The 121,562-nt window shown below is 45.6% G+C and overlaps 1 protein-coding gene across 3 annotated transcripts; it reads left to right on the top strand.

Moving 5' to 3' along the window:
* Positions 1–28,965: 28,965 nt before the first annotated feature.
* On the top strand, positions 28,966–114,198 carry STK11 (serine/threonine kinase 11). Of its 3 annotated transcripts, none has more exons than XM_063290864.1 (11): positions 28,966–31,416; positions 65,935–66,018; positions 68,163–68,252; positions 68,704–68,836; positions 70,174–70,310; positions 71,158–71,285; positions 79,245–79,302; positions 86,294–86,493; positions 102,732–102,848; positions 109,444–109,672; positions 113,701–114,198. In XM_063290864.1, exons 1-10 carry the CDS (start codon positions 31,127–31,129, stop codon positions 109,647–109,649), a joined length of 1,443 nt encoding a protein of 480 aa, XP_063146934.1. In that variant the 5' UTR covers positions 28,966–31,126; the 3' UTR covers positions 109,650–109,672; positions 113,701–114,198. The 3 variants fall into 3 exon arrangements, with proteins under 3 accessions (XP_063146934.1, XP_063146935.1, XP_063146937.1); XM_063290865.1 differs by having other exon boundaries at positions 109,444–109,675; positions 113,707–114,198; XM_063290867.1 differs by lacking the exon at positions 102,732–102,848 and having other exon boundaries at positions 28,969–31,416; positions 113,701–114,193.
* Positions 114,199–121,562: the final 7,364 nt, after the last annotated feature.

The raw sequence follows: 121,562 nt of genomic DNA, 5'->3' as shown, positions 1-121,562 counted from the left end.
TAATCTTAGGAAAGCAGCATTATATAAGGTGCAGGAGAAATTAGGTGGACAGAGTTCCCTGAAGCTTCATAAGTCACATTTTTTTCCCACCAAGACTTGCATGACCATGGACTCTATGATTATGCCACCCAGTCTAGGAACTGGGGATAAAGAAACCACTGTGGTTTCATGCAGTTGCAAAACACTCTAACCCAGTGTTTCTCAACCTTAGCAACTTTAAGGTGTGTGGACTTCATACTGGCTGAGGAATTCTGGGAGTTGAAGTCCACACATCTTAAAGTGGCTAAGGTTGAGACACACTGCCCTAGCCGATTCATCCCCCCACTGATTGTCTCGTTCTGTAACTTCATGGCCAATTTCTCTCCGTCACCAACACATGAGCTCGATCCAGGCCTTGGACAAAGCTCTGCTGTTGGGTATACCTACTTGACTCACCACAAACCATAATAGCAGGGTTTCCTTGTCGTATTCAGCTGCAGGCAAGGGACCCATTTCAGGTTTAGCACAGTGTGGGACCCCAGGAACGCTATAGAGAGGCTTCAAGCACGCCAACTTTCTTGGTGTGATCTGTCACACGGGATTGTTAGGAAAATAAAACCATTCCTTTAGTATCCTTTGTCTAAGAGGCTATCCAGTTCCAAATTAGGACTAAAAATAGACCTAAGGGGAGGAGGAGGGTTTAAGAACAAAGTCTTGAGGCTACCTCTCAAGTTGCATTCACACAGCACACTAAACCCAATTGTTTATATAACATGTGTTATACAAAATGTGTTCATATAACATGCTGTGCTCAGCCTGATAAACTCAGTGATGGCTTAACATGACGGCTTGGCTCACGCAAATGTTAAGCCAAGGGGTGCCTTCCAACAACCTTTGAACCTAGCCTCACATGTGAGTCATTCAGAGTGAGCTGTGCCTGGACTGTAGTTGAACCAGAGGTAGGCAGCACATCTGGGTCTCATTTTGCCTCGTACAGTTCGTATCTCTAAATTAGCATCTATTCGTATAAATTGCCAATTGCAAGATCAGGAAGCCCTTTTGAAACCGTTTCTACTGTAGTTTTGGGCCCAGGTTGTGTTTCCCCTCTTTTGGGAGCTGTCAATAGCAAGGGAGGCTGGGAGAGAAATAAGGACCAGCACAACAGATTCTAAATCCCTACCCAGCTGGGCTGTTGCTGATCATTTGTTGACCTTGTGAGCTGCCTTTCCGGTAACCGCCCCAGGAACCACCATTGCTGGCTTGGTTGTTGGAACTATCGGCATCTAATGCACTTCCCGGTGGGTGGGAAGAGCGGCCAGGGGTACATGAATAAAACAGAAGCATCGTTTGACAGCAGCTAAATTGAGAAACCGGATACCAAGTGCATCACCTGCAAGAAAGCTTCAGGTTCATTCAGTGCCAGCTCAGAAAAGAGAAACTTCTTTCCTTACTAGAGAGCAAAATCTCTCTCAAGAGGCATTTTACTGGAAACCAAGATTCACTCCTACAAACCAAGAGCCATCTCTTCTTGTCGTGTAGTGGGGAATGTGCTGGGCTAGGAGTGGGGAGACTCAGTTCTAGTCCCCCTTGAGCCACAGAAGCTCCCTGGGGGGGGGGGGCGTTGGGCCAACCCTTAATAGTTGTGGGGACAACCAAAGGAAGAAGTGCTATGAATCCCACCTTGATTGAAAGCCAGGATATGAATCTAACCAATAAATAAATATATTGCAGGCTGATAGGCAGTGTTTGCATAACACATTTAACCAGGTTAAAGGGCTGCATTTGCTCACAACAGGTTAAGCTGAGTTTTCACAGAGATCATGTTAATGCTTACACATATAGTGCAGAGTTTCTCAGCCTTGACAACTTGAAGATGTGTGGACTTCAACTCCCAGAATTCCTCAGCCAGCATCTCTGAGTCTGGAGGAGGAAACAGGAAGGCTAATTCCAAATAACCCTTTCTGGGTCCGGTTCACTTATAACAAATCTTGAGTCAGATTTGTTGTTAAGGCACTTTGCCTTAGCCACAGCTTGAACCAAGGTCTGAGATCATGCGTTAAGTCTAAAGATAACCTAGCTTAGTGGACGAAAGCTGGGTTTACAGGCAAAAAAAAATAAGAATCCATGTGTTTGTAAGCTGAGGACAGACTCAGTCCAAGAACAGATCTCACGATCTTTTAACACACAACTTCATTGCCATTCTTCCTCCCACCTCCTTTTCAGTATCTGATTTTAGAAAACACCGGTGGTGGAAAAATACTTTCTACAAGCTGTTATGAAACCACAGAGAATGAAACTCTTTCAAAGTCAAACTGTGCACCCAGACCCACTTCCTACCCGCTCTGATTTGAGGTGCCTCTTAATCATCCCAGATTTAATTTATGGGCTTACCTGAGAACATAAATTCTTCAGCTGATTTTGCTGCCGTTTCCTGCTCTCCAGAGAAAGGCTGCCAAGTCGCTCTTCTTTCTCTTTCAGCATCATGTCATCGCCCGCTGGGTTTCACTTTCTTCTTTGCTGTTTGGCAGGGCTCCTATGTTTTTTTTAAAAAAGGCCTTGTTTCAATGTTCCTGCTTAGGGAACTAATTTCTAATCATAATGTCCAGCGTCCAATACTCACCAACCCAAAGCAGTCCCATCTATACACAAGAAGAAGCTACTGATAGTTTAGAAAGGGCTCTAAACTTTGCAATAGGACAAAATCAACCAACAGAAAAAAATGTGAGGGCTCAGAAGCAGCTCAGTCATGATCCAGGGTTTGTTTGTTTGTTTATTTCATTTACCTTATAGGCCCCCCGGCTTCCATACAACTCTGGGCAGCTTGCAATTAGGAATCTATCTATCTATCTATCTATCTATCTATCTATCTATCTATCTATCTATCTATCTATCTATCTGCATACATGCATACATACATACAAAAGATACAGCTTACCAGAAGAGCAAAGTAATCAAAATACAAACAAATATAAATATTTTGCTTCCTTTCCATATAAAGGAAGCAAAAGAACGAAAGTGGTGGGGGGGGTCCACAATCACCTGTCCCCAAAGCCTAGGAGAACAACCAGGTCTTTAGTGGTTTCCTGAATGATGTAAAGAGTCATTTGTCTCTACTTGTCCTGCCTGATCTGCCAAAAGGGGCATGCTCCAGGTACCATTGGCTAAGGAGCATTGGCTAGCGGGGCCCAGAAGGAGAGCCTTTTCTGCCGTAGCACCCACCTTTTGGAACAGCTTCCCCCCTGAGATTAGGTTGGCCCCATCCCTGTTGGCCTTTCATAAGGCCTTGAAAACTTGGTTTTGTGCCGGAGTCTGGAGCCCTGGGCACGGGATTGAGCCTGTCTCCTGGCTGTATGGATGACTGGTTGGATAATGCCTGGCTGCCTGTGTTTTATTTTTATTTTTTTTTAATATTGTGTATTTTATGTATTGTGACCTGCCTAGAGTCACGTAAAAGTGAGATGGGCAGCTATATAAATCGAAGGGAGGGAGGGAGGGAGGAGAGAAGGAAGGAGAGAAAGAAGGGAGCCACACCAATCTCTGGGGGGCGATCATTCCAGAGGATCGGAATTGCAACGGAGTAGGCACGTTTCCTAGGTCCCATGAGATGACATTACTTAACCGACGGGACCCAGAGCATGTCCACTCTGCGGGACCATCCCTTATGGGCAGAAACAACTGGGGAATGCTGATTATTATGGGAAAAAATTAAAAAGCAAAAGAGGGAGTGATGGAATAGAGCGCTCAAAGTGAACATGACCCATTGGAAGAGTGCATTGGGGTCATCCATATCCCGGGTGACAAGTTAGTATTAGATACATATGCAGCCCTGCCAAATCATTCCATATACACTAATAAGGTAATCCATCCTATTACAAGAGGCTGACAAACAGCAGTTTGCTTCGGTAAAAAAATAAAGTCTCTGAGTTCAACTGGTGACTATATATATATGACATGGAACAAACAAGAAAAGAATAATACATCAGCGATAATGCAGTGAGAAACTGTACACGTCACGGCAATGAAAACACTGTAAACTAAACGTAAGAGGGGAAAAAGAGAAAAAATAAGGTCCATACGACATCAGTCATTCAGTCCTTAAACTTGTTATTAAATCTAGATCATGTAAAAGCATCCTGCTCCATCTTTTCATTTTTAGAATATAAAGTCAGTTCGAAAATGGTAACAGATTTCTTGAATCCATTCCTGTGATGGTATGTGGGAAAGACCTTGGGAGACTGGGCAAAGAGATGCTGCCTAGGGAATGGTCAGATAAAGAGAGGGAGGAGCCCACAGCTGCATAATGGGTGGGGAAAGAGGCTCAGGGACCCTCCTTAACTTCTCAGATTGCAAAGGAGACGGCGGGAGATCTGAACTTTCAGACTTGCAAGATTTGGTTCATGTAGCCTCACAATAAAGCAGAATTAGCTCATCTGGTTGTGTTTGCTATCTGGTCCACATGGGAAGGCAGACCATTCCTTAACAGGATGTGTTCTGGTTTTCGGTCCTAGGGTTTTTTGGTGGTCTCCCATCCAGGGTCATCCAGGAACTGCCCCCTAGCAAATTCAAGGCCAACCTAGTGTATAGTTCCATCTCTAATGGAAGAACATTTAATCCTGATACTGTGATGTCTGAGGGATGCGGTGGCGCTGCGGGTTAAACCGCTGAGCTGCCGATTGGAAGGTCGGCGGTTCGAAACCGCGCGGCGGGGTGAGCTCCCGTTGCTAGTCCCAGCTCCTGCTCACCTAGCAGTTTGAAAACATGCAAAATGTGAGTAGATCAATAGGTACCGCTTCGGCGGGAAGGTAACGGCGTTCCGAGTCGTCATGCCGGCCACATGACCCGGAAGTGTCCACGGACAACGCCAGCTCTAAGGCTCAGAAACGGAGATGAGCACCGCCCCCTAGAGTCGGACACGACTGGACTCTACGTCAAGGGAAACCTTTACCTTTACCTTACTGTGATGTCTGCCCCACTCACATGGCATGCAGCGTGTTCTGAAATCACATATCCCCTGGAATTCTTTCTCTTGCTAAGTTCTGATTCCTCCCCATGTCTAAGCGGTTTCTATAATAGTTTTTTTTCCCCAGCAATTGCAAGTGTTCCAACTCTGCCAAGTTCCAGAAAATTGCAACAATAATTCCATACTGGTAGAGGGATTTTGAATTGTGGAGCCAGTCTTCCAATATTTTTTCCCTTCCTCTCCTTTTGACCTCAGGCAGAAAGTGAAAGGATATGCCCCCAAGAAATGTATTATGCAGCTGTGATTAACCATACAGACTGTACTTTTAAACCTGCATTCCTGTCTTGTTGCTGAGATATGCACACGATTACCAGATCGTTTTCTTTTTTTTAACCCAATCTGAAAGAGCATCACAGATGGATACTAAAAAGGGACTTACTGAACTCTCTATGAGAGTGGAGACTATTTAGGCTTTATTAAAGTCACATCCCACTTTTCATCAAAAAGAGCGCTCAGGCAACTAATTATCATAAACATATGCAGTAATTCAAAAACGTTACAGAAAAGAGAGGGAAATAGTCAGAGGTGTCTGTAGGGGGTCAAAAAGGTCAAGATGGCATACACGGCACTCCTTAAAAGTGGCAGGGCTTTGATTGCATGGCTGTGGCCGCCATTTTGACTTGCCTGACCTCCCCCTGCAAACTCCCCCGAACACAGTTAAAATACATGGATTTAAAAAATTAGACTCCAGCCCATGGCAGGACCATTCTGCTGGGAATTCTTTGTTATTTGGCAGTATTTCTCAACCGTGGCAACTTTAAGATGTGTGGACTTCGACTCCCAGAATTCTGGGAGTTGTAGTTCTCACATCTTAAAGAATGCTGACTGGGGAATTCTGGGAGTTGTCCAGGTTCTTATCTATTTCTGTCTCCATTTACTCTCCCTGTGTGCTGTAAAGCAGTATTTCTCAACCTCGGCAAGTTTAAGATGTGTGGACTTCAACTCCCAGAATCCCCTAGCCAGCCAGAATTCTGGGAGTTGAAGTCCACACATCTTAAAGTTGGCAAGCTTAACAAATATTGGCATACACTGTCTAAGGCTTCTGAGCACTGCGGGGCCTCCAATTTCCTAACAGCTTAGCAAGATCTGGATCTTTTGCTGCCTATGTTTTAGGAACCAGATGAGGAAGCCAAGGCCCCAGTCTCTATAAAACTACAACACAGGGGCACATCTTTGGGGCCATACAGTTCTAAAGCAAAAAAAAGGAAGCCACCAACAATATCAACTATGAAAATAGAAGGTGACCAGGGAAAAGGTGCTTTCCAGTTTATTGCATCAGGTGTCAAAGTACAACTCTTTATTGGTTGAGCCTAAATTGTGGGTTGGGCTTGGTGAAATCATGTCCTGGTTGGCTGCTCCTGTAACATCAAGGCGGTTGAACTGGAGATGCTTAGATGATCTGAAGATGTTCTTGATATCAAGGAGGGCATGAAATCCAGCATGCTAGAAAACAGAGGAAGTCCTGAGGCCTCCATAGAAGCATGGGATGTGGCAATATCTGGCCACAAACATAAATAAGATCTAGGGATATATTACTGACCTCCTGAACAAAACATCAAGGACAGTGTGGAGATGATGAAAGAAATCAGGGAGGCATGCGGAAGAGACCATATAATGACTGGACTTCAGTTGCTCTCACATAGACTGGGTATATTCATGCTTGCACCATGACAAACAAAACCACATTTCTACATACAGGTAGTCCTCGACTTACGACCATCCATTTAGTGACTGCTTGAAGTTACGAAGGTGCTGAAAAAAGTGTTTTGCAACCAGCCCTCACACGAACATCGCAGCATCCCTGCAGTCATGTGATCAAAATTTAGATGCTTGACAATGGCATGTATTTATGATAGTTGCAGCACCCCGGGATCACATGATTGCCATTTGCAACCTTCCCAGCTGGCTTCCAACAACAAAATCAATGGGGGAAGCCAGATTCGCTTAATGACCACGTGGTTTACTTAATGACCATGGTGATTCACTTAACGGCCGTGGAAAAAAGGTAAAATCAGGTGTGACTCACTTAAAGACCGCCTCACTTAGCGATGAAAGTTCCAGTCCCAATTGTGGTCATAAGATGAGGACAACCTGTACTCTAAATTATGGTTGGTTAGATCAGTTTTTCTCAGAACCATCTTCAGAGTAGGCAACCCTAGGCTTAATTCTAAAAGTGACCATGATCTGGTGGGAGATGTAGCTGTCGTGGTTAAATGAAAAAGAACTGCTTGTGATGATGGCTGGGGTCGTGAAGATACATCTACAGTACATTTGAATGCAGATGATGCCATGCTGTTGGCTGAGGACCTGAATGGTTTGCAGCAGATACTGGATAGATTGAGTAATGCAGCAAGGAATATGCATCGGAAAATTAAAGTGTCAGAGACCAAGATAGTTGAATTTGACAGAGAAAATGAATGATTATGCAACTTACATATAATGGTGAAAAAGCAGAGCAAGTAGATGAATCTGTGTAAGGTAAAGGTAAAGGTTTCCCTTGACGTAAAGTCCAGTCATGTCCGACTCTAGGGGGCGGTGCTCATCTCCGTTTCTAAGCCTTAGAGCCGGCATTGTCCGGAGACACTTCCGGGTCATGTGGCCGGCATGACGACACGGAACGCCGTTACCTTCCCGCCGAAGCGGTACCAATTAATCTACTCACATTTGCATGTTTTCGAACTGCTTGGTGTGCAGGAGCTGGGACGAGCAACGGGAGCTCACCCCGCCGCACGGTTTCGAACCGCCGACCTTCCGATCGACAGCTCAGCGGTTTAACCCGCAGCGCCACCGCGTCCCTATGAATCTGTGTACCTAAATGTTTAATATTTTTTTTTTATTAATAAATGTTTACAAAAGGTAGAAAAATGGATGGAGAATTTTCAAGAGAAGTGAAGGCTTATAGAAAGGGAATGGGCAATGTATGATCTGTTGTGAGGAACAAATGTTTGTTGAAATAAACAAAAATGGGTGAACATAAGAGTGCGCATCTGCCCACTTCGTTATATTGGAATGAGAGTTGGATAGATCAGAAAACAATAGGCAAGTCAGCTGCATGCAGTGGAAAAGGGGTAGATACGATCCGTGGATGACAGAACAAGGAGAGATCAGCCAAGAATGAATGAGAGCTGAATCAATGTGGATTGAATATAAAAGGGAGCTGCCAGCAGGGCAGAAATAGACTGTATGTCTAAACTACCGGAGCAGTTTAGTCATACAGAGAGAATGAATGAGGACTGAATCACGAAACAAAAAGATGGAGCAAAAGGGAAGTTGCAGGGCCTGTTCTCTGGAACCATCAGCCAACCCCACCTCCCTGAGATATGGTTGGCTCCTTCAGAAAGGCAGTAAAAACTGGGGTTTTTCCTTTAGGAACCAGGACGATTGGAGTTCCTATCTGGAGTGGTGCATGAACATGAGATTCTGGTCACCTATGAATGTTTGGCTGGACTTTAATTGAAATGGTTGTCTTCTTTTGCACGTGGGGGTGTTTATCGTACACTGAATGGAGTCCCAGCGTTTGAGTTGGGCAGCCATATAAACTCTTTAAATAAAGAAATAAATAAAGGGGGAAGGGAAGGAAGGAGAGGACCAAAGGAATAATCGAAGCTGTGGCTTTGATGAGCTCCTTCAAAAGAATTGAGAAATAAACAAACAATGCAAAGTAAAAATGGGTTATGGAGGATGTGGAAGGAATGATGGTTTGCAAGAAGAGAAAGGGGTGGAAAAAATAGTGGGCCTCAGAAGAAATTAAGCGCCAGTTTAGTTCCTTTTCATTTCTCACGCATTCAGTTTCTTTGGCTTACTATTTCTTATTGCTTTTCTGTGCTCTGCATATCCTCAGTGGAAGTAGCAGCAATTATGCATGTAAGGTCTGAATCGTGCAGGCACTGGTCTTCCCTATGACCCTCTATGGAAGTGAAAGCTGGACTTTGAAGAAGCAGGATAGGAAGAGTAGTGATGCTTTTGAACTTTGGTGTTGGAGAAGACACTGGAGAAGCTGTCAGCCTTAGTAGGTAGACCAGACAGGAAACACAACCAGATAAGCTAATTCTACCTTATTGTAAAGCTACATTAACAGAATCTTGCAAGTCTGCAAGTACCAATCTCCCACCGTCTCCTTTACAGCCTGAGAAACTAGGGAGGATCCCTCCTGAGCCTCTTGTCCTGCCCACTATCCAGCTGCGGGCTATGCCCTCTCTTATCTGACTGTTCCCTTGGCAGTATCTCTGGGCCCAGGGCCACAACTAGTGGGGGGCAAGCAGGGCATGTGCCCCGGGTGCCATGCTGGGGGGGTGTCAAAATGAGCGCTGGGGGGGGTGCCAAAACGGGGGTGGAATCCATGTTTGCCCTGGGTGACACAGACGCTAGTTGCGGGCCTGTCTGGGCCCAGTCTCCCAAGGTCTTTCCCACATACCATTACAGAATCCCATGGACAAGCAAGAAAACACAGAACAATTGTAGAGTTCTCACTCAAGGGGGCATCAATGACCAGGCTCAAATTATCCTACTTTGGACACATGATGCGAAGACACAGCTGTCTAGAGGAGGCTCTGATGGTGGGAAAGGTGGGAGGAAAGAGAAGAGGAGGAGGACCAGCAGCCAGGGAGATGGACTCAGTTACAGTAGCAATGGATCCACCATTGGAAGACCTGACGGACCAGGTTAGGGACAGATCGTCATGGAGAAAATCTATGCGGTTGCTAGGAGTAATCACCAACTTGATATCAATCAACCAATCAATCATATTTCCCAAAACTAGCTTTGTTTGGTTTATGTCTTTATTTATTAAATTTGTATCACCGCCCATCTCCCCCAAAGGAGGGTTTTTTTATGGTTCAATGTAACTACATACGTGCTATGCTGAAGACAAAGCTAAAGGAGACTCCTTGGTGATTGTCACCTAGCTAACCTTGAAAAGATAAGCCAGGTTAACAGTTGGATGGGAGATCACCAGGAAATCCCTCGAATGCAGGCTAGACTATTAAAAAAATAGAAGAAGGCAGGGACAAAGCCTTTGGACACTGTTGTCAAGAAAGCAGTAAGGATCTGCTCATGGACTCAGAAGGAGTCAAGATGCATGCAAGGGAGACTTCGCCTCCTCTTGGATGTAGTTGTAACATGTTTTGCCTATAGCTGACTCAGTTAATCCCTTTCTCCGGCTTTGCACAAAATACTGAAATACAAACCAAGCACCGCTGCTAAGTTTGCACCAGTGTGAAACATCATCGGCTAGTTTGGGGTTCACGATGTTGTGCAAGGCAGCCTAGGTTCCCTTTGCTGAGAAGGGTGGGAAGGGAGGGAGCATTTTCCTTGAGCTGCAAATGCCAAAAATGGGGGGAGGGCTGCATACTGGAAGCATGGGGGGAGGGGAAGGAGAGGAGAGGCAGGAGGCCTCTTCAACCAGTTTTGCTGGTTTCACAGTTGGTGTTTTTTTCTCCCCCTCCCTCTCTCACTAAGAACAGAACTACAGTATTTACACAAATATGGGAGGTTTTGGAAGGTACTTTTTGCAGGTGGGGGGAGGGGGGACAGAAAAATGCTTTGGTCTAATTTAGCAGACTAGCATGGCTATTTTAGGGATGACAAAGGGCAGCTGCTTCCCAAAATTGCAGTCCCCCCCTCTCAGGGAACCCCTCGGCAGCATACAGCAATTCTTATTCAAAAACTCAACCCAGGGAATAATCTGCTGGCAGATGTTCTCTGCTGGGATCCAGGAGTCCACAAAATGGAGTCGAAAAAGTCCAGGTGTCAGCCATGACAATGCAATTGAAGCTCCCTGTTTTTCATCCACTCTCACCGCCAAAAGACATTTGCAACACTCTAAGACCCCAACCCTACCAGCTTGGTGGATTGATTGATTGATTATGTGCCATCAAGTTGTTTTTGACTCCTAGTGACCACGTAGATAGATCTTTTCCATGACGATCTCTCCCTAACCCAGTGTTTCTCCACCTTAGCAACTTTAAGATATGTGGACTTCAACTCCTAGAATTCCCCAGCCAGCCATGCTGGGCTGGGGAATTCTGGGAGTTGACATCCACACATCTTAAAGTTGCTAAGGTGGAGAAACACTGCCCTAACCCGTTCTCCCAACAGTGCACCCATCACCCCTGTAACTGAGTCCATCCCCCTGGCTGCTGGTCCTCCTCGTCTTCTCTTTCCTTCTACCTTTCCCAGCATTATGGACATCTTCAGAGAGCTGCGTCTTCATGTTAATTGATTATATGTCACCATATCAGCATTGACTATTAGCAACCATATAGGTTGATTTTCTGCAGGATGATCTGTCTCCAGCCTGGTCCTTCAGGCCTTCCAACAGTCGCCCCATCACAGCTGTAACTGAGTCCATCCACCTTGCTGCTGGGCATTGTCATCTTCTCTTTCTTTCCATCTTTCCCAGCTTTAAATCCTTCTTCAGAGAGCCAGATCTTCGTATAATATGTCCAAAGTAGGATAATTTGAGCCTGGTCATTTGTGCCTTGAGTGAGGACTTTCAGCTTGGTGGAACAACCCGTTTTTCACCAGTTTCCTAAAAGCCAGAAGGGAAGGGGCCCATCATACGTCATGCAATTCTAGAAGAGTGGGTGGTGTCTGAAAGGCATATTTTTTATTTATTTATCAAACTTTATCACCGCCCATCTCCTTTGAGGGGGGAGATGGGCAGTGATAAAGTTTGATAAATAAGTAAAAAATAAATATGTATGTGCCCTGGAAGGAGGCAGCCTCTAATCAAGGTGACATGGAGTAAGTCTGCATTACTGGATCTTATCGGCAGGCAGATGTTACAGAAGAAGGTGGTCTTGTACCCAGGCCTTGCACCATGAAGGTTTTTAACCAGTACTTTGAATTGCATCCGGAAGCCAATGGGCATGGATTCTTCAGCCACCTCTGATTCTTCTCCCAGGGCTGGCACATTGACGTCCCTGAGAACATTGAGCCTTAGGAACTCTATCACCAACTCCACAATGAGGTCTAGCAGCTTAAGTAGGGAAGCTACTGTTACGGTATGTGGGAATGACCTTGGAAGACTGGGCCCAGAGACGCTGCATAGGGAATGGTCAGATAAGAGGCGGCATTGGGGGAGATGGGGGGTGATATAAATGTAATTAATAAATAAATAAATAAATAAATAAATAAATAAAATAAAATAGTCTGCAACTGGATAGTGGGCAGGGCAAACGGCTCAGAAGGGACCCTCCCTAGGTTCTTGGGCTGTAAGGGGGCGGGATTGTACTTTCAGTCTTGCAAGACTGATGTCAACCTTACTAGATGGACCAAACAGGAAACACAACCAGATGAGCTAATTCTACTTTATTGTAAGGCTATGTTGACAGAACCTTGCAAGTCTGAAAGTACAATTCTCCCCGTCTCCTTTACACCCTGAGAAACTAGGGAAGGTCCCTTCTGAGTCTCTTGCCCTTCCCACTGTCCACCTGCGGGCTCTGCTGCCTCTTATCTGGCCATTCCCTAGTCAGCTTCCCTGGGCCCAGTCTCCCAAGGTCATTCCCACATACCATTACAGCTGCCCAGCAGCAGTAAAGTTGGCACACCAGCAGAATTCCCACCTTGTTCCTCGAGCCCAACTTTCCCAGTACAGTCTCACACCGAATGATTTGCAGAAGGGGTTCCCTTGACGCTGACCACTACTCCTAGGTGGCAACTGCCACTCCACACCTCTTAAGGGCTGGTTCAAGACCTGAAACACAGAAGGGCACATTTCTGAGAGGGGAAGCCCCCCCTCCACCTTCCCCCCAGGTTTTGATAATACAAGCCAGCTCTGCCTTCTCCTCTTTGTAAGACCCTGAATGAGGCAAGCTTCTTTCCAGGCAGCCCTGGCATTCAGCAGCTGCATTGGTTAAACAAATGCAAAATGCATCTGGAAATTGGGCTTCATTGTTAATCCAACCCTGATCCTATTGGGGGGGGGGGGTGTCCCCGTAGGAACTCATCAGCTGCTTCCATTTCTTGCTCCTCCCAAAACAGCTACAAGGTTAGATCGTCCTACAAGCCGGCTTTAGCTTTTGCAGACAGCTGCTTGACAAGATATTTTTTGCCCGAGCTCCGTATTCCGCTGAGAGAGACAGACAGGCTGGCTCTGGGGGTGGGGGGGGGGCGGTGTCTTGTTCAACTGCGGCTGATGCAGGCTGCTGCAGCCGGGCTCCCACCTCAGCCCTGCCTCCTGGCTGTTTGCATTTCTTCCCCTCTGTGGCCAGTCCAATTAATCCAGCCCTTCCCACTTCTGGGAACCAGCTTGCCCTGCAAGGTACCTCTTCCCAGCAGCTGACTAGCAGTTTCCAGAACTCTAAATCAGAGGCCAAAAATGGATCACCCAAGTCACCAGTGGCTACCTTGGCACCAGAAGAGATGTAGGAGACTTTTGAGGGGACCTGCACATTGCTTTTGATGTATCCCAGCGGATTTCAGGATGTAAGAGAATTTCCCAGGCGGTCTGTCTAGGGCAGCTGCTGTGTGGCTCCCTCCCGAGGGTGCCCTGCAGCCTGGCCATGATGCCAGGCAACGGCAGTGTACAAATTTAATAAATAAAATAAATAAATGCCAGAAAGAGAAGCTGAAGTCAAGAAAGACAAAGATCCCAGGAAGGAACATAACACCTGGGATTTCTCGTTTTTAAGTTATGGTTGTACACCGCCCAGAGTCACTTTTTGTGAGATAGGCGGCTATATAAATTTGACAAATAAATAAATAAATAAGATATCATCACAGGCAAAAATGTGGCTGGGGAGATTGGGACTGAGAGCCATGAGTGTTGCAGAATTATACAACGATTCGTGTTTAGCCAACCCGGAGAAGAAGCATCTCTGCCTTCGTTACAAACTCCCCATCTTGAATAACAGGCAATTTAAGAGATCCAGGTTCAAGTCCTCCTATGGCTCCTGGCTTCAAAGTAAACCTGGGAGAAACTTTGAGCTGCCTACCCCACAGAGTGGCTGTGCAGGTCAAATACAAGGAGCAAGGGCAGACCATCAGAGACAAGGCAGAATCCAAAGACTGTGAATGAATTAACAGAAATATTTGCAGAAAGTGGCCGGTGAGGTGGTGAAATTAACTCGAGTTGGGCCATATACAAGTCTGAGCTTGTAGGTGACAAAACATAATTGCTATGTTCACATAATGTGCCTTGCCCAAATAAAGGATTAGCATCGTAGCTGAACAATATGGCCCGCTCATGGAACGTGTTGGACTCCAAACTGTGCAGTCACATTTCAGCTGGCCTACCAGGCTATGGTGGCTAATTTGTTCGCATCACTGTTTGGTGTCTTTTAGTGCTGTTACACTTTTCATTAAGCCACCACAGAACAGTGTTGATGGGGTTTCTGCACCACATCAAGGCAGGCTGAGCAATTTTCTTGCAGTATTTTCATTTTTTTCTTTTCTTTTCTGGGGTCTGCCGTAGTCCACAGCATTGCTACTGATGATATGACCATGCTGGAATAGAGTGGAGCTAAATTTGTGCTGGGGGAGGGATGGACATTTGGGCCAGATACAGGTAGTCCTTGTTGGTATATTGTTTTCTGCTACAGAAATTAAGGTTACTATGGTAACAAATCATTCTGGCTGGGTGAAGAGGTTGAATTTAATTGTCCTCAGTTTAGGTGTTAATAGTTGCATTGCCTGAGGGGAAGGCAGCTTGCAGGACTTTTTTAGTTTTCTTTTAGCCTTGCAGCCAGTAAAAGATTCGCAGCGTCCTGTGGTCATGTGATCACCATTTTGGACCTTCCCAGCCAGCTTTGACAAGCAAAATCTATGGGGAACTGCGTTATTCCTTCAACGACCATGTGGTTTGCTTAACGACCATGGTGATTTGCTTAATGACCACCGCAAAAAGGTTGAAAAATTGGGTTGGATCCGCTTAATGACCACTTTGCTTAGCAACTGAAATTCCAATCCCAATTGTGGTTGTTAAATGAGGACTACCTGTAAAGGATCTTTAGTCTTAAAAAGGCTTGAGGCATCCATTGTACATACTAACACCCCTCCATGGGAAAAAATTGAGCAATTTTTAATATGAAAATACCTCTACTCTCCAATGGGCTGTAGCCATCAACCCCACCCATTCCAAAGGAGCCACCAAAAGCTTTTTGAGAAACTGCATACATTTATTTACCTCTTGTAATGGTTGCCTATCCCAAATGTACTCAGACTCACAAGCAGTGGCTTGGAATAGATCTGGTTTATTTAGGAATAGTATGCAAGTACAAAGAAAACTGAGAATGAGCAGAAGTGTGCCGAACACATAATAAAAACCCTTGGTGTGAAAGTAAGCCCGCCCCCCGTTCAACCGTTTCAAGCTCCCCATCCCAGGTGCCCCTAACGAGTTCAGCTAATCAATGGGTAAAACACCTTGGACACCAACGATAACCCCATCACATTCCTCCGGTAAGAAAACAGACATACAGCCTGGTACAAGTTCTTCTCAGCAGCTCCCACCCAACTGAACGCGCGTCTGCACCATGTCATGCGAGCCGTTACGATGTAAATCAGACATTGCAACGGTGAACATGACATACCGCCCCCCAAAAGAAAGCAAAGCAAAAGCAACAATGGTTAACATAACTGTCAAGCCGCAGGCTTGAGAGGATAAGCGAGGTGAAAGCGGCGAACTAAATCAGGAGCATCGACGTGCCAAGCAGGCACCCACTCAGGGTGGGGGAAGTGCTTCCAGCGAACTAGGTACTGCAGCGTGTTGCGAAGCTTACGGGAGTCGATGACCTCCTTGATTTCAAAGTGTTGGTGACCATCAATCATGATGGGAGGAGGCGGAGGAGGCTGGGGATGCCAGCAAGTGGAGGAGTGAGCTGGCTTCAACAAGCTGCAATGGAAAACTGGGTGCAAACATTTTAAATTGTGAGGGAGATCGAGTTTGACAGTTACAGGGTTGATAAGAGCCACAATGGGGAATGGTCCAATAAACTTAGGGGCTAGCTTCTTTGAAGGTTGAGGGGACTTAATGAACTTTGTGGATAGGTAAACCAGATCCCCAACCCGGAAGGTGTGCTGGGGAGAACGGTGGCGGTCAGCGTGATGTGTGTAGGCTGCCTGGGCATCGTCCAGAGCCTGCCGGATGACCGGCCAGGAGTCAGCCAGTTGTGAAGCCCCATCATAGGCAGAGCAGGACATGGGGAGGCGCTGAGGTAGTTCAGGGATGGGAACAAAGTCCTGGCCAGAAACAACACGAAACGGGGTTTGTCCCGTGCTCTGGTGAACGGAATTGTTGTAAGCAACCTCTCCAAAGGGTAGGAGTTCAACCCAATTGTCCTGATGGTAGTTGGTGTAGGAGCAAAGAAATTGCTCTAGGGTAGAATTAAGAGTCTCAGTAGATCCGTCTGTCTCCGGATGCGACGCCATTGACAACGCCTGTTCGGTGCCAATCAGTTTTAAAAAAGCCCGCCAAAACTGTGAGGTAAATTGTGTCCCACGGTCGGTCACCAAACGGGAGGGGCAGCCGTGGAGCCGGTAGATGTGGCAGAGAAAGAGGCGAGCTAGCTGTTGAGCGGATGGCAAGGAGGCACATGGAATGAAATGTGCCTGTTTGGAGAAAAAGTCTTTGACCACCCAAATCACAGTCTTCTTTTGGCTGGGGGGGAGGTCAGTGACAAAGTCCATAGAAATTTCAGCCCAGGGACGCGTGGGGTGAGCCACAGGCTGGAGAAGACCCTGCGGCTTACCCACTTTTCGTTTAGACATGGCACAGACAGAACAAGAGGCAACATAGTCTTTGACATCCCGACGCAACGAGGGCCACCAAAATTGGCGGCGGATCAATTGCAGGGTCTTGACAAACCCAAAATGACCCGCCAATTTGTCATCGTGGGATTGTCGCAACACTGAAGCCCGTAAAGTTTCAGGCACATAAAGGTGTTGGCCGACCCAGGTGAGATCATCCTTAAGGGATACTTTGTCTCGATTAGCCAGCAACCAAGTGTTTCATTGCATGGAGAAAGTCTGATTGCAATTGACAAGGGAGTGGTTGCTTGCGGCGCAGCGCAGGGGCGGTGCTCTGCGCAGGCGGAGCATGGGCTTGGCTCCGGGTGACAGCAGACACGTCATGAGTAAGGATGGCGAGCAGGGGGCTCCCATCCAGACTGTTAAGCGCATGCGTAGCACTGAGGAATTAGGTAGCCATTCAAAGAGACACAGATCGGGACCGCCTTAACCTTTGGGGTTTATATGGCTGGGTTTTTCCCATGCTTCTTCAGTTTGTTAGGATTCCTGTTATGTACAAGCAATAAATGTAACGATTGCCTAAACCCAAATACTCAGTCTCACAAGCTCGGGCTTAAAGATAACTGATTTATTAAAGGAATAGTATGCAAATACAGAGAAAGCTGAGAATGAGCAAAAGCGCGCCAAATACAAACTTAAAAGCCTTGCTTGTGGGCAGATCCCGCCCCGTCGCCCGTCAGGACGCTCCCCCTCCCAGGTGCTGAAAGCCGTTAGACGCGCCTGGGAAAGTAACCTTGAACAGGAGCGCAGACCAGTTCCTTGTCTCAGCATGTTTCCTGGCAGTTAGGACAGACAGTCCCAATTGTGGTGATGAGAGAACAGTACCAACCACCTGAGGGGTGTGGTCAGAGTCTTGTGGCAAGCGGAACAAAGCGTCTGCAAGAAAGTTTTCCCTGCCGGGTATAAACTTCAGTTGGAAATTAAACCTGCTGAAGAATTGAGCCCAGCGAATCTGTTTAGGGCTGAGGCGGCGCAGGGTGCGAAGAGCCTCTAGGTTTCTGTGGTCTGTCCAAACCTCGAATGGGAAGGTGGCCCCCTCAAGGAGGTGGCACCAAGCTTCCAAAGCAGCTTTGACAGCAAAAGCCTCCTTCTCCCAAACATGCCACTGGCGCTCAGTCTCAGAAACTTTCTGGACAGATAAGCGCAGGGTTTCAGGATGTCGTCAGAGTCTCTTTGCAGCAATGTAGCTCCAATAGAAAAGTCAGAGGCATCAACTTGGACAACAAAGGGGCGTTCAGGATCAGGGTGGTGCAGAATTGGTTCCGCAGTAAAGAAAGTCTTTAGTTTATCGAAGGCAGCCTGGCATTCTGGAGTCCAGTTTAAGACTGCCCCAGGGTGTTTAACCTTGCATGTTTTCCCCAACCCCTTCGTGTGAAGTAGATCGGTGAGGGGCAGTGCAAGTTCAGCGAACCCCCGGATGAACTGGCGGTAATAGTTGGTGAACCCCAGGAAACTTTGCAGTTGGCGTCGGGTACGAGGGCGTTCCCAATTTAGGATAGCCTTGATTTTTTCAGGGTCCATTTCAATTCCCTTGTCAGAGACCCGGTAGCCCAGATAGTCAAGTTGGGTTTTGTGAAATTCACATTTGGACAGTTTGGCATAGAGCTTGGCTGCCCTCAGTTTCTCCAAAACTTGTTTAAGGAGGCATTCATGGTCCTCCTCGGTTTCAGTGTAGATTAGTACATCGTCTAAATAGACTAACACCCCTTTGAATAGGTGATCATGTAACACCTTATTAATGAGTTGCATGAAAACTCCGGGCGCGCCGGCTAAGCCGAAGGGAAGGACTTTGTACTGGAAGGAGCCCAATGGGCAATTGAAGGCAGTTTTCCACTCGTCCCCAGCCCTTATGCGAATGTGAAAGTAGGCTTCTTGGAGATCGAGCTTAGAGAAAATTTTCCCTTTTGACAGATGGGCTAACATATCTGTCATTAACGGTAAAGGATATTTATTACATAGGGAGACTGAATTTAACCCCTGATAGTCTGTACAGAGTCTGAGGGTGCTGTCCTTCTTCTCTCAAAAGAGGACAGGCGCGCCCACTGGGGAATTGGCAGTCTCAATGAACCTGCGAGCTAGGTTTTTGTCAATGAATTCACGCAACGCCTCTAGTTCCTTTTTGGTCATCGGGTAGATTTTAGGCTTAGGCAGCTGCGTGTTGGGGAGAATTTCAATTGCACAGTCAGTTTTACAATGGGGTGGTAATTGGTCAGCCTCCATTTCCCCAAAAACATCTGCAAAGTCCTGATAGCGTTTCGGCAGCCCTTCGAGTTGCGGTGCAATGGGGCGTGGCACTGCAATTGCAGCCCTGGCTCCCCCCCCCCCCCGCAAGAGGGCCTCCCCACTGGAGGGGCTTGATAAAACCCATCATGAAAGGTGATGGTCCGTTGTTGCCAGTTTATATAGGGGTTGTGCCTGGTAAGCCATGGGATCCCTAGAATTACCTTGGGGTCGCCCACTGGGGCGATGATGAATTTTAAAGCCTCCCTGTGGCTTCCCATTTGCATTGCTACAGTCCCAGTAAAAAGAGTTGCTGGACCCCCTCCCGCTGTTGAGCCATCTAACTGGGTAAAGAGTAGAGACTGCTGTAGAGGGAAACTGGGCAGGTCTAAGGCAGTTACCAGATCTGGGTGAATGAGGCATTTCGAACACCCAGAGTCAACCAGAGCCCAAACCTCTGTGGTTCATGTGCGGGAACCAATTTTGATTTTCACTGCTAAGGTGGGGCAATCGACACTCACCATCTCATCCTCACACCCATCTTCCTCCACCTGCCCGAGGGCACTGTTCAGGGCAGGTGGCTGGCATTTCCCGCCAGCTCTTTTGGTACTTCTTCCCCCTCTGCGAAAAGATACGGGACTTCTTCTAGATCTGTGGCTCCTTTGGTGACGGTCGACCGGCATGACGGCCAGGGTGATTTAGCCAAGGCTCGGCGTTTGCTCGCCTGCTTTGAGCTTCAGGCAATCAGCGGCTCTATGCCCCCCCATCCCGCAAAGGAGGCATTGCCCTCGCGCGTAGCGACAGTCTTTCTCCTTGTCTCTGGGTCGGTGGCTCGGTGGTGCAGCTGTTGCTCCGCTCTGGGGTCCCCGTGACCAGGCTGTTGCCTTCTCGGTTTGACAGGTCTGCATGTAGGTGCGCTGAGCATGCTCCGCTTTTCCGGCTAGACAGATCCACTCGTATAGGGACTCCGGATCATCTCTGCCCAGGGCCCATCTGAGGACGTCGCGGTTGAGTCCCTCCTTGAATTTCTCGATGAGGGTCAATTGTGACCAGTCGGGAACTTTGCCCGCTAGAGCTTTGAACTCAAGGGCATAATCGGCTACCGACCTGGGTCCTTGGGTGATCTCCTTGAGTGCCTCCTTAGCTCTGGCTTTCGCTAAGGGATCTTCAAAGAAGAGCTTCAAAGTGGACATGAAATCGTCGAACGACCCGAGCTCTGGGGCATCTGCTTCAGTCAGTTGGACATACCAGTCTGCTGCTCGGCCCTTCAGCTTAGGGGTGATGGCTGATATCTTAGCCTCTTCCGAGGTGAAGCATGACTCATATTGCTTCATGTAGTTTTTCGCATTGGTCAGGAAAAAGGAGAGTTTGGTGGGGTCCCCGTCAAATTTGACTGTAAAGTCCCTTACCACCTGCCCGGCTGGAGGGGCACCAATCACGGGTTGAACCGGAGGGGCCCAGGATACCCCGAGGGACCCTCTTTGGGGTGAAGTCCCGTCGCGATGTCCTCTCCGACCCCGCACCGGCGGCGACCCGCTAGGAGGAGGGGAGGAGGGCCGTGGAGAGCGAGTGCTCCCGTCGCGGCTTCCCTGATCAATTAACGCCATTGACAGGGTTTTCAGCAGATCTTCCACCAACTCCATCTTTGCCTCCAACCTTCTCACCCTCTCGGGAGTCAGTGATTCCTCTCCTCGTTCGGTGTGCGGCCGCTGTTCTGTGCCCACTTTGGTCGATTCCCCCTTGGGGGTCAAGGGGAACCGATACTTCCAAGAAGTCCCAGCTGCCTTCTCCGCGGAGTCTTCTCCATCGCTGGAGGCCCCCAGGTCAGGGCTTGAGCTGGAGCCCCTCTGGTAGAAGGACAAGTTGGGGGGAGTGGGACTGGGGCCTTTCAGTGCCGGACCAGCTTGCGGCTCCAGCCCCTCAGATGTTGGTTTTGATTCGGTCATCGCTAGCTGGTTTCCTCGCAAGGAGTACCCTTGGAAGGAGCTAACGGAATTACAAGTCATTCTCAGCTTTATGTAATGGTTGCCTATCCCAAATGTACTCAGACTCACAAGCAGTGGCTTGGAATAGATCTGGTTTATTTAGGAATAGTATGCAAGTACAAAGAAAGCTGAGAATGAGCAGAAGCGTGCCGAACACACAATAAAAACCCTTGGTGCAAAAGTAAGCCTGCCCCCCATTCAACCGTTTCAAGCTCCCCATCCCAGGTGCCCCTAATGAGTTCAGCTAATCAATGGGTAAAACACCATGGACACCAACGATAACCCCACCACATTCCTCCGGTAAGAAAACAGACATACAGCCTGGTACAAGGTCTTCCCAGCAGCTCCCACCCAACTGAACGCGCGTCTGCACCATGTCATGCGAACCGTTACGATGTAAATCAGACATTGCAACGGTGAACATGACACCTCTGTCCTGAGTCATAAATGAGCATCTTTTTTTTATTTTAGCTTAGCTCTCATTGTAGCCAGCTGTGATTTCTTCAACAAACCAAGGTTAAACTGTGGCACAGTTGGGCACTATGTACCAATCAAGCAATTTCCTCGCATCACGGCCACGCTGCAGGGCACCCTAGGGAGGGAGCAAGACAGGAGCTGCCCAAGAGAGACCATCTGGGGAATTCTTTTGTCCTCACACAAAACCTATAAAAGGTCAGGAAGCCACCGTCCAGACAGAAGTTGCTGAAAGAGACTGGTTCCAGGTTGGCAATGGAACGAGACCACACTATATACTCTCTCCTTCTTTATTCAATTTGTATAGTGGGGGAGACTGGACTGGAAGAAGATGAGGGTGGTTGTAAGACTGGAGGAAGACATATCAATAACCTGTGCTATGCTGAGGACCCTATTCAGACGGCTGAATACTGAATGGAAATGTTCTGCATGCTCTACTATAGACAGTCAAGGAGCATGGTGAAAAAAACGGGACTCAAATTGAATATAAAGAAGACCAAACTAAGGACAACAGGTAGAACCACCAGCCTCAGAACTGGCAATGAATATATGGAAATAGTGGGTAGCTTCTGCCTTTGAACATCAACTGTCAGCAGTAAAGGAACCAGCAGTTAAGAAACACTTGGTATATACCCACAAAGATCAGAATCATGCAGGCAATGGTTTTTCCTGTGACAATCCATGGAATGAAAGTTGGACTTTGAAGAAGGACAGAAAGAGCATTGATGCTTTTCAACTTTGGTGTAGGAGAAAATCCCTGAAAATGCCACTGATAGCCAAGAAAACAAACTGATGGATCATCAAACAAATCAACCCAGAGTTCTGACTTCAGATGGCCCAGATGACCAGGCTCAAATTATCCTCCTTCAGACACATGATGTGAAGACCCAGCTCTCTGGGAAAGGCTCTTAATGCTGGGAAAGGTGGAAGGAAAGAGAAGAAGAGGAGGACCAGCAGCCAGGGAGATGGGTGCACCATTGGAAGATCTGAAGAACCAGGCTGGAGACAGACCATCCTGGACAAAATCGATGTGTCTGTTAGCAGTCAACAAGAACATCATGACACACAATCAACCCTACGCATATTTAGCTCTACGCTCACCATCTGCAGCTCTATCTTTGGGATGCCAAAATAGGCATGTTGGGAGGGGCATGTAGCCCTTGTAGAATAGACTAACAAATAAATAAGACGGTCTGGTTCTTCACAACAAGACTGTCCTTCAGGATGTTAACTATTTCCACGAGCCTGAAAGGTAAACTGGGACTGCTGCAAGGAAAAGGCAGAATCTGTCTATTTATTAATGTCAATTTATCAATTAACTTGCTCGCTTGGGCTTCCAAGCCACTCTGATCCCAAAGCTTTCTGAGATACGGCCTAGCCAGTTGAATAAGCCTCAGATAAAAACCTTAGTGACAGTTTGGAAACAGACTTTTGAAAACTACGGGGGGGAAGGACGGAGGGATCGCAACAAGGGCAAGGGACAGCATGTGCAGAAGAAAAATGAGAATGCCAAGATGGGGTCCCTGTCCTCCTCTCTCCTCTACGCTGTAAGAGGGATGTCCAGAGAACTGGAGTGATTCTTGGCCTTGCATGCCTTGAGTGCCTCTTAGTGGTATATGCCTGTTACAAGCAGGATGCAAAAGGAGGCATCATATTCCGGGGCTTTTTTCTTTCTTTTTTGATCACCCAACTTATCTGCAAAACAATCCAAAGGGGACAGAAAGCAAAAACATTACCAAACAGAAAACCTGCCCCTTTCTGCCTCCTTTGGCATTGTGGAGCAATTCCCTCTTTCCTTTCTTTACGGATGATATTATTTTCACTGTAGTTGTTAAGAAAAAAGGTGGCAGTGTCAGCTGGAGCAGTGTTTCTCAACCTCAGCAAGTTTAAGATGCGTGGACTTCAGCTCCCAGAATTCTGGGTGGCTGGGGGATTCTGGGAGTTGAAGTCCACACATCTTAAACTTGCCGAGGTTGAGAAACACTGCTCTACAGCACATGGGGAGAGTAAATGGAGACAGAAATAGATAAGAACCTGGACATGGAGGAGTGCAGGGAGGAAGGGCTACACAGAAGTGAAAAACCATTCTGGAAAAAGGCAATGGCAAACAATTTGCAAATAATAAAAATAAAAATAAATAATAATAATAATAATAATAATAATAATTAGTAGTAATAACCTATTAAACTTGTATGCTGCCTGATTCTCAATGACTCTGGACATGACATTAACTGAATCATGAGTTAAGTTGGGTGAACCCAGTCAGCAAGTTTGAACAACTATCTAAACTTTGGTCAGTAGATTAAAAGTGTCCCCAGCAGGGGGCAACCCTGAGCCAAACAATCCCAGGGTTGTTTGTTAGACATGAAAATGCATCCTGGAATAAAACAGTGTCAGATCTGTTCTGGATTGTGGCTAAGAAAACAACAAGGATGCATCCATACAGTTAGCAGGTAGAGTCAAAGGACACTTTATCCTTTAAAGTTAGAAATATGATTAAGTTCACAAATCACCACTGTTTATTGAATAAACCTCCATTCACTGAGTTTGCCCATTCAAGTTAAATTTTAAACCATGATTCTCTAACCTCAATGGCTAGATGCCAACAGAATGTTAATCCAAACAAACAATATGTTTGTGAATCCAGCCTGAATCTGAAATAGACAGTCTATCTTTCCTTAAACTCTCAAAGGAAAGAAATACAGGTATTAATTTATATCATGTCCTCATGCACAAGATTTTATATGACTCCCAACCCCCTTCTTGAGTGAAGCCAATTTAGGGGCCTGCTAGAACCACTGAAATGGAGCAGAGCTTATAACACAGCTGAGAAGCTGGCACAGAAAAAGAAAATTATCTTAGATAGCTTCAGTGAGCATGTCAGAGACACACAGGTTATGGATCTTACACACTCAGCCCTCCCAAGCATAAAGAATCACATGCTTAGACAGATTAGGTTAAGATAAGTAAAATAATTTCTTACTGACTTTATTGTTGCTTCTGTTACATCCATCTTGGTGGAAAAGATGAAGTTCCTTTGTTCTTCTTTTCTTTCTAAATTTAATTTGCCCTAAACTCTCAGCCCTACAGCTGCCAAGAGCTGCGTGGAAGAAAGGGGCTGAATTCTTCATCAAGACCAGAGCACATGGCCCTGATGAATGAAGAGCAGAGCAGCATGCTTGCTTCTCCCTGGGTGGAAGAGAGGAAAGAGAGAAAGAGGAAGTGGGGGTGGCAACAAACCGCTTCCTCAGAGTTGCATTGTGGGACAACTCAGTTTACATGCTAATTCACATGCTAATAAGGCATGCTGGATTTGCCAGGACTTCCAACATTGAGAGGGTAAATTTCTCTATTTTTGTATAATGTGTAAAATGGTATACAGAGTTTATAAAATGACAGGCCACATTCTGGGTGGGATTTTCCATCTTCATTTGATTTCCCTGTACAAATAGATCTGGCTTTGGACATCTGATGCATCCAAGGAAAGATGAACCTGGTTACATATTGCCTTCTGGTGGTCAGTGTAACCTGTGTCTTCCAATCCAGGATCTTTTCTTCCTCTGTTTTCAACTCTGCTTTAAATCACAGGAAGGGGATGAATGCACACATGGTCACATCTGTACAGTTTGTGTGAATAAGCAGATCAGATTGTGCATCCCCGCCGATCGATGCAGCCCTTGGCAGCAAGAGCCGGCGTTCACCCTAATAGGCAAAGTTCTTTCTCGCTGTTTCCAAACCAAATATGGCTGTTCAAGTCAACAGGGGAGAAAACAACCCAGTTTAGCCCACCAGTCCTGGACCTTCTGAAAAAGCCATGAGAAGGTTTTTTTTTTCCAAGGAAAGCCTCTTCGAAAAGCCAGGCTGAAGCATAGCAACGGGTGGCCTGGGTGCATTGCTGAGGTTTCACACCTGCTAAATTTAGTGTCCAGGGTGACAGATCAGGAAAACAGGGCAGAGGAAGGAGAAGAAGGAAGGGGTTAGGGTGTGTTATGGCTGACAGTGGCTTTCAGCATCACAAGTAGAGAAAGTTCTTCTTCCCCTATTCCCTGACTTTTTGAACTGGTGATGCTGAGGATTGAACGGAAGACTTTCCACAGGCAAACTGGCACCCTGCAATTGACGTCAAGTTGCTTTTCTGCTAAACATCTTTTTCAGGCACCAATAATAATAGTAATAGCACTTTGTAACATAACCAGATTTAACTGTGGTTGAAAAGAAGAAAGTGTGGATAATTGATGTGGCACTACCAGGGGACGGTAGAAGAGAAGACAAAGACCTGGAGAAGATCACAGAGTATCAAGACCTGAAAATCAAAGTTGGAAGATTATGGCATGAACTGGCCGTGGTGGTCCCAGTGATCATCGGCACACTGGGTGCCATTCCAAAAAGCCTTGGAAAGCACTTGGAAAATCTGCGCATTGAGAAAATTTCCATCTGTCAATAACAAAAGGCCACATGGCTCGGATCCTGCACATATACCGCGCCGATACATTATGACCTCCTGGGTTCTTGGGAAGACCTTGATGTGAATGAAGGCCAACACCAGCGAAAGAACTGGCAGCTGTGATTTCACATTGTTGTAAATAATAATAATAATAATAATAATAATAATAATAATAATAATATATTAAACTTGTATGCCACCCAACTCTCAATGACTCTGGGTGGCTCTCACAACCATCAAAGAAATTACAGTATAATACAGATTATATTTTATAATGCAGTATAAATTACAATAGAATCTGTAGTTTGCTTAAAAATAATCTTGATGATCATTTCTAAGAAATCATGTTTAGGATTGAGAGTGAATCAACTGCAGCCACTCCTAATTCATGAAACGTGCATTCCTATTACATATTATGGACATAGGTACCAGTGATCATATATCCTTTGTTATAAAGGACAGTCCTTTATTTCAGAAAGCTGTCCTTTAGATTTAATTCAATTATTTTTCTTGGTTTTGTTCTTGAATTTTCCTTTGTAAAGCAGTTATAAACATAAAGATTTTCTTTATCCTTATGAAACTCTTTCAGATTTGGCTCCTTTTCAAGTTTGTCCTTTATTTTTGCAAGAAAATATAGTCACTGTAGATAGGGGTGCATCCAGCCTTAATTATCTGTAAAGACATTAAAATCAAGTGAGTTTATTTTCATGAATCAGTTGAACTCATGGTTAAACATAATCACGAAGTACTTACATCATACTGATTTCAGTACTTGGTTTCACACAAGCAATAAACCATAATATTTGGTAGTTGAGAAATTGTTTTAGAGTGTATTTTATTGGAATTTTATTATATATTTATTGTTCTATATTGTAAACTGCCCAGAGTCCCTCTGGTCGGAGGAGATGGGCGGTGACAAATCTGACAAACAAACAAAGAAACAAAGTGTCTGAACACCACATTTACTTATAATGAATATAACACATTTGCACAATAAACCCAATTTATTTATGTTACAACTGGGGAAGGCAATGGCAAACCAACCCGTATAGTCTGCCAAGAAAACGTCACAAAAGTGGTGTCCCCCCAAGGGTCAGACATGACTCGGTGCTTGCACAGGGGACCTTTCACCTTTATTTTTCCATTTATGTTGCTTATTTTTATTTATATTATTCCATTTGGATGCTGCCCAACTCCAACCAACTCTGGTGTTGCTTCTGGTGTTGCAACCCATTAAACCATAAACTATCTTCACAACCTGGGTTGAAGCAGAGCTAGCCAGCCACGGTTTAGCCAAACAAGTGGTGCAGACTAAATCAAAGGTTAGGCTTGGGAATTATTCCTTCCCATGGAGTCGTGATAGGGAGACCCTCATCTAGGAAACTGCAGGGTTTAGGCTAGACTGGGATCCAAAAAGCATTCCTGAATCACAAACTATTTCAATGCTGTTGCCCCCGCCCCCCAAATATTGTATGGAAGTGTGACTTGGAGACTTAATTTTGCCCAAAGCAAATTGGAGAAGGTTGCTCATAATTGTGCTGCCATTAATATTAGTCTAATGTTTTTTATTGTTTTTAATGATTTTTGTTGTTATTGTTATTTATTTATTTATTTATTTATCTATCTATCAGATTTGTCACCGCCCATCTCCTCCTACTGGAGGGACTCTGGGCGGTTTACAATACAGAACAATAAATATACAATAAAATTCCAATAAATATACAATAAAATTCTAATAAAATCCCACCAAAAACAATTTAACTACAATTTGTTGTATTGCTTTTGTGTTTTCAACTTTTTATGCTGCTCAGAGTCATGTACTATATGTGAGATGGGCGGCTCTATAACTTTATCAAATAAATCGATAAGAATCTGGGTATGCCCTCTGACTGCGCTCACACATTCTGTGAACATCTAATATAATCCGAATTTTGTTTAGCATTTTGTGTGATCTCAACCACTGGGTTTGGGAAACCATCTGTGGTTTAGTGTATTGTGTAGACACAGTTAACTGTCATTTATTCCATAAACCATGGTTAAGGATTCCCATGATGTTGAACAGGATAATGGTTTCTTTCCCATCTCAATCCACCCTGTCGATTGGGCTGATACAACATGCTGAGCCGTAATGATGGTGGTTTGGCTTTGGCTTAGCATATTGTGTGAACCTAAGTAATGGTGGCTAGTTTGATAAACTATGGTTCCACATGTGGTGTGAACACAGCCCTCGTGTCCCTGGAGCAGCCTCGCCAAATGTATTGCCGTCCCGACGACTTGATCAACCACACCCCATATTGCCAGCCCTCGTGCCCACGGGGGTTAATCCAGAGGGCACCGGGTTGGAGAAGGGATCTACGGAGCGGCGGCCTCCTCCGTCGCCATGACAACCCCTCCATCCACTGCATTCTACCCCCACCTCCCGACCGGTATTCTCCCGCGCCCCGCCTCCCTCCTCCGTCAAGCCCGTCCCCTTCCGGCTTTCCTCCAGTCACCGCCCTCTCCTCCTCACGGAGGACCGCCTAAGAGGAATGTTTGAGCCAATCAGAGAAGGAGGGAGACGAAGGCATGGTGAAAGAAAAAGAACGAGCGGGCAGGGGAGGGGAGTCCCGGAGCCGGCTTGCCGCTGCCGCTCCGCCCCTTTTTTCCGCGCGCGCATGCGCGAAGGAGGAGCCGGTTGAGCGTCAATGAGGGCGCGGGGGAAGAGGGGGAGGTAAACAAAATGGCGGTGGCGTGTTAGCTGCGGCGGCAGGAAGGCAAGCAGAGGGCGAGCGGTTTTGGCGTTGGGAGAGGAGGGGAGCAGGTAGCCCCCCGCCGCTGCCCCTGGGTGGAGAGCGACCCCGGTTTCCTCCGTGGCCTCGGGGGGGAGGGATGCGAGAAGAGCAGCTCCCTCTCCCGGGTCTGCCTGCCAGCCTGCCTGCCAGCCTCCCTCCCAGCTGAGTGAGGCACCGCGGCCTTGCCTTTCTCGAAGGGGGGCGCGCAGGGGGAGCCTTTAGGGAAGGTCCCACATTAGAGAGAAGCCTGTCCTTGTCGTTGAGTTCAGGCGGGTGTGTATGTGACAGGGAGGTCGGGGGGCTTCTCCGTGGGGGGAAGGTGGGCGGTGTGTACGTGTGTGTGTGTTTGTGTGTGTGCTGAGGAGAGGGGTGGAAGCAGAAAAGGAAAAAAAGGCTTTCTGGTTATTGCTTGGAGGCGGGAAAGATGTGCTGTCCGTTTCTTTGCTCCAGACTGAGTATGAAGGTGTGCTTAGAAGGATAGTTATCTGTTGGACCTCTCTACGTGTGGTCTGTGAATTGGCTCCCCTTGATTTGGGGGAAAGGGGACCCTTCTCAGGAAGGAAATATTTTTACTTGCCCTCCAATTTCATATGTTGTAGATACTCTGTGTGTGTGTGCATGCGCACACACGGGGAGGGGAGGAAACCTACAATTATCCCCCATTTCTTTTTTGTGGGAGATGCCTACTAATGACCCTCCTTGAATAAGACAAACCTTTCACTGGAATTAGAAAATTGTAATGGGAAGTCCCTTAATTGGCCTCTTTCTGAAGGGGACAGACGGCAGCTAGCAATCATTTTTAAGGAAAACAAAATCATCATTTTTACATTCTTCAGTTTTAAGAATTCCTTCATTGGACCTCTCTTTTGCAGACAGATAGAAGTATTCTCCTTTTCTCAAGTTTTTCCTCTTTCTGCTTGGGAAAAGTTGGGCATTCTCCCTTTTGAGGGGGCTTTGGGGTAAGTGTGCGTGGTGGGTGTAAAGAACTTTGTGCTGCTGATTTCCTCTGTATCCATCCAGTTGTAAAGGAAGCAACTCACTCATTGAGTGATTTTTTCAGAGGGCAGTTATATCTCCTGCTAAGCTGAGTTATAAGAAAGTCTTACTAAGAAAAGGGGATATCGCCCAGCCTTAAACTTGGGGAAAGGAAACCCTGTTTAAGGGTGTCTTTTAGTGGTAGTATTGATCTGATTGGCTTGGAGTATTAAGGCTCTGAAAAAAAACACTGAAGAAAGAAGACAGGGTCAATTTCCTTACTCACAATTTTCCCAGGTGTTTGACAGGTGCCTTGCTATCTTGAGTGTCAGTTGATGGGAACAGTACAGTTGTGAGTGTTGGAGCTAGTTTCCTTTTATTGTTTCCTTTCCACGTGCTAGGAATAGTTTTTTCTTGATGCTCAAGTCCTATTGACATCATTTTTCAGTATTTCACTTGAAAAGAAATGAAAGTGTGTGCATGAGAGGGGAATTATTATTTTCAGTGGCAGGGAAGGCCTGGGCCAGGGCATTAATAAATAATCAGCCTGTTCTGAGATGTGCTTACTAAAGTTGGATTTCTGAATTGATGGTTTAAAATAGAGGTTTTCGCCAAATTAAAAAGCTTAGAAGCTCTTTCCCTTTTCCAGGATAGTTACTTAATCTGGAGGAGTATTGTTCAAGAGATCTTAATCACAACCAGCCCCATTTATGGTGGGTCCCTAATTCTGGGAAAGTTGAGTAAGGTTTGCGCTGCTTGCCTGCCTGCCTTGATACCTGAAGCAGTGGGGTGACACATCATGTGTCAGGTAGACCCCAGGTGGTTGAAGGATGCCCCTTACTAGATACAGAAGGCCTCGAACCTTTGTCAAGGGTGAAAAAGAAGCAGTTAAGATCAGTATTGAAAATTCCTTTAAAGAGACTTGGTTTCAGCTTCCCAACGGCTGAGAGGATCCTTGACACGAGTGGTACCTGGGCGGTGAGAACAGCGGAAATCGTGCCTCGATTTTTCACGTCACACTTTGGAAACAGGAGCTGTCATTCCCTGTTAAGCAATGGCACACCCTTAAAAAATAGCAGTTTGACGTTTTGATTTCAAATGTGGAAAGTCTTTCAAAGATGACTTAGGTCTCAAGGAAAAGAATAGTTTGGACTCACTAAGGAAGACAAACTGATTTCAGAGACTTGGAGTAGCAGAACAAGATCAAAAAGTTAAAGCTAATTGTAAATTGAGCAAACAACTGCATTGACTTCTTCCCCCATAAGCACGCTCTTCAAAAAGAGGCACTGTAAATTGGAATGAGGTGCTGGATCTCTGTAGGACCCTCCTAAGTTGATGGAAAAGTTCTCATAGGTTTTTATTTTTTAAGTTAAAACTGTACAGTCTTTTGGAAAATTCTTACTTGCCTCCACTTAACCCATTTTTTCCAGTCAAAGACTTTGGGCACAAAAGAGCATTGGATATATCAGGAACTGGATTTATAAAATAATTTTGCTCGGGGGGAGAAAACAAGATGGATGAAGAGGAGCCCCAGCAGCTGGGCATGTTTGTTGAAGGTGAATTGATGTCAGTGGGCATGGACACATTCATCCACCGTATTGACTCTACAGAAGTGATCTACCAGCCTCGGCGGAAGAGGGCCAAGCTCATAGGCAAATACCTGATGGGGGACTTGCTTGGGGAAGGGTCTTATGGCAAGGTCAAGGAGATGCTGGACTCTGAAACCCTCTGTAGGAGAGCTGTCAAAATCCTTAAGAAGAAGAAACTGCGTCGGATCCCCAATGGAGAGGCTAATGTTAAAAAGTGAGTGTTCGGGGGTAGTTGGAAACTACACTTACCAATGCTTTCTGAGGATGTCTTAGTATGTTACGTATGCAAGATAATGTCTTTACCTACAGGGGTGTAGTGTGAAGAAGAAAAAGCGGTTGTTGGGGAATATTATAAACATTTACAACGGTCCCTGTGAAATAGCTGTTAGAGCTAGTGGTTGGGTGGGAGCAGTAATCATTTTGTGGCTGCTAGGTTAAGATTTTTTGTTCAGAAAGAGGCTTCTGAGTGATGTTAAATATTAACATCTGTCAGTCACACCTTGTTAGTCTCTAAAATGGGAGGAGGGATTATGAACAAGAGAGGGATGCCAGAAAACACTTTTATCAAATAGCATTTCAGAAACAGTTGAATGAGGATTTGGCCGATGCTGCATCCCCCTTGGGTTGCATATATGCAGTTCCTTAAAGCTGCTAGAGCCATAGATACCAGGTTATCCAGATTCCAAATCAAAATTTAAAAAGAGAAATGTTTCTCTATTGCTATGTTTGTCCCTTAAAAAAAGGCAGTTTTTATCACCGACACCAACACTTACAACTGTAGGTTAACTTTTCTGGACCAGAAGTGTTGTTTGATTATGGAATAGTGATTGCCAACATCTTTTTCCACTTTTACTTTCTGATGTTATTTGTTTGGTATGTCCTGAATAAACGAGAGATCTGGCCCTTCCAGTGATAACCAGAAATGACAGAAGGAAACAAAAGAAATGAAAGTGTGGATTTGTTTAGCGTATCAAACCAGCTCAATTTAAAATTGTTTTACAATCACTGCTTTTTGTTGGACTTGATTTAGTGGTGATACAACCATTTTGGTTTTTTTTATAGTAAATTTTATTAGGTTTCAAGAGAATAAAAACTACAAAAAACCCCCCCAAGAAACTACAAAGAAAGGAAAAAAACTAAACCAAAAAATGCGGGAACACAAGAGAAACATTTTTCAAATTTACAAGAAGATGTGGCTTCCGACTTTTATCAGCAAGGATATACAAAAATTTCCATAATCAATCTCTTATTCTATATTAGACCAAAACACAACATTATTTCCATAAGTCATTCCACTCTAACGCATAATAAAAATCGCTAAGTACAGTTACTCCTCTCCCTTATATTAAAATAAAAAAAATTCATATAAGCCTCCTAAACATCTTTCTCCCCTCCAAAAGATAGAACATATTTCATTATTCCCTTCCTACCACCATTCTATACATTTCTGTCTACTATAAGAATCAAATTAAAAAGCACATAAGTTGTCTGCTATTATACTTAATAGTACAACAATTTTCGTAATCTCAATCTTAATAAACCCCAAAAAAGCCAATTCAAAATAGTAATTCCATATCTTCAAAAGGGAATAACATCAATCAAATCCTGAAAGCAAACCAGATGAACACCCTTCATCCCTTATCCCACTTCAAAATAAACCAGAGCAGTTACATATCCCCACAATGTGCACAGAGCTTTCCTCTTGAATCAAACAGCCCAACTGCCCCCCTGAAAGATTCCAGGTTCTTTTCATGGCATTCCACCAGGAGATCGATTTTACTTACGGCTTGCGGTTCACCCTCTCCCTTAGTTTTCTCCAACTCCATTATCCAATCTTCATCCAGCATCTCAATAAAAATCTCAGTCTTAAAAAAACCCTTTCTATCGCTCTTAAATTCCTCAGTTTCATCCACCACATCCCCAACCTGATGGTGCATTTTAGATCTCGTATTTTCCACAATGTCCTGGATAACTTGCATAAAAGCTTGATAGAAGTCAGAAGAAATCTGTTTAAAATCCTGGTGAAAGCCAGAAAGGATCTGTTTGAAATCCTCCATGTCTCACGCAGTAGATTATGGCGCCCCCAGGAGCTTAACCAGCAAAAAGTCGAAGATAGGGAAGAGTTCCAAAGTGCGTTTACACAAAGTGAGAGTGAGATAGCAGACAGTTCTCAAGGGAAAGTGAAAAGAGAAAGCTGAAGGTTCAAATCAGCCGATTCAACGTGTAGGAAAATGCTAATATTTTCAAATTTAATACAAAAATAATAGGAAGACAATGGTTTACTCTCAATCTTTCCTTTGGAAGGAAAATGAAATCCAAAAATCCAAAGATTTTTTTTTTTAGAGCAATCCCAAAAATAATGTTCAGCAGCAAGAGAACCAGCTTCTCCTTGCTGTAGAAAGCCTCTCTTGGGGTACATATACTTAAAAAAAGGTACAAATTGGTGATTTAGAAATGGGGTGGCTGGTCTTAGTGTCCCTACAGCGCGGCTGGAAAGTGATGAAATCCCTGCCTCCCAGCTGGCTCTTAACAGTCAAAAGCGAAACACTGTTTGCAATCTTCTGGCTGCAAGTATCTGTCCAGAGGACAGATGGGTTGATTCCAGGTGTTTTCCTTTGTCTGGAAAAACACTCCTGGGCTTCAGAAAAAATTACCGCGTTGTCAGCTCTGCCTGCTGAACCAGCGGGCACAGCCGTTCAGTCCGTCATTCTCACCGGAAGCCCATATGACCGTTTTGTTGAACTGACTCACGGCAGTAAATAGTACAAATGAACAGATAAAATCCAATTCAAACATAACATTAATAGCATAATAAAGTGATAAAAATGATAACTGAGGCACCAACCTTAGCCTATTTGGTAGCAAATTATAACTCAAAGGCTCCCCAGCTGAACTCTATTTTAACTGCTTCCCAAAAGGATGCCAGGATAGATGCCAGCTGGGTCTCTCAGAAGGCCTTTTTACAGGGTGGTGGCTATCATAGGGAGCCATTGTCTCTGGGCTGGCAGCCCTCTTACATCTGTAGAGAAGGGTGAATATCCCCATCCTGAATGAATGCACAGATAGGCCACTCGGAGGAGGCAGTCTTGGTATGAAGCAACCAAGCACTATAAGGCTTTTTAGGCTAAAGTCATCACTTGAAACCTAAGGGAAGCCCGTGCTGTGCCCAAAATACAAGTATAATGTCACTGTAGTGGTACTTACCAGCATGTAAGCTGTTGTGGTTTGCACCAATTGCAGTTTCTGAATGTTCTCTAAGGACAGTCCATGTAAAATACATTGTCTAATCCTGGGATGGTAAGAGCACTGTTGCCAGGGTTCTTGCTCCAGGTGGGCGCAGTCTGGGCACCAGCCAGAGCTGGGTGAAGGTCTCCTTTCTAGGAATTGCTCTCTGTGGTTGACTAGAATCTCAGACAAATCTGTGGGGCTTGATTTAACTGCGTTGCTGAGTTATTATTCGCAGCAATATTTCCCAAGCAATACACTGGATCCTCTCAGAGGTCCCTGTGTTGCCATCCAGAAGTTAAACACTCAGTTTGGAATACCCTTCATTCAGAAACATTTTGTGTAACATAGCTCACTCTAATTGTCCAAAAAAAAAAAAAAAATCAGTCTGGTAGGACCTTTTCTGGCTACCAATTTTTATTAAAGGGCATAAGCTTTTTTTTTAGTGTAAGCTTTAATAAACTCAAGCTTACCCACTTTGTACTTCTGCTGAAGTGAGTTGCAGCTCATGAAAGAATACGCCTTTTGATCAAAGTTGTGAGTTGGAAAAGGTGCTACGAGACTCCCAATTTTTGCCACCATAGACTAACACAGCTCTCCTACAACATCTGATTGGCCAGGCACTCTGAAACCTGCTGGCTATGCTTGTTATATAAATACCATGAGCACCTTTGTAACTTCTTTGCAAGTTCCCATCTCCAAGAGTTGGCCTCCGGGACTTGAGTTGGAGAGCAGCTGTTTTGATACAGCAGCCTCCGGTTGTAGCCTGACCCTAGTTTTTTTCAATCTGGGAAACGCAGCTGGAATGAGGCATGCCCTGTTCTTCCTGCCCTTTGTGCGGTGCCATTAGGGGTCCGCGCAACCTGGAGAGTTTGATGCATAGAACACTGCTGTTGCTGCTGCAGTGCCACCATTCTTGAGACTCGGAAGGCCCTAGAGTTATTTCTCTGGCTTTAAACGGATAGCAAAATAGTTGGAGTAGCACAGCGGCTTTTTTGTGATGGAGAAGGGAGATTGTGAGATTTACTTGCAGTGAAGAGTGACTGAAAGTACAAGCCCTGCAGAGAGATGGAAGAACTCCAGAAGGGTTTGGCTTTACAAGAGGATACATGAGGTTGCTGGAAAGGGTCCCCACAGGCAAGGCCAATAATAATAATAATAATAATAATAATAATAATAATAATACACACACACACACACACACACACTGCTGGACTCCCAGTAGGCTTCTCTGATTGCCTTTTCTTGTAAAACCTGAAAGCTCATACGTTCCCTGCTGCATTTATCCTCCTGCCTACAAATGAAACTCGATTATAGGTAGTCCTCCGTTAACAACCATTCGTTCAGCCACCGTTCAGAGTTACAACGGCACTGAATGAGGAGACTTAGGGCCAGTCCTCAAAGTTGTGGCCGTTGCAGCATGCCCACAGTTACGTAATCACGATTTGGGTGCTTGGCAACCGGCTCGCAGTTACGACAGTTGCGGCATCCTGCGGACACGCAGTTGCCATTTGTGGCCTTCACTGCCTGCTTCTGACAAGCAAAAGCAATAGGGAAGCTGGCAGGAGGTTGCAAATGGTGATCACATGACGTCACGCCTAACAACCACAACCAAAACTGCCAGCACTGCCATAAGTCGGCATGGTCAGTTGACATTGCGCTTTACAACCGCATCGCTTAGCGATGGAGTTCCCAGTCCTGATTACCGTTGCTAACCGAAGGCTGTTTCCATCCTCCCAAGTCCTCTCGTTGCAGCTCCTAGCATTTCTGCATATTCCTGAGCTAAGGAAGTTCATTGTCCCTGTGCTGAAGAGCCACTAACCTGTCCGTGGCTTTAGCTGTCTTGAGCAAGGTGCCCTTTGTGAATGGTACTCATGGCCTCCGTTTACACAGTCTGATAACGCTTACTGATCTCTAATTGTTTAAAAGCAAGACCGCGAGTTGACTGATGGCCGGCTGCAAGCTCAGGGGTTTACGACTGCGCTTGCTGCCACTGCCGTTTCTCCCTGCCTGCCTGATGAAAAACCTCACCTACCGTAACTGTTTTGTGAGGGTCATCACCATACACAGAATCATATGTTTGGAATGCATTATGCTGGTCTGCAGAGGTTTGATAGGGTGATAATCTTGGGTTAGGAACTGAACTCCACAGATTTTGTGCTTTCTCAATCTAAAATTGACATGCCATTGCTTAGCTTGCTCATTGGGGAGATCACAGAAGACCTTATGCTTAACTTCCAGATCTTCTTCCTTTTCAGCATGGAAATCTGCAATATGAACTTCCAAGTAGAGATACCTACTACTGGGGGTAACTTTGCCCTATAGGACAGCCATCCAGGTGAATTGATCTGGAACTCCCAGAAATCCCAGCCAGCGCTGCCAAAAGAAGTCCGGGCATAGTTGCCCCAGCAGAGGTTGGAGAAGTCTGATCTGTACAGACTGACAAAAACTTGGTTCTTTTAACTTTGATTAGGCTCTTTTTTCCCTTACCAAAATTAACTGTGGGTAAATGCCAGTGTTTTTCCTATCATCACACAGCTTCCCTGTTGACTCCCAGCAGGAAAGTAGATGCTAATATTTTTGAATAAATAACTGGGCTGGTTTTCAAACCTTATAATGTGTTTCTCTAAATTAGGACCGACCAACCTGCTAGGATGCTCTTGAAGCATAATTAAAGGCAGTGTTTTTACTTTGGACTTACGCCACTCTGATTGCTTGCTCCTGCTGTCAGAGTACTAGGATAAAACCACAGGCTTGTGTCTTGCTGTGCAACTAAGCACAAGGTGAAGAATCCACGCCTCTGTGCAGAAGAATACTTTGTCCCTCCTTTTGCTGATCCTTTCTCTAAATAAACGGCACAGCTTTGCAAACTGTAATTCCTACTGCTAACTAAAATCATTTGGGGAGCTGCTTACCACTTCGGTGTGGAGGGTGAAATTTTCCTGGCTGTATCATGTTGATTCTGCTGAGCAAAGGGCGATGACCTTCAGACGTGTATTACAGATAGATAATGCAGAATCTTGGCTGTTTCCTGTGTTTGTATGGTGGATAGGTGAGGGGGCATTAACCCTATCTTCCGTAATGCGGGTAACTCATAGATATGCAATGACAGTAGTTGGTAATGTACAGGGGTGTGCAAAACATCTTGAATTCAGTTTTTTTTTTCATGTTTTAAGTGCAAAACAGCTGTTCTAAGTACAAAATACGGCTCTTTCATTTTGGAAGTTTTTAAAGCTCAGAACACTCCCAACTCATCAAAATAGACCCCATTTCATGCTTGAGGCAGTTTTGTCACCCTCCAAACAGCCATGTTTTAGAATCAAAAGGAGTTGAATTTGAACTGTTTTTCATACCCTTGTAATATAACACAGCATGAAAATAAAATCAGAGAGAGAGGTAATGAGTTTGTTCCCTTTGACCTGTGCAATTGATTTGCACATATAAGTTGGGGAAAAAAACCCTGGCCCATATATACTAAATTTCATTGTGCTTGGTTCTTCCATGCACAATAAAATTGTGGTATTCACATTGCTCATGCTAGTATTTTCTAGTTGTGTCAAGGGCTCCCCTGTAAAGTGTGACAAAGGGCTGTGTTTCCATTAATTAGATATTAGTTTGAAAAAGAACTCTGGCAGGTCTGAAAAGTGAATGGTTGGATTTTGACCAAATGTCTGTATGATAATCACTGTCTGTCTCCAGTGATGTTAGTACTACTGTCATTGTTACTATGAAGGCCTAATTACATCCTGCACTTCTGTCCCCCTAGCCTCGTGGGAAAGTAGAACTGTACTTCTGTTACCTTTGTATCCTGCTTTTCCACCAATGAATGGAGTGGAAGGCATGAGTAATAAGAGAAGTAACTAAAAATGTGATTAAAGCACCTTAAAATACAATGAATTTAAGAACCGTCACCACCACCACCCCACTCAGTACTTAGTGGCCTGCCTTAATTTTTTTCCCCCTTCTTTGGTGGGAGAATAAAAAAGGAAGCTAACCTGGTCTTCAAATACTTTTTCTTGCATTCCCCCCAGACTGATGACACACTGAGGATAGCAAGACTGAGAGAAGAGTGGCTCCTGAAAGGCCTAGAGTCTATAGGCTCCCTAGGAAGAAATACCATCTTCCGGATAGTTTTATAGATCATGACCAATTGTTGTAGACTCCCATTGTCCTCGGAAAGAGACCTGTGGCCAGTGATTTAATGTGGGAATCACACGTTCCCTGTAATTGTCACCTCTCACAATACCCCGGCTGAAGTGTTCTCAACCAGCCGAAGCTTCCCAGAGCTTTTTAGGGGGTGCTTCCCCAACCTTGTCTCAGCTGCTGGCAACCCTGTTGTGTCTATCTGCAACAACACCATGTCCCACCTTAGAGCAAAGAACCACACACCACACTGAGACGGTAGCTTGAGTCTCTAGTGTTTATTGTTCTGCTCTACTAGACAGAAAATCCTGCCAAACTGAAAGGCCGTGGGAAAACCCTCACAGACTAAACCCCAAAATCGAGGCAGGTCTGCTCTGAGTTTCTTCGAAGGGAAGTTCAAAGCTTCTAAACTACACATGTGTTTTTCCCCCTGGATAGAGGCCCCCTCCTGCTCACCATCAGTACTCATGACACCCCAAGTCTTAAGACTAGAATGATATCCATGTTGGATCAGACCAAATGCCTGTCTAAGTCAGCATTCTATTTTAAAATGGTCAAGTAGGTGCCTACAGGAAGCCTTAAAGCTGGATCTAAATATTGAGGCAATAATTGCATATTGGAGAGTTTTTATGCTTGCAGGATAATTTTGCTTTCTAGAGTTCTGTCAGGAAGCACGACATAACTTTTTGTAGTATATCTACAAACCAGTTCTCCCTCAAGCCAGTGGTTTTCAGTGGTTATTTGCACAGCTGCTGAGTGTCAAGCCTGCGCACTTTCTGCTGCTTCCAAAAATGTGGGGTAAATTGTTGTGTGATAGAGTATGCCAGTCTTCCCTGCTTATTTTTTCTGGGAATGGTGGATGCTGTTCAAGAAGCTTCTTTGCTTTAGTTTTATGCAGGCCTGAACAGAACAGTCTGTTTCCACTTGAAAGTAAACCTTGTGGGCAAATCAGGGAAAAGATTGCAAGCAGCTCTCTGATAATCAGCAAATAGTTCTAGAACAGCAGTTCTAAGTTTGGGTAGAGCTGAGGAAAGCTCTAAGTAAGGCACCAGTGCTGAATGTTCTGGGATTCACCTTCTTTGCCATTTCCATTTCACCTTAGGGCGTTGCTAAATTGAGTCCAGTGGAATTTTTCCTTCTTTACCAACATTTAATTCTGGTGAACTCTTCTTGCTTGAAACAAAAACAGTGGGTATTCTTACTGGGGAGAGTTTTGCCTGCCTTACAGGCATCCTTAATGCATGTTTTTGAAGCCCAGCTCTCTGAAAGGAGAATAATCTTAAGATTAAATCAAGGACTTGCTTCTGTCTTGAGAAGACATTCTTTCTGCTTCCAAAATCAAGAATCTAGTTAGCGTATTCGGCTCAGTTTTCTGTAAGGGAAAGCTGCTGTTTCAAACTCCTTTTCTTTTTTAACTGAGGATAGTTACAGAACTTAAAACGTGTTTGCTAAATTTTGCCTCTTCAGCTGAATGTGGCCTTAATTTGTGTAAGTCTTAGTGAGTGGAATTCTTCTGCTTCTGGATAAAATATATGTGATAGAAGTAAGCTATTAATAGGATTTTTCTTGATTAAATGCTAGTTGGAAGTCCCTAGGTACCTTGAACTATATCTGTCTTCCAAAATTTCAGTTTCCTGGCATAAAGAGTGGTATGTGTTTCACAGAGAGATGCTTTAGGGCTACTTGGATGCTTGATTTTTTTTTCTCACATAAAGCATGTTGTAGATAATTTCAGAAGAGGGTGGTTTTATGTTTGCTTTTCTGTGCAAGAAAACGAACAGCAAATCTGGGGCTGTTTTGGCACATTAGTAGCAAAACTGAGCCCTGCATGGGAATGCGGGGTCCTCGAAGTACTGCTGTACTATGCCAGTGCAGATTTAAGTGGTATGGGATTAGTGAGTCTAGTCTCGTGAGAGACGTCTTCATTACTGGGGGTTCATGGCTGTTGTTTTGCCCAGTTTCAATAAAAACATTCATAATCTCATTTGGGTTTCTTTCCTCCTCTGTCACACCCCACCACTACCCCAGGCCTAGGCAACAGTTAGTTGTCAAATCAAGATATTGCTGTATCTTCATCCTTTGTCGGTTTAACGTTGGTCCCTGAAATGTGACTTTTGAAACATTGTGACCAAAGCATTAATGGGTCTGTAGCAATAAGAAAGGGTTAAGGGATGCGGTGGTGCTGCGGGTTAAACCGCTGAGCTGCCGATCGGAAGGTCGGCGGTTCGAAACCGCGCGGCGGGGTGAGCTCCCGTTGCTCGTCCCAGCTTCTGCACACCAAGCAGTTCGAAAACATGCAAATGTGAGTAGATCAATAGGTACCGCTTCGGCGGGAAGGTAACGGCGTTCCGTGAGTCATGCCGGCCACATGACCCGGAAAATGTCTACGGACAATGCCGGCTCTAACGGCTTAGAAACGGAGATGAGCACCGCCCCCTAGAGTCGGACACGACTGGACTTTACGTCAAGGGAAACCTTTACCTTTACCTTTAGCAATAAGAAAAGGAAGGGGTACCAATCGAAGGGAATATTTGTAGCTCAGGGTTGAACTGTGGAGTTCTCCGTGCTCTCTGCAAGAAAACAACAAGGCTCAGAGAGCACCATGGACTCCAGAAGGGAAGGGGTGCTAAGAAAATCTGTTCTCAGTTCCCTTGATGTCTCAGTATGGCTTAACTTATCCTGAAAATTCACTGACTAATACATAAACTGGAACAGCCTGAGGCCCTGGGAAGCCAAACAGGCCACATGTTGATCTCTAAGATATGGTGAACCAAGGCCATTTAGGATTTAATAGGCTTAAGACAGTGATTACTGGTCTCTCTAAGTCCTTGGACACTGTATGATCTTCAGCAGAAGATAGGATTTTCCATCAGTTACTTTATTTTAAAAATGTGTATGAAAAGTAAAATATGCTTCAGGTTGATCTTGACTCTTGATGACTTCACTGACACATCCATACAGTTAATTTATTTTTATCTGTTTACTTGCTGTATCTCCCCTTTTCTCTGGGAGCTCAAAGTAGCATACACAGCAGTTCCTCTTCCATTTTCCCCACAACAATTTGTTTGACTGTTTTTTATGATTGTTGGCTGCCCAGAGTCACTGGTTTGAGATGGGCGGCTATATAAATTGAATAAACAACAAACAACCAAACAACCCTGGGCTGAGAAAAAATGACTGGCCCAAAGTTACCCAGTAAACCTACATGATTGAGGATGCTTCAACTTGGGTGTCCCTAGTCCTGTATCTTAACCACTATACCATTTCACAGTTTTCTTGGCAACGTGCAGAAATGATTTGCCGTTATGTTCTGGCTTGGGTTTTGTTTTTGTTTTTTTAAATTCCAGTCTAGCTAGTTTTGTATGCTGCCTTTCAGCACTGGATTTCCCAGTCACTCCCTGAACCTTTATCAACTAGAGATGCTTCAGTCTAAATTGGGGCCATTCAGCATCAAAAACAGTTGCATCACCCCAGCCTCAGATTATGTGCTTTGGAGGAGGACCTATAACTTAGAGGAGGTTTCCTCGTGGATGGGCCTCAATTTGGAGCCTGGTATGTCCAATTAAAAGGAAAAATGGAAGGTGACAGAAATGAACTTCCTCTGTAAACCTTTAGGCAGTTGCTGTCCGTCATAAGTAGGTTAGATGAACAAATAAGACAGCGTCCTGTTTTGTCCACGTGGTCCAATGTAATCTACTCTGGCAGCATCTCTCGGGTGGGCTAGAGTTCTCTCCCATTACCTGTTGGCTAATCTGTCCCTTAGCAATGGTGGGGATTGAAGCAGCAACTTCTTGCTTGCCTGTAGCTTGGTTCCTGGCTTTAACTTGTGTCTGGCAGGGAACAGGGAAGTGATGCTCATCTGTAAGGTGTTAGTGATGGCAGTTGTCATTTGGTGCATTAGGCCAAGACTGGGAGGTAATAATGCTTGAGGTCCTAAAACTTCCAGTTGGATCAAAACAGACCATTTCAAACAAGCATTTTTGCTCTCAAAACATTTTGCACATCCTTATTCATTACATACAGAGTGTGGGCTGTTTCTTGGATAATTTTAGGCCACCTGTTCAGGCTTTGATTTCATAGGTTCTGTCAAAATAGTGAAGTGTATGTTACAGTCTTGACTAAGAAAGCTTATAGGGAAAAAGTGTCTATTTTTGCGGGAGTGGGCATTTTCTAGGGTGTTTCTGCTCAGCAAATTATTTCGGACTTTTTTGCCCTCCCTAAGAAGCTGACCATTTTGTCAAATTAATGGGGTGGTTGATCAGTTAAGTAAATTTATTTATGCTCTATTTACGGGTAAAGTGAAAGACATAGTTTCCAGGGAAGGGCGGGGGAGGAAGTGTTGGGGAGAGTCTAATTTAAGTGACTTGCTGACAAGCTAAGTTTAGGCCATTGCATCTGTTGTTTCCCATCCAGCCTCGCCGTGCCCTTTTCTCTGTTCTGAGAAGTGCTTCCTGGATGTTTGTGGATTCTGAATTCTTCTAGCTTGGCACCCTTGCTCTTTTGGAGCAGATTCTGCAACTCAGTGCAAAAAAAAACAACAACCCTTTTCTGCCCTTTCCCCTACCAATCTCTATCCAAGTAGGAGTTTGCCAAGCTCAGAGTTGAACCAAGCTGGCAGATCAATGTGGGGAGAGAATGTGCTTATTTCTAGCAGTTACGAAATGCTGTGGTTTCTGTGCGCACACTGTGTTTGCTGTCATTCACTAGGCAAAGTTTGCATTGCGTAAAAATATACTAGTCTCTGCGTCTCCCTGCTGCATTGGTTTTTTTGCACATTGAGAAATGTCTGATGAAGGGAGTATTTGAAAGGGTAGCCTTCGCACGTTACCTCCTCAGATCCTTTTCTTTCAAGGGTTGGCTGCGAGCGCAGTTAGTTTCCTAGCCAAAGGAAATGTTCAAGGAGAAAAATGTCGAGGAAGGGAAAGAAACAACTCAGGAGGATGGAGAAGGAAGTATGAGTTGTGCTGGGGGGGAGGTCAGCAAAGGGGAATGGAATGAAACAGCCCAAAGGAGAGTTGTTGGTGCCACTTGCTTCATCCTGTTTGTTTCATTTGTGCCTCTGGGCTGCGTATGAGTAGCCTCCCTAACCTGGTGCCCTCATGCTGTTACAAGGGATTCAAGTGCCTAAAATTCCAACTACTTCATCAGCATTCTTGGAGGACACCAGGTTGGGTATAGCGGCTTTAAAAATCCTCCAGTCTTACAGATGCATACATTTTGGGCCGACTGGACCTGTCCAGCTGACAACTGGCGTTCCTTTTGGTGCAGAAAACTCCCTCCTGGTTGCTGGTCAGGAAGTGCTTCCAAACTAGAAATGTGTTGTTGTTGTTTTCTGCCCTCTGGGATTGATTGATTTCTCAAATGTATTTATCTTTATAATCACCCAGGAGGGTTCTGTGAATTGGCAGTATAAACAGGGTTTCTCAGCCTGGGCCACTTTAAGATGTGTGGACTGCAACTCCCAGAACTCCCCAGCCAGCATCGCTGGCTGGGGAGTTCTGGGAGTTGCAGTCCACACATCTTAAAGTGGCCCAGGCTGAGAAACCCTGGTATAAAGCATAAAAACAGCATGTGGGAGGTCCTCGAGATAAGCTTGGCTCCTGATGATTTCATGAACACGTCCATGAAGGGGTTTTTGGCAGCATTATGAAAAGACACTTGCCCTTGCCTCCTCCTGGGATATTTTTCAGTTTCTCAGTCTAGCCAGCGGTCCTGGAATTCCTGCATGCCCCCATCTAACCAAAGCTGGCCTAGCTTACTTCCAAGATGAGCCTGGCTCCTTGCACTCCACGCTGAAGTATCAACACAACTATCAGTGTCAACTAACACAAGCATGCAAGTTCAGTGCACGCCCCTTGCTTTCCGTAGATCTGTTTGCAAAAAGACCGGTGCCCTTCTGTTACATCAGGGCTCCAGCATTTTCGCTAATTAGTCTTTTCAGTTAAGCAGCTTCAAACATTTTAAAAATTGGAGTGAACCCACCTTCAGTTAATTAGTTGGTGTTTCTTTTAAAGAATGGATTTTACGACACAAATGCTTACAAAGCTGCAGGTGATCGTCCCCGTCTTAGAATAAGCAGTCTGTCCAAAAGAGGAACCCTGTTCTAATACGTTGTCTGTGAATGGTGTACAATGAAAAGACTTGCCTCCTTTGGAATTGCGTCCCTGCTGTTGCCAGTTTAGCGCAGAGGGAACTGATTGAGGAACCCGTACATTTTCAAGTCACTCCTAATAATGCTTCAAGATCCCCGGGCGTTGTCTGAGAGCACATGAAGCTAAATAGATCTGTTCGCTGTTCGGATGGGTGCTTAATGGAACAAAATCAAGATATAACTATGCCCAGCAAAGCGAAGATTCAGTACTTTGCTGTGCCCTGAAGCTGGATGTGTGTACGAGCGGCCAAGGTCAACTAGGGTGAACGTAGCTTTCCGGCTAGCTTGTAGACACTTATCACTGCACGAGAGAGGTTTTATTTTTCCTTTTCTTCCGCCCTATCTTGCTGACTTGGCCATCTGGCTGCAGTTGGCAGCGATCCAAATTCTTACATCCTGCTTTGTCATGGTGACAGTAAACAGACGAAAGGATCCTTGCATGAACCTCTCGGCAATAATAACAGGCCAGCAAAAGGGCCGTTCCTTGTCTAGAAGTCCCTCTTTAGGAAGCGCTGGCAGTGCCCTAACAGGACTCAAAAGGAAATCTTAAAAAGAGGCTAGAGTTTGGAGAGAGAAGATCTGAGAATGCTTCTCCCCTGCCCTGTAAAAATGCCCCACTTGACCGGCTACAGCATAACAAAATCTAATTGCGCCAGGCAACTGATGTTATTTTGTTACGTTGCCTTTTCTCTGAGGAGGCCAGCGTTCCCTGCCCATCGTATCCCCCCAGTGATCCCCCGGGGCAGTTGAAGGTGGACCTTGTTTGTTGGCTCAGGGTCATCCAGCCCCTGTGATCAAGTAGGAATTTGAACTTAGGTCTCCCTGTGCTTAACTTACACTGCGGGATGCAGAGGAGAACGTTGCTCCCCCTTACAGAGGGGGAAAATGCCACACGACGCCGGGTGGTATTCAGTGAAGTGGCCTTTTTATACCAACATTGTGCCCAGAATCATGGTGCCCTGCAAAATCTTCTCTTACAACTGTTTGAAAGAGATTTCCTTCTGTTGACCTAAGAGAAGATGGGGGGGATGACGGATTCTCCCTTCCCCATGCATCCAGACTTTGAACCTTCAAACTCTCGTCCTTATCCCATCACGCTGATGCGCACCACCACCTTTTTTCCCCTCAACCCTCCCTTCTCTCCCCCCGCCCCAGCATTCCATAAAGTACTGCTGTTCAGCAACTTGTCAGCACTCCAGCAGGGTGCCTCAATTAGTGGCTGCCCCTTTCCCTTTCCTGTCCTGTGCTGTCCTTTCCTTTCCTGGAGGTGAGGAAAGGATGTGAGCATGGCAGCCTTGTTTCACCTTAGGCCTTCCTGAAGCAGGGACACTGGTTTTTTGGGGGGGCGTCTGCAGTGAACAAATAGGAAGCAAACCTTCCAGTGTGGGTGCAGGGGGTGGATGGGAGGAAAAGTGGGGGGGGGGGGTTGGTTGGTTGGTTGCCATTTCAGAAGAATTTAAACAGTATAATCTGATTTAGTATTTGTTGGGGGCTTAAGAAGGACAATCACGGCAGGATTGAAAACATAGTTAACCTTGGAAGGCAGTGTATTCTTCAACTGGGAGATCTGGGGCAATGAAGACTCGACAACGCGATGTGGCTTGATCTCAGTGTAAAGTGCCATCCTGTATTCCTGTTCTTTGAGGGATTGTGGGAGGAGAGTTAATCTATGGTGGCAAAAGGTCAGGAGGAGTCTTGTACCTTTTCTGACCAACCAGTTTTATTAAAAGCTTTGTGGGCTGTAGCTTACTTCATCAGATTCACTGTATGCATCGACTCACTTATCTCTGCAGCCCCTGAACGCCTGAGCCTTTTAATAAAATTGGTTAGTCAGAAAAGGTGCTACAAGACTCCTCCTGTTCTTTCAGGGGGGACGGGTGATTAGCAGAACCAGAGGTTTTTAGGATTACATTGAATGCTCTTATTGATCATTCCTCCCAGCTGTGAAAACCTGTGCCCTCCAGTAACTTCATATTGTCCCTTTACTTTTGAAATTGGGAGCTGGCAATTTTGGCAAGGTTAGGATTAAAACAGAAAAAAGAAGGAAAAAAATCTGGATTATAGAAACCATTGGATGTTGGGGAAATACCTCAGAAGGACTTTCCTTCTCGCTTGCAGTCCCTGGTTTTCCAACCCCCAATACAGTTTAACATAAATAGCTTGGGCCACTTGTTGAATACCCTCCTCCCCTTGGCGTTGACTCGGATTTCTCAAGAATTGCTGCTTATTTCCTTTGCGGGGAATATTGCCTAATTTCTATGAAGGCGGGGGCCCCTTTTTTGTTTTGATGAGCATCCATGCCTTGCTTTGCTCAGGGGACCCACACAATTTCGTGAGCTGTTTTTTTAAGTTCTTGAACCAAAGCTTGACTCGTACAGGAATCGTTTTGGGGAGCGAGGCATGGGAAATGGGGAAGAGAGAATGGGAAAGCAGTTCTGTAAAGCGGCAGGTGGATTAGGGATGTATGGAAGTGGCCCATAATTTCAGCTGTCCTCGGGTCCTAAGAATGCTGCTGTCTCGGTAACAGCAGACCTCTTTCTTTTATTGTACTATTTTTTAGCTAGAGCCAGAAGGTGCGCCGCTCATCTTCTTGCTGTCCAGCTGTTGCTGAATAAAAATATTTTAAAAAAAAAAACCTTGCAGATTTTTACAAGCAGACACCATCGTTTTGGCCAATTTGTATTTTTTAAAACAGGCTGTTAATGTTAATTAATCAATGTTAATGGCTGAAAAACACCTGAGCATTTGTAGGGTCTAGCTAAAAGTTGGGTGTCCTAACTTTGCAGAAATAGATTTCCCCCAAATTGTGTATTTTGAGCATCTCCTTTCCTTCAGACTTCCTGTATTTCTGCCACTGTCAGCAGCCCGAGAAACACATTGCCCCGTGGCATAGCGTGCGAAGCTGACCACAGTGTTTGTGGCAAGCGAGTGAAGCGTGTATAGCAGATAAATAGAGGTGAGAAGAGGGATTTATTAAACAGGAGGTTAACATGGGTAAAAATAATGTGATTATTCTGCCGTTTGGAGGTAACAAGTCTCAGAGAACTGGCCTAGCTAACCTCTCTGCCTTAATCTACTACTAAGTCCAGTGTTTCTCAACCTTGGCGACTTGAAGATGTGTGGACTCCAACTCCCAGAATTCCCCAGCCAGCAAGGCCACACATCTTAAGTCTGCACATCTTCAAGTTGCCAAGGATGAGGAACGCTAACTTAGTCTGTCTGTCGTTCATACCTCAGACGTAAACTGAATTGAACTGCCTGTTTGCATAGTAAAAGCAGTGTACTTTAAATACCAACTGTTGGGAAGAGACAGCGAAAGATGACTGCACACTCCATGCTTACGGCCTTTCCGAATACGGCAGGTTGGCCATTTTGCAATCGAGAAAGCTGGACTAGAAGGACTGTTAATCTGATACAAGCAGGGCTCCGGTTGCTTTTTATATTCATCCCTGAAGGTAAGGGGTAAAATTCACAAAGAAGGTTGTTCCTGTGCAAACCAGTAGCATAAATCCCATCCAGCTACCTCTATATGCTTGATTCTGTTAGCGGGAGGGTAAAGGGAGGCATAGCTGGGCGCAGTGATACACTGAGACTCTTTCTCCCTCCTCTCTCTGGTGCTTATAGTGCGCTCTGTTCCTTGCAGCGTGGCTGCATTTAAAAAGGTGATACATTGCTCTTTTGACAGTCACTGCAGATCAGTGGGTTTGGCTTCCCTTTGGGGGCCAATTCTAAGTTGTTCCGCTTCAGCACAGGACTTGGCTTACCACACAGCCAGTCTTGCCGTTATGGCTGAGTTACTTGTCATTCGCAGAATCTCAATGGGGAGATGGAGGAGAGAAGCGAAGGTGAAATGTGTGCAGCAAATTGAGTGTCTTTGTGGTGCTGCTGTCTTGTCCCTCTAATGAGGTCTGTTGAAGGAAATGTTGCTGGTTTCTAGGTGAGCAACTTTCTCAAGATGTGAAACGCCTTTCATGCATAGAATGCATGATGGATTCTATAAGTATGATTTCCCTGGCAGCTCGGCATGGTCACGGAGCAATGAGAGATGGGCTGATTTCTGTGGTTTGTGATTTGGTGGCTGTTGCGCTGACTATGGTCAATGTCTTTTCTTTCCCCTTTTTCCCCTCTGTTGTATTTAAATGTTTTTAAATGTTCCATAAGTTTTCTTTTGAATGCCTGTATTGTACCTAGTTTCCAGACTTTAAAAAGAACTACAATTTGCCCTGCATTGTCTTTTTATGCAGAGCTGGTCCAGCTTGTCTTCTTCCATTTGATTAGTAAGGTCCCTAAACTTTAATATGTGTATCTACAGGTCCTGTATATTAATATATAAGCCAACAAACAGCTTTGCCTATTGTTGTGTATGCTCCTAATTTGGGATTAAGGTTTTGGAGAGGCCGAAGTGTATATGGTCAGAGATCACATTCCAGAAAGGGTTAGTTGTGGTCAAAGAGGCATATGGAACAGAGTCATAATGGCAGTCCAAAAGTCAAATGTCAAAGTCCTAGATCTCCAGAGGGCAAGCTAAGAAAGGGAAGCTCAGGGTTTGTGCACTGAGGAGTCATTTTAAGAGATAATCTGTTAGGGATGCACAAACTCCCAGGCACTGGATAATGCTTGCACCATGGAGCTGCTTGCAAGCAGAGAACCTTTATATTCACATACATACATACATACATACATACATACATACATACATACATACATAGCTGCTCTTTACTCAGGTCATGCTTGGGCAACCTTTTCTAGGTATTTTCATTCCCAAACTACACTCTTACAAGCAAGCTCTTTGCACGAGAGCTCTTTGTCATCTTATATTCCACTTGGTGCTGGCACCGCTCACATGGACCAGATGGCTGCACTGATGAGTTTGGGTTAGATTGGTATAAGCTAAGGATCCTAGGGGATTGTGAATGATTCTGGTTCAGCTCCTGTGATAGGCTCAATTGGTGCAGAGAGCTCAATGGAGTCACCTGACTCACATTTTTCCATACAAACTCACACACTCCCATTGTGCTATTTTGTTTTGGAGCAAACAGTGCTATCAGGGCACAGAAAAGGTGTAAAAATAGCCAAAGAAAGGAAAGGCATGGGATTAAAAAAGGAAAAGGAAACATTGTTGAAACTAGTTTATACCAATACCATTCACGCTGTCTCTCCATATCTTTCTGTCCTTGCAAACTACCATGACTTGCTTGACCTCTTGTATCTAACCCTTCACCCATTGCCTTTTGTTCTGAAAACTTTTCTCCTCTCTCTTTTTGAGGATCCATCAACTCCATACAATCAAATCTTCCTTGGACTTCCACCACTTCTTGTTCTGTCCCCTTTTCTTTTGTATAGTTGAGTTGGCACTCGATCCTTATTCATTCTATCTTTGATATTTTTCAACAAGCTTTAAGATTTTTTTCCAGCAAGAAACAGATACAGTAGGCATGCAAAGACACAAGGGCTTCCGACAGGTAGTTTTATTGTAGAAAAGCTAATGAAGCCATTGCGAAGGGATTCTAGTGACTTCTGGGTTTCAAAGGCAAGCCCTATTTATAGGGAAATCAAGCTTATTGCACCTGTTTTTCATGCCTGCATACAGTAACTGACTTGAGGTTGCTCCCTTTTGGGTGGGAAGGATAGTTTCTGCCTGTCTCCTCCTGTTTTTCTTCTGATCTTGCCTACTAAATGATCAAATCATCTCCAAGTACTACTTTCCTAGTGGCCACTCACTTTTGTATTCAATCCGCATTCATTCATTTACCCATACATTCTTATTTTACTACATATTTCTCCTGACACAGACAACTCTCCCTACAAAGTAGGCAGAAATATGCTCTTATACTCAGCTCTTTTTGTTTCAACAAGCATGCCTCACAACAAACCATATATTCACTACCTTTCTATCAGCATTTGCACATCTTACAATTTCTCCATCTATTTTCCCCATGTTTGCTAAATATTCTACAAGGTGGCCAAATTTATCTATTTGCTCTCATTTTTCACCACTTATATATAACTTGCAGTTGTTGGCTCCATTTTCCCTGTCAAACACAACTACCCTGATCTTTTGATACATTATATTTCAGATCCATAGTCATAACTTATCATGCAGGTTAACATTTGCTGCAAATCATTCAGGTTTTCAGCCAAAACATAGCACTATCCAACCACAAAATTACACGTACATTCATGTCTCCAACCAACACACCTTTAACATTAGCACAAGCATTACTTATAAACACATTAAGCAAGCAAGGGAACATTGCACATCTTTGTTTTACAATCTGCTTAGTGTTGTGCCATTCATTACGCATTCCATTTACTGTCATCATATGCCACTCTTAAGCATGTTCAGTAACCAGCTTTCGATTCAAAATTCACATAAAGCATTTCATAATTCAACCCTATTCACTTTCCCATATGCTTTATCTAAATAAAAAAAATGTACAGTAAGCTTTCTCACATTCATAGATTTCTTAGTGACTCTCTGAAGAGCAAAAACCTAGTTTGCATAAAGCTACATTGTGCCTGCCATATTTTGTGCATTATTACTGGACAGTCAGTATTCTGCTAGGTATTTTCCCCAGCAGACTCAAAGTAACAGCGGGATAGTTTCCTCATTCACTCTGGTTACATTCCCTTTGATTGATCAGGTGTTGTCAAGTCAGTGTTGACTCTTAGCAACCACATAGATAAACTTTCTCCTGGATGATCTGTCCTCAGCTTAGCCTTTCAGTGTACATTCATTGTTGTTGTAACTGAATCCAACTATGTTGCTGCTGGTTATCCTCGTCTCTTTCCTTCCACTTTTTCCAGCATTATAGGCCCGTCACAGTAGCTTTCACATCACATAACTAAAACATAATCTGGGCCTTGAGTAAGAACTCTAGATTTGTTTTGTAATCCATTTATTTGTTTTCCTGGTTATCCATGGAATTCTCAGGAAGTTCAGAAGCATCAATGTTCTTTCTGTGCTGCTGCTTCAGAGATCAACCTTCACATCCATAGAGTTTCACAAGGAGAACCATGGTCTGCTTGATTCTGATCTGTGATCTGCATATCTTTTTCACAGCCTTCATTGCTGCTGCAGCATATTTCTTGACTGTTGGTTCCTTATTATTGGTAGTAAATCCTAAAACACATTAGCTATCCACCAATTTAGCGTCTTCATTGTCAGTTCTAAGGTTGGTTACTGTCTTTGTCATTAGTTTGACCTTTATGTTTAACTTCAGTCCCATTTTTCATTGTGCTTTTTGACTTTCATTACTCGAGCTTCCAGATCATGTGCATTTTCAGCTATCAGAGTAGTGTCATCAGCATAGCGCAGATCATTAGATGTTTATTCCTTCAGTTTTGAAGCCACACTCATCTTCTTTTAGTCCAGTCTCCCTCAAATATTATAGTTAGCATATAAATTGAATAAATAAGGAATATATAACATGTTCTCATTCCATTGCCAACCTGGAGCCAGTTTCTTTCGCCAAGTTCCTTCTGGGCTGTGGCTTCTTATCCTGGGTAGAGGCTTCACATGAGGACAATGAGATGGTCTGGAATTCCTTTTTTCCGAAGGACATTCTGCAACTTGATATGGTCAACACAACTGAAGTAAATAAAGCACTTATGGACTTCTTTTTGATATTATTTGGGTTTTTTTAAATTATCCAGCATGCATCAGCAATAATGTCTCTTGTTCCTTGGGCTTTTCTAAAACAGCTTGCACATCTGGCATATTTTTCCCATACAGGGGTATCTGTGTTAGATGATCCTGAGCATTATTTTACTAATAAGTGAAGTGAAATATAATGTGCAGTAGTTTTCACAGTCTGCTACGTCTCCTTACTTGGTATTGGCATGTAGACTGATCTTTTCCAATCTGTTGGCCACTATGTCCTCCTCCAGATTTGCTGGTTTAGTTTGGTTAAAATCTTTATTGGTTCTTCCATTGTTTGCCACATTTCTATAGATTTTTCCATCAATTCCTGTAGCCTTCCAACTTGGTAATGACCAGGGTTCGGATCTAACTTCATGTTCTAGTACTACAGGTTGTCATGAGTACTGATGGCGAGCAGGAGGGGGCCCCTATCCAGGGGGGAAAACGCATGCGTAGTACTGAGGAGTTAAGCAGCCATTCAAAGAGACCCAGATCAGACCCGCCTTGACTTTTGGGGTTTATCTGTCTGAGTTTTCCCACGCTTCTTCAGTTTGTTAGGATTGATGTCCTAACAACCAGGAAACACGCTGAGACAAGGAACTGGTCTCTAATGCTTTATTGCTAGTACATAACAGGAATCCTAACAAACTGAAGAAGCGTGGGAAAACCCAGACCTATAAACCCCAAAGGTTAAGGCGGTCCCGATCGGTGTCTCTTTGAATGGCTGCCCAATTCCTCAGTGCTACGCATGCGCTTAACAGTCTGGATGGGAGCCCCCTGCTGGCCATCCTTACTCATGACAGTATCTCTGGGCCACTGGAGTGACAATGTCCTTTTCTTTCCTCCTACCTGTCATGAGCACTGAAGGCGAGCAGGAGGGGGCCCCTGTCCAGGGGGGAAAACGCATGCATAGTAGTGAGGAGTTGAGCAGCCATTCAGAGAGACACAGAACAGACCCGCCTTGACTTTTGGGGTTTATCTGTATGGGTTTTTCCCACGCTTCTTCAGTTTGTTAGGATTTTCTGTCTAATGCAGCAGTAATAAAACACTAGAGACCTACTCCTCGTCTCAGCGTGGTTCCTGGCTGTTAGGACAGAGGTTCTTGTAAGTAGGGAATACCTACTTACCACAGATAAGTATCTACAGTATTTTGGATGCTGATGTCCCTACTGTACAGAATTTCAGTGTACTTCTTCCATCTTTGTTTAATCTTCTTTGAATCAGTTACAGTCTGTCCATTGAGGTCTTTTAACATGCCAGTTCAAGATTGGAATCTCACCAGAGTTTGGAGATCTTTTGGAATATTTTCCTTGTTCTTCTTTGTTTCTGTCTTAGATGTCTGTTCCTACAGGTCTCTGAGATTCTTTATTCGGTTCCTTCCTGAGCTCTTTGACTTTCTTGCTCTTGGCTTCTTTTTTTCTTCTTGGCAATTTCCATTGTTTGTTTTGACATCTGATTTATTAAAGAATAGTGTGCAGGATGACAGAGAAAGCTGAGAATGATGAAAGCGCGCCAAATGCAAACTAAAAACCCTCGTTGCAAATGAGATCCCTCCCCCCGTAGAATCCTCCCAGGCTCACAACCCCAGGTGCTCCCAACGGCTCCTGATGGTCTGCGGGAAACGTCCTTGAACAGAGCACATAACCCAAACACGTTCCATTGAAATGAACATAGATACAGAGCTCGGCACAAGGTCTCACAGCAGCTCCCTCCCAAACAGAAACGCGTGTCAGCGCCATGGCGTGTGAAACGTTACGATGTACAGCGCACATTGAAACAGTGAACGTGACAACATCCAGTCTTGCTTTCTTCTGTTTCTCCGTCTTGGACAACCTCTTTTGACATTCAAAGAATTGTTAGGAAATGAGAGGGACTGTGGAATGAAACAACTGTAACAATGGTTGATAAGGTTGTTTCATTCCACAGTTCCTCTCGTTTCCTAACAACGAGGTTCAGGATTTCAAAACTGTTCCTGACCTTGAAAATGGTGGATATATGCTCAGATTCATAGTGCGGAAACTGGTTAGCTTTGTACTTCCACTTTAGTTTGACTTGGATGTTGCACGTGAGCGGTTTGCGATCTGTTCCACAATTAGCCCCTGGTCACATCTTTGCTGTTATAACTTGAGTTCTTCCGTATTCTTGTACCAATAATATAGCCAGCTTGATTTATCTGTATGTCATTTGGTGACGTCCATGTAGGTTGGCATTGTTTTGATTGTCTGAAGAATGTGTTAGCAATGAAGAACTTACTGGGTAGCAAAAAACTGATAAACCCTGCTTAATTTCTCTTTCCTAGGCCATACAGTCCAATTACATTTTCCTCACTATTTCCATCTTTGGCATCCCAGTCTCCAGCCACAGGCAGCACCTTTTGCTTGCATAGTCTGCCAGTTTCAGATTGAACCTGAGCGTAAAACTCATTAACTTCCTCTTCTGCAAGAAACTTGAATAACCATCACATGAAAGGGTTGTGCGTGAAATCTGACTGATACTACTTGACCATTGACTGCTTTGTACTCAAGTACTGCTTTTGTGTAGCTGTCCTGACTATGAAGTTAACACTGTCGCTTCACTGTTTTTCATGGCCTAAGCAGTAAACAGCATGATCGTCTGACTGTCCGATTCCAATCTTTCTAGATTAGCTTATGCCTAAGATGTCAGTCTGTTGTTCATTCATTATATCTTCCAGTCTGTTGAGCTTTCCCGTGCTCCATGATCCCACTGCAATACTGTCTTTGCAGCTTTGGATATTATTTTCCTATGTGACCGCATCAGCAACTAGACAACTGAAATACTTTAATCCAGCTGGTTCATAAACACCATTTGTTTTCCAAGAGAACCTCAGCTTTTCCTCAGTACCGTGTTGAATATCAGCCTAACCTGAGAGGCCCATCCTCCGGCATTGTATGATTGATCGACTTTATAGTGTCTGTCCGTGTGGTTTTTCTAGGTGAAATAACAGGAGCGGTTTTCCGTTGCCTTCTCCTATGCAGTTTGAAATGGTGCCCTTGCTGTTGCCACTAAAGGAATCATCTGTCTCCAGTACCTTCCTGCATCACTGCTGACCAATATTGGTGCCTGCTTGCTTTAAGTTGGGCAGTTGGCATGATCTTCATGTTTTGGGTGACTCTCCAGGAAGTATATACTCTTGGCATACCATCCTGGCTTTCTTCACTCGTCCCTCCCAGGAACATCCCACACCTCTGACACAGTGAGGCAGAACAAAATTTGGGGGTTCCCCTTTGTATAGGGCAGGTGTCCCCAAACTCTTCAGCTCATCAACTTTGTGAAGTTTCAGATTGTTCATCGAACTCATACTACTTTAATAATACTATGAACAATAACAACAAAAACAACAGTAGTAATGACACTGGCCTTGGATAGTCCCACTGGCCCTTGGGGGTCAGTATTGACTTAGGGAAGCTTGGTGTAGTGGGACCATAAAGGCATTCTTGAAATCATCAGACGGTCTTTACAGACACATTAAACAAGCCACTCGGTAAGGCACATCCATATTTTCTTTATTTACTTTACACATTTCTATCCCGATTCTCTAGTTATACTTTCTAACCTGCACCACTGTTACTATTTTTAACATTCTCACAGCATTTATGACTTTTCATGATTTTTTACTTGGATATATTTAGAGCATTCGGTTTCAGTTCCACTCTTACTGCTATATTTCTGGTCGGAATCACTAAAATAGTCCTTCCAGCATTCTCTCACTTCAGTTTCGCTCCAAATAATTTTGTCACTTTTATTTTTAATTCATTCACTCTGCTGAAGGCTCCTTGTTTAACCCTCTTCACCCATTTCCAAAGCAATTTCCCATTTCCTTCAAATTACTCTGCTTTTCTCTGCCTCTTTTAGTTTTATCCTTCCTTACTCTCTTTGACTATATTCTCTGCAACTGCCTTTTTCTCTCCCTACGTATTAAACAGTGTCTTCCTCTGCTTATTTTTTGCAGCAGCCATTATATGCATTCTTACTCATTCATAGCCCTCTTTGTTTCATCATTCCAGTAAGCATCTTTTTAATGTAACGCTACTTTGGTTCTCTGCAATATAATTTTTTCACTCCGTTCCACGTAACTCCCACATCCTCTTTCCTTTTGACCACTTCCCAGTCATTCTCGTGGAACAGCAGTCTATTCTCTAATAGTTTTTCGTGATTTCTCTTCCAGCAGTCATTCTGTTTTCACTTTTGTTTTACTTCTTTCCTTTTCTTCCATTTTTTTCTCAGAATCCACTACCAGCAAATGATAGGTCCCTCATTCAGAACCTCTTGTCTCTCTTCTACCTTTCAGTGATTTTTCTCAGTTTTTAAAAAATCAAATCACTTAGGGTTTTAGATTTATCTGCACTCAGTTGCCTTTTGTACTTACGACTAGACTTCTGCATAAATCACATTTTAGAAACTAGCAACCCTTTTTCTATACAGATGCTCACCAGCCAGTCACCATTCTCATTCATTCTTGGTTTCCAAACAGCCCAGTCACTTTTTATAAACTCTCTTGTCTCATTCCCTCCCATTCATTCAATCACCCAGAAGAATACTTTTTTCCTACTGAATCACACTCATTCAAAACATTGCACAGTTTGTCCCCAAATTCATATTTGGTTCTTCTATTAACCCCATTCATGGGAGCATAACATACATCTGTAGTCAATTCATGCATTCTTACACCTACATCTACACTTTTTCCTTTGAGAATCATCCTCGGATAATGCTTTGACAAACTGAGTCATCCATTTCAAAGACAGCAGTGTAAGTCTGGGATGCTTGCATCTCTGACATAACCCAGACCCTTAAAAACCTCTTAAAAGCTTTACTAGGTCAGATGGTGAATCCACAAGGTCCAGCCTTCCTTAACCTAACTTTATCTAGATGTACTGAGATCACAGTTCCCCAGTCAGTATGAAGGACACCAGGTTAAGAAAGGCTGATCATTGTCTGCTCTGATTAAGAAGTCTCTCATATCTCAAATAGAGGCCAAACTTTTTATTGTCCTCAAACTAAGGTCCAGTATTGAACCCGAGATCATATGGAGGCAGAACAGAGTTATATGGCTAGGATAACATTGTTACCATAAACTCTAGATGCGTTGGACCAACGTGAATTCTAACCAGTTTTATTACTGGAGTTGGAGTCTAGTGCAGCTGGAGGGTATTAGGGCAAAAAAGGTTGCACAGGGACATGGGGTAGAAGCCAGTGTGGTAGCAACTTTACAGAAGTCAGTTTGTATGGGAGGTTAAATGGTTCCTCATTAATGCATCTTGAGTTTCATGATGAGAGGTAAGATTTTTAATTAATCCTTTCAGAGTTTTCTCTATTCCCTGACATGGATCTCTGCAACCTAGAAGTAGACTCTGAAGCCCAGTTGTATTCATTTTATTTATATCCTGGTTTCAGGTTTGTTTCTAGTAGAGGGAGTGTTTCATTGGAATGAGACGGCAACTAACAAATACAGATTATATTTTTATGCATTAGAAAGCATTGAAACTCAGTGGTAGCCAGTAGGATGTTGGGCAAGTGTTGGTTTTAATTTTTCTGGGGTGTGATTGTTGTATTTAAAAGTTTAAACTGATTCTTTGAGGCAGAAACCCAGATCAGAGAGTGATCTGGGTGCTGTGCTCTCTTTTAATTTTGTTTTTTCCCCTCGAAGCATGAGGCTTGGCTTATTTTCTAGAGTCACCTTGGCAGTGTGCCTTTGAGTCCCTTTCTGCTGCAGGTGCCCACCCACTCTCTTCTATGCTATTTTGTGCTCTGTATTGTAGGAAAACTAGTGAATAGATTGGTTTGGCTCAAGCCACAGAGGCTTGACCATCTTGGTCTGATTCTAGGGTGTATGCCAAAGCTTTGATGCTACCTAGTTGCTGGTAAACTGTGAGCCTTGTGATCTTGTTCAAATGAATACTGTTGGCTGCAGTCAATGGCATTAGCAGTCCTACAGCATTAATTCTGGTGGTATTGCCGGGAAGAGACCCAGGATTGCCATGTCCTGGGAGGCAAAGCAGGGGTGTTGAGGAGGTGGGAGGACCTGTCCTAGAAAGAGAACAAGCCAAGAGGAACCATCTGTCCCTGGTGTTGCTGTATGGCCCTCTTTCTTCTGGCAGGTGGAACAGTGGGCTTGCCTTCCATCTCTCTTCTTCTGTGCCCCTGGAGTCCTCCGATCAACCATTCTGCTTCCCTGGCTAACACAGCCCTTGAGCGATTCTTCCTGTTTTGAATTTGTGGAACAGTACAGGGAGAGGTGCTGTGTGTGTCAGAAAAAAGGAGGAGGCAGGAAGAATTGCCAAGGGCTGGCATCATGCGCCACCGCAGTTTTGGCAGGCCCTCCTAACCAGAGGGGGCTGTCTCTGGAAAGCAGGAGCTCTCCCTGTTTGGACAAACTGTGTGTCATTCCTCCTATTCAGGTTTTTTCCCAACATTTATAGCCTGTCCCATTCCAGAAGGATTCTGAGCAGGGACCAGCAAAAGGAACGATAAATATTGAAAGCATCATCCTTTAAAAAGGATTATCCTTCTCTGCCATGGCTCCCTCCTTGTGGAACATTCCCCCCTCCCACTGAAATTAGGCTTGTTCCTCCCCTGCTATTGTTTAGGAAGTCCCTCAAGACCCCTAGGGATCTTTGGGAACGAGAGGCATTCTTAGATGGCTCAATTATGATTGACATTCTTGCTCTCTCCATGGGGTTGGTATATATTTTAAAATGTTTTGATAATATTGTTATTTTAATTATTACTTCTATCTTTTTATTTTACTTATTTGCTGTTTTTATTTAATTGTTGTATGCCACCCAGAGTCACCTTATGTGAGATGGGCAGCCATACAAATGCAATAAATCAAGCAAGCAAGCAAGTACATAAGGTGCCCAAACCGTTTAAGGGCCAAACGTGCATTGGGATACTATAGCTCTCACTTGCTTATGAAATGTAAGGATGATTGGAGTCATTGTTCCTCTGTGGGGGTATTCTAAAGGTTGCGGGACACCTTGAGAAAGCCAGCTGTCTGACCCACTCGCCATATACCTCAGCAGGTTTTCTCTAGAGCAGGGTTCCCGCTTTGCCTTGCTGTCGGGGGAATTCTGGGAGTTGAAGTCCGCACAGCTTACAGTTGCCAAGGTTGAGGAACCCTGCTCTAGATGACTGAACAGGTAGATTCTACTCTGACAAGGCACTGCATGATGCATCCTCGTGCTGCACCATAAAGGATGTAACCAGCACTTTGAAATGGACCCAGAAGCCTACCAGTAACCAATGCAGTGGCTTCAAAATTGGTGTTATTCTAGATTGGTGGATTGCCCTGCTAGGATTATCATTGTGTACGAAATGCAGCTTCCGGGTTCTCTCCAAAGGCAGAATCATATACAGTGCATTCCAGTAATCCATCTGAATTGTGGTTAAGGTATGACTTACTGTCACCAAGGGCATCCTGGTCCACAAAAGGTGATATCTAGTGCACTGGCCAAAAATGGCCCCTCGCTACAGCCTGGTACTGCTGCCTGAGCAATATGTACAGATCCAGGAGGATCTCCAAGTCACAAGCCACCTTCAAAGGAAGCATGACTCCTTCAAGAGATGCTATTGGAATTTATATTTCCAGGTGTTTATTGATGCATAGCAAGTCTCGATAAGGTTAAGCTTGAGCTGTTTTGCTTCATCCAGATCCTTACAGCCTCCAGAGACCAGTTAGTCAATGTACAGTGTCTCTGGCTTGGCCTAGGATGGTGACACGGTATGGGATGACACCCACATATTGCAAGGCTGGCTGGAGGATTCTGGGAGTTGAAGTCCAGACATCTTAAGATTGCCAAGGTTGAGAAACACTGCGCTAGCCCTTTTGGAAACAGACTTTCTCACGAACACTGTACTGTGAGCAGTCCTCTTCTTTCAAACCTTCAAACTTCTTGCTAAATAATCAGAGTATAATACAGTGAAGTGGGGAGCACCAGCACCTGTAGAGCAAGTCAGTCCATTTAAGATGGGGACCCATCTTAAGGCACCCACTTCATTCCTAACTCCCTCCCATAAAAACCACATTTTGCCTTGCTGCCCTGCCCACTTTGGGGGGCTTGTGGGGGGATGTTGTGCTGAGAAAGCCGCCTACTACGTACCAGCCGCCAATTGCCCATTCTTTTCTAAGGCAAGTGGCCGCAGCTGTGCAGGGAAGGAACGTCTGTAATTGATGTAGCCTCCCTTTCCTGCCAAGGAACTGAAACAGTCCGTTGACTTACTGAGGGAGCAAACAAGGACAGTTGCAGGAGGTTGTCAGAGGGATTTAAAAAGAGCCCCTAACAAATTTTTCCTCTAAATCAAGAGTTGGTACTTGGCTAATGTGAGAGCCTAAGAAGAGAACAAGAAGAAATTTTTAAAAAAACCTTCCGGCTGGTGGTGGCCTAAGAAGCAAAAGTGAAGATGAATGGATAAGTGTCTGCCGTTGTGACCTGCGGTACTTGTGGCACGTTTGTCTTCCCGCCTGAGAAACATTCTGGCGCATATTGCAGCAAATTCAAGTCCATGGTGGTCCTTGAAGAAGCAGCCAGAGCAGCACGTCAATTTGCTTCCACTGATGGGAAAAAAATGAGGATTTAGCCATTCAAAGAAAGGGAGCTTTACAGTTGTAAGGGCTGATAACAGAAAGTGACAGCTGAAGCAACTCTTCATAAAGAAGAAAGACAAAATGTGCATGAGGCTAACCACCAGAAGCAGGAGACCCTAGGCTCTTCCTCATGGCCATTTTCTTTCATCCATGAAGCAGCAGAAAAGTGTGCGGAGGTATTTCTGGCTCAAGTGGCAGATTTAGCCATCTGTTAGACCTTCCTCTGGTTTTGCACCAAGTATTTTGTGTAGGTGTATTCAAAGAGGCATGGGTGAGTGCTATTCCAGAAAAAGCTATTCTGCCATGTTCTGGAACACATTTACATAAAACATGGACCTGTTTGTTTGTTGTGTTTGTGGTGGATAAACAGCCAGTTCCTCCCTGTTCCCAGATAGTTCCCCACGGTTGGCATCCAAACTAGCCCTTATTGGGGAGTGAACCCCTTTAAAATCTATGCAGGATGGGCTTTAGCAGTAGAAACATGTCCCAGCCTGAAGATTTCCAACGTGGGAAGGCAAGCTCTCTTTCTACCATGGACCATGTAAAGGAGTAAACTGAGCAAGAGGAGCTTTTTCATTAGTAGACCTTCCAAGGCTGCTTTTCCTCTCCCCCCAGCTGCTTTCGGAAGCTGGGTGTTCAACCTGTCGTGTAGCTCGAGGAAGAATGGTCATGAAGGGTGGTCCCCATGAATGGCATGAAGGAGCTGTGCCTAGAGCAGCCTCAAGCAGCCAATGGGAGCTGAGCCGATTTCAACCCAGCTGCATCATCACCAGAATCTCTGAGGAGCTGTCATAGATTGTTCATACTTGTAAGACTTGTGTTTGACGAAGAGGGAACAGCCAAATTTGGGTGTATGGTGCCTTTGTGGTGGGCTGGAGGTGAAACCAAGGAGACATCATAAGCCACATTCTGTAACACTGGTTACCAAGGCACCTTTATGCCACAGTTAGAGGATGTGAGGATACTCCTCACTGGTGGAATTCAGCTACAGTATTCAAGGTAATGAAACAGGCTCTAAGGAGAGAAGAAGGGACATTGCAAAAGACATGGACGCTTAAGGGCAGGGAGATGCAACTGTGCCCTCTAAATAATATAAAGAGAAGATTCGGTGATTCACTGCTATGAGGAATTAAACAACCAGATCCATCAGCTTGTGAAATATGCTGTCTGCCAGGAAGATGGAGAAAGGACATTTCAGAACAAATTGAAAGGACATTTCAGAACAAATTGAAAGGACATTTCAGAACAAATTGAGGAATGTTACTTTAATTAAAGCCCCCCCCAAAAGTCAAGAAGAACATCGGCGCAAAAAAGTCACGACCTGCAACAACTATAAATTTTTGCAAGTGCAGCTACAGAGGATCTACAGTGTCTGTGGTGAAACATTTCTCTAGGTTAGCATAGTCAGGAGTGGGGGAGAACTATTAACACCAAAGTAGCCTCATACAAGTCTTTGTTGCGACTGTACCAGGAAATCTGTGTCCAGGTGTGGCTTCTGCCCCCCCCCCTAAAATATTGCAGAGTTGGAAACAGTGGAGAAGAGGACAACCAAAGGAATTAGGTGCTTAGAACAGTTTTCTTGGGATGAGAGACAGCAGTCTCAGCCGACTTTGATAAAGATTTATGGGAAATGGTAGCGTTTGCTGTAATGGGGCCTCTTAAGCTACTCAAGGAAAAATAAAAATGAGCATTGGCTCATAAAATTCATGGTCTTCATTGTCTATACCCCAGTGCTCCAAGAATGGGAAATAAATGAGCTTCAGCTCTTGGTACAGGAGGGCAAATATTATTGAACAGCTACAGCAGAGACCTAGTGGAATAATTCCCATGACTGGAATATATTAGTTGAAGGATGTTTGTTCAAAAGAAACCAGAGCAAAAGAAAGGAATTCTACGATATGTTAAAAATATCCCTTCTGACTCAGGAATCCAGACAAATTAATTTGTAAGCAGCATCTGTGTTAAGAGAAACAAATAGAAGCAACTCTGTTCTTGGTGTCTCCTAACCAGGATTAAGGTGTGGATGATGCCTCCCAAAAGCAAATTGCAAATCTTTCAAAGAGGCAGCTTCATGGGAAACTTTTAACAATCCCAGCATCTATTAGGAGACAAACTTTTGCAAGTACAGTCCTTCCAGGAAATTGTTATGCTGTCTTGTTATGCTGTCAATTTTCTATTTCATATGATGAAAGATGTTGGAGGAAAATTCTGAGAGTGCCTTGGACTGCAAGAAGATCAAACCAGTCCATCCTCCAGGAAATAAAGCCAGACTGCTCACTTGAGGGAATGATATTAAAGGCAAAACTGAAATACTTTGGCCACCTAATGAGAAGACAGGACACCCTGGAGAAGACGCTGATGCTGGGGAGAGTGGAGGGCAAAAGGAAGAGGGGCCGACCAAGGGCAAGGCGGATGGACGATATTCTAGAGGTGACGGACTCGTCCCTGGGGGAGCTGGGGGTGTTGACGACCGACAGGAAGCTCTGGCGTGGGCTGGTCCATGAAGCCACGAAGAGTCGGAAGCGACTGAACGAATGAACAACAACAGCCAAGAGAAGAGTGATTGTTGAGATGGATAGAAATATGATCAAGAAATGAATGAATTTAAATTCCCACGGCCAGATGAATTGCATCCCAGGCTAGTGAATGAACTAATTGGTCTGGCTGAACCTTTGTGTACCATCTCTGAGAAACCCTTGAGAACCAGTGAAGTGCCAGATGACTGGTGGAGAACAGATGTTATCCCTGTCTTTGAAAAAGCAAAGGCTGGGGGCAGGAGCTGTAACAGTCCTCTTCAAATACCTGAAAGGATGTCACACAGAAGAAGCTCAAGACCCTGTTCTCCATCGTTATAGAGTGAAGGACATAAAATAACAGATTTAAGTTACTGGAAGGGAGATTTCTGAATATTTGAAAAAAGTTCTTATAGTAAGAGCAGTTCGAAAGTGAAACCAATGATCAAGAAACCCGTAGGTTCTCCTTCATTGGATTTGTTGTAGCAAAGGCTGGTAGTCGGGTTCCTACATTGAGAAGGGTAGACTCAGTGACCTAAACAGCCTCTTCCAACTCTGTTACTTTGTGAATGAGGTTGTGTTACCTTCATAACACCCACGTAAGATCAGCTAAGCTGAAAAATATGCAGCTTGGCGAAGGCTGTTCCGTGAACCCTGTGGATAAGCCAAGGGGTTCGAATCTGAAAGTGTTTCTTCAGCCGTGCTAATCTGTCCACTCATAACGTATGTGTGCGTGGTTGCCTCACAGCTCTGCTGGATTATAATTTGGGACTCAGAACTAGGGCCAACTGTTTGGAGCATCTAAGTGATAGACGCAGAAAAGGGAATTGGTAATTGATCAGCTAAAATAGATTTGGCCAATTGTGTATGTTGTTGTTTATTCGTCCAGTCGCTTCCGACTCTTCGTGACTTCATGGACCAGCCCATGCCAGAGCTTCCTGTCGGTCGTCAACACCCCCAGCTCCCCCAGGGACGAGTCCGTCCCCTCTAGAATATCATCCGTCCACCTTGCCCTTGGTCGGCCCCTCTTCCTTTTGCCCTCCACTCTCCCCAGCATCAGCATCTTCTCCAGGGTGTCCTGTCTTCTCATTACGTGGCCAAAGTATTTCAGTTTGGCCTTTAATATCGTTCCCTCAAGTGAGCAGTCTGGCTTTATTTCCTGGAGGATTAATTGCTATTAATTGCTACCCACTATTGGTACCCATTGTTGTTTATTCGTCCAGTCGCTTCCGACTCTTCGTGACTTCATGGACCAGCCCACGCCAGAGCTTCCTGTCGGTCGTCAACACCCCCAGCTCCCCCAGGGACGAGTCCGTCCCCTCTAGAATGTCATCCATCCACCTTGCCCTTGGTCGGCCCCTCTTCCTTTTGCCTTCCACTCTCCCTAGCATCAGCACCTTCTCCAGGGTGTCCTGTCTTCTCATTATGTGGCCAAAGTATTTCAGTTTTGCCTTTAGTATCATTCCCTCAAGTGAGCAGTCTGGCTTTATTTCCTGGAGGATGGACTGGTTTGATCTTCTTGCAGTCCGAGGCACTCTCAGAATTTTCCTCCAACACCACAGTTCAAAAGCATCGATCTTCCTTCTCTTTTTGTGTATAGTTAGCTGCTTTTAAACTGTTTATGGTATGAGAGTAACAACAAAAAAGAATAAATATTTGATAGTTTTTTTGTGCTGTCTTTCTTCATAGAAATTCACACACCGCCCTCTGCCTCCTGTATTGTAAAAACGATTCTGTCAAGTGAGGCTGGGTGCATATGACAAGACCACAGTCAGTCACCCAGCAAACTTCCTGGTTGATGAAGTATTTGAAAACCCAGATTTCTTCAGTCCGGGTCCAGCACAGGCTTTTGCACATGTCTGGACTAAATGTGGCTGCTGATGTTCCTGTCTGGAGTTGTCCCTAAGCAGATGGCTGCAGGGCTAAGGGATTAGATCCTTTCCTCTGCCTTGATAATGACTGTGTAATGGTATTAAAAAGCAGAGCTGCAATCTGCACAGTAGCCTTCTTGGAACTTTGGACTGCAGTCAGACAGTAAATAATTATGGGTACTTTCAAGTGAGGCTCCTTTCCCACAGCATTCTTTCCCGCTCACGGACTATGGTGGGGGAATGTTCTTATGATCGTCCCACATTATTCCACTACTTCTTCCATCTTTTTTCTTTCTATGAAAATGGCTGTGAAATAAAACTGGGTTATTTGCACAGGGTGTTGAAACTGGTTGTTCTGGAAGATGAATTTGGAGGGTAGGAGATGCAGCGCTGGGTTTTGGAGGTAGGCATTTGATATTCGGACAGGAGAAAGCACTTTGGTGTTCCAGCAATAAAACAACTGCACAGTATATGTTTCTCTGTATAATAGCAAATTCATTCCTAGAGCAAGAAGAACTTTACTATAATTTACTGCTAATCTTGTCTCCTCTCCAATACATTTTCCTCTTTTTTTCCTTCCAGGGAAATACAACTCCTACGGCGGTTACGGCACAAAAATGTAATCCAACTAGTTGACGTGTTGTACAACGAAGAGAAGCAAAAAATATATCCTTCCTTTGTGCTCTCCTGCTGTATTCTTCCTATGAAGATCTGGATTCCATGGTTTTTCGTCTTCCTTATTTCCTCATGTCCCTATCTGCTTTCTAACGATGTTCCATCTTTCCACAGTTAGGTGCCTTCTGAAGAGACAAACCTTAGGCTTATGGGGCCCAGTATTTTTTATGAATGGTCATTTTCCAAGAGCAGGGATTTTCTCCATCTCTGCTATCCAAGATCCTCTTAACAGCAGATGTCCAGAACTAAATCTTAAGCTTCTGCACGCAAAGCAGGCATTCTCCGCGCGATGATGGACCTTCTCCAAATCTCTGTAAAACCCAGCAGTGTCCTTCTAAGCCCATGTTTCCCAACCTCGGCAACTTTAAGAAGTGTGGACTTCAACTCCCGGAATTCCCCAGCCAGCCAGAGTTGAAGTCCACACCGCTTAAAGTTGCCGAGGTTGGGAAACAGTGTTTTAAGCCATAAAGACCCAGTGAACCCAGAACCCGTGTTACATGTAATCTTCTTTTCTCCCTACCCTTTTCTTTTGCCTTACAGATCCTAAAGCAAGGTTAGCTAGACAGTGGCCCTGATTTCACACAACCCTCTACAAGTGATGTCAAACTTCTGGAGCATAGTTCCTGAAACTAGGTGTCTGACCAGCTGTCAGGGTGAGAAAAGCAGTGGCCTGCCCATTGCTGGGATGCTGTACTGGAAGTTGCTGGAAGTTTTGCCCTGGTCATATTTGGGCAGCCCTTGACTTGGAAGAGAGCTAGTTGACTTGCCAGTTGCCTTACTATGAGAATACTGATGATGCATTGAAAGACTACTTATAATGAGTCTTGCTCACTGCTTTTGAGCAAAGTGACTTTCAAGTGCAGGGCAATGGCCAGCATGATTTGAGGTGGTTTATCTTGGTCTTGCTTTGAAATAGCTGTACTTTCAGATTTCCTACTTGATGCTTTGCTAGTGGCTGTGTAAATCCCTCCAAGGAAGACAGTTATGGTCAGTAGTGACTGAAAGGCCATCTTTCATTGGACCAGGCAAGATGACAAAAGCATTGGAATTAACATCTGCTTAACTTCCAAACACAGCCACTCCCAGTCCATTATACCATTCACAAATATGACGGTAATAGTAATAAAAAATCCATTTTCTGACTAATGCGCACATTTACAACCAAATTTCGTGCACCTGGCAACAAAAGCCTTCAGTTTGAAACAGATTAAGGTCTGGTCAGTTTAGGAGGGTTCTAATGAACTAATTAAGGTCCCAGAGCTGACCTTGTTAACTTGTGGTTAGCACTTTTTAGGAAAGCACTGTGCTTTGGAGAAAAGCAGCCCAGGAAGAGAGAGCTTGTTTAAGCAACTGCTCTGCCCTGTGAGGGGTCAAAAAAGGGGGGAAAAACAGGTCAGACACAGGACACTGTACGAGAGAACTTTATCTGAATGAGACAGCAGCAAGCAGCGATCTTCACAGCATCTCCCCCAGTTACATGTTCACTTAGCGGCCATTTCACTTAACTACCAGGTCGTTGGAACAGAACACAGTTGCTAAATGAGGGGGTGTAACCTCTCATTTGCTGAAGGCATGAGTTTCTTCTACCCAGTTGACACCTTAAAATGCTTTGCCTCTGATTTATAAAGAAATAAGAATTCTACGCCTTCTCTCCCTCCTCACAGCTAAGAGCGCATTAGCTGTGATAATTATAATGTAGGTCTTAGCACTGTTTAGCTTGGCTTTCTCTAACCTGTCACCTTCAGATATGTTAAGATTACAGTTCCCAGCCAGGCTGTCATACGTGCCTTCTCCTTGATAAGTCATTTTTTATTTTATTTTTTGCAGTCTTTACATATTTGTAAGATTATTTCCCTTCCTTTGGCCTGGGCTGGCTATTTTGGGAATGTCCATATTTCAGTTACAGAGTTCAGTACCTCCTTTGCGTACAGAAGGTCTCTCGATTCGGTCACAACAACTTCAGTTAAAAATGGATCAGCGGGGAGGTGTCGTGTTCAACAGATGCTCCTCTGCCTATGAGCTGAGATCAGTTTGTGCAGGCTTGAGTAGCATTAGATGCTGAAATAATGTGAGATGGCGGAGGGCAAGTTTCTGTATTAAGCCTCATCCCAGGAACTTCCTTAACTGCTTCTCACGTATATGGTGATGGAGTATTGTGTCTGTGGCATGCAAGAGATGTTGGACAGTGTTCCTGACAAAAAGTTTCCAGTCTTTCAAGCACATGGGTAAGTAGGCAAGGAGATGCTTTCCAGTTCTCATCTCTCAGTGGCCCTGTGGGCTGAGGAAGCCGCACTGTGGTGATGGGGAAACTGGACTAGTGGGTTAATGCCCTTCCCTGGCAATCATGAGAAGGGGGACTTAACTAATACTTGCAGTTCAGTTTTTACTTTCTACCCTTGTTGAAGTGAAAGAAAAATCCACACACTTCCCAGGCAGTCTTGGATTCAAGCATCGGCTGGATCTAAGCCAGTTTAGTGTCCAGGCCATCTTCGCTTCAGCAAGGTGGTTGCATCAGATGCCCTGAGATTATATTATGGCAGGTCATGACACAAAGCAAGCATCGTTCTGTGAATTCCCTGCTTAGTAACATAGACTTAGTTACCCCTGTCCTTGCTCTCCAGAAACTCAATTTTCCCACCTCGTTTTCCCTTTGCCTCACCCTCCTATCCCATGCAGGTACTTTTGCCAACTTATAGATGGCTTGGAATATCTGCACAGCCAGGGGATTGTACACAAAGATATCAAACCAGGAAATCTCCTGCTAACCACCAATGGGACGCTAAAGATATCAGATCTAGGTGTGGCAGAGGTATGCTTTTGAACTTCCATATTGTCTGTGAATTACTATAGTTGTCAAGTCAGATGGCTTTAAGATGGGATTGGGCAAATTTATGGTGGATAAGACTATCTTTGGCTACTGGTCATCAGAGTTATACTACTTTCTCTAGGATCAGGAAGCCTCAAAATTGCTAGTTGCTGGGGAACTAGAGCAGGAAAGGGCAGTATTTCATGCTCTGCATGAGGGCTTCCTGGAGGCATCTGATTGGCTCTTTTGGAAGACACAGTGCCACCTAGAGGGGTGATTGGATTTCATGCAGGTTTAGAGGATGCTCGCTGCAATATGACTACAGTACCCCCTTCTTGTGTTTACCTGAAAAGAAGACTAGTTTCCCACCAATATTTAAAATGGGAGGCCATCTTAGGTCCACTAAAATTATGGTGATAGCGGTAGAGGGGGAAAATAATCTTAAATTCAGGAGCTTTTCCTTTTGGTTAAAGTCAGTATTTGTCTAGAGTTCCTGCTTTGGAACTTTGAGGTAGACCACAGTAGTGGGCCTTTGTCATGCTGTGGGCTGGATCAAACTGCTTGGCCCAAGGTTCTTCAGAAACGGGCTTGGCTGGTTCTTGGCTGAATCTGGCTCATCTTTTATACACTTATTCCTCTGTATACAGTGCAGAGCACCTAGCCCATTGTAGGACTGAGATGGGAGCAAGCTAGGGAATTGCAGTGCCCCTGAAAACTACAAAATTACAGAACAAAGCTGGCAATGTTCTGTTCTTAAACTTCTGAAGCTTTTCAACTGACAGCTGTCTTCAGTCCTCAAGCAGTTTGTTTTGAGAGCCAGAACCCAAGAAACTTGGCCAAACAGAGGCAATTTATTTTTTCTAAGGTTGTTTTGTTGTCGGGTGGTGATTACTTTCAAGTATCTACAAGTTAATTATTTCTCCGGAGCATTTTTTACTGGGTAAGGTGGAAACCCAGATTCACTCCCAGTCCACAAAGTGAAGACTGGGGCAGGCAGTGGGGCTGCATGGGGCCCTCAGAACACTCTAGATAGGACAACTGAATGACAGTGGCCAATTGCAGGACAATGGCAGTGCAATTTCCCACTGATTTCCAGTAACAAATAAAATGTGTTTATTCTTTGGATAGGCTTGCTACCCTTAAAATGCTAACCTCCCCTTTACCATATTTTTTTTAAAAAAGGAAACAGTTTGATATTGCCCAGTTGAGTGATGTCATGGCCCCTGCTGAAATAATCATTAAAAAAACAGCCTGCAGCTGCCCAAAGTTTGCCAGTTGCTGCTGAAGACTTATGCCTTCAACCTGCAAAGCCATGCCCCTTTGTTGTCTGCTTGCAACAGGCCTTGCATCCATTTGCTGAGGACGACATGTGCCGAACAAGCCAGGGATCCCCCGCTTTCCAGCCTCCAGAAATTGCCAATGGCCTTGATACCTTTTCTGGCTTCAAAGTGGATATTTGGTCAGCAGGTGTCACACTGTAAGTAAATGGGAATGCAAAGCAGGACCCAAACACTCAATGCCAGCAGCAGAGGGATCGTGACAGTTGTGAAGATGTCAGCAATGGGCCTCCTTGAGCCACTAATTAGGGGTAATAGTTTACAAGGGGCAGTCCACTGGTAGATATTCACTGTGCTCCAGAACGGTGCCCTGCTCATGTTTACCCATTCACTGCTGTGAACAGTCTCAGAATTGTATGAAACTTTCTGCTCCTGCCCAGTACAGTGGGAGCAGTCTGATAAGGATAGGACTCTGTGGACCCTCTTCCTCCATCTTGAACAGGCTGCCTCCCACTCACCTCTGTCTTACAGAAATACTGTAGGAAGGGACTGCCAGCTGCAGGCCACCCACTGAAATGGGGGTACGCAGCACCGACGGGGTGATCTTTTGCCTCTCATATCTGGAGCTGTCGTCTCCCCCTTCTGCTCTGAATAAAGCATAATCGGCTGAGGGAAGGTGAAGCAGTGAGTGTGGATTTGGGTCATAAAGAGGGCTGCCTGCCAGAGTAGGCAGTGGCAGGCTCCTGTGTATCTGGGGGCTGGGGCAACACGTGCATTGTAATGCAGCCTCCACCCCTTGTGTAGGTTGCACGAGTACAGAATAACAGAACTTGCATTGTGCTGTCGTGATCTCCATTTCTTCAGCTTGGCGTCAGGAGCAGGCTCTGGGCTTCATATGGCAAAGGGTGTGGCCCCTCTTTTTCCTAGGCCTACGCCCTCTGCTCATCCAAGAGGACACAGAGCCTGCAAACAAGGGAAGGAAGGCCGCTTAAATGCTCCTAATCCTTTCCCCTTTCCTCTCTCTCTGCCCTCCCTACCCTCTTGCAGGTACAACATTACAACAGGCCTTTATCCCTTTGAGGGAGATAATATTTATAAGTTATTTGAAAACATTGGAAAAGGGGACTTTGTAATTCCTGAGGATTGTGGTCCTCCGCTTTCAGATTTGCTTAGAGGTAAGTGCTGCTTTGTCAAGAGATGGATAATATATTCACAACTCAGTCACAGTGTGAGTCTCAGCTACTCCTCCCATCAGCCCCAATGAGTAAAGCTAGTGGTATTTTAAAATACCTTGAGAGATCCAGGCTGAGGCCAGACTGGGATACTAGCATGTGTCGGGGATAGTAGCCATTGCCTTTCCTATTACTTCAACGATTCGCTTCTGCCCCCCCTTACAGTACAGTAAAAGAACCTTAAAAATAATTAAACTTGGGGAAAAAATCCAGCTGTCCCAATAGGCTGTTGTATAAACCTTATTAATGTATTTTATGTCTTCGTTTTGTTTTGTTTTTTGGTGTGTAATCCTTTTAAGTAATTTTTTAATCTGCCCGGAGACTTTTCATATTGGAACAGATGAGCTAATAATAAATACTATAATATGGGATCTTGGCAAAGATAGTCTGAAAAAGAGTGCCTGCGTTTAATTGCTGTGGCCTGTCTTCCAGGCTTCTGCATGATCACAAGTTGTTGTTACTCCGTTAGCACACTGATGTCAAGTATTTGCTTCCCAGAGTCAGGCAATTTGCAAAGAGGGTTAGAAACAACAAATAATGATGTGGAAATTTTTTATTTATTTATTTATTAATTAATCAAATTTTATCACTGCCCATCTCCCCCCAAGGAGGGACTCTGGGTGGTTTACAAAGTGTTAGCATTGCAGCCATACGTGCACACAGCCCCGGCAGTCCTTTTGTCTTGGCTGGCAGGGCAGAATGCCCTTCCTTTCTGCCTTATACTTCAAGGACAGCTGGGGCCAGTGGCTTGCTCTGGCAGAGAAAGGTGCTGTTCTTTCCTTGGCCAGAGCAAGGAGATCAGTCAATTCCCCCTTTGCTCTAGTGAGCAATTTTTAGTGTCTAAGGGCAGTCCCTTGGGAACTTTAAGATGTGTGGACTTCAACTCCCAGAATTCCCCAGCCAGCATGGCTGGCTGGGGAATTCTGGGAGTTGAAGTCCACACATCTTAAAGTTCCCAGGGTTGAGAAACAGTGCTTTAAGGGTTGCACTGATCCCAAAGGAGTTACTGGGGCCGCATCACACATGTGATGTGAGTTTGGGGAGGAGTTGTGGTGTGTTCTTTGTTAACTGTGGTATGCCACTTGTGAGACTGACTTCCTACAAATGGCAGGGGACTGCTTCTAGTTTTCACCATCACAATCAGAGGAGCTCTAAAGGCCACAGAAAGGAGAGTTGGGTACCACACGCCACACCCCCTTGCTCTAGGAGTGGGAAGAGGCAGGTTGAGGCTGCTTTCCAGCTCTGCAGTCTCTGGGAACTGGCAGATTTTAGGGCGAAGAAACAGTAGTAGTAAAGAGCTAGCCGTGAAGGCACTGGAAAGGGTTGATTTGTGACTTTTACGTCAAGAGCCCTAAGAACAGCCATCTGCTGTTGGTACCAGAACACTGAGCTCGGCAATCCTTGCTCTGATCTGTCAGGGCAGTTCTAAGATAGTTTTATCTTACTGAGGGAATGGCATCAACATCTAGGAGCAGAATTTGTTTTTTAATCAACGAAGACTGTTGTCAAGCGTTCATCAGAGCCTCTACATAAGGGGAAGACACAAGCCAGAAATTGTAGGGCTCTGCGAATGCTCCCTTTTTAGCACTTGGGATGCCACCTGCCAGCCTTTTCTTTCATTTAAATTGAAGGATGCTCGGTTTGGTGTTCAGTGCGCTTGCCCCATCGAGCAGAGTCAGGTATTATGCCGGAGGTTAATTTGGGGATTGGTTGGGGTAGCAGAAGGCTTCTGAAAATGCTCCTCTCTGCTTAGCCTGACGCATTTCAGCTCCCACAGCCACCCCAAGATGTCAACTGGGTAGGCAGGGAAAAAGCGAGAAGCAGCGACAAGCTGTTCACGAAGATTGCAGCGCTTGGAAATCCCGCTGTGCTTGGGAGGAGACCTGACCTGGACCAGACCTAACCAATGAGTCCAAGGCTGAGGAAGGCGGTGGTGATGGCGATACGGAGGCCAATGAAAACGATGAAGGGACCAGGCCTGTGTCTAATGGCAGATTAGAAAGAAACCGGGCTGGTCTCCGGGGAGGAATGGTGATTGATTCTGGATGGATTTCAGCTCTTTCAGTCCCATTGGGTATTAGGGATTTGCAACTCCCCACCCCCCCGCCACCTTTTTGGGATTTTCAAAGGGGCTGGCATACCAAGATCTGAATTAAGAACAAAGCTCTTTGGGATACAGGCACCTCTCCCTGATTTAAAAAGGGGGATTTGCAGAGATTCCCAGGAAGCAAAGATACATAGTTCTGGACACCCAGGAATAGCTTGCCTTTTGCTCCGTCCTCCTGAGCATCAAGGCTGTGGCTCTGTCCAAAAGCTGCACTCCCTAAAGAGTAGCTGTAGATGGCGCTGCACGATGGGCTATTTGAAATGCTTCAGGCACTAAAACCCCAAATGTTGCACATTTCAAGCAGATCTTGCTAGGAGCCAGCTTATTTCCTCTCCCTCCCTCCCTCTCTGATCTCCCTGATCTCTTTTCCTTCACCACCACGCCATCCGAGTCATCTTACAGATATTTTTGATTCTGCATATATTTCCTGTGGTTTTTTTTTCCTCTCGGTGTGACCATCTTGTGCTGAGATGGGTTTATGAGGCTGTGCTCGGAGCTCTTTTCTGGTGGTCTCTTGCTCGACAGACTGGGCTTATTCTGAGCGCTCTCAAAAAGCCACCTCTCCTGAAGGGCCTGGGGTAGTCCATAGCTTGTTAAAACGTAAACCTGTCCCCCTTGCTCACCCCGGTTCCTAACAGAATAAAAGCACAGGCTGAAAGAGAGCCCCACCCCCCAGCAGTTCTTCCCCAACACGCCCTCTGATTAAAAACCAGCTCAGACAGGAAGGTCTTGCCCTGCTTCTGTGGGAGACTTTGCCTTGAGCTTTGGGTGAGGCTGTCAAGCACACAAGTTCCCATCGTTCTCTGGGATGGGCAGCTTTGCAGTTTCACTGAAATTGGGAGATGACAACTCTTGCCGAGCTGAACCGTGAGCTTTCATCAGCCCCTTTAGTGCTGCAAGTCAGTCTTTGACAGTTTCCCCTGTAAGTGTGACCACCACGGTTGAGCTTTGGCAGTCCTTTTTAAACCAGGCGTGCCACACGAATCTGAGTTTATTGAATGTTAAGTTATATATTAAGTGCAGTTAATAGCCTGTCATTTCAAGCCAAGGAGCTCAGGACTCTCTCTGCTCTCTCCTCTCCTGCTTTAGCTTTAGCTTTATAACAATTGTGTAAGTTCAGTTAGGCTGAGACAGAATAACCAGCTTGCAATTATCTGGGGCAGTGTTTCTCAGCCTTGGCCACTTTAAGATGTGTGGACTCCAACTTCCTGCTGGCTAGGGAATTCTGGGAGTTGAAGTCCACACATCTTCAAGTGGCCAAGGCTGAGAAACCCTGATCCATGGGCCATGGGCCTTGAACCCTCTTTTGGGGAGCGGTCTTGACACTCAAAGCCAGCCTTCCCCAACTTTGTGCCTTCCCGTCATTTTGGTCCCTGCCTCTTTATCAGCTCAGCCTGAGATGATGGGAGTTGTTGGCCAGACCATGTTGGGGAAGACAGCTGTAGCCTTACAGAATCACCAAGGGAAGAGGCTGCCCACCAGATTTTCTTTGTGAGCCACTACTCTGACTTAACTCCCTTCTCTAGTCAGCTTCCAGTGGTGAGATGGATAATTCATACCCTTCCAGAGGCAGATGAGCTGCTCATCTTTCTGTGAGTGTTGGGGGCGAGGGCTGCTTCTGCATGATCTGTGAATAACCCACGGTGCTGAACTGGTTGCTCCACATTTGTCCAGATACCCAGGAATGAATTTCTTTTGAGAGCTGGTCAACATATTCTCTCTCACTTAGAATTTAACCTTTCCAGCTGCAGGGATGAGGAGAGCCTCGCTCCACTTTTGATCCAAAGAAAAGCATGGATTGTTTTTAAATTTAGTCTTGCTGTAGGACTAAGCCAGGATGGAGTAGAGTGTCTCAGTGAGAACTGGGAAGATCCAGGTTCAAATTCCTGCCTTGTCAGGAAGCCCAGAAGGAGACTTTAGTACAGCCACCAAGCCTCAGCTTGATGTATCTCTTACGTTATGATGAGAAAAGGGGGAAGAAAGTCAAATAAAATACATTTTGGGGGAAAAGCAGGGATAGAAATGTTACTGTTGTATATATGTATATATGTATCTCTCTCTCTCTCTCTTGCCTCTGGCTAAAAAGAGATCCTCTTGTAATGCTGAAGCAAGGGATCCCTTGTGATGTTGGCCCCTATTACTCCATTTCCCAGTTGAATGATTGGTTATGTGCTATCAAGTCAGTGTCGACTCTTAGCAATCACACTGACAAATTTTCACCAGGATAAGCTGTCCCCAACCTGGCCCTTCATGTCTCCCAAGTGTGAACCTCTCACTACTATAATCTTCACTCACTACTATATCCATCTTGCTGCTAGTCATCCTCTTCTTTTCCCAGCATTATGGACTCTCGGTGGATCTGGGGCTTCACATACAATGTGCCCGAAATATGATAATTTGAGCCTGGTCATTTATGCCTCAAGTGAGAACTCTGGGTTGATTTGTTCAGTGCTCTATTCAGGCAAATAGGTCATAAAACTATATCTATTCCTTCGCTATCCATGGGATTCCCAGGAGTCTTCTCCAACACCAAAATTCAACAGCATCAGTAACTCTTTCTATCCTGCTTCTCCAAATTCCAACTTTTGCTTCCATAGAGGGTCACATGGAAAACCATTGCAATGGCTGTTCCTAAATCTCAAGGTCTATCATTCCTTTCGCCCAGGGGACAATGGTATCTTTCACTTTCAGCTGTCCAACAGCGGATGTGTTTCCCCACAGCTTTGCTTCCTTCATGGCTTTGTCCAGCCCTCCGGACATGCCGAGCATTCCTATGAATCTCCCTCAGGCCTTGCCTTGAAGAAGTGAGTTGGAGAAGACCACATTTTGGACTTCCAACTTGGCTCAGGCTCTACCATCAGAGAGAATAGTAAGAAGTGTGGTGCATACTATTTATAGAGCAGGTTCAGTATACACATATACTCACCTGTAACTGTACAACCGTGGAAGTCCTTCGGGGATTTAGATGCCTTCTTGTCTTTTAGGCAAAACTGGGTCCGCACTGAGGGCAGGCTCCTGGATAAGATGCACTGAGAGGGCCCACTTCCTTCTTGCCCCAGAGAGTGCCACTGCCCAGTCGCCTTCTCCCTCTGGGCCTGATCCGTCCAGCTAGAAGGAGAAGCCGAAGCAAGCGAGGCCTCTTCCTCCTCATGCTTGCCATGACTTTCATGCTAAGCCGTGGCCTGTGAACAAGCACTAACAGCAGTGAGCAGTGAGCGACCAGGGTCTCCTCAGGGCAGCACATCTGGGCCTCAGCTGGTCCCAACCCAGAAGCTGAGTTTGCCAGTGAGAGGAAGGGGTCAGACAGCTGATTTCTTTTCTCAAGGGAATTGCAGGTTAGTACTTCGTTTTCTCTTAAAGGGAAGAGGCGGCCAACAAAAAGTGAAGCCTTGATTTCTTTTTTCCTATCTGAACTTCAACATTTTGCATGCCCTGGAAAGGCAAGTGGCTGCCTGAAGGTTTCCGACAGCTGCCTGGTGCATCAGGGGGCCTGGCCTTGCCTTGCCTACCAGACTCTCGGTCCCTTGTCAGCATCTTTCCTCCTCCTCCTCCCTTTCCCCCTCCCCCAGCTCCAAGCCTGATGCATTTTGTTCAATCTGTGGCCCTCCCTTGCTTGGCCTGGAGCAAAGGGAACAGAACTGAGCCATCCAGCCATCTGCACTTGGGTTTCGGGAAGACTCAGTGCTCTCACTTGCTCTCCCAAAGTCCCTCAGGTAGCACAAACTGCAGTAATGAAAGGTGTGTCAAGTGGAAATAAAGCTGGAGATCAAAGTGCTCTCCCCAGGCAGATTGGTGTGTGGGAAGCTCCTGACGCCACAGGCAAGAACTGGCAGCGTTTCTACCCTATGTGGTAAATATTTGGCCACTTTGCTAGCCAAAGATCAAATCTGGTATTTTCTAAAAGCATTAACTGTCCTGGAGAAAACTGGGTGCTGTTTCTTAATAAAGTCCTGGTGACCTCCTGCAGTGATGGCACTTCTTTTTTTAAAAAAAAGTTTCCATTCTAAAACACAATTCTGCTCCCCAAGTGACTATTTAAAGGCATTTATGCATAGCCCGTAAAAATTAACTGAGAAGGGAGAGGCCAGAACTGTCTATGGAAAGTAGCAGAGTAAGCAGTAATTGCTTCCAAATGAAGAGGTGTGTGTGTGTGTGAGTCAACCTGATTTTAGATATGCTGGGGAAATACTTACTTGGATAGACTAAGACTGCTAGGCTAAGTAGCTAACTAGGCAGATAAATAGGTATCAGGTAGGATTCTGTATTTCTAGGTGAGGGTCCTTGGCTCAGTGGCAGAGCTCTTGTTTTGAATCTTGGTTCATTTCCTGACACCCTCTCTTATAGAATCGACTGACCAAAAGATCCTTTTTCTGCTGAAGGCCTGAGAACAGATCAGGCAGATGTAGAGTATTGGAAAAAGTGGATTGGTTGAATCCGGATCCCCATCGTAGGGCGGCTGCTTGTGTTCATTAAGAGACCAGTAACAGAGTTGGTCATTCAGGCTTCTCTCTTTTTTAAAAAAAAGTGACCATAAATCTTTGCAGAGGACCCCCAGGAGGTTGAGCTTTCATTCAGAGGTGTGGACTGCCACTCTCAAAATCCCCCAGGCAGCATGGCCCTCAGTGAGAAGGTAGGGGGTTGAGTCATTCCATCTGGAGAATGCCCAGATCGGGGAAGGTTGCTGCACAAAGCAGGCTCGTGTAGCTTTTAAATGGGAAGTCCTTTCTTGGTGCCTTGGAGGTGATGTGGGAGTGCACAGCGTGCTTACCAGACCCAGAAAATATATTTGCCTCTGGTGGGCTAGGAAACTGAAGCAATCAAGCCCCGACGTTTTCCGCGTGATAGGCACCTTCCTTGTTGAGCAGAATGCATTGCTTCCTGGGCAGAAAGGTGGTGACAGCTAAGAATCGGGGGGGGGGGCTTCACACAGCACTTAAGCAACTCATTTACTGTGTCCCACCATCGCCTGCAGTCAAGCCTATTGTGCAGTTGAAGTGCTGCAGAAAAAAAAAAGGGAGCTAATGGAATGAGTGTGCACCTACTGGCTGGCCCTGGGATGCACTTTGGGCCTGCTGGGGGTCGAAAACAATTTTCCTCGTTCTTGGTTCTGATTGTGCAAGGCCATTTAAAGCAGCAGTACTCTCAATAACCCGTTTCTTTGTGTGTCAGACTTTTTCTTTTGCAACTTACCTGCTGAATGCCCCAGCTGGCCTGATCCCCTCTCTAGGGGGCTCGTTCCAGAACCTGAAAAATCAGAGGAGGCATCTGAACTAATACTCAGTTTTCTGGCTGGGCGATGGCCACTGGCTCAGATGCTTTGTCAAGGGATGAAGCAGATTCGCACAGGAGGAGAAGTCTGTGGTGACTCCTCACCCAAGTAGCGTTATGGAGCCCCCATGCTCAGGAGCAGCGTGCCACCAGATACCAGTTGCTGAAGAACAGCCCCCGTGGGAGATTGGTTTGGTCCAAAGGGTTGTGTCCGGGGACGGGAAGAGCAAAGGTTGTTGAAGCCTGTGGTGCGTGCGTGCCTCCCTCCTTCCCCACAGAATGCTTTGAAATGATCCTGGGCACTTTTTGAAGATCATTCCTTCCTGCTGTCAGGTGAAGCTCCCGCCTGTAAAGCAGCCCTCCCCAGCCTGGTACCCCCCAGATAGGACTACGGCTCCCAGAATTCCAACCCCAGTCTCTCTTCCGTGTTTCTTGGAGGGGAAGGACTTGAAGCCCCTTCCCTACCAGTTGCTTGTGCCTTGGTCCCCAGCTGACATAGTTCCTCCCTTGTTTTTCTTCCTTTCCAGGAATGCTTGAATACGACCCAGCCAAGAGGTTTTCAATACAGCAGATAAGGCACCACAAGTGAGTCCTCATTTATGTTGTCCCCCCGCTCCCCAAACGCCCTTCCGTTTGATTTTGTGAAGCTGTGTGCCATTCCTGTGCCAATTCGCCACTTTCTGGAAGGGAGCAAAGTACAAGCAACTCCTCCCCCCCTCAACTATTAAAACAAAAGCAGATGATGGCTAGTGAACAAATCTTATTTATTATCACAGTTTGCTTCTTCAAAAAGCCTCTGAGTAGTTGATGTTTCACACTTGATCGATAAATGTACAATTACATTGATAAATAGCTTACCTTGATGAGGAAGAAAAACTTGCGCGATCGTTAAAACCACTGCGGCCACCAGTGTTTTCCCCAGTAAGCATCGTAGGCTTGAAATTCTAGAGATTAATATCAAACTTATTCCAGGAATATGGATTTCCACCTGGCCAAAGGAGCACCCTCCAGCAGGCTTGGGGGACACAGGCTTGGGGGACCCCAGGGTTTGTAATAAGTTGGGGGTGGACTCCCCAAACAGGACAGTGAGATCTGAGGGTGAGATCTTGGGCAGAGCATTGATGGGGGAAATGGGCCAGTCAGGGTGGGACAATAGATACCCTGAGCACCTTTTGTTAACAGCTTCTATTTGCAAAGCCTTAATTTCTGTTCGTGTTTCAAATGATTCTTGGGAGAGAAGTTCAACACTGATTCATTTTTTCCACACTTTACTAATCCTGTCGTTTCTCTAAGCGGCATTTCTCAACCTGGGAGTTGGAAGTCCACACATCTTAAAGTTGCCCAGGTTGAGAAGCACTGCCGGAAGAGCTGAAGCTGTGACTCCTGTGGGCTCCCTTCTCTCCTTCCCCGTTGCAGTCTGGCCCGAGATCACTTTGTGCTTTCTGGGATTGAATGCAGTGCCTGAACCTGGGTCTCCTCCCTCCCAGTCGACTTCTCTGATCAGTAACCCAGCCACCCCTAACTCTCCAAGAACGTAGCCCTCGGGGAGGCTTGTCTTGGCACATGCTCTTCTGGGGCATTCGGGGCCCAAACGACTAAGGCGGCTCTGCCAAGCCTGGCATCATCCAAAGGAGGATGGGAGTCAAACTGATTTGAGGGTTGGGGAAACGCTGTGTGAGGGCTCTCAAGGCTGAATCGGGCCATTTAAAATTTCTGTAAGAATGTAGCTGAGTGCCAGGGGTGTTCTTTTTGAGCAAAATAAGTTTGGGGTGGGATGACCCTCCATTCCAGCTTCCAACTTTCTCACAGTCTTCAGCTCTAGTTCTCCTCTGTGCCGTTCATTGCCTGCTTTCCGTGAACCCTTCGCAAGGACCCTGCATGGTTGACAGGATTCTCCCGTATGGCTGCTGAGAGGCTGGGAAAGAACAGTGGTTTCCTTTCTTTCCAGCGTAGGCGGAAGATCTTTTGCAACACAGGGAGTAAGCCCCTCCTGACAACCCCCTGCGTCCGGCCTTGAGCCGAGCACATTTTGGCCAAGTTTGCACAACAAAGCTGATTCAGTCGTCCCCCCTCATGCTTGGTTGATGTACCGTCATTTGCCAGCAATGCTCAGCCCGGGGTGATGGAGTCAGTCCTGCTTCAGCCATTTTCTATTCGCCCATTTGTCACCAACGAAGCCGGAAGCCAGTCGTTTTCTGTTCTTGTTTTCCCCAACTGGAGAGGGGGTGGAATCTGGCGCTGACCTCCCCTCGGCCACCAAGGACAGAATTGGGACATCACACTCGTCCTTCACGTTTTGCTGATGTTGGACCCTCTGCTAGGTAGCCACAGAATTGGTATGAAGTGAAAAGGAGGAGAAGAGAGACTGGATCTTCCCAGGTCTGTCTGTCTGTCTCAGTTTGCCCCTCTGGTAAGCCTAGGACAGTTTCAGGATGAAGTAATCCCCTCAGGAATAACTAAGAGGCTGAGTGGCCTGAGTTAGGACGCTTACACCCTCCCACCTGCACACACTCGCACCGTGTTGAGCCTGTCACGCAAACAAGAGCTGCAAACAATTCACCAACCCTAGAGACAGAGCTCGCCTTCCATTCGCCAGCCACCCCAGCGCTGTGTCTGGGCTACGTGGCCTTGCATCACCACCTGAGTACCAGGGTCTGTTCAGTCCCTCTTTGGTCCTGTTCAGATGCTTTAGGCAGCGGCTGCCTTTTCTAGGGCAGCACAGGCTAGAGGCATCTACCCAAAGTAACTGCATCTTTGCTGGTTGGCTGAAGCGGGAAGATGCAACAGCGATCAGAGAGTTTTATCCTCCGATGTCATGGGGGGGGGTGATGGAAAATGAACACGCCCCTCTGCCCCCCCTCCCCTGATTCTTCTGGCATCTTGGCCAAAATAATAAGGCACTGGTGCTGGAGGGGGAGCTTCACCCTGTAACTGCAGATCCAGCACTCTCTCTCATCTGTTTTTAGGAATGAAAGAAGAGCCCGTCCGGAACTAGGCCCAAGCATGGTCTGTCAGTGCCACTGCCCACAATAAGACAGGAAGGGAATTAGGAAGGTGCCATTGACCTGACCCTCTCTTTGCCCCTGTAGCTCTTTCTTATTACAGGTAGTCCTCGCTTAACAACCAGAATGTTGGTTGCTAAGTGAAGTGGTCCTTGAGCAAATCTGACCCAAATTTACAACCTTTTTGTGGTGGTGGTTAAGTGAATTAAACAAGCCACATGGTTGTTAAGTGAATCACTCAGTTGCCCATTGATTTTGCATGCCAGAAGCTGGCCGGGAAGGTTGAAAATGGTAATCACATGACTACGTGACACTGCGACGGTCATAAATGCGAACCTGTTGCCAAGTGCCCGAATCGTGATCACGTGACTGGGGGGGGGAGACATTGCTGTGGTCGTAAGTGTGAGGACTGGCCATAAAGTCGGTTTTTTTCAGCACCGTTGTAAGTCCAAACTGTCACTAAACAAATGGTTGTTAAGCAAGGACTACCTGTATCTGATTCTCTTTATGATCTCTGGAGATGCTGGGGTTGAAACCTGGGATATGCGCTCTGCCTTTGGCCTATGGATTTCCTTCAGTATCTGGATGTCAGGGGTAGACTGTTTCTATACAGAGAGATTTCTTCCCTGGCCCTCTGGAGTCCCAAAGCGGGTAGTCATTGCCACCTCTGCTGGCCCTGCTGCCCTCGGCCGATTTCCTGTTTTCCACCCAAATGGTACTGCCAACTTTTGGGTCAGGCTAATCCAGCTGGAAAATCAGGGCTGCCTCTGGAGGCCCCACAATACTGTTCAGCTGTGACAAGCTGTTTGCAGAGCTGGCCGTCTGGTGCAGCAGAGATCAAGTGTTTTGCAAAGGTCACGCGGTTCCCTTAATTGGGCTTTTCTGCCTGCTCCTGGGGCCTTTTACACCCTCTGGGTGTGGAGTTGCTGGGCAGGATAAGACCCACCAGCCCTCCCCCAACCTTTTCTTTCAAAGCAAGAACTGCAGCTGCCACCGTAGTTCCTCAGCCCTGCACCATTCACCCTCCCTCCTGGGGATTTTCAGACTTTACTACATTCCTCCCTCCCTTTTTTGTTTCTTCAGAACAGTGTTCCTCAACCTTCACTGCTTGAAGATGGGTGGACTTCAACTCCCAGAATTTCCCAGCCAGCCATGCTGGCTGGGGAATTCTGGGAATTGAAGTCCACCTGTCTTCAAGTTGCCAAGGTTGAGGAACACTGCTATAGCAGAACCCTCTCCCTGGTATCCAGGGCAACCCACCTGACCTGCCTCCCCCAGAAGGCAGAGCATTTTCATCTGTGAAAGGCAAATCCTGGATGATGCCAGAGGGACTGAATGGAGAGGAGAAGGGTGGCCTGGAAGGCAAACTCATAAGGATAGCTTTCTCCAAATACGTTGGGTTTGTAACGTTTATGGAAAGTTGGGGAGTTGGGGTCCCCAAAACATCTGGAAAGCATTAGGTTGGGGAAGGCTGCCATAGGTAAAGACAAGGATTGTGATTAGCGAATGCAGAAGCGTATAGCGTCCCTCTGACAGATACTGGGATGGGTAATATATCCTTGCTTTCAGATCTGAAACAGGGGAGAGATGCAAAGCCTCCAGTGACATTTGCCACCACCTTAAACTTCATGTGAATTTGAGCAAGCTAGTATATACTCCCCTTCCCCACTTCTTCCCTTCCTGAAATAAGGGGGTGAAACTAGCCACCTTGCAGGATTGTTGTATAGCAGAACAGATATGGCTGTGGCAAGCACTTCAAGTGTTATATAAACTAATATTATTGTCATGTAAGAGGCTTCCAATCAAACTGTCTGGTCATGATGCATTGCGTTTTCTGGTTTATCTATTCTTTACTATCTCCCAGGAATGCTTCCAAGGAATTCCAGCAGTGGTTGTAAATGCAGACAATTTGGGGTGTTTCTGAAAAAGCCAAATCTGTGATTTAAGCTGCTTCCTCTAAACATAGGAGAGAGAAAAAATCTTTGTTGTTGTCTGTGCTTGCTTGTCCTGAATTACAATTAGTTTCTCTTTGTTTCCCTCCCTGTTCTCTTCTCGTCTTTGCCGACAAAGATCCATAGGCAAATGTTTGACTGCAATCACCTAGAGTATTAAAATCAATATCACTCTGCGGGTTTCCACTTTTATCCAAACCTATTTTTACTCATTCAATATGTAGAACGAGGGGAAGAGGAAGATCAACATTTAAAATAGAGCAAATACAGACTCCTGTGTTTTGACTACCTCACACAGCTCATCTTATCCTTTGTACTGGGCTGTGTATCAACCTACATATGTGGGAAAATAAATAATTGTTTGAGAATGACAGCTAATAACTTTTGTATAAAATTGATCGGTTTAACAATCAATCTCAGGGTTATTTTTTTAATGATTTGGCTTTTTTGAAATTGAAGTATTGGTCTTTGTAAGGGAGGTATTGTAGCTCTAGTAGGCGCCTGTTTTGTCTGCAGGAGGTGTGAGTTTCAGGTTTCTGATATCCTCACTTAGAAGGGGATAAGAAGGCTATGTGGAGCTGCTGCCTGCCAGTGTAGGCAGAACTGGCGCAGATGGAAATCTGCCTGGTCTTCACATTGCAGCAAGCCATGTCGTTTAATTTGGGCTTAGCAGTTGCACCTAACCACTGTGGCTTGTAAACTCTGCTTTATAGCTTAGCGCTCTGCAGTGCTTCTGATTGAAAGGGAGTGGACAACGGCATGCTTGTAGCATCTGTAGGTACCCCCTTAAACCAAATTTGTCTTTTCCCAGAAGCGAGCATCTGCTCCAGGGGGCACCACACAATCCCAGGAAAAAACACAGCTTGCTTAAGGAGTTGCCAGCAGGTGCTACCTGTGTAGTCACATGCAAATCTGAATTACTGCACAAGCCTATTATGAATGAACCAGGGCACTGTGGCTTGTTTTCAAAAGCAGAGCTGAAGCAAACCTTGACTTACAGCAAAGTGTGGATTGTTAACATAACAGGCAAAGTAACCATTTGCATAATAATGGGATGCTGAAGGGACCCTCTTTGGCTGGATCCACACAATATACTAAATCATAAACCAGAGTTTAAAAATCTGGCAGATCCACATCATGGCCTACTATGTTGCGTGAACTCAGAGTCCATTTCGTTTTAGTGTGGCTTCCAGTGCCTTTGTTTTTCAAGAAGAGTCCAAAAACAGATGGCAAGCAAGACCGACACTTCCCTTTTATGTTGCAATGTGCTACGTGGCTGCAGTTGTCTCGATGGAGAACCCGCCAGCATCCTTGAAGAAGGCAGGGTGGACACCATCCATGGCTGATCAGCTTTATTTAGCGTAGTATAGTTCCACAGCTTCCGCTAACCCTGAACTTTACAGAGGAGAATGCCCAGAGAAATCTCTCTCTCTAACTTGAGGCCTGCTTTTATTTAAGAAAGGTGGAAAAGTTTGGACTGTGCCTGTCCTATTTCTTTCCGACCTCTATACTTCTTTTGAAGGAATCTCAGCTCGAGATTGGCAGGGTTTGGAAGGAAGTCAAGAGCAAAAGTTCAACAAATTATATCAAATGGATCAGAGGCTTATGGGCAGATCTTAGCAGTGATTATTTCTAGGCAATCCTTAACTCCCAGAACCAAGCCTGGTCACAGCTGAAACTGACCGTTGCCTCCAGCTCTGGAGCTGCTGACCTCATATAAGTTAGTGGGCAGAGCTGATGTGAGTAAGAGCTCGGCTCCTTCTCATTTTGGCGGATGGCTGCATGGCCAGATCTTCCTTGCAGAACACAGGTTGACCAGCTGTCTGGTTCCATCATGATGAAGCAGCTGAGGGTGGGTGGGACCTTAAATGGCTTTTCCTTCCATGTCACTGAGAACAGGGTGAAATGTATTTCTCTCTGTGTTATCTTTTCTACCCGGTGGTGTTTTTTTTTGTGTGTCTTTGGAATAAGAGGACACTGAAGGCTGCTGGCTCAGTTACCTTCAGGAGGCACAAGGACATGAAAACCAGTGTGTGTGTGAACCCCAGCCTCTAAATGGAGCCTTATTGGCCAATGTCAGAGTAAATAGGGAAAATGACTTTCTCTTCTGCCAGAAAGCAGAGCTTGGGGAGGTCTTCACACAAGTCCCGCAAGGCCGTTGGGAACGTGCTCAGAGAAATAAGGGGTCATCAAACTCTTTGCGCAAAGCATGAGCCTCCAAGTCTATGAATCCACAGGTCTCATCTCTTTCTCCCAAGGTCAGAAGTGGCCCTGGCCAAGGTTCCTTACAGGCCACCGAAGGATGGCAAGAGACACTAAGACATAATCAGCACTCTTGGTTCAAAAAAAAAAAAAAAAAAAAGATGAACCCAAACTCTCACATAAGGGGGTGAAACTGGGGAGAAGGGCAGGAGGGGGAACATTGGCCTACAGCAGGGTTTCTGAACCTTGGCCACTTTAAGATGTGTGGACTTCAACTCCCAGAATTCCCCAGCCAGCCATGGAAATTCTGGGAGTTGAAGTCCACATATCTTAAAGTGGCTAGGGTTGAGAAACACTGGCCTACAGAAAACTAGTGTGAAATCTCCCAACCTGAAGCTCTAAAATCTTGGTTTCCTTTAGCTGGTTTCGGAAAAAGCACACTCAGTGTGAGCCTCCCATTGCCATCCCGCCCAGCCCAGAGACGAAGGATCGGTGGAGAAGCATGACGGTGGTGCCTTACCTGGAAGACCTCCATGGCTACAATGAGGAGGAGGAGGATGACTTAAAAGACGACTACTTGGAGGACGAGATCATTTACACTCAGGACTTCACAATGCCGGGTAAGGAATACAGCTGTTGCTGGAAGAGGGCAGGGCCAGTGGCCTTCCGGAACATCAAGAGCAGAGTGAGCTTGGTGGCTTCTCTAGTTTGCAGCCTTTGGTGGTTGATGGTTTCTTCTTTGGACCCCCCTCCCCTGACCCTGAGGCTTCCTCTGAGGAAGAATCCATTTTGGGTACAGGTAGTCCTCGCTTAACAACCATTTGTTTGACCAGGGTCCAAAGTTATGACGGCCTCAGGAAAAGTGCTTTACGACTTGTACTCACCCTTATGACCGTTGCAAAACGTTGCACCACCCCTGCAGTCATGTGCTTGCAATTCGGGCACTTGGCATCCGGCTCGCATTTACGACCAGTTGTAGTGTCCTGCGGTCACGTGATCGCGATTTTGACCTTATTTGCTGGTTTCCGGCAAAAAATATCCATTGGAGAAGCTGGATTCCCTTAACGACCCATGTTTTGCTTAACGGCCATTGTAAAATGGTCATAAAATCAGGTCCAGTCACATGGTGAGTCACTTAATGACTGCACCGCTTAACAACCAGTTTTCTGGTCCCTATTGTGGTCATTAATTGAGGACTACCTGTACAACTATATCAGCCTGCCCAGTCTGAGTTCCTTTGCATTTTTAAAATGGAGGCGGTAGATCTGTCCATCTAAATAGCTCTCTGAAACAAGTCAAGAGGGGTTGCTCATAGCTGCAGAGGTGGTAGTCTTGGCATTTGGGGAAGCCAGCTGTCCATTCAGGATCCAGGGGATCCCTGGCTGAGGCGGGCTTCCGAAAGGAGGGGAAGCCACTTCTGGATCAGGCCTCCTCTGCAAGTCCTTTCCCTCTTTCGATGCGATAACAAGAAAAGGAGGGCAAAAAAAAATGGGCAAGGGGCAAGAGTGAGTTCATTTACTTCTCTGGCCTTTTTGCATAGATGCTGTTGGGTGTCTTGCTTGGGAATTGTGAACGAACCAACAGTGGTTGCATTTTAATGTGCTCTTTCATTACTCAAGATCTTGGTGATGAATCCTCTGCAATTCAGTGTGAATCGATGGTGCTTTTTTGCCTTGAACTTGGGGTTTGTTGATGCAGAACCGCTTCTCTGCAGAAGGAGGGACTACATCTGTCACTCCTAAGTTGACAGGAGGATAGATTTTGGCTGAACGTTAGGAAGACCATACTGGAAGCACAGACAGTTTGACAAGGGAGACATATTCCTTGGTTGCAAGGAATTTAGGCTGGGCAGCCTTTGGGTGACAGATTTCTTTATCGCGGGATTCTCTGTCTCAGCTGGAGATGGCTAGGGCAGGTTGGATTTGGATGAGGCTCCCCATCTGGTATCCTCCAGATGTGTTGAGACTTTGCTGTACGGCTCCAAGTCCACAAGATGCAGGGGAATTCTCCAATTTGCCGTATCAGCCCATTTGGAGGACATAAGATTAGAAAGACCTGAACTAGGAGGACTGCTTCAAGTTTCCTCCATTGCTTCATTTCTTTAAGCCCCAACAGATTTTTGAAGCTCCTTTCTCCTCTACCCCTTCTGAAGATTATTTTTGAGGCCAGCTCTTAAAATAGCTGGGTTCACATTACATTCAGAAGATTTTCAATTCTCCCATTAAGGTTACTTTTCCATCCCACTGAAAATTGCTCCTCTTTGTTTGCCACAATTGCTAATGGGAACCAAGCTCTTCTTTACTAGAAAGAAAGAGAGAGAGAGAGAGAGAGAGAGAAGTGACAGGGGGCAGTTTGGAAGGGTGAACTCTAAACATGAAATTAGCAGCCAAGGTAAGGAGTTAAGTGTTAATGCAAGTTGCAGAAGCAGTGAAGAACTTGACTCTGAGCATTTCAAAATACGTCTTGAAGTCTGTATTTTGTGGTTTAAATGGTCTGAGTACTACCTAACGTGTGTTCCATGCTTTAAAATAAAATGTTCATAACAATCAAGGTCTTCACTCAGAAAAAAAAAACAGTGGGCAGATTTATGCACTTCCATTTTGGATGACATATACCATCTTGAGTCTGAAAAAAGCCATCCATTATGTTACTAGAGATGGCCATTGCCACTCTTTTGTGTAACATGGTTTTGGCTACCGCTGGGCGGGTGAGAAGCTGTGCAGAACATTGACTTGCAAGCACACACCTCGTCTCAATCATCCTTCGCTTCTGGCTCCTGACACCTCCTTTGGCATTGCTCACAGAGAGTGGGCACAGCATCTAGAAATGCACTGCTTTTCAAAGCAACTCCTCGACCAAACAAAAGCCAAGGATGCCATCTGCTTCCCTTGGATTTCCATGTGTTCCCATACCTGCCTCAGATGAGAGCCATCCAGATCAGCCTTTCTCAACCTTTTGACCCTGGAGGGACCCTTGAAATATTTTCCAGGCCTCGGGGACCCCCTGCACATTCAGGCTCAAAGATAGGCCAAAAGTTACAAAATGATTCTATTTGTTTCATGGGGAGGCCTGTACATATGCATGAACAGTGTTCTGAAACTGAAAATAAACTTGCTTCTTTAATTTGAAATAATTTTTTAAATGAATTGTGATCTCCCAGAGAACCCCTGGTGGCCTCTCGTGGAACCCTAGAGCGGCACACAACCCTGGTTGAGAAACTCTGATCCAGATAACAGATGAAACCACCCTGATGAGCGTGGCATGTAGCATGGGGCCCCCAGTGAGCCCTGCCCGAGCTTTGAGTCTGTTCTGCCCTGTCTCCTCTTCCCTCCCTCCTGATGACTCCCCCGTTGCATCTCCTCAGGTGAAAGCGAGGCAGGGCTTAGAGAGGATGACAGCACAGATCAGGAAGGATTGCTGGCATTCCTGTTCGGAGAAGGCGACGTGCTGCCCGGCGCTGAGGAAGGAAGGAGTGAGAAGTTTAGCTTAGATGGCCAGAGAGAGCAGGAGGAACAGGACGAACCCCGGACGGCTTGCTTCTCTTCCAGCTAGAACCGTGGGGGCTGTGGGGTGGGGGTGGGGGGCACGGCCAAGCCTAACTTGGGCTGCTTTCTTGAGATGGGATGTCTGCACTCTGGCATCAGGCCTTCCAGCTCGGGGGCAGTGCCCCAGTGGCACAGTTGCAGGGTGGGGTCCAGGCCCTGGTGGGCAGCCTAGCTGTGATGCTTTGTTGCACTGGGAGTTCACCCCATTCCAAAGAAGTCTGCCTCATCTGCTGCGGTGGCAATGCCAGGCATCAAAGCCTTCCCAAACTGCAGTTGTGCATCACCGCTCTCCTGTGGGGGCATGTGCCTGGCCACTTTCGATTCTCGTTTCCACCTTATCTGCTCTCTCTCTCTCTCGGCCCAGCCACTCCTCTGTCTTTAAGAGTGGCCTGGTATTCCAGGAAACATGAGGGCACGAAGCCCTTCTTGGTATGGTGGCAAAGGGGCAGGGCAGATGCACATCCTCGACCTCAGGCTGCTGTTTAAACATGGTGGGGAATCGGGGCCAGGAGAACGGGTGGAAGGGAGCCCTGAAACTCAGAAATAGTCCCCTCGCTTGGCCAGTGAGGAGAAAATGCAGAATGTACACAGTTTTTTTGTTCAGTTTTCTAAGGAGGTCCTTAAAACCTCCTGTTAAAAGGGCTGTCAAGCAGCTCTGTGGTTGAGTAGTCTTTCCTGAGCGTGGGAATGTGTGGTCCTGAGATAACAGCTACTGTCTCTTTTCTTCTCTCCCCCCCCCCACTCCATTTACTCTAGCTCAGTGTTTCTCAACCTTGGCAATTTTAAGAGATGTGGACTTCAACTCCCAGGAGTTGAAGTCCACATCTCAAAATTGCCAAGGTTGAGAAACACTGACCTAGGTCAGTGCCTTTGCAACAAATGGGACAGCCACCAGATCTTGATCAGATGAAGCTCCAGTTGGGTTGCTAGCTAGCCAGGCTTGCACCAGAAGCAACCCCAAGGTCCCTTGCTGCTTCTTAATTTGGCATCTGAAGATGTTAGGAGTTAAGTAGGGAAGGAGCAAGATTGCTCGATTGCCCTTTCCACCCCCGCTGGCATCACCACACCCTTTCCCCCCAACCTGGTGCCCTCTGGGTCACTCAGAATTCAGGGCCAGATGGGTAACTCGCTCACCCTTCTGGCAGGCCCTTGGTCGGGAAAGGCTGTACTTCAGAGCGGTTTTCCCACCCACTCCTGACCTTTCGAAGGGCTGCAGCAGCACTTCTGTTCCTCCTCTCGGCCTGCCTGCGACAGGAACGTGAGCTTGGACTGTCAGTCCCTCTGTGGGCACAACAGATTGTCGCCGCAGCATTAAATCGTTGCTATTATCTGCTGCTTATGCAGACAGCCCCTGCTCAGAGCTGGTTGAAAACTGTCAGTCAGTGGGCTTGATGTGCAATTACAGGGAGATGGTTGCAAACCTCTTCCACCATCTCTCCTGGATAATGCAAGCTCTTAAAAGTTCTCCCACCCCTCCCACACAGCCACATGCTTCCATTTATCGTGTCCCTGTTTTGTCAAGGATTTTGAGAAAAGCTGTTCTTCTCAACCTTTCCTGACCTAGTAAAGTCAGCTTGGATTTGAATAGCGAAATAAAATCTTTCTCTTTTCCTTTTTTTTTTTTTTTTTTAAAACCCTGCCTCTCATTGTAGAAGCTTTTCAATTGAGCGTAGATCAATTATCTTGCAAACTGCACCCAGAGATAGCAGGTGGTGGGATTTTATATTAGATGATAATACCTTGGTCCCTCCCCAGAAGCTTGGCTTGAGTAACAAAGGACTTAAACACCTCCATTTTTCACAGTCTAATGGAGGCAGCTAGGAATGATGGCTAATCCTTGAAACATTTTGCTCCCCATTAAAAAAAAAAAGTCTTTGCAATTAGGAGAAGGGAAGAAATCTCTATGCTAAACCTTGGAAAGATGCTGGTAGTCAAAGTAGAAACCTAAGGCGGCAGCTTCTTATATTTATTGGGAGCAACTTTTACTGAACTCATCAGTACAGTACTGCATTGGTATCCCGTTCTAGTATCCCATTTTAAGAAGAGCCCACAGTGGGACAGATTTAGAGGGAAACAACAAAAGTGATCCAGCTGTGGAAAATATGAAGGAAGACTGAAGGAACAGGGCATATTTCTCTGGGAGCCAAGGGGTGTTGTGGATCTTTACCAGTTCCTTGAAGGGCGGCATCAAGGAAAGTCAGGCCTAGATCTAAGGGGCTTGTAGGACAGAAGGGTGGATTTCAGCTGGGTGTAAGGAAAATGTTCCTGCAGGTAAGGGGGATCCAAGGGGTGGTGGACTCTTGACATTCAAGAAGGACTGGATGAGAACATCTGAGATGCTTTGGTCCGCTGAATGAGCTGGTGCAGGTTTGCAGGCCAAGGGGGCGGTCTGCGGTGTGATCGGACCTTAAAGGCAGAGTCTGTTTCGTTCGAAGCGGGGAATGTTCCAGTCCTATAAAAAAGTAGTAGGAAGCATCTTTCTACTTGGAAGGTAAATTCTCTTTTGAAGAGAGCACTTGTTTTTTTACAGGAAGGTTTGAACAAATGGCTCTGTTTTTACCCATTAGATTTCAAGCCCCCCCCCCTTTTTTTGTGGGTGGGGGAAGCTCCCACAGACAATATGAAAAAGAGATTTGGAAAGAAAAACTTAGCAGTGAAGGCCAGGAGACTACAAAGGATGGTTGGAGTCTTTCCGTTCTCCTTCCCCCTTTAACTGGGGCAGGGTTTTATAAAATAGACAGTAATTCCGGCCCCTTGTCTTTCATCAGTGTAAAATATTGTTGCGCTGTACTAGAGTAATACAGAATCTGCCAAGGTCTCTCATTTATTTTATTTTATTTTATTTTATTTTATTTTATTTTATTTTATTTTATTTTATTTTATTTTATTTTATTTTATTTTATTTTATTTTATTTTATTTTATTTTAGTCGCTCGGCTGTGACTTGGGATCAACTTTTGTCATCTGGGGAATTGCTTGGGGCAAACCGAGCACAGTGGCTCTCATCCTGCCAAGACCCAGTGGCTTAACAAAAATGGGGATGGGTTGAGGGGCGGATACGGCTAAAAGGAAGCAGACGGTGCTGTTGGTTGCCACTTGTACTGCCAGAGAGATCCAGGAGTCTAGCTAGAGAGAGGTTGCAAAAGTTTTTTGGGGGGCGGGGAGGGGGTTTAACTCAATGAACTTCGGGCTAAAAAGGATCTCAGAAAGACTGTCTTGTGATTGAGTTAACACGTTATACTAGAATATTGGTTGAATGAACCACACGGTTGGTTGGGTTCTCAACATATTAAGCTTATAAAGGTTCTCTGCCTTTTTCAACTTTATAAATGTTTAAAAGGTTGTTTTAAAGGAAATGCAAAAAGGTAGCTGGCATGATGCAAAGTACCAGCCTTTAGAATGCCGCTGTATTTCACATGGCCTTGGAGGTGTTTTAGGAAATAAAAGTATTAGGACGCTGCAGCCCAGTATCTTATTTGTAAACGTGCCCGTCTATCCAGAAAAGTACATTAGAGTAGGAGTCAGTTGCAGGTATCCTAGAAGGGGTGGCAGGAACAATCCCATCCGTTTGCCATCTAGGAAACTGGTGATTTGTACACATGGCAAGTAGATTGCCAAGTTTTCTTTAAGAGCCCGCAGATGACAGACTGACGAAGCTCAGCCCTACGTTACGGGCTAAAATGTCAAATGTGCCCATTCACCCAAAAAGGATTGGGAACCTTTGCTACCAAGCATGGTTTGCAAAATATGGTGGCTACGTCCTCGCTTTGCGTTAATTCAGAAATACACTACATGCGAGACCAGGCCTGTGTGTCTATGAGTGCGGCTTGAATTAGGTTTGAATAAACTTGGATGCACTAGATCACTGTTTCTCAAACTTGGCAACTCTTAAGATACGTGGACTTCAGCTTCCAAGTTTGGGAAACACTGTACTAGATGGCTTCTAGTAGGCAGACTGATCCTGAAGGAGCTTGGCTACCCTTGTCTGTACGGTAGGAACGACTGTGGTCATTGCAGAGATGTGGCGTCCTTGGTGCTCTCTGAGCCTGGTTGTTTTCCTGCAGACCTTTCATTGCCAGGCTAGGCGACATCTTCAGTGCGAACACCTTCAGTTCGCACTGAAGATGTTGCCTAGCCTGGGAATGAAACGTCTGCAAGAAAACAACCAGGCTCAGAGAGCACCAAGGACGCCACAGTTCAGCCCTGAGCTACAAATACTCACTTTGATTGCGGAGATACGGAAATACTGTATATCAGATCTTACGCCAAAGCTGCCGCCAGCTGAGGCTTCAGTGCTGTTTGTGCCAGGGAGACTAGCTACCATGTTACTGTGACAAGATTTAACATGGAAGACAGGTAGGTTGGTGCCTTCCCTTGCTTTCTTTTAGGTGAAGAAGAGCTGCTAGCTCCTGGCAATTTCTAGCTCCTTGCAGCCACGTAATTGTAGGGGGCGAGAGTCAAAAATTTGTCCTCCACCGCCTCTTAATGCCCGACCTGACGTCTACCACCCGCAGTTCTGCCCAGAAAGCCCTCCTCATCGCATTGGAGTTGGGGCCTACGAAGAGGGCATTTACAGGAGGGAAGATTCATCATGGGCACTTGTAAGGATTAACTCTGAATTAACATGCGGCTTTCTCAGGCCCAGAAGGGCAAAGAGTTATCATTTGAAGTTGCACCAGAGTTCCCCAGTCTTGCCAGAGGAATCAGACTGTGGTGGTGCGTAAGAGAGAACCTCTCTTATGGGTGGCAGCATACTGTCTGCCTTACCAGGAAGACCAGACGGGAAACATGAGCAGATGAGCCAATTCTTCTTTATTGTAAGGCTACATTGACAGAATCGTGCAAGTCTGAAAGTGCAACTCTCCTGCCGTCTCCTCTACAGCCTGAGGAACCGGGGCGGGGGTCCCTCCTGAGCCTCTTGCCCCAGGCACATTCTTGCTGAGGACTATGCCCTCTTTTATCTGACCGTTCCCTAGACAGCATCTCCCTGTCTCCCAAGGTCATTCCCACATACCATTTCATGTATGTGTCCTCTTAAGTTTGGTAACATTGCTAAACATTGCTGTACAGACACAGACACACAGTTCTGGCCAATCTTCACCTTCCCAACTTCTCATCTGGTCAGGTGCCAAGACGCCCCTTTGGCTGCAAGGTTCAAGGATCCTTTGTGCTGATACTGTCTGAAAAGGTGGCATTCCTAACCCCGTGAATGGTGCCAGGTGTGCCAGCCAGTTGGCCATTTGGATGTCCATTATGGGAAGAAAATCTCTCGGCTATAAGGCGCCCATTTGCAGACAGAAATGGCGTTCAAGTTCTAAAATCTCTTACTCCGAGCTGGAGTAAACGGTGGGCAAATTTATACTTGGCTCTTAACTGTGAGGGATATGGAATGAACCTGCATGATGGTTGCGCACTGTCAGGGCAGAGGGGAGAACGGTGCAGTCCCCTGAAAATGGCACCAAGGCACTAAAATATTCCATCATCAAGAGAGCTAGGAATATGTGCTTGTTTTAAGCAAAAATTAAGAATATTGAGGCAGGAAATGGGAGAGAGACTCACTGCAGCACAGTTCCAAGGCTGTCATTGTAGATGGGCTTCTTTGAGCAAAGGGGAGCAAAGCTTTCTCCTTCCCCACCCCACACCCCCAGATCTCCCCACAGAAGGGTATCAGGGACTCAGTAAGAAAAGACTTTCCCCGCACCCTCCCCCCCACCTCGCATGATCCGTTTCTCTGCAGAGTGCGCATACCGCAGGCAGCCTCTGCTGGGAGAGAAGGCGGAGGAGGAGAACAAGGGGAAGAACGAGTGTTGAGTCACCAGTGGAGGTGGACTCTGGATGCTGCGGGGGAGGCATTACGCCTCCCATTGATCAGAGGAAGAAGCGCCGTTAAGGATTCTCTTCCCCTGGTTATTTAAAAATGTACCCACGTTGCTTGATGGAATGCTGCAAATTCTTGCCTTTTCTGATGGGCATTAAAGGTCTGACACACACTTTCTCTCTCCCTCACCCACCCACCATCCTAGATGGGAAGGATGAGATCCGCAGAGGATGGTCTTCCTCCAGGACCACTCCCTCTCCACTTCTCTGATGAGAGGTGCAGCACAAAGCCCCCACCCCTCAAAGCTTGGGGTGCGACCCCCAAGAGGCTTCACCAAAGGTCGTGCTGGAAAGTTTAATGTGGCAGAAAGGGAAGGCCGTTGAATGCGTGGCTGTGATGCGAGGAAAATAATCAAAATCGGGTCCAATTTAGTTTTTTCTCTTTGCCCAATCTGCTCTCTCTCTCTCTCTCTTTTTTTTTTTCCTTTTTTGCATTGTGGCCCCAACTTGTCAGTCCAAGTCCCTGATTCTGAAAAAACTGAGCAGCTCTGATCCTCAGAGATGGATCAAGGAAAAGTCAGATTAACCTTCACCTGTCTTCCCTTTATAAATTAGAGATTTGGGGGGGGGATGCTTGAGCAATTGGAAATTGTTCAGGATGAAATGGTTGAGAAACTAATGCTTTTTAAAAAAAAAAAAAATTATATAATGTTACCAATTATCTATAATAATTACCCTAAAGGAAGACAAACTCGCTTCTTTCTAGAAGCTTAGATAGAAAACCATCTTCTGCCATCATTATTGTGTTCTTAACAGATCTAAAATATCCCTTCCATTTTAAAAGTGAGTATTGGGGTGGGGGGAGGCTAGTCTTTCAGATAAAAACAGCATTTATTACATTCTATTTGCCCATTCTAACAAGGAGATCAAAAACAGTTGCTCACCCCTCCTTTTCAAATTCTCATCGTAGCCTTATTGGGGCTGGGGGGCTGGGGATTCAGAAGATTTGAACCCTGGTTTCCCCGCCCCCCTTTTTTTCTTCTCCAGTCCTTAGAGCATGCCTTTCTTGAGGAAGAAGAGCTCTGCAAAATTCAGAGCTATTTTGCAAACTGTCGGCTTAATAAAGGCATTGCTTGTATGAAGTTTAGGGTTTTGTTAGACCAGAACCTATTTTATAACTCATCCTCATTTAGGAAGCTCAAAAAGATGCCCACAACGATAGATAGATGGATAGGATAGGATAGGATAGGATAGGATAGGGAGATAGAGATAGAGATAGGTGGATACAGACAGACAGACAGACAGACACATCAGTCATCAGTCACCAGATCAGCAGCCATCAACAATGTTCACAGACCTTTGCACCTGATCTGCAGGCATTTGTGAATCTCCATTTTAAGTGTCCTGCAATGTCCTTCAACTGACCTTGGACAGTGGACACTTCAGGGCAGCAACTGCTGCAGGGCCACTGTGGTTAAAAAGTACATTGTTCTGATTTTTGCGTTCTGAAAAATCCAAGATAACATTTGTTTTCCACCGCGATTAGCCCCAAGCCATCGAATGAACCTGCTTTTGTCATCTTGAACAAGGGCTTTACTGTGTGCTGGCTGCAGAAGGCTTTTAACGTTTTACGAGCCAGCACTCCTGAAAGACAACCGCCTAGGTCAGCAACAAGGGGGAGAACCTGCACACGCCGGAATGATGCAGAAATCCTGTTTGGTGGATGCCTCCCCCTGCCCCCACCCCAGCACCTTCGTCCACCCACTGAGCAGCTTTTGCCAAGGTAATTTTCATGCAGAGGAGAAAATGTGACATGCTGGCTCTTTTCAAGTCCAGTGACTCAGTGCTAGCAGCCCAAAGGAAAGGACATGGTGTGATTGTGTCTCATTTTGCTGGAGGACGCAAATGACTCCCCTGCCACTTACACTGTGAGTTAGACGTCGTCGTCATGTCCGGCTCACAGCCACTGTCACAGGAACCCATCCTGAGTGAATCAGAGTTAAAAAAGAAGATGGAAAGCAAAATGAGAGAGAAAAGCTTTTTAAAAATTAACACGATAAGGCCACAGAAATCTACCTGCCAGCTGGCTGGGTGTGGGGGAAACTAGCCAGGGTTTGTAGTGGACTGGTATAACTCCAGTACATACAGGTAGTCCTCACGTAATGACCATTGATTTAGTGATGGTTCGGACTTACAACAGTGCTGAAAAAACCAGCTTCCAATGGTTTCCGCACAAGACTGTCACAGCATCCCCATGGTCACATGATCACGATTTGGGCACTTGGCAACCAGTTCGCATTTATGACCGTTGCAGTGTCACATGGTCACATGATCACCACTTTTGATCTTCCCGGCTGGCTTCTGGCAAGCAAAATCAATGGGGAACTGCGTGATTTGCTTAATGATCACATGGTTCGCGTAATGCCCATGGTGATTCACTTAATGCCAACTGCAAAAACAATTGTAAAATTGCATTGGATTTGCTTAATGACTGCTTCACTTAGCAACCAAAATTCCAGTCCCAATTGTCATTAAGGAAGGACTACCTGTATGTCTACTCCAGGAAATAAAGCCAGACTGCTCACTTGAGGGAATGATATTAAAGGCAAAACTGGAATACTTTGGCCACATAATGAGAAGACAGGACAGCCTGGAGAAGATGCTGATGCTGGGGAGAGTGGAGGGCAAAAGGAAGAGGGGCCGACCAAGGGCAAGACGGATGGATGATATTCTAGAGGGGACGGACTCGTCCCTGGGGGAGCTGGGGGTGTTGACGACCGACAGGAAGCTCTGGCGTGGGCTGGTCCATGAAGTCACGAAGAGTCGGAAGCGACTAAACAAATAACACACCTGTATGTCTGCAAGTCTAAAATGTGGCAGTTAAGAAATTACTGCTTGGATTTCAGCAGTAAGAAATTGAGCAGAGAGTTGCAAACAGGGCCTGTCTTGGCTTTCATTTCACATTAATGAAATGGCTTGTCTGGCTTTTTCATCTTCAAGCACATTTCCAAATTGTTCTGAAGAATTGGGCAGTCTCATCTGTTTTCAAAGATAAGAGCCTCCTTTTTGGGACAGTTGGGCAGTGATAGAAATTTGACTGATTGATAAAGAAGGAACGAACAAACAAACCAGGGCTTCTTGAGAGCCCATTTTCTCAGTTACCCTGAGCCCTAGCAAAAAGGCTGCTGCAAATCAATAGCAGACGTGTCTTAGGTAATACCATGCTCAAGTCTTTATTCCGAGAAACGGAATTCCTTTTTACTAATTCATGATCAGGATTTTTTAAAAATTTATTCTGGTGTTTTTCAGTTGACGTTAGTTGTCATTATTATTCAGCTGACATTATTGTACATCTTTCCATCACTCTGAAGCCTCCCTGGTCATCCATGCTCCCCCAACTGAAAATGCCCCCTTTGTAGGAATTCCTTATTATTTATTTGAATTTGTTAGCCACCCAACTCCATTGGACTCTTCTTGATGCCTACAGACTTCAAGAGAGATTAATGTATCCTTCAGCCGCCTTGTAACAAAGGTAAAAGGGATTTCACTGGATATCTTCCATCAAGCAAGGAATTAAGCCAGTGTTTCTCGGCCTTGGCAACTTGAAGACAGATGGACTTCAGCTCCCAGAATTCCCCAGCCAACAACCACATCTGAAAGTCGCCATGGTTGAGAAACACTGCTCTAGGGGATTATAGATCCCAGGAAAAGGACTGAGGATCCAGTTTTAATTCCCAGCTTTACCCATTTAAAAATAAGGACCGGGTAGCATCTGATATAATCTGAGTTGACGTTCTGGTTCACTGGCTGGGGAATTCTGGGAGTTGAAGTCCACCCATCTTCAAGTTGCCAAGGTTGAGAAACACTGAGTTAAACTATTGGAAGAAAGCCCTCCAATTTTAGCATTATTTCTTTGCAACTTTCCTTTAACCCATATGCTCTTGATTGTTTTCTCTGCTACTTTAGCTGGGAGTCTTATTCCCCTTCTATCTATCCCCTCTTGCTCCTCTTCTTGTATTTTTCCTGCAGGAGTAAGGAACTTGGAACGGGATGCAGATTTAAAAACAGCCAGCCAACTGAGCACCACCAAGTTTCCAGTGCAAACATGCTTAAAACAGTGGGAGATTCTGTTTTGCTTTTTGTTGTTGTTGTTTATTCGTTCAGTCGCTTCCGACTCTTTGTGACTTCATGGACCAGCCCACGCCAGAGCTTCCTGTCGGTCGTCAACGCCCCCAGCTCCCCCAGGGACGAGTCCGTCACCTCTAGAATATCATCCATCCACCTTGCCCTTGGTCGGCCCCTCTTCCTTTTGCCCTCCACTCTCCCTAGCATCAGCATCTTCTCCAGGGTGTCCTGTCTTCTCATTATGTGGCCAAAGTATTTCAGTTTTGCCTTTAATATCATTCCCTCAAGTGAGCAGTCTGGCTTAATTTCCTGGAGGATGGACTGGTTTGATCTTCTTGCAGTCCAAGGCACTCTCAGAATTTTCCTCCAGCACCACAGTTCAAAAGCATCAATCTTCCTTCTCTCAGCCTTCCTTATGGTCCAGCTCTCGCAGCCATATGTTACTACGGGGAACACCATTGCTTTAACTATGCGGACCTTTGTTGTCAGTGTGATGTCTCTGCTCTTGACTATTTTATCGAGATTTGTCATTGCTCTTCTCCCAAGGATTAAGCGTCTTCTGATTTCCTGACTGCAGTCAGCATCTGCAGTAATCTTCGCACCTAGGAATACAAAGTCTTTCACTGCTTCTACATTTTCTCCCTCTATTTGCCAGTTATCAATCAAGCTGGTTGCCATAATCTTGGTTTTTTTGAGGTTTAGCTGCAAGCCAGCTTTTGCACTTTCTTCTTTCACCTTCATCATAAGGCTCCTCAGTTCCTCTTCGCTTTCAGCCATCAAAGTGGTATCATCTGCATATCTGAGATGGTTAATGTTTCTTCCAGAGATTTTAACTCCAGCCTTGGATTCCTCAAGGCCAGCATGTCGCATGATGTGTTCTGCGTACAAGTTGAATAGGTAGGGTGAGAGTATACAGCCCTGACGTACTCCTTTCCCAATCTTAAACCAGTCCGTTGTTCCGTGGTCTGTTCTTACTGTTGCTACTTGGTGGTTATAGAGATTCTTCAGGAGGCAGACAAGATGACTTGGTATCCCCATACCGCTAAGAACTTGCCACAATTTGTTATGGTCCACACAGTCAAAGGCTTTAGAATAGTCAATAAAACAGAAATAGATGTTTTTCTGAAACTCCCTGGCTTTTTCCATTATCCAGCGGATATTGGCAATTTGGTCTCTAGTTCCTCTGCCTTTTCTAAAGCCAGCTTGTACATCTGGCAATTCTCGCTCCATGAACTGCTGAAGTCTACCTTGCAGGATCTTGAGCATTACCTTACTGGCATGTGAAATGAGTGCCACTGTTCGATAGTTTGAACATTCTTTAGTGTTTCCCTTTTTTGGTATGGGGATATAAGTTGATTTTTTCCAATCTGATGGCCATTCTTGTGTTTTCCAAATTTGCTGGCATATAGCATGCATTACCTTGACAGCATCATCTTGTAAGATTTTGAACAGTTCAGCTGGGATGCCATCATCTCCTGCTGCCTTGTTATTAGCAATGCTTCTTAAGGCCCACTCAACCTCACTCTTCAGGATGTCTGGCTCTAGCTCACTGACCACACCGTCAAAGCTATCCCCGATATTGTTATCCTTCCTATACAGGTCTTTTGTATATTCTTGCCACCTTTTCTTGATCTCTTCTTCTTCTGTTAGGTCCTTGCCATCTTTGTTTTTGATCATACCCATTTTTGCCTGGAATTTACCTCCGATGTTTCTAATTTTCTGGAAGAGGTCTCTTGTCCTTCCTATTCTGTTGTCTTCTTCCATTTCCACGCATTGCTTGTTTAAAAATAATTCCTTATCTCTTCTGGCTGACCTCTGGAATTTTGCATTTAATTGGGCATATCTCCCCCTATCACTGTTGCCTTTTGCTTTCCTTCTTTCTTGGGCTACTTCTAGTGTCTCAGCAGACAACCATTTTGCCTTCTTGGTTTTCTCTTTCTTTGGGATGTATTTTGTTGCCGCCTCCTGAACAATGCTGTGAACTTCTGCCCAGAGTTCTTCCGGGACCCTATCTACTAAGTCCAGTCCCTTAAATCTATTCTTCACCTCCACTGCATATTCCTTAGGAATATTAGTGAGCTCATATCTAGCTGATCTGTGGGTCTTCCCTAATCTCTTTAGTCTGATCCTAAATTGTGCAAGAAGAAGTTCGTGATCTGAACTACAGTCAGCTCCAGGTCTTGTTTTTACCGACTGTACAGATGTCCGCCACCTTTGGCTGCAAAGGATGTAATCAATCTGATTTCGGTGTTGTCCATCTGGTGAAGTCCATGTATAAAGCCGTCTCTTAGGTTGTTGGAAGAGAGTGTTTGTTATGCAGAGTGAATTGTCTTGGCAAAATTCTATCAGCCTATGTCCTGCTTCGTTTTGTTCTCCCAGGCCATACTTACCTGTAATTCCAGGTGTCATTTGACTGCCCACCTTAGCATTCCAGTCTCCTGTGATGAAAATAACATCTCTTTTAGGCGTGTTGTCCAGTAGGTGCTGCAGATCCTCATAGAACTGCTCTACTTCAGCTTCTTCAGCATTTGTGGTTGGGGCGTATATTTGGATCACTGTGATGTTAGATGGCTTGCCCTGAATTCGAATTGAGATAATTCTGTCGTTTTTTGGATTGTATCCAAGCACTGCTTTAGCCACTTTACTATGAATTATGAAGGCTACTCCATTTCTTCTGTGGTCCTCTTGTCCACAATAGTAGATCTGGTGGTCATTTGATGTGAAGTGGCCCATTCCAGTCCATTTCAGTTCACCGACGCCCAAAATGTCTATCTTTAATCTTGACATCTCACCAATAACCACATCCAATTTGCCCTGGCTCATAGATCTTACATTCCAGGTTCCAATGGAGTGTTGATCCTTAGAACATCGGATTCGCCGTTCACCACCAGCACCGTCGGCCGCTAGCCGTCCTTTCGGCTTTGAGCTAGCTGCGTCATCACGTCTGGGGCTAGTTGAACTCATCCTCTGTTCCTCCCCAGTAGCATTTTGACCATCTTCCGACCTGGGGGTCTCATCTTCCGATGGTATACCGACATATCTCTGGTTGTACTGATCCATTTAGTTTTCATGGCAAGAATACTGGGGTGGGTTGCCATTACCTTCCCCAGGGATCGCATTTAGTCTGACCTCTCTGTCATGACCTTCCTGTCTTGGGTGGCCCTTCACGGTTTAGCTCATGGCATCATTGAGGTGCTCAAGCTCCAGCACCACGACAAGGTAACGATCCTTTGCTGAAGTGTTTTGCTTTTACTGACAGTTAATCTCTCTATCAGAAGCAACACAATATTATGCAAGTAAGATTTGTACAAGTTGCAGCATAGTGCTGGTTACCAATTCAGCAGCAGTATCAGCAACTGCCTTTTTTCATAGACCTGGAGAACTGGAAGAGACCCTCAAGTCCAGTATGTTCTTGGTGCATCCCAGAGAGATGGCAGTCCAGCCTCTGTTTCAATCCATTGAGTGAAGGAGCACCCACCATGTCTCCAGGTAGTTGGTTTCACTGTCAAACTCCTCTTACTGTTAGGACATTTTTTCCAATGTTCAGTTGGAGCCTGCCTTCCTGTAACTTGAGTCCATGATTCATGCCCTGCACTTTGCAGTGATGGAGGACAGCTCTTGATCTTCTCCTAGGTGACAACTTTTCACATGCTTGATGAGGGATATTGGGTTCCCCCACAATTCCAGCTCCTTCAGTCTTGTGTCGTAGGCCATGTCTCTAGTCCCTTGATCTTCCTCACTGTGGCTCTTCTCTTGAACCTCTTCCAGATGGTCTGAGTCCCAAAAACGTGCCTGGAAGTAGACACAGTCCCTCTGGATAGATGGAGATCTCCAATAGAAGAGAATTTCTGTAGCTCAGGGTTGAACTGTGGAGTCCTTGGTGCTCTCTGAGCTTGGTTGTTGGCTTGCAGACGTTTCATTACCCAACTAAGTAACACCATCAGTGCTAATGAGTATGGGGCTTGCTTCCTGTTTATACACAGTAGCTTGCCCTGCCAGTGTTGGTGGAGGTGTGGTTTTCTCCAAGGAGATCAAGAAGAAAACCAACCTCCACTTGCCCTGCCAGTACATTTTTGTAACCTGCCAAGACATTTCGAATTTTATTCTAGTCTTGGCAGAGTGTTAATCCACTCAACTTCGTATCATCTCCAAATGTGATAAACGATCTCTTCCAAGTCAGTAATGAAAACGTTGAAGAGCAGAGGACCCAGAACTGACCCCTGTGGCACCCACTCATCTCTCCTTCCAGTTTGGTGAGAAACCGTAGAGGGAAGAAGGAATGGCCTTGAAAGACAGGAGGAACAGCTGCTTCCAAGGCAACAATCAGATAAGAGGGGCTTGATCCTGGGCCAAGAAAATTACACACAGTGTTTCAGACAAGCCCCTCCCTAGTTCACATGAAGATAAAGTGAGGGAAGAGGCACGCACATTCAGACATGCAAGATTCTGTTGCGATAAAGGTAGTCTTGAACTATATGGGATTGGTTTCCTGGTCTGGTCTACCTTGTTGGGCTAACAGAACCCATTGATGAGAACTCTGAGTAAGATTTTTCAAGCTAGCTAGATTTCATCTTAACGGCCATACCATCCATCTGACAATTGGCATATCAAAAGGTAATGGGATTCTTCGAGGGAATGCTGGGTATGTAATATATCTTGATTTCAGGAAAGCATTTGACAATCTGCTGACAATCTAAACAAGTTAATTTTACTGTGCCAAGATTTCTTGACAAATCCAGACTGTCGTCTTGTAATTACTGCTTTGTTTTCAGTGTGCTAACAGATCAATCTCTCTATGATCTGCTCTAGAATCTTCTCAGATACTGATTTCGTAATGACTAGTCTGTAGTTCTCCAGTTTAATCGTTTTCCCTTTTAGGAAGACAGGATCAACACTTGCGTTCCTCCAGTTGTCTGGCATTTCCCTCTTCCCTGGGTTAGTGGTTAAACGTTAGCCAAGTCCATCAACAAGTCATTGTTGTTACCCAACAATGCAATTAATCTAGACCTGAAGATTCAAAGTTGAAGGATATTCCTGAAGCATGCATCTCAGCTTCCGTTCTGCCCCCAGTTACTTGGTGAAAAACAGATGCTCTTGAAGGCTGAGCAGGAGGGAGTTGAGAAGCTCAACTCTCTGTTACTTGTGAGCATTTTGCCATCTTCATTGGGCAATTGATCTGTGGATTCTTTTCCTTGGAACACATCTGAAGGCATAGTTTCTGAGTCTTTGTTTTCCTGACACCATCTCTCCATCGTAGGCTACCTTCATGGCCCATCCCTGTTTGGTATAGTGGAGAAGGTGCTGGGCTAGAAACCAGGGGACCATGAGTGGTTGTCCTCCCTCAGGCATGGAAGGTTGGGTGACTTGGGCTGGTCCCTCTCTCTCAGTCCAAACCACCTCACAAGGCTGGGGGGGGGGGAAGTAGGCAGAAACATGATCTATGCCATCTTGAGTTGTACAAAATAGGGGTGGGATATTTATAGGGAAAACCTAATTTAAAGCAAAAGTTGGACTTCAAAGAAGCAGGATAGGAAGGGGATTGATGCCTTTGAACCTTGGTGTTGGAGAAGACTCCAGAGTTCTCACTCGAGGCACAAATGACCAGGCTCAGATTATCCTACTTTTGACCCATTATGCAAAGACCCGGCTCTCTGGAGAAGGCTCTGATGCTGGGAAAGGTGGAAGGAAAGAAAAGAAGAGGAGGACCAGCAGCAAGGAGGATGGACTCAGAGGGGCAATGGGGGCACCTTTGGAAGATGCGAAGGGCCAGGTTAGGGACAGATTGTCATGGAGAAAATCTATGTGGTCTCCAAGAGTCAACTCCAACTTGATGGCACATGATCATAAATCTGATGATAAATACATAAAACAGACATGTTCTTTTTTTTGTTTCACATCTTTGCTCAGTTTTTTTCAATAGCGATGTTGACCTCTTTCTTCTCCCCCTGCGTTTTCCCCCTCATTTGGGCCGCAGTGATGCTTTCAGAATCTCCTTTCTTCTAGAGCCGTGTTTCTCCACCTTGGCAATTATAGGATGTGTGGACTTTGGCTCCCAGAATTCCTCAGCCAGCCTGCAATTCCAAAACTTGAAGCAGCATTGCGAACTTCAGTCAATCAGAGAAAGACACTAATTGAGTGGATTTACTTGCTTCCTCTGTAGAGGAAACATTGTTTTAATATCTCAAATTATTTCAGCTCATTTGCTGATCAAGTTGGAAGGCAGCATGGGTCTCCCCCTGGTGCCGATGTTCTTTTACAGTCTCAAGTTGGTGCACCAATTGGCGATTGCTGCAGTTAATAGCAGCAGGGGGTAGTGTAGGAATGGTAAGTTGGAGTAACTTCTTTGGGGAAAAAAAGGGGGGGAGGGAAAGTCTTCAGGGACTTCCAATTCCTGACATTCTTTCTGGCCCCTTTACCAGCAGTAGCCATAGGAGGTACTTTCCCTGTGAAATAATTTATTACATGCACATGTGTGTCTATTTCTCCTCTCCCTGTGTGGTGTGTATGTGTTTCCATGTACTAAAAACACAGGGCAGGTTGCATACTTCAAATCAAGTCAAATTGTTTATTACATCCATAAGGCCAGATCTTTAAAATCTCCAATAATAGAACTGTTACATACATCTATATATATAACAGAAAAACAATAATGTCTAAAGATAAATAGGGACATCTAAAATAATAAAATACAGCGTTTTTAAATAGTGATGAATAAATAAGTATCCAAACTTAGTTAATAGTATGATGTATTGTACAGATGGTGGCCCCAAACTGGGTGACTTGGGAGGATATTTATGAATCCTTATCTGAAAGAAGTAACAGTAAATAGAAATCACACTCCCTGCCCGGAAATTTCTTCAAGATCGGATAAATGAAGGTCGGTCTTGAGTCCTTATAGAGCAGCCTTTCTCCACCTTTTGACCCTGGAGGAACCCTTGAAATATTTTTCAGGCCTCGGGGAACCCCTGCATGTTCAGGCTCAAAGATAGGCCAGAAGTTACCAAATTATTATATTCGTTTCATGGGTAGGCCTGTATCTGTGCATGAACAGTGTTGTTCTGAAACTAAAAGAATGAAATTTACCTCTTTGATGTGAAGTTGCCCGAATTTAAAATAAAATTTTAAATGAATCGTGATCTCCCAGGAAACGCCTAGTGACCTCTCGCAGAACCCTGTAGTGCCACGGAAACCTGGTTGAGAAACCCTGTTACAGAGGGAACAGCAAAGTAGAGTTTCTATTGAGCCTTCACCACATCGACATAACCAGAGAGACATAGGAGCATCTTTAAAATGCCCAAAAAGGACAGGTTGCATACTTAGAATCATAGCTATGGAAGGGACCTTGGAGATCTTCTTGTCCAACCCCCTGCCCAGGGCAGGAATTCTCAAACTATCCAGACAAATGGCTACCCAACCTTTGCTTGAAAATCTTCAGTGATGGAGCCCCTGTGGCTCCAGGAAGCAGGCTGTTTCTCTGCTTAATAGCTCCCATGGTCAGAAAATTCCTCTTTATTTCAAGTTTGGGTTTCCTTCCCTCTATAGCAGGGTTCCTCAGCCTTGGCAACTCTAAGCTGTGCGGACTTCAACTCCCAGAATTCCCCAGCCGCACAGCTTAGAGTTGCCAAGGTTGAGGAACCCTGCTCTATAGAACTTCCACCCATTAGTTCTTGTCCTGCCACTGGGCACATGGAGAACAAATCCACCCCTTCAGCTGGGACAGGATTCCCCTGCTGGCTGGGAATTCTGGGAGCTAAAGTCCACACCTCTTCACATTGCTGAGGTTGAGAAACACTGGCCGAGACAGACCCAGTTCTTTTAACCGTTCTTCATAGGATCTCCCTCACCATCTTGGTTGCTCTCCTCTATGTGCTCTCCAGTTCCTCAACATCCATTTTCCCATGGTGTTGACCAAAACCGGACATGGTATTCCAGATGCAGACTGACCAGTGCAGCAGAGGGGAGCGGTCTCTATCTTGAGCTCTGCTCTGGGTCACATGATGACAAAGGGGGCTTAGAATGAAGGAATCAGCAACGTTCTGAGCTACTGCCCAACAGCCTCTTCCCGCATTGGGGGATTTTTTTCGGGATTTTTTTTTTTTCATCTGCAGCCCCTTACTGGACTTGGCCCATTTTCAGTTCTGATCTTTTGTCTGTCAGCTTCTCTGTCCACGCCAGATTTGGTCTCGTCCTGTTCAGTTTGGGGAGAGAGAACCTGCTGGCAGTTTCCAGCCCCTTTATGTGACTTCTGGCTAATGTTCTCTCGGGTTGGGAAGTGTCTAACACTGCTAGGTCTCTCCCACCACCACTGCAGGACCAAAACCTAGACTGGAAGGGTGGCTTCCCATATTGTCCAGCTGTGCAACCTCTGCAGGAAAATGAAACAATTACAGTTGCACTGTCAACATTGTGCATGAGTGATTGCATGATTACTTGGACATAAAACCTTTTGTGCAGAGGTGAGTCTCTGTAATGGTACATGGGAATGGCCCTGGGAGACCGGAAGAGCCACAGTAGGGGAACAGTCAGACAAGAGGCAGCTGAGCCCGCAAAAGGATTGTGGGTGTGGCAGATGTCTCAGAAGGGACCGTCCCTAGTTTCTTAGGCTGTAAAGGCGAAGGGGGAGAAATGTACATTCAGACTTGCAAGATTCTGTTAAAGTAGCCTTACATAAAGTAGAATTAGTCCATCTGGTCGTGGTTCTTGTCTGGTCTGCCTCGCTAGGCTGACATCAGTCTTGCAAGTCTGAAAGTACATTTCTCCTCCTTCACCTTTATAGCCTAAGAAAACTAGGGACGGTCCTTTCTGAGCCTCTTGCCCCACCCACAACCCTTCTGTGGGCTCAGCTGCCTCTTATCTGAACAGTGTCTAGTCTGAGGCTCTTCCTCCTGTCTCCCAAGGTCATTCCCATGTACCACTATAGTCTCTCTCACATGAATGTTCTCTCATGCTGCTCAAAGGAGAATCAGATTCAACACCTTTTATTCTCAGCTCTCCAGCCCTCGGTCTTGGAAGGACTATCGCTCGCATAGTCACCTTGATTTGCACTGAATAGGTGTTCTCTAGAGCAATTTCACGTTGCTCAGCGGCTGCTACTCTAACTCCACAATTGTTGATACGTGGCAGATACGTTTTCTCCAGGAGACAATGTCTGATTGTTTAAACTGAAGTTAACATAAGAAATAATTTTGCTTTGTCTATATTTGCTGCCTTGGAGAATGTTTAATAAGGTTTGGGGACAGTCTTGCTGTTGGTGATGGAACTCAGGAATTTGGAGTTCATTCACATGGTTTGGTCTTGTCCTATTGTTACATTTGGGGCCAACAATTCAGTAGAATTGTTAAGGTGATTTTGGATCAATTGCTGAGCATTATGGATGCATATATTGTTCTTGGAAATATCCCCCTTATTTGGAATCTGTCAAGAGATCAAGAACTCTGAATTTTTCACAGTGGGGATTGGTAGAATTCTCGCCGGATATGCGGAAAAGAGTATTTTGCTTATATAGTTTATCGACATTTGAATTGAACTTCTCTTGCCCATGAGGGAGCAACGAAGACGACTTTCAAGCTATATGATCAAAGCTTTTGGAGTTATTTTGTTTATAATCCATTAATCTACTTGACTTATTCCCCTCCCAATTTTCCTCTAAAATTATTATTATATACAATTATGATGTCTATTCTTATTACATACAGGTAGTCCTCGACTTATGACCACAATAGGGACCAGAACATTTATCAAGTGGTCTGGTCATTAAATGAGGCATCCCGTGACCGCACCAGATTTTATGACATTTTTGCTGTGATCATTAAGTGAATCATGTCATCAAGCAAACCATGTGGTCATTAAGTGAATCATGTGGCTTTCCATTGATTTTGCTTGTCAGAAGCCAGCTGGGAAGGTCGCAAGTGACTATCATGTGATCCTAGGGCGCTGCAACCATCGTAAATGCACGCCTTGCTGCTTGCTCTCTAAAAAAATTCTAGTTAGGGGGAAGCTCAGGAGGAAGGTGAAAGGGCTTTCTGCACACGCACAGGGGCCAGCGCTTTGTACTGACACAGAAGTTCTTCCTTGTGCCTTCCAGGGCAGGTGCCCAATGAGACGAGGCAGAACGGGCAGAGCTGCAGCAGGGGGCTGCCCAAACCAGTCTGCATGAACGGGACGGAGTCCGGGCAGCTGGGCAGCAAGACAAAAGCCGAGCGGCGGGCAGGCACCTCTTCCAATCCATCCCGCAAGGCCTCTTCGGCCAGCAGCAAGATCCGCAAACTCTCCACCTGCAAGCAGCAGTGACCCAGGCTGGACTGCCGCCAGAGGTGGTATGACCTCACTCCGCGTTCTTCCGTTTGGGGCTGGAGGCGGGGATTTGGGGCAGGGGGAAGGGTACATGGGAATGGCCTTGGGAGACCGGAGGAAGATCCGCAGCCTAGGCAACAGTCAGATAAGAGGTGGCTGGGCCCACAGCAGGAATGGGGACGTGGGAAACGGCTCAGAAGGGGCTCTCCCTGGTTTCTTGGGCTGTTGAGGCGAGGGGGGAGAGGTGTACTTCCAGACTTGCAAGATTCTGTTAAGGTAGCCCTACGGTCAAGTTAGAGCTCAGTGTACGTCTTGTCTGGACTACCTCATAAGGCTGACAGGGTGCCCCGTCTCTGCTGAAGCAGGAGAGACCCCAAAACCATCCAGGGCATTTTTGCCGCTTCCTTCCCTGGCTTTGCACAAAGCACCCTGATTTAGGAATAACACTCCACTGCTGGGGTTGGGAGCTGGGACACGCCACCCCTGCCTGGGGCCTGGAGGAGGGAGATCAATCTAGGATGACCCCCCTCTAAGCCACAGGGCTGAGATTCAACATCCCCGCTAAAAAACAGTGGGGCACTTGAGTGTACGCCCTGGAATCAGCATCACAATTTCCCTCCCTGGGTATTTCACTCGCCCAGCCCCAGATCAAGGGGTCAGGGCAGACGGGGCTAAGCCCCTTCCCATCCTCTCCAGTCCCCCACTTGAGGCAGAGAATTCAGCTGGCCTCCTAACCATCCCCCCCTTTTTTAAATTAATATAGAACGTGAAAAAAAGGGGGCACCTCTCCTCTGAAACTCCACATAATTGGATTTAATTTGATTTGCCACTACAGATGCAGTCCTGGCATCAGGAATATGAGCTTATCTTGTCTCCAGGGCAGTGTTTCTGAACCTTGGCCACTTTAAGATGGGTGGACTTCAACTCCCAGAATTCTCCAGCTGGAGAATTCTGGGAGTTGAAGTCCACCCATCTTAAAGTGGCCAAGGTCAAGAAACACTGCTCCAGGGCCTTTGCATTCATCCATCCATCCCCACCCTGGATTCTTTCTTTTTAAAAGATAATTCCAGACAGGTTGGGGAGGCACCAGGTGGTGGTGGTGGTGGTGGTGGTGGGAGTGGGTGGGTGGGCAGGGCAGTCTCTGGTTCCCAGGTCTTCCCTGCCTTGCGGACCACCGTCCCTGCTGCATACGGGGGATGGGGGAGCCCCCTTTGCCAGCAGAGTCGTTGCTCCGGCTGGCGGTCTCGCCTCGCTGCCAGCGGCTGCTCCTTCGTTTTATTTTTCCATCCTGCGGTCACAGATCCCTCTTGGCATTCTGCCTCGCTGCTGCTTCAAAGCCATCTCTGGCCGTCCCGATTCATAACTCATCTCTCCTCCCACTCCCAATTACTCATCTTTTTCTGTGTTCTTCCGCCCCCGGATTCTGGCCTTGTCACATTGGCACACTTCAACCGGATGTGCTTTTCCCCCTTACACACACACACACACACTCTCACACACTCAAAGCTTGGCTTCTGGCTGTATTTCTCATCCTGCCTCCATCCCTCCAGTGGCTGGATGGGTGTTCCAGATCAGCCTCTCTGTAGCCCGGCAAATCGGATGGGCTTTTGCGAGTGGTTCAACTCATCTGCTTTTCTCATCTTGGCTAGAGGTAGACAGCCTTTTTCAGGGCTCATTCAAAGCCGTTTGAAGCCCCCCTAGGCCAGTTTCCCGCTACTGACCCGCTCTTTTTGCTAGTAATCCCTCCCAATGTTTAACTAGAATCCGTCATCCCGTAATTTAAACTGCTTAAAGATGATCCTGCCCCCGCGGATCAGAACTGAGAACAAGGTTTTGCTCTGCCTTTTTGGACTCCCCTTCAGAAGTGTGGAGATGTCCCCGCTCAGTTTTCTCCAGGCTACCTCGACATGCTCAACCGTAGCCCTGGTTTCGTTGTCCTTAGTTGAACCTAAATTTATTCTAAATTATTATTGCTTAAAGCATAACGTTACAAACCAGGGCAGTCTTCTAGTACAGACTGAATCTGTATCTTTCTTCCCATGACTGGATCATCCTGTAACTGGGCCGAGAATCTTGCTGGCCTTTTTTGCAGCTACTTTACACTGCTGGCTTGTGATCTTTAATAGCTCGCACGTGGATCTTTGAGTGGATGAATTTAATGGAGATAAGCATGGTGCATCTGCAGTGGACTCCTGTCACATTAGTTATATCCAAAAGCAGCCAAGTGCAGAATCAATAAGAGGTTAAATTGCTCTCCCTCTGCCAGGCCAGCTGAACTGGCTAAGCCTCTGAGCAAGCCAACAATTGGCTTTTCATTTTGCATTTTGAAGTGCGCTGGCCTACCTTGCAGGGTTGTTTGCAGGACTCAAGAGGGAATGTGTCACCTTTGGGAGTCTTGGGTGGCCTTTTTGAGCATTCCTTCATTTGCTATTGATTGTGCTTGCAGCTAGAGGTGTAGTTGTTCCTTATGCTAGGCGTGGGGAGGGAGGTGCTTTTTGCAAACGAAGGCACCCCCAGTTCTGCACTGCAGCAAGGCAAATTCTGCAGCCGTGTTCTGTTCCGTTTCTGTGGAATGTAACCTTTAATGGCACTTGAATTGGAGACAACGGGAAGCCGCCTCCCTACGACTCCTTGGTATTGCCTGCCACAGCCTGCCCCCATCCAGGCCCTCCCAAAGTCTTGGCCCTCCATTCTTGTACCATCGGAGTGTGGTCAGCTCCATCGCCTGCAAGTTGCAGCTGGCCAGGGTGGACAGTGGTCAAGGGGGGGTCTGGCCCCCTCCTCTTGCGCAGTAATGGTCAAATGTCTCTCCCGTGGGCCCTGCACAATACTTGGCCCAATTATTCCCCAGTTTGATCACACAGGTTTTTGCTGATCTGTTGGTCTTAAATTAGGAAAGTATTTCTAAAGAAAGGTGGTATGGGTGGGCTAGGTTGCATTCCCTGCAGCCCATGTAGGTCGCCTTCCCCTTCTGATGCCCCCTGAGCTGGGTTGGACTCCATCTTCCATAATTATCCAAGTTGCATGGCTAACATCCACGTGGTTTTGGAATCAGGGAAGTTAGAGCCCCCCCAACCTGCCCTCTTCCAGACTTGTTGAATGCTGATGCAAGTAGCATTTATGTACATTCACCTCCTGTAGCCTTTTCTATCCTTGTTTTCTCCCACGGCTTTGACTCCAGCTCCCATCATCCCCCACGGCAAACTGGGAAATGCCAGGTGAGGACAGGCCGAGGTGTGGTTGAAGAATCAGGATATCCCTTTTTTAAAAAAAAGTTGATTAAGCATCTCTTAGCTGACCTAGCCCTGACCGTGGTACCTCCCAGAGGGTGAACATCAGTTCCTGAATTGACCAGCACAGCTGGAGGGCACCAGGTTGGGGAAGGCTGATTACAGGTAGTCCTCATTTAACAAGCACAATTGGGGCTGGAATTTTGGTTGCTAAGCAAAGCAGTCATTAAGCAAATCTGACCTGATTTTACAACTTCTGCACCAGTCATTAAGCGAATCACTGCAGTCATTAAGCGAACCATGTGGTCGTTAAGTGAATCATGCAGTTCCTCATTGATTTTGCTTGCTAGAAGCTGGCTGGGAAGGTAAAAAATGATGATCATGTGACCATGGGACGCTGCAACAGTCATAAATGCGAACCAGTTGCCAAGTGCCCAAATCGTGATCACGTGACCACGGGGACGCTGCGATGGCCATAAGTGTGAGCACTGGTTGTAAGTCGGTTTTTTCAGCACTGTTGTAAGTCTGAACAGTCACAAAACGAATGGTCAGTAAGTGAGGACTACCTGAAATCAAGTTCCTAAACTACAATGTGCAGTCCCTACCTTTGTGGATTCCTCTCTGGCCATACAGGCTTAGTGAATTCCATTTAGATTTGGGAGCCTGTTAATGACTTTGGATTTATCCTTGTAACATGCAGTTTTGTGTTAATCGAGTCTACTGTGCTTGCTGTTTTTTCCCTGGGAAGGGTGGGAAGCAGGAAGTGTAAGATAAATGCTCTTACAAACTTGAATTTGTTTTTCCCTTCTTCTTTGCAGCCAGAGTTCCAAATTGCCTGCTGCCCTAAGCAGCCATCCCAACGTCCATCCGGGCCTCCTCCGTTCTACCCACCCACCTGTAGCAGATGACCTGTAGAACAAGCTTGCAATCAGAAAAAAAAAGAAAAAAAGAACTTTTTTTTAATGAGACAAACCCAAGGGGAAAATTGGACGGTGTCTTGCACCCACCTGCGACCTCCTTCAGCGCGTCTTTCCTTTTTCAAAAGAGGCTAACTGTTGTTCTTCTGACGGGGTCCGCGCTCCCCTTTGACTGCGATGCTGTGTGTGGCCAACAGATGCCCGGACTCATGTCAGGGGAGAGCCAGGGAATGGTCTTTAGGGAATGGTGTTCCTCGTGCAAACACCCTGTTTCTCACCTTCCTGGGTGTGTTTGGAATCTTGCAAGCCATTGACACGCACTTTATGTAGTAGACTACTGTTTTATTATATATATATATATATATATATATATATATATATATATATATATATATAATATATATATTATATTATATATATATATGTGTGTGTGTGTGGGTGTGCGTGTGTGTATATATAATATATATATATATAAATATATATATATATATATATATATATTTGAAATATTATTTTTCCCTTCTTGGCCCCTTTTTTTTCTTCCCCCCCTTTTTTTTCTTTTGCAATATCCCTAGAGACGTCTTTATCCATTACGAAGCATTTGAAATGGTGGGGGAGGGGTGGCGGTACAAAAATTGAGCAGGGGATAAGAATCAAACTGGTATTTTAAAATAAAATATGAGCAGCAACCTCCCCTGAATAGAACAAACACACACACACACACACACACACACAAATCTGCATGCTGTTTATAAGGGCTGGAGCAAAGGGAAGTGAGTGCTTTTCTGGTTTTTGTTTTGTTTCCTTTTCCTTTTTTAAAAAGAAAATAAAGATTCCATGGAGAGATGGTTCTACGGAGTCGGTTTGTGGGGTTGCAACGAGGGCACCTCCTTTTCTGTCACTTTTAACACTGCAGTTCTCTTCACGTTATTTTGCCTCCATCAGGGAAATGGGGACCAGTTTTTGTTTTTGTTTTAATATAATGTTTATTAAAGATTTTTTTTAAAGGAAGATGAAAACTAATACAAAGTAACATTCGTTGTTAGAGATGGGTGGTAAAGAAATATGAAAAATAAATAAATAAATATAGAGGAAGAAAGAGGAGAAAAATCAAAGAAAAAGCTAAAAGTGCAAGGAAGGGGAAAAAAAGAAAAAAAGATACAAGGAAGTAGCTTCTGATCTTCTTTTCAGCAGTTATAAGTGCAATTATAGGTTTACAACACAACTCTCTGCTTTCATGATCCATCCTGTCTCGTCATCAAAACCATAAATCTCACGTTTTTTTCCTGTTTCACGCAAAAAGTCCATAAAGGGTTTCCAGTCATCAATAAATGTAGATACTGTCTTCTCTCTGATCAAGGAAGTTGATCTGAGAGGAAGGCATCTCAACAAGTTCCAACATGAACCTTGGTGAAGACCAAGGGGGCCAAGTTTTTCTTTTTGCTGAACTGCCGGTGGGTTCACACAACATGGTTCATCCGGGTCCCTTAAAAACCTCTCAGCTGTGTTCATAGCACATGCTTGCTTTGTTTAGGGTTTTGTGGCTTTTCATGCTGTGAGAATGCAGCCAGTCTGGTTAAGGGATGGTTTGGTGAAGCCAGAGCATCCAGAAAACAGTTACTTTCAGGAGCCAGCCCTTTAGACCACGCAGATCAGGTCAAGCAGTGAAGAGCTGACCCCTGCAGTTGTTTAATGTGTTGTGGGAATTGGGAATGCTGGCTTGTTCCTGGTTTTCATGGGCTGCTAAAGCAGAAGGGGGCAATTGTGGACTTCCCTTGGTGGTCCCCGGTTTTCTTTCAAGCTACACCCTTGAACTGCAGCAACGCAGTTTCTGAAATTTGGTGGCCCTGTTCTCTGGTATTCGGAGACAGGGAGTGCGTAGTACCAGAATAGGAAGGGGCCCTTGAGGCCATCAAAACCACCCCTTGCTTAGTGTAGAATCTCTAAAGTATCCTTGGCAGGCATCTATTTAACCTCCATTTGAAGACATCCCAAGAAGAGAAGCCCACCAGCTCTCTAGGTCCTTGTTTCCACTGTCAAATTTAGCTCTTACATTAGGAACTTTAAAAAAAAATTAACTCGAATTAGCTGTCCACCATCTGCAGATCTGCTAAGTGTTCGCTTTCCCTTTTCTTCCAAATAATCAAGATACTGAAGTCCAGGACCTGGAATGAATCTTGTAGAACCCCCCAGTTCTCTCTCTGCAGCTTGATGAGCAACCATCAGTGAAAACAAGGTTCAAGCCCGGTGTGCATCCACTTTATCTCTGCAGTGATCTGGATTCAAGGGGCCCAACATGATTCTGAGTGTGTGTGTGGCACTGCCAGGGAACATTAAGGCACCTGAGCTCTTCTCTGGAGCCCCCACAGCAAGGTGCCCCTCGCAGGGTCAGCATGCTCCATTATGCCGTAAACTGGCTTACTGACTAAAAGCTATGGGTGGCTTGGTAAGATGGTTAGCACCCTGCATTAAGTCAAAACAAACCACATTATGGTTTAGATTGCTCTCGTATTGCTTCGCCTTAGGACTGTTCTTTGACCTTCAGTCCAGGGAAAGGATTTCAATAAACTGTTGAGTTTTCTGCATTTGTATGGAAGCAGGTCCAGGAAATAAAGCCAGACTGCTCACCTGAGGGAATATTAAAGGCAAAACTGAAATACTTTGGCCCCATAATGAGAAGACAGGACACCCTGGAGAAGGTGCTGATGCTGGGGAGAGTGGAGGGCAAAAGGAAGAGGGGCCGACCAAGGGCAAGGTGGATGGATGATATTCTAGAGGTGACAGACTCGTCCCTGGGGGAGCTGGGGGTGTTGACGACCGACAGGAAGCTCTGGCGTGGGCTGGTCCATGGAGTCACAAAGAGTTGGAAGCGACTGGACGAATCAACAACAACATGGAAGCAGGATGCATGCTGGATAGGCTGGGTCTGCACTACTGGCTAAAATATGGTTAACTTTGGACATAAATCGAAGCAAGCTGAAGAAATAACTTAGCACAATGGTCTGGAGCATACGCTACACTAGAATATAGGAGTTTGTGGCTTTGGATGTTGAATGCAATGTATGTTTTTATGCTACTCTGCAAATGCCACCACTGTGGTTTGAGTTATGGAGTTGAGCCAGGTCTAGTAATGTGGGATTAGGTTTAAATGTTTAACTAAAATTTGAGAGGCAGGTAAGTGGCCTAGTCAGTGAAGCCTAACCATTCGTCGGCTGTCATTGTACAATAGTGATTAACTTAGTCATGGTTTGACACACTTTTCTGGGTTCATGCAGACCCTCACCAACTAACCTCAGCCTCACCCAACGCACACAGTGCAAATGTGATCGACCGTTGGGGGGTCATGTTAGGAGAACCCAACCTTCCCCCCCACCCAGAAAAAGTTCACACCTGGGGGGATTGCAGATCACCTCCTTTGCTGCAGAGGTCCAATCTCGGCCACCTCCAGATAGAAAGGGTCAAGCCACAAGTGATTGCAACATTTTGCTTTAGGCACACAGAAGTGAAAACCAACCAGTTATGCAGAGGCATCAGCTGTAAAACAACAGAGTTGGACGAGATTTTGCACCCACTCGGTGAAGTCCAGGCTGCTCTCAGCATGGGAATCTTGGAGGTTCAGCATCTCTGCCAAAGGGCTGTGCAACCTCGGTGTGAATTTCTCTAAAAAGCAGAGACTGTCTCTCAGTTCCTACTACCCTGTTGAGTAGTTCCTAAATGAAGGCCTTTCTGCTGTAAGTAACTGCTTCCCTGCCAATTCCACCTCTTAGGTCTTGCCCTGCCCTTCGGTTTGCAAAGGACAGGGACCCCTGGGGTCATCTGAAGACACGTCTCCGAAGCAGTGGGCACCCAGCCGCTCATACAGGGGGCTGTGTTCCCTGTAATTTTGAACTCTCCAGCTATGTCAGCAGCAGGTTTGGGACACATGCTTAAGGGGGACTGGGGCTTAAGAAATGTACAGAATTTATAGTCCCAAATTGTAAGGATGGTGAACATCAACTCAGCAACATCCTATGGTACCCGTTGAGTTCTGGCACCACGCCATCACATCAGCTGAGTGAATGGCCACTGTTGGCAAAGGCTGTTAGTTCTTTTCCTCCTGGGAGTCAACGCATCCTTGTCCTAGTGACTCCTGTACAGTAAGTGGCAAGACTTTAGGTAGGGCAGACCCAGCCTGTATCTTACGGAGGACCTTGTGGTGCTTTTGGTACGACACCCCGAGCCACAAAGTGGCCAATTACATTTGGTCTAACGAGTTGTGCCATCTCCACCCATAGAGTTTCCTTACAGTTTACCCCGAGCTTAATTCCCACTTTTGAGCAAACCATAGTTAAGCATGTGATACACACCCAGCTTCTGTGTTTTCAACACCCAGGTTAGCTTGGTCAGTATCTCTTAAGGCTGCACAAAATGTTCAGAGGCCTTCATGTGGCAGTGAAGCTTAACAGAGGCTTGGATCCTCTCCTCCCACCATCTTCTCGTTCCAGCACCCTTTAAAACCAGAATGTTTGCTGAAAAGATGAGCCAAGTCATCTGCTGTGTCCCTCACGACTTGGATGGAGAGATCACCTTTGCTGATGACCCAAAATTGGGTGGAATCCCCCATGCACTAGAAGACCGAAATAAAATTCAAAAGGATTTTGAGGGTTTATTGAAATGGGCTGAAAGTAACAATTAAATGTAACACAAAGGCAAAGTTCATTACTTAGGAAGCAAAAATCCAGTGAACAGATAGAGGCTGGGGGGTGCCCGGTTTAGTAATGGAATAAGTGAAGATGATTTTAGAATAGCAGTTGACTGTGAACGGAGTGTGAGCTGGTGGTGATATGGATGCAAACAAAGGGACAGACAGACTTGGGCTACATTAACAGAAGTATAAATTCCAAATGAGAAATAATAAGAGGAAGTCATTATTCAGGAGTGTCTGCAGGGTGTGGTCAAAAAAGTCAAGATGGCGGCCATGATGGGGTGATCAAAGCTCCGCCTGTTTTTGTGTGTATGACGTGCATAAACAGGCAGAGCTTCAATGGCACCATCATGGCTGCCATCTTGACTTTTTTGCCAAGTTTTGTGGACACCCCCGTTACGATTTCACTTGATACTGTTTTAATTGGCCTCACATTGCTCAGTCCTGGGCGCCCAACTCATGAAACTCAAGTCCTGGAAGAGCAATTGAAGGAAATGCTCCGCCCTGATGATCCAAGGCCGGAAGGGGGAATGATATCATAGCCCTCTTCAAACCCTTGACAGGATCTCACATAGAAGGTGCTCGAGACCTGTTCTCCATCCTCCACAGAGGATGCAAAACAATGGATTTAAACTACAAGAATGGAGATGCTGAGGGTAGGTTAGAAAAAAAAATCTTATCAGCAAGAGCAGCTTGCTAGGGGAACCCGTATCCCACAGAGGGGGTGGCTATGGCTGTGTTGGTGAGCTGGACAGCCATCAATTCAGGGATCCATGTTTAGTGGTGGGCCATAACAGCAGCCCTCTTTCTCTAAATGCCACTGTTTTCTACGCTTACAGGTAGTCCTTGCTTAACAAGCATTCGTTTAGTGACAGTTCAGACTTACGACAGTGCTGGAAAAAGCAACTTATGACTGGTCCTCATACTTACAACCATTGCAGCATCCCTGCAGTCACATGATCACAATTTGGGTGCTTGGCAACTGGTTCACATGTCAGATTCACTTAATGACCACTTCACTCAGCAACTGAAATTCTAGTCCCAACTGTGGTCGTTAAGTGAGGACTACCTGTATTTCTGTAGCCAGCCAAGGTTTCTTTCTAGTGATCCTTTACTTCCTCACCGCTAGAGCCCAACAGACTAGGATGCCCCAGCTGTGAGTTCCACAAAACAGCACACCAGTGTGTGTGTTTGGTCTGCTCAGGAACTTTGGAATCCAAATGCAAGCTCTGAACGTAACATTCTGCTGGGGGAATCTGTAGGGAGGTGTGATCCCTCTTACTTCAAACTGTGGCAAGCCGTTTTGGAGCTGCTGCAACTCAGCAGGATTTTGACTTCAATCCAACCTTTGCAGGTGGCACTAGAAAGGTTGCCCGGTGTGGCAAGAAACCTAAATGAACTGAGCTGGTCAGAATAAATGGGCAGACGGGAGGGAAGACGAATAAAAAGAAAAAAAAGTAATTGTATTTCTAACCCTACCAGGCACCTTCTACATACTCTGGGACTGCCAGACCCAGAATTCCCAGCCCACTTTAAAGAGGGCATCTGATGGTAGAGTTCCTACCAACAAAGATCAGGTCTTCCATCTCGTTGGAAGCATGCATTTTTCCTGAGAGGCCAGGCGGTCCAAAAAGTCACAATGTCCCTAAGAAACAGGCAGAACTTCAATCCCACCATTGTGGCTGCCATCTTGACTTTTTTGACTACACCCAACAGACTCCCTGGTTTGTACAGTTCTGACGGCTTCTGCCCCGGTTTGTACAGTTCTAACAAACACCCCCGTTTGTACCGTTTAGAAGTAAACCTTTCCGTGCTAAGAGAAACCTGTGGCCTCTGGTCAAAGGCTCGGCTGAAATAGAGTAAGGAAGGAAATATGTGCGGTGGCTCGGATGCATCCCCCAAAGGGGCTTCGGAGTGCCCCAAAAGAGACGCAGCTTCTCCAGTGCTGGTCCCCCCTCCAAAGCACCTTTTCAGGCTTGAAGCCAAAGGGTTGCCCAGAGCCAAATTAATGACTCAGATATTTGAGTCTCTTGCTCCTTCAGCATGTAGCATCTTCAAACCATAGGAAATCAAACCAAAACAGAAGCCAGAGCCCGTCTGGCGGGCAGTAAGCCACAGATGCCCAGGAAATTGGATTGCGGGGACCGTGTTGCATTGGCAGACACACTCTAAGACAGTGCTTCTCAACCTTGGCCACTTTAAGAGGTCTGGACTTCAACTCCCAGAATCCCCCAGCCAGCAATGCTGGCTGGGGGATTCTGGGAGTTGAAGTCCACACCTCTTAAAGTGGCCAAGGCTGAGAAACACTGCTCTAAGATGTTGGCCAAGGTGCCACCTGCAGACCCTCACAACAAACACAATATGTCCTCCGACGCCTGTTCTTGGCACATGGTTTTTAATCAAGTCCGTTTTCAAAAGAAATTTGTGGTTTGCATTTCTTGTATGCCATGGGGCAGCCGGGTTGGTGGATGGGCAGCTTTGTGCTTACTTCAGCTGAGCCCCTGGCAAAGGAGGAGAACCACTGAAGCAGATTCAAAACATAAGGAAATGGTACATCTCTGTGGGCGCGTGCCTGTGTGCATGCAAACACACCCACACGCTCCACCCTCGCCCTCCCTCGCCTGTAGCGCCAATCTGCAAAAACAAATTATCTTCCATCCTTCCCCGCACACACGGAGAACGGCTTCGGGCCCACATCATCATTCCCTTTTACTTGACATGTGATAACAACACCCTTGCAAATACCTGAAGCTCAACATCAGGAAAAGGAGTGAAATTTAAATGTAAAAATGGGATCGGCGTGTTTCAAGTGGACGGTCTCTACTGGGGCTGCCACGTGAAAAAGGAGGATTGGAAAGAGGAGGGCAAAAAGAAAATGGATGGATGGATGGATGGATGGATGGTGCCCCCCGCCCCCTCCTCTTCCTCACTTGCTCTGCCATTCCGGCAGGATTAAATTAAAAAGCAAAGCAAATAAATAAACAAACAAACAAAGGAAATCCTCCCCAGCACGGCTAAAAGGATGCAACCAAAATAAGATCTTCCTTGAAAAAACAAGCACACAGAAATAAATAACCAT

This window comes from Candoia aspera, chromosome 1, assembly GCF_035149785.1.
Source record: "Candoia aspera isolate rCanAsp1 chromosome 1, rCanAsp1.hap2, whole genome shotgun sequence".
NCBI classification, from domain to species: domain Eukaryota; kingdom Metazoa; phylum Chordata; class Lepidosauria; order Squamata; family Boidae; genus Candoia; species Candoia aspera.
This window is presented reverse-complemented; position numbering and strand designations above follow the sequence as displayed.

Excerpts from the sequence above, each read along its gene's own strand:
- STK11 (XM_063290864.1), top strand. The coding sequence starts at position 31,127 with ATGGATGAAGAGGAGCCCCAGCAGCTGGGCATGTTTGTTGAAGGTGAA. Across the intron at positions 31,417-65,934 it reads GGAGAGGCTAATGTTAAAAA|GGAAATACAACTCCTACGGC; the intron begins GTGAGTGTTCGG and ends TTTTCCTTCCAG. Across the intron at positions 71,286-79,244 it reads GCTTTCAGATTTGCTTAGAG|GAATGCTTGAATACGACCCA; the intron begins GTAAGTGCTGCT and ends CTTCCTTTCCAG.